The sequence below is a fragment of the Limanda limanda genome, chromosome 11 (genome assembly GCF_963576545.1).
Source record: "Limanda limanda chromosome 11, fLimLim1.1, whole genome shotgun sequence".
NCBI lineage: Eukaryota > Metazoa > Chordata > Actinopteri > Pleuronectiformes > Pleuronectidae > Limanda > Limanda limanda.
In genome coordinates this window covers 8017430-8161608 of record NC_083646.1, presented here as the reverse complement: position 1 = coordinate 8161608, position 144179 = coordinate 8017430, and the positions used below count along the sequence as shown (strand labels likewise).

The window sequence follows — 144179 nt, the reverse complement described above, 5'->3', positions numbered from 1 at the left end:
CTATTTTATGTGGGCCTGTGCTGCTACATCATATTTGGCTTTGAAAAATAAATATTTTTTTTAAATTACCATAAATAAAAATAAATGATTACGCTGAAATAAAAAAAAAGATAAAAGGTCAGACCATTCTCTGCTTCATTTAAGGAGTAATAGGACAATTTGGAGGAGTGAGGCTGAAGGCTCCTTACTGCATATTTCCATGATTATTTCTGTGCCTCCAGGCCAGACACAAAGGAAATCTATCTGGTGCAGAGCAGAAAGACATTGTGGTTTTATTTCACCTAGTTGCTGCATGCTGGTATAATTTACATGCAGCTCATATACTCGATGTTGTGAATTTTCTTTGCAGCAGCAGCAGCAGTGTCTCTCTCAGTCTTTCTCTGGAAACATCCAAATTGAAACAATGTTTTCCCTATGAATGGCCAATTTCTCAATTACCATTACCCATGTTTGGATGATGGATGCGTTTTTTTTTACCCCAGCTCTTTTTTCTCCCCGCTCTCCTTCCAGCTCAGTCACTCAGTTATTGGAGATCTGCTTTCAGGGTTTGGAAATGCAGTTAATTTAGGTTAATTTGTGGAACAGAGAACAGAATGACGGGCCCGGGTCATTGTTTAATGCAAGCAGTCAATTACGTCGGCTCTAATGAGATCAAACTGATGAAGGCCATCAGGAGTAACATAAAGCCTTATCGGTCACAGATGAATAGAGCCGGTCTGAGCGTTTGAATTAAACTCTGTTCCTTGTATTTCCTCCCCTACAACCTCCAGCTCCGTGTCTTGACCCTTAAAATCATGTAACTATTGCTCTGGAATAATGATCCATATTCAATAATGCGGGGTAGTAAACACTGTATGCACGTGGGTTACTTCTAATTAAACGCCTTGACCTCACAGCCTTTTGTTACGTGACACGGGATGAACAGAAAATCCCATCCTGCTCGTGTATTCTTCACCTCCCTGCTGAACTCATGCCCCTTGTTCCATTTCATTTGATTTGGAAACCCATTCACGGTCCAGTGACTCCCCCTTTTTTTTCTCATGGGATTATCGACAGGGCGCCTCCATTTGTTATAATCCATCTCGTTGTCATTCTGGAGCTGATGTCGATCCCATGATTATATATTTCTATCTTCCAGGCGGATCTGGCTGAATTGTATGTAAAATAGCAGAAAACCCAAATATATCATTTCTGAAAAGAAAGAAAAAAAAAGAAAAACCCCGATCCAGTAGAATATGTATAAACCTACCATTGAAACCATTTCTTTTTTACTCAATGGAGGCATCTGTCCACTGATCCGGAGTCAGAGGCGTCTCTAAGTGCAATATTCATATATTTTCAGGGTCACGTATTTTGAGTTGTGTGTCTCAGAGTAGCTTCTTTGCTCTTTCGCCAGATGTGCAACACCCACAGCTCTGGAAGAATCTCTTCTTTTTTTGCCAGTTTTGTGATAAGAGGAGAGGTTAAGGCAGCTCATGTTTATGGCACGACAGTGATGTACTTATATATGACCCCGAGGCAGATGAGCAGATGCTTCATTACCCTCTCTGCATTACTAGGATTATAACAACACACATGGGTATGGAAATCATGGCTCATGGATGCCGTAAGGGAGCAGAGATACACGGTGAACATGGATGTTCACATGTTTTGACAGAATTGAGAGAATTTGCATTCATAGATGGATGGATAGAGGAATAGATGTTTTACACTTACAGATATGGATGGTCTGTACAAAATATCAAGGATATCCCTGAATATACAGTGAATCAATACAATTCTTGAATATAACTTTTATAAACCTCTCTGAAACCACTTAACCAAACATAACTAGTAAAAGCTTCATGAAGGAAGGATTTGCTGGATATCTTATGTCCAATATCAACGTTTTTAACACAAATCACAGGGATTTCTAAATTTCTAACAACAGACCTATCGATTTATGAGAACATTTCTGTTTAGAGAAAAATTGTGGTAATGACGAACTCTCGTTCATCATTCATCATAGAATAACTAAGTCCGTGAAGGGAGGACGTTATATGGTTAAGGATTTATATAACCTCAACGTTATGTTGTTGTAACCATGACAACCATCTGCTGTTGTCAACAACTGATCCTCTGCGCACTGAGTCGAGCTTCACTGAACTCAGAGTAAACAGGTGAGCAGCTCTTTGTGCAGCAGCGGTGGCGAAGCGTCAGGTTTTCTGTCCTGCACCTTCAGGTCACTTTTCAAGTGCAATAAAGAAAAGCTACAACGAGCATCATGGAACCTCGGCTCCTGCTTCTTAGGAAAACAAACCTGAAAGCCTGTGATTTGAACTGTTCTGAGGTTAATCTAGTTCTCTGGGAGACTCTCTTGGTCACACTGGTCAAAGTGCACCAACTCAATGATGTACTAAGCTCTCAATCGTGACTTTGCCTTTACGTTAAATGTTCTTTAAATGTGTTGTTTATTTATATAACTTTACTGACACATCTCCCTGAGTTTATTCTTCTTGAAATGTCTCTCCTTCCACTTTGAGGCCAGCAGCACCCAGATGAGCTTTTGACCTCACCATAGAACTTTCACCTCACCAACTTTATTATGTTCCCAGCTGTCCCCGGGCATTCGCTCCCTGCTCCCAAAGTCCAAAGAGATCTCCAACCCACGGGAGCAGCGAGGGACTCCAGACCAACCTCAGGGCAGGCGACCAAAATCAAAAGCACTTTTTAAATCCACAGTCTGAAAATACGACCTGAAAGGGCATTTTTATTAGACTGTGAGGAGGCCGTGATGAATGGGATGCACTGTAAACAGTCTCACTGGGGAACGCCGCTGATGGTGAGGTGTGTGACACGGAGAAGCGCAGACAAATGCATTTTTTGTTGGTTTTATTTTTTCTGCTTCTGAAGGTGCAGTGTCAGCTCACATCCCGTGGTTTTCTGCTTACAGAGTCAGAAAGACTGGGTCACCTGCTAGGTCACAGCAAGGCACTCGTTGCCACGGTTGCATAGCGACGTCTCTCAATGTCATTCGGATGCAACTGAAAAAAATAAACTTGTTTACGCCTTTGAGCAAGACTCTCCTGTGATGAACCGAAGGGATACAAAAGTTAATCATTTAATTTGACCAGAGGGACTCTAATGGAAACATCGGGATGTTTACAACCCTGAGCCGGTGTGCACTGTGTGCTGCTCGCTTGATCTTAGAGGTCGGTTCAATACAGAATCACAGGGAGGCCAATATTTAGTTGCACATTAGAGCAGCACATCCTACTGTACATGGCTTGTGCCAATTGCAACACGTTGGTTTACACATTCAGACAAAAGCACACCTTACCTGAAAGCAAAATGTCTGTGAACAGGTTGGATGAGACATAAAACATTTCTAAACATTGACCAACTCCACCGAGGAGGTTATATCTTCCATTTCGTCCATTTGTTTGCTATTTGTTTTTCAGCAGGATTATGCAAAATGGTTCCTAGGCCTTGGAAAAAAGTGTATTTAACGTGTTTACATGTATCTAGACAGAAGGAACAAATCCAGGATTTAGAATCATTTTCCCAGGGAGTTATTGCTGGATTTTGATGAGCAAAATCAGTTATATTTAGGGAACTAATTTCTGAGTCTGTGAAATTTGGTGCAGCGGTTGGGACTGTTGTTCTCTGCTGACTGCCATTCCGGGTGTGGTCAAAACCTGAGCTTCGTACCCCACATCAAGAAAGTTGTGCCATGGTCTCTCACACACAGACCTGGAAAGAAATCATTCACACATCCTTATTTCCTCACCCTTGGACCACTGTAACTCCCTTTATAGTGGGTTTACTCAGAAATCAATCCGCCGTCTACAGTCAGTGCAGAATGCTGCCGCTCGGCTTTTAACACAATCCAAATAAATATAACCTCATCACCCCTGTTTTAGCGTCCCTGCACTGGCTGCCTGTTTACTTTAGGATTGATTTTTAAATGATTTTAATTACTTTTTAAGCCAGACATGGGCCCCTCCCTATACTTCAGACCTTTTATCTCCCAACGAGGGCGCAGTCTAAGATCTTCTGGTGAGGCCATCCTCTGGATAGCCATTCCTAAAGTACAGGCTGAAAACCAAAGGGGACAGAGTCTTTGCTGTGAGGGGCCCGACACTTTGGAAAAATCAGCCAGAATCAGTTACCTGTTTAATCTCTTTTCTTAAGACACATCTTCTATAAAAAAAGCTGTTATCACATGACGTCTTTGACTTTTATTATCTGTGTCTTTATTGTTATTATTAATTTACCTGTCATATTGTTTGTTGCATAGCACTTTGTTGCTTGTATTGAAAAGTGCTGTACAAATTAAGTCAGAATATAGAATTGAGAGTTAAGGTTGCTTCTCCAAGAAAGTGCAGATTCATTATTATTCATTCATTACATATAACCTTCGCCAAGGAGGTTATGTTTTCACCCACGTCTGTTTTTGTCGATTTTATCAGAATTATGCAAAAACTATTAAACCAATTTCCACAAAGTGTAGTGGAAGGTCGGGCCCTGAGCCTGGGAAGAACTTGGTTGAGGACTAGGCTTTTTTCAACATTTTTGTAAATTTTTTAAGGAGAAATGCACAGATCTAAATTAAAGTCATGCATACTTACAATTAGGTGCGGATCCCTGTATTTCCAAATTTCTTTACTACAGTTTTTGTACAACTGTGTTTATTGTTGTTATCTGTATCCTCACTAGTTGACATATTTTGTGTTTCCATAAATTTGTGTTACATTTACTTGTCTTTAGCAGATACACATAGTAAAGAGTAAAATATGTTACATTGGTTTTCATGTTCACTCTTTTAAAGAGCCTTGTAGTTTGTGCATGTGTCTAACCTGCACATCAGGAGTCACCATTTTGATATGAAAAGTAATGTAAAGACAAACAGAGACGACAAATATTATTATTGTTCATTATTAACTTGTCACTATTTGTGCCTTACCAACATCTTTTGCTTTCCTCTGCCATCTACTCCCATGTTTCTTTACTCAGTGAACTGTTTAGACTCAGTTAACATTTGTCCTAACAACCAGGTTTGACTGAATAACAGCGTTCGCTCAATGGGCGACTCTACGATTGCTGATCGGTTCGAGTGTTAGTTTGCCCCCAGCTTAACCCGGCCAGGCTGAATACGCTGAGACATTGTTTTGATTTCAGCTCCAGCTCCAGCCGCCGCTGCCGCCTGCATCAGCTTCTCTATGACAGGGGAAGAAAAGTACCACAGCCTGCCCTGCAATCTTCACTGGGCTGAAGTAAATTGCTTTCATTTTGGCGAGGCACTCTTTTGTTATAATGTGACAAGGCTACTGATTAGACCAGCGCACGATCAATAAACTGTCGAGCTCGTGGCTCAAAAGCAGCACGGGGAAATCAAGGGAGAGACTTTCTTTACCCTGTCACTGGTTGGAATTCACATCAAGCCTACAGTCGCCCCCCCCTGAATCAACAGTTGGAACTTTAATCTTATGACTAACCAGTTAACTGAGGCTACTGATGTGACTTCTATTTACTGGCATCTTAAACATGCTATTTGTTAAAATCATCTCGGTTATGTTGGGGCTCGTATGTTATGTAAATAAAGTTTTCAGACATTATTCAGCTGTAACTTGATTGAATGTTATAATGACTTTATGAAAAGTTTCATCATGATGAGAATATTAACTAGCATCTAAGGTCTGCCGTACACACGAGGGATTCATATCTTATTACCAGAGTTTAAAAACATTGGAGACAAAATGACAGATGTAACCACTTTTTAATCAGGAGAACACACGCACTTGTAAACTTCAGAATTAACACAAACATGGAGACGGACGAGCGGCGGCGTCAGCTGGCTGGTGCTTGTTTGTGTAATGTTTTGCACAAACAACAAGACACAATAAACATACTGGGGCCAAATTCAACAAGTTTGTCCTTTATACTTTCCACCTGCTAAAGGAAACACAAATGTAATGTATGCTATAGGCAGCCATGTTTCTAGGCTCTTCCTGGTCAGCTCTTTCTTATTGGCTATTCATGACATTAAGATTATATGTGTGAACCCCTCATACAGGATCATTAGACAAGATGATCTATAAAAATAATCCCCCTCAAATCAACAGTACTCCTGCGATCATCTGAAGGAATAAGACCTGAGCCATTAATATCTGAGAAGAAAAGTGTTTTTTCAGTGTTCCCAGAGGTCAAGTTACAGCCTTTATTTCCTGAAAGCTTTGTAGACGCAGCACAACCTGTCAGAGTTCAACAGGTCGTCTGTTTTTCTGCAAATGCATCACAAATAAAGAAACTGCCACAACAGTGAATGATGAATGAGGGGAAAGTTTCTGCCTTTTAATCTTTAGCCTAACGTTGGCTGGAGAACTGAGTCGGACCAAAGGCCTCAGGAGGCGGCTGCTGTCGACTTTTAAGGCGGAAAGTTTTGCAGATGAAAAAAATGACAACTTTGACTGTTCCATTTGTTTTTAGTGGCTCTCGGCTGACATAAGCTTATAATAGAACCTTTGAACACTATACTTTAAAATAGAGTTTGAATTCTAACCTGATACCTTATATAATTTGTGAATATTATATTTTTTAACCGGGATGAGAATGTGTGCTCCGGCAGCGCGACACCTCCTGACTTCATGGCTGACTGATCATGTCTTCATCACAACATATGTTGTCTGTCACAGCACAAATGCGGTGCGCCACCATTAATGTTCAAACACATTTTGTAGTGCATGGTAAACACTTATAATTAATCAATTTAACAAACTTAGCAAATACAACCATCACAGATTTCTCCAATAAAATATTCAATATCCATTATAGATAGATAGAGATAGATGGATACTTTATTAATCCTGTGGGAAATTTAGGTCATCCAGTAGTGTATATATTTATACACTTATACACCTCACCGACATACATACATAAATCACAGAAACATATGGACAACATATTACAGATACATGAATGAGTCTGACCCTATGGTACAGAAAACAATGATTGTCTCAGTGTCAGTATGAAAGTGTTCTTGTGCTGCTGGAGTGGATAGTACAACAAATATATATATTAGAAACAAACAAGAAAACTAAAATATATATATGAAGTATAAAACAGAATATGTAAAGTCTGTGCATGGGGCTAGTATAGCCACTAAAGTGATTGAGGGCGGACTGAGGTACACTCATGCAGGTATGTAAGCGGATGTAAATAATCCAGTGTATATTTTAGTCGAAAGATTATCTTGGAATGAAAAATTTAAAGAAATATTGTATATCAGAATCAAACTGTTATAAAAAGTGAGCACAGGAACAAGTTTGCCTGCAGTTGTGAGTTTGTCAAACCAGCCATGATGCAATGAGATATATTTTTCCCTCTTTCTCTGCTGTAGGGACTGAGGCTCATTGACAGTGACGCTGATCTGCTGGGGCAGGCGTCCTCTTGATGTCCTCAGCGCGGTTATTAACAAGTCGCATTATATGTGAAAACCAATCATAAAAGATAACAGACAGTAATAGCTGTTGTCTCTGCATAATTGTTTAGAAGTCGGGATGCGCGGCGAGAAGGGGCCGGTGAACCGCTCACACAGCGGAGACACATTTGCGCTCGCCGCCTTTTGAAGATTATCCTTAACCGCGGTGGGAAATGAAGCAGCAGGTAGCTATTTGCTGTCCAATTAGGATTATTCACGGAGTTCAACAAGCAAACACCTGAAAACAGTTTTTCATACAATTCCAATAAACCTCTTTAATGATAAAAAAAAATGTGGCGGGGCGAAGCTAATGAACGTCCCAGACACATCCCTCCAGGACGCCGCAGCCAATCACGTCTCGGATCTGTTTATCTATTAATGAGGAGATAAGAGTCTCCGCAGCGCCTGCAGTGTAAACTCCGAGTTTGCCGTGAAGTAATCTGTGTTTAGTTCATTGAGCTTGAAGCGTGGTGAAGCCCTTCCACTCAGATGACACCAGCCAGCGCCGCGCTGTTAGATGTGCGACAGCTGCGGGGGGGTTTGTGAAGAGAGAGACTTTTATTAAACGTGATACTCAGGGGTGTGGCGCGGTGGTTAGCAAGGTTATCTCATAGGATGAAGGGTCATTGTTTGAATCCTGGTTCTTTGTGTGGAGTCAGAATGGTCTCCTTGCTCTTTGGCTAACTCCCACACTGCGGCTCCCCTTGTGGCCCTCAAAGATTAAATGGATGATAGTCCGAGAACAATGCTACCTGAACTGTGGTGTATCCTTCGGAGGCTTCATTGAAAATCCGGTTGGGTCCAAGGCTCCCTCAAATGCGGCCGACAAATGCGTCCTATCATCTCTGAGAAATTAGAAATAGGTGGACCCTCTCCATCCCAACCTCTCCCAGGATGCACTGCGCTTCAGCGACAAACTGTTTTTCAAAGAGGTAATGGCGCCGACACACAGGGTTCAGGGTTCAGATCAACCAAACGGCTGATGGTACCCATGTTACAAAGTCGAGCGACATTAAAATGTTCTCGTCGTGTCCAACCTCAGCTCTGTTGCTATGGGAAACAGGAACAAGGGAGCGGGATAAGCTGGGGACTCTGATCATTGAAATCACCCATTGATCATTTCGGTTCAGCCTTCGCGGTCAACGTGGCCGAAGAGGAACGACTCCGCGTCCTGAGTTGGGATAGGCCATGACAACACATGTAACCTGATACGGTCTATGACTGAAATGAAAGGCACCACGTAAGTAGGGATGGGAATCGTTTGTTTTCTAACCGATACCGGTTCCTAACCGATACTTTTAAAACGATACCGGTGCTTTTTTTATTGCCAAATATATTAACTGTTTAAAGTAGATTATAAATATAAATAAATACCGAACCCTTTTTAACTTAAAACTATGAATAACATACGAACTGTTAACAAAAGTTTACACTATACTTAAATAAATAAAAATATACAAAACACACACACTCTGACTCGTGACTCTGACTTCGGTGCCTGAGCCAAATGAAGACTGAGGGTCGCTTTTCCATCACGTGGAGACCCCCGTGTCTCCGCGGTTGGGGATGTCGCAGACAGGCTTCGGCCCCCCGCCTTCGTCCCCCTAAAATGCGGTCGCTTTTATGAAACATTTCTCGGCGTGGTCTTCGCCCCTCCCGCCCCGAGCCTTTCCAGGGCTCGGTCCGGGTAGGTACCGGTTGTATTGGAACCGGTACCCAACCCTACACGTAAGTGCTGAAAAATCTAATGGCTGTTGAACATGCCATGTTTCTGTGTGTTTGATTATTCACATGTGGCTTTTTTTGCATGAAACCAAACCACAAGAGTGAATGTGACGCACACCTTTCAGATTATCCCCTTGGAGACGTGAAGAGCTGTTGATGGAAAGCCCGGGGGGGGGGGGGGGGAGAAGACACAGCCACTTCTCTTTGATCCTGACAGGAAGATGGCTGCCGCCCAAAAATATCACCGCGTCTCAGCTTGACCCACTTGTTTGCTCTCATCTTTCGGCGTGTTCGAGTGGGAGTGAAATTATTTTCTGTTGCCGGTAGGAAACGATTCTGAACCCTTCTCTCCGTGCGACGAGCATTTAAGTCGATTCTGAGTAAAACATGATGTATGCCGTTTGGTGGAGGCATGCACACGAGTGGACTTAGACAACGCTCGCGGTTTTGATTTACCCAATGAGCTATGCAGAGTTTGGACAGACGCACTCAGTCATATTGAAAGCTGGTAGCAGATAAGAGTGTCTCACCCTGTGTAAACCACCTTTGTCTGCCACAGAGCTGCAGGATGTGTATATGACTCCGGGTTCCTGCAGTGTCACGAGCGCAGCTAGATCACTGAGCCAGACAAATTCTGCTCGCTGGCAAGGTGACTCCCTGTGTGTGTGCGCGGGGGTTGTGTATAACCCCCATTACATCGCCTGTCTGAGACGAAGCACTCGGATCAGATGGCAGAAAGAGACCCTTACTTTTGTTTACAGCCGCTAACTCCGTCATTGTCACCGCCGCAGCTGTGCCGTTCCTTGCCAGCGCTGCTTCTTCGCCCCGGCGGGTTTAATGACCCGCAGAGCGAGTCAGTAAAAATTTACAGGGCTCATTATTAGTCTTCCTTAATAAAGTCAGGTTGTTTTTTATTGAGATGTCAAGAATGGGTTTCCAAATGTGGCGTCTCTTCTGCCGTTTGTCAGCCCCCCCTCCGATGCAGATGCTCTTATCGTCGGCGGCAGAAACACTTGGTTTGTGATCTCTGATAATTGATTTCGCAATGAGTGTGCTCCTTCAAAAAGACGTCGTTAAAAAATATTAAAAATGTAAACGAGGAAATCTCCACATTTTAATAATCATCGTTGTCAAAGTCTTTCTCTTTTTCAGTATTAGCCGCATTGTCTGGATTCCTACAATAAGAAATTGTTATGTTAATTATAGAAAGAGAAAAAAAAATGTGTTTTTTTTGTTGCTTTTCCTCTCAGGACAGCGTGGAAGGAATCTAAGTGAACAAGGAATGTGGCAGCGAGATAAGGTGTAGAGGCTCTTCTGCTGTCTTATCAGTATCCTCTGCAGTCTTAGTGCCGCCACAGCTCCAGTGGGAATTGACAATAACAACCGAAATGTTTTTTTTTTCTTTCCTGCAGATGGATTTGCGGGATCTTAAAGTATAAAAGCCGTTGCCAAGTCCTCGTATTAAACGCTATCTTTCCTCATTTAGTCAGAGAGAACTCCAGGAAACTCAAAATACATTTACTGAACTTTACAGGTGTTATTGACGAGGACACAGTAGAAGGGCATTCTACATTTCCTCTGCTCTCTCCACACCGGCTTTTGTTCGATTCCCAGCTCAGCAGCTGAGACAGAAAAGTAACAAAGCCACATTACATTACATTTTGACAGGGATTGTAGTTTCTGCATTCAATTAGTAGTTTATTTCCTCATATCTGGCACACAGCGATGAGAATTGTGAAACCTGAAATATGCATTCAGATGATGTTTATATGTAATGCAACGCTGAGCAATGTGGGGCTGCTCTTTATTTAGGGAGCATCATTTCTTCCTCTGTACACTGGTGCACACACACAGAATAAAAACTAAGGAACACAATGACACAATGTTTAGGAAAAGTTAAGTCCTGCATCTAAAATCATGCAGAGGTACAAAGCTTTTATTTTCAAATTATTGAGCAGAGAGACGTCTGTTAGTATTATTATTACTTTACTTATTATATTATTTAATATATGACTTCAGGTGTATTTAAACTCACTTCTGGTTTTATTTTTGTTATATTCATTTGTACTGCTTTATCTCTTATGTGGCCGATGTCCTATGTCTTATTGTGCTATATAAATACATGTGTTATTGTTATTATTATTATATTTATTTATTATTATTATTATTTTACCTCACCTCCCATTTATTAGCCGTTCAGTCTCATCGCTGGATGATTTGGTTTCATGGAATTTTTTCAAAATTCAATTTTTTGGGTTAAAACCACATTATTGACCTTGGATTACTTTATTAGTATTAATGTGAATTTTATGTATTGAATACTTTCACCTCTAATCGTATAAACCAACATCATAATGTTTAGGTAGAAACCTTATTCTGCAAAGTAACTGCTCCCTGAAGCTGTCAGTGAAATTAATCGGAGCCTAATTTAAAATATGTATAATAATTTGAAGAAGTTTAAAGTGGAATTACTCTGAAATAAGAAGTTTAGTAGAATATATAACCTATAGTAGATACAATATATATATTTAAAATTTTTATATTTATTTTCCCAGTATATGTCATAGAAGTATGTCAAAACAACTCAAATTCAGCGCTTATATAAATACTTCTCCCAATTCTCCAATACCTGTGTAAAACGATGTAATTCTACTTGTAAATGATCTTTGCTGGGGCCTGACTGTCTCTGTGGCAGCAGTTAGACGAGTGCACTGTTACATTTTTACATTCGCCTTGCAGTGTATGTGATGCAACAAATCAGCCCGGACATGATGATTCTGCACCTCCACAGTTTGTTTATGAGTCACTGGCTGCTTCATTCTTTCTTTTAAACTGGCCTGTAAAGAAATGCCATTCTCACACACATACACACCCCCGAAAATCTTAATAAGCACGAGAGATATTAAATGATTAATTTCCCCCCGCAGAGATAAAGTAGCGGCTCAGCCCCCCCCCCCCCCCCCCCTTGCACAGCTCCTTTTTGTCCTCTGTGTGACACATAGTGCAGGACAAAGGGGCTGCAGAGGGGTGACTAATGTATCCAGGTGGGTCACATCGAGCAGGCTGGATAATAAGCAGAATGGGATCAAATTTTGAAAATGGAAACAGATCAGGAAAAGTGTCCCCCACCCCCTGTGGAAGTAATGTAATGACCTTGACCAGACTTGCAGCTCGGCTTTGGGTATTTTGCCAGAGGTTGCATCAAGGTTATTCGGCTTAAAGCTCCTCAGTCAGTCATGGTGAAGTTTACCGCTGCGGCGCCGAGACGGACAGGCTTCACAAATCATTGCCCAAATATACGAGGGCAAACCAGTGAGAGGCCCAGTTGATTGGGCTGAAAATTCCCACTGAGCGCCGCCTTATTTGCTATTGACCTACTGACTGACCAAAGTGCAATTTTCTCGGAGCACAATTGGCTGTGAAAAACAAAAATAACCAAAAAGGAGAGATAGCATAAGAGTGAAATGAGGCATTCAAATGCTCCTCCGAACACGGGCGGTGGATCCAGTCGGGCACGACACAAAGACCCGAGCACAGCGCCCGCCGAGCCGGGTGGCGTTCCACAAACAGCTGCACAGTGCCATCTAGAGGAACCTCGGGCAACAGTGGAGGGGGAAGGAGAGGTTGCGGGAACAGCCCTCTTGCAGGTGTCACCCCCATTTCTGCAGGTGTGCATTCTGGGTATCAGATGGTGAGAGGTGATATCTGTCTCCTGCACACGCTCAGATCCTCTCCAGGTGAAAAGAAAGCAACGTGTCACTGTGATTGCTGATTCTGTTCTCCCCCTCTTAACTAATCCCTTACTGATCCTATTTGCTGGGGGGGAAAAAAAGTGATGCAACCAGCATTGGAGCGAGGATGTCTCTACCAGGGCAGACCCAGGCTGTTAGGAAGCAAAGAGAGCAAAAAAAAAAAACTGAGCGCCGTGAAATGTGTCGAGGTTGTGGAGCTGTCAAAAACACCGTATTTGAAAGTGGCTGCTTGCTTTGTCCTTTTTCTGTTTTAATCACCGGCGCTCAGCTGTCCCCAGGAGCAGCGTGACATCTTCAACACTGCAGGTATACAGCCTCCAGATAGACGCTGTCATCAATTTTCCTGCCCACTGAGCACACATTGTTCATGTTCAGTACACCCTTGTCACAGAAGTCAAACCTCGCCCGCTCCTGTGTTCTCTGGCGGTTAGAATTTACCAAGTCACTTGACCAGGAGTGCAACCGTACACATAGTGTGTAGGGGGCCGTCTGGGCTGAGGGGGACGAGAAAAACACTCTGTTTTCAAGAGGGAAAAACATAATTCTATTTCCGTAAAGTGCGTTTTAACCAAGTAGGGTTTGAGATGTTTGTCCTTTAATAAACCGAATGGATAAATATATAAAAGCAAAGTAAAGGTCGAATCTATTTGTAACCTGGATTCTGAAATGCGCAAACTGTGATGCTGCTGTGGAGGTGGAGATATAGGGACATTTCTTTCCCCATGTTTTTCTCTTGGGTCATGAAATTAATTTAGTTGCACATGGACGCTAATGATATCAGCGAAAAAATCTTTCCCCTCAGACCTTGAGCAGGTTTACTCTGGAATGGACAAATTGCATTATTACAAAACCATGATTGTTATCTTTTCATTGTACATTTAGAAACCATTGCTTGTGTGTATTATTATGAATCTTATTTTTGTTTTTATTCCTACAACATTTCCCCCTGCTGTGCATCTGTGTCGATTATGTTTTTCTACCACAGAGGAAAAATACAAGTACATCTTATCTTATCTTGTATGGTTAAAAAAGAACAAAAAGATCTTTTCCATATTATCAAAATAACCCCAATTTTTTTTTAATAAATAAGTGCACATGCAGGCAATTGATTTTGTTTTCATCCACTTGTCCTGTATTTGTGTGGCTGGAGAGTAGGTGGGTGTAGGATGGACGGGTGGGTGGATGTGAGAGGTGAAGAGCTCCATATTCCAGTTGAAAATGGGGACAGAAAGTCTGGAGTGGGCTCCAGCCTGAATTAATTGCCGACACCTAAAGCAAATGTAACCTCAATTTTGCCACCTGATGATTACAGAGGTCAGTGTAGCTGTAGGAGCTCTCGTCCTCATTCTCGTGGAATAAAAAAGCTCCTCGAGGGCTTATTGTGACTTTTACCAATGTCACAGTTAAAATGTGTCAAATTTGAGATCCTTCTAGGTTCCTGTACGTCGCCTTTGGGATAATTATGTATGCATGTGGAAAATGTTTAGAGGGGTTTAAACCCATCTCTGTTGAATTCTCTCCTTATCTATGAAATGTGGCTATAATTGCTTCCTGAACTGGAGCCAGTTTCCACACAGGGTCATTGAAAGCACAAAAATAAACATAATGGAACTTGTACTTTATCAAATTGAGTAACTGTTAAAGCAAGAGTGGAAAATTTGCATCTACTATAGACTGTTTATAAAGATGGACGACGTGTGTGCTCCCTAAAAGTGAAGCCGAATCATCTCTATCGCCTCCCTGGTGGCTGGCTGCGGTATTGTTCATATAAATAACATAAGTGAATAAAGATGGTTCCTGTCGTTTCAGGCAATGATTTTTGTTTGTGGTCATGCTCCTGATAAGTTAGATTTTGATTTGTTATTTGATGCTATAAAATTGGTCGAGGATGTGAGAGGGAGACAGGTTGTCAAGCTTTGTAAATGGTATAACATCGAGACTGAACACAAAACGCTAAACATTTGAGATACAGAGATACAACTCGTTCATTCATTTTCGTTCACATGGCGTTTGGCAGCAGAGGTTTTGAATGTTACCTCAGACTGATCAAGGTAATTAGATGGGAGCCAAGGCGCACGTTTAGTTTTGATGGTAATAGTGCTGCTGCTGTTGAAGGGGTTTTATGGTCCATGCGTGTACGTGTCCGACAGGGGATGAAACACAGTAAACAGGACGTGAAGCAGCCGTCAGGTTCCCGGGCAGATGTCCTCACTAATACAGACCTTGTCAAATCGTCTTCTTTGAGCAACATGGCACAAATATGTCACATTAAAGGCATGAAGACCCGTTATTCTCTTTATGTGGCGTATTCCATTCTCTATCCTGTAAAGCTGGATATTTGTAAAATTAAATTCTTTGAAGGAAGAGTGGAGGTGAGGGTTCGCAGTCGCACCATCTCAGGGACACTTTGTGGACGTCCCTGGGTCCGCCTCGTGTGTTCACGTCCATGCATTAGATGTTTCCACTGATGCAGTGCGTCCCTGTGTCGGTGTTTCATGTGAGACGTTATTGAAGTTCATTCACAGCATGTTCCCGGCAATTCCTTCAGGGAGTAGCCTTGTTCTTTGTCTCCTGTGTCACTATCTCAGCATGCAGGCAGCGTATCGATCCGTCCTGCAAATGGCTCTCACTAAAACGTCCCTCACAGATGCTCCTGCCAAACACCCTGTTAATGTTTTCAGATTCAATATTTTAAAAGAGGAGCAATTTGCAGCAATTTTGGGAGTTTTTTAGCTTCTGACGATTTCTCATAGATTTTGTGCCTGTCACTTACTTAGCGATTGAATGTTTTTAAGTCTTGCTCGCTGCACATAATTGCTGCGATGATTCATAACTCACAACAGAGCACCCAAGTAACGACAACTTGAAAAAAATGTATTACCTCCGCCAAGAAGTTTGTGTTTTTACTTCTGTTGCTGTGTTAGTTTAAAAAGCAGGATTACACACAAACGGCTTGACAGATCACCACCAAACTTGGAGCGTGGTAAGAGTTAGGTAAAATACTTTTTACATCACTTTCTTGAACGTTGTGAGGTTTTTTGACATTTCCACTGACAGGGAATAATTCATGCAGAGGGCATATTAAGGGAACTGATATCTGGAAGTGTCTGCAATTTGATGTGGCTAACTTAATTTACCTAATTTAAAGCGACAATGCAAGCATCGCTCTTAGCTACTCACACACACACACACACACACACACACACTGAGGATGGCTGCTGTTCCAGGTGTCAAGGGGATGGAGGGGGGGAGTTTGGCAATGCCAGGCAATCCTCCCTTATCTCCCAAGATGTCAAATTTGCCCCTAAAATAAGCGTTGACATGTTCAGCCAACATTATGTCATCATCATACATTTTTCTTTGTTTTGTTGTAGATAGAAAATCTTAGTGGGTGGTGGAACTCACTGAATCACTGAAACACCCAAAACATCATGGATCAGCTGTGAGGAGCTTCAGTATCCGACAGGCTGACCGGTAAATCTTTGCTCTGACATGAGACAGAGGCTGTTTTATTGTTGTAAATGTGTTTTCAGGCACCACTGACACTGAGGTCTCCCCTGCATGAGAACCCTGATCTCTGCAGTGCAGAGAGGAAGCACTGTGGGCGGTCATCAGCGCCCAGTGTTCCGTGGCTTTAGTTTTCTAAGTGTGGAGAAGAGAGTTGGAGAAAAATCCGTTTCCTTGATGTGCCAGATGTTTCCTCAGGAGCTTCTCATGTTGCCTCGGGCTAAACAACAAAGAGAGGGAGAGAAGTTTGTTGAATCGTTATATGTCGTCTCCTCTTCCTCAGCATGCCAACTTCTAGTGCTGGACTGTCTTCAACATATCAATGATTTGGAAAAGTGAAAGTGAATGACATCGACAAGGCAGAACACATGGATGCCACAGAGGTACCTTAAATACTTGAAGAATACAAATACACACATTTTATATTCACATGAGTTGATGGGTTAGGGTTCCTACAAGAGATCCAGATTGAAGGATGACATCAGCATGTTTCACCCTCAGTGATTTTCCATCAGAAAACCCATTTCAATCAGGAAAGACAAATGAAAAAGAGACAATTAGAACAGATTTTGTTGTTATTATGAATGAAAGGAACAGACTTTGTTGCTGATTGTACATTCATGTGTCACACTAATGGGATCCCATCAGGGGAAATTCAAGTGAACGCCATTTCAAGTCGGAACAAAAACTAAAAACAGTCAGAATTTTGATACGTGGTGCAGGGGTGGAGGTTGGTCACCCGGTGATTGTGGCACTGAACTGACAGCTGAATGGCAGGAGGGAGAGAGAACGCTCTACACTTTTAGGTCAGGTGTCAGGTTGTGATTGGATGAAAAGAGAATGAGCTGCAGGGGCTTATAGAAATAACAAAAACTGTGCCAAACTTTTGCTAAGATTCATTTCTCAACACCAATGACCTCTGAAAAATGTGTTCTGTTTAAAGAATTAGATAAAAAATCAGCAACAATGATTGCTAGAGTAGTGCACTATGGCCGATCTGTAACCATGGCGTCGATGCTGTGTGTGTGTGTTTGTGTGTATGTGTGTGTGTGTGTGTGTGTGTGTGTGTGTGTGTGTGTGTGTGTGTGTGTGTGTGTGTGTGTGTGTGTGTGTGTGTGTGTGTGTGTGTGTGTGTGTGTGTGTGTGTGTGTGTGTGTGGATCGTCTTCTGAGGGTTGCACCTCACCTCGGTTTGTGAAGTTTCGCTTTCATATACCTGTAGTTGAACCAAAAACTCAGATTTTAGTTCAGAGCAACCTGCTTCTCGTCCCACGCCGGCCATATACAGTCTTTCTACTCTCATTACTCTGTACGCCATTAATAATGAATCGTACCCACACTGAATCAACACCACACTTATTCTCTCACACACACACACACACATCGGCCAACATGACGCGTGCCAGAGTGAATCAAAGCAAACGTTCTCGTCAGATAACCTGGGTTTTTTCGTGCTGAGGGGAACTTGTGGGTTGACACAGAGCCGGTAAGGAGACCTGAGGCACATCATCGCTTTTCACTCCCGACACTGCCTTCTTATAAATATAGCATCAATAGAGAGCCTGTCTGGTGTGTTGGGTGAGGAGAATGAAGCAACTCTCACCTGAAGTCTCGGCGATGAGATGAATGTGGTGTCATTCAGGGAATAAGCAGGGCAGAGGGAGGGAGGAGGTGGTGCCAGGTGCTGCAGCTGCTTGGCGAAGGCCTCCATCACTCAGACTGCATCACTTTTCTAAAGCGTCTTTGCACAGCCGCTCTGCAGAGGAGGTAGAGAAGTGTTCACCCTCTCGCACAAAGAGAATCTAACTGTACCGCTGCAGAAATGTTCAATCAATTTCCAATCTGCGGTTGAATAAAATCAAAAATGTCCAAATGTTGTGGAAATAATGTTTGCTTTAGTGAAACCATCATAAAGAAGGTCAAAAAGAGGGATTGACAGTTGTTTATTTATTTTTTGCTACCTGAAACCGAGTCAAATCGAGGACAGCATCCTCTCTCTCTCTCTCTCTCTCTCTCTCTCTCTCTCTCTCTCTCTCTCTCTCTCTCTCTCTCCTTCCACCAGCATTCTCTCTCTCTATCATCTATCATTTAAAGGTCTCGACATTTACCCTGTAAAAATAGTGTTTGTTATGAGTTGGCGCTGAACAATATTGAATTGAAAATCCTCATTTTTAGAGCCAGTCACATTTGTCAGAGTCAATGTAGACAACGTTAAACTACCTGGCAGTTTAACACCGAAGGCAGCACAAGTGCACGTTTGAAAAATGTTTTGCATGACTAACAGCAAACGCAGACACATGGTATTTTGATATAAAAAAAGAAGCAGTCTGCCAGTTTGATGCCAGATTGATTCAGAGCTAAAGCTGTTGAAGTCTCACGTCGGTTTCCCTCGGAGAATCATTTTTGACTGTGCACAGGTGGATCCATCAATCCCGTACCTTTGGTTTACACGGCTGCCAGATGTTAGCCACTGTGACCACAAACTGCTTTTTGTTTTTTATTGAAAGAACAGATGTGGTCTTGGACTCAAGTCGTAAACGTTATGTTAAACACGAGTGTCATCGCATGTATTATATTCATCATCTGTATGATTACTGATCAAACGATTACAAAGGAAGAGATAGAAGTCAGTCAAACGGTGGGTGTCTTAAATGAAATAAAAAATAAGGCCTATGAATAAAGGCTCAACTGAACATGTATCCAAATAAGTTTTAAAAAAAACGCACACCCTTTCATACAGATAAGTATATAAGTACATACACAGTGCATGTACACATTCATAATATGCATATATGCATATATGCATACACATATACACATCCACATACAGATGCGTTAATATGTACACACATCTCCAAAAACAACAGATATATCCTTTCACAAAGACAGTTATATATGCACATACATATATAGAGTTTTTTTTTAAAGCTTAGGTAGAGCCTCATAAAATAAACTCACCTGCTGGGACTCAGGAGGCAGAGCGACGCTGAATCTGTTATAGTTTCACCAACCTGTGATAGAAAATGCAGTGTATAGAAGCGCTGTACGTGTGTATGTGTGAGAATGTGACTTGCAATGCAAAGTACTTTGAGTTGTCGATAAGACAAGAAGAGCACTAGGTCCATTTGTAGACTCTCATACTTTATTCGATCTCTTCAACAGAATCGACCCAATCAAGACGGCAAATCACGATTAGGCCGATTAATTGTGATCGTTTAATGGGCAATTAGCAGCAGGACTGAGCAGGTGAATATATTCCTATCTGATACGCCTCCCTCTAATTGATCCACCTTTCATGTTCGAGAAGTCAGAGTATAAATCGGATTTTGTTTCAACCTTCGCTCCCCTAAAACTCACACAGATCAACAGAAAACACATTAACATTGCCGACAGAGTCACACTTGGAGATCAGCCCGGGTCAATCCCGGGGGGGGGGGGGGGGCAGGAAGGCACAGGACGAGACCTGAGGCGACAGGGCAGCGCAGAACAAGACGGGTAAACAACAGGTCCACATACTGCACTGCTGGGCAGGACACACGACAGGACCAGACAGGACTGGGCCATAACGCACCACTGCCCATTTTCAATACAGATGAATTAGTGATGACCACCTCAGCAAGTTCCTCGCTCATTAATTGTTGTGTGGGTGGTTGTTGTTGTTGCCCGGTGAGTTGTGCGCCAAGGCAGGTAAAACAACAACTGTTGAAGGGAGGGAGTGAGCGCTGCTGCCGTGTCGGTGCAGTGAGTATCGGTGTTTCTTTCTCTCCGGGGTTCGGGCTCTTCCAATCTGTGTTTCTTCAGGTGCCATGTTGTGCATGCTGATGTGTCTCTGTGCCTCCTGCAGCAACACACACCTGAGCTGAGCAACTCCAACAAATTCTCAAGTTGAGTTTATTGTTTATTTCATTTTGTATGGCCACTTCGTAATACAACCAGAGAGGCACTCAGCAGTAGAAAATCCTTACAATAGTTGTTGTGCAATCTATTAGAGCAACAGTCTCCTCTAGGCTGAACCAATTTGCTCACAATCACAGAAATAAGCCCCTTCAATATGTCAGATTTTTTAAACATTAATATCCATGAATTATCCGCTGGGAAAGCCGTAAAAATGTGTAATAAAACATCTTCCAATGTTAAAGAAGGTGAAAAGAATATCCTGGATTTAAAAGCCTGATGCAGATGCGCACCAAATAGAATAGATCTTTTCTGATCTGTTGCGAATACTTCCACCAAAATTGTGCCTGAACCAATTTGGACACAAAAAAATTTAAAAAAAGATTCTGACAACAGATTCAAATCCACACCAAAATTGAAAGGGTTCTTCCCTGACCCATACAACGTCCTTTCACCAAGTTTCGTGTTGATCTGTTTTGTTGTTTTTGCAAAAGCCTGTTCAGAAACAAATATACAAACCAACCAACAGAAGGACTGGGGTGAAAACATAACCTCCCTGGTTCTGTTGATCTGTGTTTCCCTCTTAACGCCTCCAGACTCGCTAACACGAAACAGAGATTGTCTTTGATACACGTTGACTGTCTTTAGTTTTTTTTTTTTTCTCACGTTACAGGGACGACTCTGTTCCCACCTGGTGTAATTTAATTACAGTGGACCTTGGCATGCCCAGGCAGTGCCCACGCAGAGCTGGTGCAGAATGCCAGCCGGGAACATCCTGTCTGAGGCGACAGGAACATCAGATGAGACAGATGGCTCATAAATCATGGAGGTGCGTGCGCGGTGGCGAGGGGAGGCCTTCCTCTGGAGAGCACGAGGCGGCGAGCAGGTGGGCAGAGGGAGCATCGGCACGGCAACACCAGCCCTGGACGCATTACCGCTCGCTTCCTGGTGTCACGGAGGAAGGAGTGGGAGGGGGGGGGGGAGGAAACAAGGAGAAGCGTTTCCACCGTGTCACATTTTCAGTCAGCCTGTGTCTCAACATTTGAAGGCGCGAGTTCCTATTGTGCGAGAAGTTGTATTTTGTGGGAGATTAGAGACGAGCAAACAGACTCTGTGAAGGTAGAACATGTTCTGTCAGTCTCACTTGCAGCGTGCACCATATGGCAGAGCTCGCACCTCACTAACTGAGCCACAATGTTGTAGATCAAAACTGTTTTTTTTTTTTTAAATCTAACACAGAGACGAGGCAGAGTGATACAAACAGGATTTGATTCATTTTACATCGATTTCATTCTCAGCTTTTTTTACACAGGCCCTTTACACAGGGATCCGTATTTGAATCAGGTTTATTCAGAATTACAAATATATCATTTTAAAAATGACGTTAATACTGGCAGATCATTTTTATTGCCTCTGGAGGTAATGGCCGATATTTTCTAAGCTTCAGATGTAGACAGTGGATATCTGAGCTGACTCCTTCTTACATGGGTCGAACGTTTCTCCACATTGACACAAACAGCTATGCAGGTGTTATAGGTCCATATTAACAGCTGTTTACATAGTAATCCTTCTTGAATTTGTTTTAAAATATAAATTAATGTTTCTGTGATTAAATAACCGTTTTCCTCGTCTTCCAAATCAGTTTGTTCGTTCGAACCCGATTGGATGCATCTGTTTCCTCTCCACCGCGTTAATTCATTTCTTATCTGTTCTAAGTTAATTAAGAAGCCGCGGCATCTATCGATCCTGACGTAGCATTCATACTTTGCATTGACTCACATAAAACAGTTTCTTATTTTGTGAGTGTGAGGCTCAGTGCAGCAGGTGACAATATGTCACATAAATAAATAAATCCCAATCCTCTACTGAATTGGAGTTTGTTTATTTCTCTTTGAGGCCACTTGAAAGGTGTTTGACTGACAGAGGCTGCATCTCAAACCCTGAACCTTTATTTTAAACCACAGGGTGCAACTCGCTCCTTATTCCTTTCTTGATATTGATTAAGGAATCTATAATTTTAATCAACTTAACATCATCCATGCTTTTTTATTGATTTGACCTCCATGGGAAACATGTTAATTATAGTTAACATTGCACATTGAAAAACACTCTAGGCATGGTTATGCTTTTATAACAATAATATGTATTTGTTGCATGTAAAAATGTGAGCGGCTATTTTGTTCCAAAATAAATACGATTTAAAAGCTAGACTTCAGCAGCTGGAAAAGAAACAGCCCTGCAGATATACTGTGATCATTATATTCTATCATCCAATAAATATCTTAGTTATTGCACCTTAAGGCAAGGAGGACTTTATGAATATGTATGTAGCGTTGCTTGTAAATTATACCTGGGTCAAAAATAATTTGCATATTATTAGTGTTTTGGAGACCGGAGCCTGTGAGCAGAACCAGATAACAGGTTTATTGAATCAGAACAACTTTTTCACGCCGGATAACTTATTTTTCAAGTGCTAACACGACATTAATTGTTTTACCTGTGCACTGCAGAGGTCTGCCACTTTCAAATTCAAAGTAAGTCATTAAATAAATAAATATTAAAAAATATTAAAGCAACACTGTTGATATAGCAGCTTCACAATCAGTTACACTAGTCTACCTGAACCAAGGATCCGAGGCTCGACCGGTCAAACGCAGAGGTTCTCATCCACATTTAATAGAGTCATTATATGCAGTAACCAACTGGACCAAGCTATCTTTAATATACTGAAACAAAACTGCAAAGTAGTCAGTGGGACTACAATTCACTACCGGTTCATGCTAGGAGACGACATGCCAGTAGCAGCCATGCTAGTAGCGGCAATTCTAGTAGCGGTCAAGCTAGTAGTGGTCATGCTAGTAACGGTGATGCTAGTAGCTGTCTAACTAGTACTGACGTTCAAGAAATTGATAAGTAGCAGAGTTAATCCTGAAGTGTGTCTGCAGAGGGCGCTGTTGCTCAGTTAAAGTTACATGCTGTTACTTTAAGCACTTTTTTCTTATAATTCATAGGAACAACATGAATAAAATCAGGATGGACTCATGCTCCATTTGATGTATTTTTAAAAGAACTAATATTTATTGATCATTCTTTTATGTTTGTCTTAATGCCACTATAATTCTCTCTTTTCGACGTGTGAAGTTCAGGGAAGGTGCAGGTGTGACTCACAATGAGACACCTCAGCAAAGGTCACCATATCCCTGCCTTACACACGCTTGATCAGCGGGGTCACCGGGTGATGAAGGCTACAACTAATGAAAAATTCAAGACGGTTTCAATTAGTGACAGGGAAAACCCTTTGATAGGCGGATATGCGGCTGGATAAACAGACTGACAGATGAATGTATGAATAATACACCAGCAGACTTTATATGTGGCATTGATTCCTTCTCAGATCAATACTTCTCATACTTACCTTGATGTGAAAGTGCAGGTATCGCCATTCAGAATCAGAGCACATCACCGGCGCTCTCCAGGGAGCCGCGCTCTGCAGTGTAAAAAGACCAGCTAAAATATTCAGCATTAACTCCACTTGAAGCCAATGTCACTAGTTCTGCCTTTCTCTAGCTGCCTTTAAACACACACACACACACATACAGACTTACACAGCTGTTTGCATACTAATGTCTGCGCTAAACACCTTTCCATCACTCCCCCGATGAAATCTCCAGGCACGCAAATCCACAGTTGTTTGAATTGTTTGTTTGGAGTTTGTTATTCACTTGTTAATGAAACACGAATGCGAGCTGAATGGTGAAGTGGAGTGTGGCGCCGTCGTGCTCGGGCTGCAGCTCCGAAACGGAACGTCACAGCTCTGAAAACCTCCCATGACATCTTATCGCTTTTGAGAGAGGAATGAGAAGTGAAATCCTGCTCCACGAAACAAAGGGATTACTTTCAGCTCTGATTTTGGAGGATTCGGGGGTGAAATAACCTGACATGTTTTTGGATGGATTGTCGTTTCATTCAACACAGATATTTACGTCCTCATCAGGACGAGTTGTAATCACTTTAATGATCATCATCAGGTCGGAGTTTCAGTTTGTGCAATTATTTGATTTGCCGATAAAAACCTTTCAGAACTGAAGACGTCCTAATCAGCTTCACCTCTGCTTTGTGTTTATCGCTAATTAGCTAAAGTTGGCGTTCCCTCACTCTGTCAGTGGGGCTGATAATTAGCTGTGAATTCACCAAGTTACTTGTGAATATATATAACCTTTTTGGAACCTACATAGACGTGTTGAGCAGCTGTAGGTTTAACTGGTTTATTGGATCAGTTTGTTATATGTTCGAAGGAAAAGAATGTCAGCTTTTTCTGGGGGCTGTCTATGTAATGGACTTTCCTCAAGATTCAAGATTCAAGATTTTTATTGTCAAATGAACAGAGATAACATGAAGTAGTCACTGTCAATGAAATGCTTGGGTCACACACTCTCTTTGAGCAATGCTCAGTAATTTCAACCCAAAAAAATAAAATAAAAATACAAATAGTATAAAATAGAATAAAAAAGAATAAAATAGAATAACAATGAAATAGAATATCAAAAATTTAAAATAGAAAATAAAATATATACATCTAAATATGTATACAATATGTATTACATCTCCTTGCATTGGCTTGTTAGTCATTAGGCAACTGACACTGGTGAATGTTTTCAGTGTTTTTGTATATGTTGTGGCCCCACCCTCCCTTCAAAAATAAATAATTCAAATCCATATCTGAATTCAAGCTGGTCACATTGTGAGATTCTGAGTACAGGAAGGAATTACTTTTTTTGGGAACGTATCAGTCAAACAAAGCTACTTAGTGTAATGTTGTGGTGTTGCTCAGAGAAGAAAAACTGGTGAATGATGAAAAGCAATTTGCATGTATCTTTTTTTTTTTATGTGAGGTAATTGTAAATGTTTTACCGTACAGTGACTGCCAAAGTGGCAGATGTAATTAGGCCCCACTTTATGGGCATCATACAGCACCATCAACATCTGCCCTTTGTCTTTGTCTCCCTTTTTTTTACGCTGGCTGCTCCCTTTGTCTGTTTCAAGTTGCCATATTGAAGTGCTGATTTGAAACGCTTTATTTTTTGGGGGTCAGGGGCATGTGTGTGTTTTTTTTTTCTTTTATTTAAAGCTAAAGCAATTTATCACAACAAACACCTGATTAGAACTGAGAGAGGCATGTGGGAGTATTGTAGTAAAGTAACTTGTTATGGCCATTTGGATTTTAATTGACGTGACTATTTTTTTTCCACAGTTGTTTGATTAAGGCAATGGGAAAAAAGACTGTTATACATGCACCACTGTTGGACTCTGTGTGTCCTTATAGTTTCGATATCACATTTTGCCTTACCTACATTTGGAAATATGATAATTCATAGTGAGTCAATAAAACTAGTCCGACAGTGCCTTTGGGGTTTAACATTTTAAAGGATGCCGAAGGTTACACACTGTAACCATGGTAATATAAGTAAATTCTATGTTTAAACAGCAGCATACCAGCGTTGGTTTGTAGCTGCAACCCGACTCAAACACGAAACTACTCATGAATCAGGAAAACTTGATTTGTGTCTCACTGCTGTCAGAACCAGGCATCAAATCTTTTTCTCTTTTTTAAACAACATGCACAAAGTCTCTCAGCTGCGGGGAACAGACGTGAAGAAAGTTCTGCAAACTTTGTTTCTGTCTCGACATGAGTTCAATGAACAACTCTGACTCATAGAAGTTTGCTTCTAAAATACGAATTTGTAATAGCAGGAATATTTTGAAGAAACATGCTCCCTGGATTTAGATTTTGACCAATGCAATTAAGAAAGTTAAACTTTATTTAATCCAATCACTCAAATTATTAGCTTTTTCCACATTAATGCAACATAATAGAAAACGCTTATTTTGAAATAGGAGGAAAGAGTGTATTTTGCAGAGATTGATTTTGTAGATTAATTTATGTATTATTATATTTATTTAAAATACATTTTATTGAGATTAATATATTTCTGAAGCAAGTATAGTATGTTGAAACTGGATTCTTGGTTATGTTTAGGCCACCTTGGTTAATGATCGTAGTCTCTGAAATAATGGAGTTGAAGCAGGATGCACCTGTAGTCTCAAGGTGTAGATGTACAATACCTAGATGTTGCACTCCCTACACTTGATTAAATGTTGCCAAGAGTTTATTATCAACAGGTAACAAGCATGTCTCCCGTTAGATTGCAAAATGAAAATAAATGTGTTGTATACAACCGTAGCAGTAAGGGAGCAGGGTCGTGAGGAATGAGATCCTACATGCCCTCAGAGTCACGGCCATCTTTCCTGAGCAGACCATGTTTTACACATTTTGGTTGACCTTGCACCTGCTGTCTCAGTTGGAGAGGAGCTATTCATCCTCAGCCTGTTAGAAGTCACACCAAGGTGGAAGTGGAGCTCGACCCACGGGGGCGACTGAGTCACAGACACACTCCATCAAACCTTCAGACATAAAGCAGCATATACTGTATATGTATTTTCTCATGTTTATGCTGAGTGTACTTTGTTGTGGTTTTGTTGTTGTTGTTGTTTTTTAAGAACATCCGTCCATCACAGTATCTTTTGGTGCAGTTCTTTCAGCAGCATTGACATTTCCTGTCAGCACAGATAAGGAATCGTCCCTGTGAAGCTGCAGCGGTTGTTGCCGGAGTCGCTTTCCGCTGTATTTGCAGTACTGTCTCCTTTCACCGCGAGGATGCTGGGCAATTAAAAACTCCAAATCTGGGTTATTCAGCAAAAGCAAATGACTGTTGACTGCTGTGCAGACGCCCACAGTGTGGAGGACTGAACATCCTCTGGAAAGTTTGGGACGCGGCTTCCAGATGGTCCAGGGATCTGCTTAATGCACCGTAGGGAAGGAAGGATTACACTTCTGCCTACAACTACCAGGAAATACTTTATTAGTAAAACATGCCAGACTAATGTTAGAGTCAATATTTTATAAAATATCCCATGACCCTATTGTTAAAGTGAAAATATTACACATTAAAGCTCGGTATCAGTTTATGTTAGAGGTATTTAACCTCCTTATTTACTATCAATTAGTATAATTACTGATTATTTACTCTTAGTTAATGATATTGTGGTTGTAGAATAAGCTAATGCAACTATATTAAATGGTGAATAAATGCACTTTAATATAAACCTAAAGTCTCTTACAGGTTTTTGGGAGTACTTCTGCACATGCCTAGATTATCTGGTCAGTTACAGATTCTTAAACTTCCTTAACACAGAATCATCGGGAGCCACCTGGATAATAACCACACATGCTGGATCGTGTCTTACCTCAGCTAGCGTGCTACTGTTGACAGATATCACAACAGACAGTTCAAATCTCCCCTGAAGAACAGATAACCTGTGTTGATCACGTCTCTCCGATTATTTTCTCATCCAGGCTCGTTTAGCCTCTCTGCTTTAGTTAATTAGCATCAGAGCAAGTTGTCGCTACATGCCAACGCTCCATTGTGTCTGCAGCTTCTTCCCCGTGAGGTCACATGAGAGACGTGAGAGAAACATCTCTGTGAAGATTATGCTCATGTTTGTGATGTGCCACAATTTAAAAACTGGTTAGGTTACTAACACTCCTAGAGTCTGAGCCCAGCTAAAGATAATAGTATAATGTAAGTTTTGACAGATTGGACTAACAACGATGATGTGTCTGGTTCTGCTGCACTTCATTTGACTCTTCTGCTACTATAAACTGACCCTGAGCGTTACCAGAGTGCAGCACTACGTCGGTGAAGAACAAACTTCAAAGTAAACTAATTATCATCTTACACAACATGTGCATCACAGCTGTAATTTCAGTTTTAAGTTGTTTTTACCTCCGCGGTGTCTGGGCGGCGAAGCGGTGCCAGGTCTCGAGGCAGAAGGGAAGGTGGCTGCTGACAGAGACGAGTGCACAGACATCAGGAACAGAGGGAAGGAGCCAAGACCTGCCGAGCATGCACCCAGACACCAGCAAGCACCCGAATGACACGACATATGGAGCACCGCAGAAGAATCCCTCCGCCCTCGTCCACCAGCCATCGTCTCAACCTGTTCTCCCGACACACAGCAGCTTTGTGAAAAACAGGCAATGAAGCCGTGATGGTGTGGCAAATTCAGCTAAATAGATCCCTGTAACCTGGGTATGAACCAGAATCACATGTTTAAGCATGCAGCCCTCATCTTTAGCTTCTCAGTAATTCCTCATTGTATTTTTAGTTAGTTCTCTCCTCTAGGGAATGATCTCTGACCTGTTAATGGATAAGCATAGAACATGGGTCTTTGTCTTTCTGCATGAGGCATGTTGTTATGGATACACCATTTAATTTACATTATATACTTAGACACATGCAGTTATGACCTGCTAAACCACGAGATTTGGGATGTTGTTTTGCCTTGGGTCGCAACCTCTCTATATAATGTGTGCTCGACTCCTGCAAATGCAGGCTTCCATTATTGGCGTGTGGATGTCTCCAGATCTCTAGAGTCCGTCCTGACCTGTAAGACTTTTGTGTAATAAACTTTAAACTATACAAGCAAGTTTTGGGTTCGCGGAGAAATCTTCCTTCAACATCAACTTCACCATCATCGACACCTCTCGGCTGCTCAAAATAGACGATAATGGCAAGTAAAGAGTTAGAATCTGTATTTCTGCGGCCGTGTTCTCAAGGAAAAGACGAGTTAAATCCTGAGTCACACTGAGAGGTCCCCTCTGTTTAACACATCCTCTGTATAACTCAGTGAGTAAAGATGGTTAGGTGATACCTGGAAGCTGCCGTGAACGCTGTACGGTTTGTTTGTGATGCAGGTTTTCTTTTTTTTCTCAATACGATCGATATATAGTTGATGTGTTGCACCTCACAGCCGCTGTCCAGCTCTCATTAATGAGCCAGAGGCCAATTACCACCCACACCACCCTCCACCCTTTCATTAAAGACACAGCCCGAGTCAGCAGGCCAAGGAGGAGACAACAGAGGGAGCACTTGACCTTGACTTTTCCATCACTCCACTTTTTTCATGGCAGGTTTCAGCGAGAAAAAAGAACTGCCCGGACTTTCTTTGCCAGCCAAAGGAATAATTGTCAGGTTTTCAGGGGAGATAGAGATGATGGAGGCATTGCAGCAATCTCCAGGATCAGCCTCACAGCTCTCCGTCTATTTCACTACCTCTTTCTAGGCTTAGTCATCCTTTCTTGGCTTTGTTGTCGTCTCCGGCTTCATTTCCTCCTCCACCCTCTTTGACTTCCCCCCAGTGTGTCACTTGGTGCAGCACTAAATCCTCCAGAACCGTGCCACCTACCAACCAGCAGCAGGGCACTCACTGCAGGGCATGTATGTGTGTGTGTGTGCAGGATCAGATCTACGTTACCACCAGGGTCTTCACCTTCAGGCGTTGAGGCGATTCACAGAGGGTCACAGCCAACCAATGCTTGCTCCTGGCCTCCCAGTGATGGAGCATTTCAAAGCTGATCCAGGTCGAAGTGAGCTCCACCCTGCTGACTCGCTCCCAGGAATCAAAACTGTATTCATGCTGAGTAAGTTAGATAACTAGGATATAGTGCCCACAACGATTCAGAGTCAAGATGTGATACCATGTCTTTGATGCAAGAAAACCAAATAATCAAATGGTTTATATTGTGAATACATTGAGAACATGTAGACCAGGGGTCACTTTATGAGGCTTATTGAGTGTTTATGCATGTACACTAGTTAACTTAATGGGTCTAAGTTGCTTTCAGACATAAGTTTGTGCTGCTGTCTCTAGTGTATTTTTTATATCTTCCTTTAATGCAAGGAATCTGTCTGTGGGCATTTATGTTGTAAGACTCAAATATCAGAAAGTGTTCATCCCATCACCTTCAGACGTGCAGATGAGTTGCTGAAGGCCCAAGGAAGTCCAGAGGTGAACAGTTATGCAAGTTTAATTAGCTCCGGTTGGATGATGACGCTGAGATTGAACAACCTCGGTAACATTCAAGTCACAAGTGTTGGAACAAATAAAGACCAACAATCAGTGGACTGAGCTTCTGTTTGCGGTATCTCATAAAGAAAAGTGTAAAAAATACTCAAATTAAATCCTTCGATAGTAAATGTTAAAAGATAATGACTTTGTTTATGAAACAAGTTGAGGCTGAGACGGTGGCAGGTGATTCAGTTGGATTCCGCCTCTTCTAGCAAATGTAATGAGAGAATCGTGATTTTGACAGCACATCTTCAATATGTGTGTTCATTATGTGATGGAGGAAAAAGTTAGAGCCACACGCAGAGTAATAAGAAGCAAAGCACCAACAATTAGAACTGAAGATTTTGTAGAGAAACAAATGTACTCGCGTAATTAGCTCAACCGCGCTGCACGGCTGCGTGTGGATGTGACACACGTCGAGTTCAACCTGTCAGGATCTGCTGCTGAGCATCATGGGAATTAGGGTGACGCCTCGTGCTTGGACGGCGAAAAACACTGCGAGGTAGACGGCGGTGTTTATTCATCACCGCTCGTTTCCCTCCTCTCTCCTGACTGACTCGCCTGGGTTTCCCGGCCTCTGTAGAACCAGACACGGTTAATTAATCCCCGACGCTGAGCCGAGCGGTGTGGGACGGCGCAGGCAAACTGGAATCCATAACACTGAAACAAGGCCTCAAAGGTGAATGTGTCCCCATCGCACGCCACTGCACGTTGCCTGGAACCACCCACCGGGGCCATTTGTTTGGGATATCACGAGCGGTGTTTGCTGACGGCTCGTTCTCCTATAATTAGTATGGAATTTAAAGCAGCCGTCCTGGTGGTGTCACCGTTAATTATACTTTAGGCCTTATACAGCATTTTATGGCTGTAGGTTTCTTTTTTTCTTCTTCTTCTTGTTGTTTTGGAAAGCCTGGGGAGAGGGACAGATTGCGAGAAACAGCCCATGTTCATTTAGTTAAAAGATGAGAAAGGCAGCCTCCGAAAAAAGCCCCAAATTAATTGTTGTCTGAAATTGCAGGCTCAGCGTGCCGGGTGCAGGCAAGTCTCTGTAATGAATGTTGTGTGAACAGGAGATGAAGTGAAGGGCTGGCTAATTTGGTAACGTGGAAACAAATGATTTGCTTCCTCCTGTACACGATCACTCTCTGTCGATATCTCACTCGGTGTTTATTTCTGACCATTTCCTTCACACAGAAACTGGTGCTGGTTGTATGTGTGTGTGTCTGTGTGGGCGTGTGTGTGTGTGTGTGTCTCTCGTTTCCTCTGCCCGCTTCGTTGATTGGTATTCGGAGGCAGAGCCCTGGAGCTCAAAGATTTGGGTATCTGTCGTCCACAGAGGAAGAATTAGAAAAGTAGAAAGTCACATTTATTCATCTAATAACAGGTTATTTTCATTAAAATCCAGGTTGCCAGGATCCTGTCTTCTTATTCCACTAAACATGGTAAACAGGTTGCTAGAAGTAAAATGAAAAAGCTATCTTGCTTATACTGTATTCAAACCATCAATGACTAAGTCCTCCATTATTCAGACTATCCAGACTATTGTCATTACGTCCACTTTTTCATTACGTCTGACGTTATTCCAACAGTTGTAAAACCCAAACGTGAAACTCTTCAATGTACAATGCTCCCATTCAGTGAGTAACTCTTTATCTTGTCTACATCCAGGGCAAATGTCTTAAAGCAGTTTGTAACTGCGGCATGTCCATGTTACCAAATACTGTGAAAACTCTAACAGGACGTTTGAATGCGATTAAAACGTTAACTAGTGGGACTTTAGTTTGAAAGCTCTAAATGTCTTCATAGGATTATTGCTTATTCTGAGTATGAGCTGTTTCAGGTGAAGGTGATCTCAAATTGTTCTTTTCATGTCGGTGTCCTATTTAGACTATTCAGTAGAGCGGCCGTCCTCCAACCGGAAGGTCACCAGTTCGATCCCAGTATTCCCCATCTGCATGCCGGAGGGTCCTTGGGTAAGATGCTGAACCCTGATTTGCCCTTCATTGAAAAAAAAAAAGTGCTTATAGATGCACTGTTTGAATGCGTGTGTGAATGGCAAACTGTAAAGTTACAGTTTACTATTGTCTCAATCGGGTTAATATCAAAATATTGGTCTATTCAATTCTTTATTATATTTATTATATAATATATATGGGGTTATAAATTATATTATATAATAATAACATATTATATATTATTTACTATTTTTCTCAAATCTCATTGTGTGCCAGGTCACTTGAAGTTTGCTTTAGAGCCTCAAGCCACTTTGGTCTTTACAGTATGAGTGTGCTGTCCTATTGCAATATGAATGAATGAATGGAAAAGAAATAAACATATGTGGTCGTAAATATAGAGGCTTTATTATGTGCTCTCCTAAGATATTACACAAACACTTTGCTATACCAACATATTTCCTTTTGCCTGTAGCGGTTTGAATCTCGTGGAAGAATCGCTGCAGCACCATTAAGCGCTTTAAAAGAGCAGATAAAGTGTCTGTAATTCCCGATTACCAAAATTCATGTGGTCCTCAGCCTCGGCGTCAGGGATGCATGTCCTGGAGTCACACTTACACGCAAAACAAATGCACCAAAAAAAACACACATCAAGGATTGCAAGGCTGCACATACACTCTCACTGTTTATCTCTCTCGACTCATACACAAAAACATGCACGCACACACACACACCCACACACAACCCCTGGAAAAGACACATTGGCAAATACTGTTTACTGATATGCGGATTGGGCTTAAGAGCGGAACGCTGAGCATTTCAATCTAAACAGTAAACACTCTTAATTGGATTGTGTGCTTATGTGCTTTGATGTGAATCCTCTAAGGACTGTATATTATTAGGCCTAATTGATTCTGATACATACTTACACCAGTTTAGAAAATTAGCCCGAAACTAATGCGTGTGCACCTCATCGCGATCCTGATAGCGCTGCTTTACAATCCACCTTTCGGTCAGAGCAGCCATTACCGGAGCAGTGTGCCGCCGCCGTGTCAGAGGTCACCGGTCATTTGGCCGTCCGCTGAGGTTCCTCTCTCTCTCTGTGTCAACATCTTGTGGAAGTGACACCGCAGACCTCCCGCTCGTCGCAAATGAGGCCCAGAGGGGCCGACGGGAGCCGAGAGACGGCTGTGGGGGGGGCCCGCCGTCACCTTGAGGTTGAATAGGTGGAGCCTCCGATCCTCCGCTGCCGACCTCGTATTCTTTCACTTGCCTCTGGAGGATGTGGGTCAAGCGATTCAACCTCGTCCATATAGATCTGCTTTAGAGTCCCCGGAAATGTCAGGCGGTGCAAGGCAAATACAGAGACTGCACTGAGGGACGAGCCACCACCGGTGTTTGGGTTATTCACACATGAGCAGCTCAGACGTGCTCACAACACAGAAATCTCTGCAGCGTTCAGGTGAGGGGGGGGGGGGGGGGGGGGGGGTGCGGCAGGATGTAATCTGTAAATCCTGCTGCAGAGTTCACATGTTTTTATTCGCAGCACCTTGACACCGTCGTTGGCCGTCATCACCAAAAACTCTCCTGACATCTGCACTGATATTTCCTTCTACATTACATTACATTACATTTCATTTAGCTGACGCTTTTATCCAAAGCGACTTACAATAAGTGCATTCAACCCCGAGGGTACATACAAATAACAACAAGAATCAAGAAAGTACAAGTTCTTCAAAAATAAAGCAAAACTACAAAATGCTATAAGTAAGTGCCATTTAAGTGCTACTAAATTGTTAGTTTCAAAAATTGTTATTTATTTATTTTTTAATTTTTTATTCAAGGTACAGTCTGAAGAGGTGTGTTTTTAGTTTGCGGCGGAAGATGTGTAAACTTTCTGATGTCCGGATGTCGAGTGGGAGCTCATTCCACCATTTAGGAGCCAGAGCAGCAAACAGTCGTGATTTTGATGAGTGTTTAGCTCGCAGTGAAGAAGCAATGAGCCGATTGGCCGAAGCAGAGCGCAGTGAACGGGCTGGGGTGTGAAGTTTGACCATGTCCTGGATGTAGACTGGACCGGATCCTTTCCCAGCACGGTACGCAAGTACCAATGTTTTGAAGCGGATGTGGGCAGCCACTGGTAACCAGTGAAGGGAGCGGAGGAGCGGAGTAGTGTGAGAGAATTTGGGTTGGTTAAAAACCAGTCGAGCTGCTGCATTCTGGATGAGCTGCAAAGGTCGGATGGCACTAGCAGGTATACCTTCCAGGAGGGAGTTACAGTAGTCTACTCTTCTCATTCTCTGTTTTGGTCAGAAACATCATTGATCCTGTGGATAATCTCCTGCTGTGTTCTCACGTTCAACCCTCCAGACATTCTTATTGTTTTCTAGTGGGCTGGCTGGAGAAACGCCACAGAAGCTCCTACTCCTCCTTTCACTCGGACACTTGCATTCACATATACAGCCTTCTGGAGAATGTCCGAAAGATCTCATGGGTTCAGCTTAAAACAGTAATGTGCTGAAATCCGAGGGGTTAAATAGCAAAGTTTGGGACAAAGTTAGTCCATCCTTAATAATGGTCAAATATTTGGAGCAGAGGATTAGCTTGAAGACGAAGGTTGGTGCCACTTTTTGGCTTCGCTCTCCTCCGGGTTGGGAGAATAACTCGGTGGCCAAACTGTCAGCCGCTTCCTTGGTTTCACGTCACCTGCAATTTGAATTCCATTACTTTCTGTGCCACATTTCAAATAAAGCTCCGGCCTATTAATTACCAAAGTATGGGTTCAGGCCAAAGGTGAATGTGCAATTACAGAATTAAATCAAGCCCCTGTTTAACTTGTCGCTCCTGACAGAAATGATTTGGGTGAATTATTAAATGCTTCCTCGGCTCTCCGCTGCTTCATTGTCGGCTCAGACGAACCCAGCTGCAGGAATCCCAGCTCGGCTCCTTTCTGTCTCTCACATAAAACTACTATTGACTGTTCTGTCTTCAGCTGTTCACGGTTATGATGAAGAAAAGGGAAAAAATTATCTGCCGCTTCTGCCGAAAGTTTCCAAATGTTTTTCTGTGTTCTGTGAACCGTTAAATAAAAGAGGTCAAGCTTAATGGGATCATTATGAATTTGTGGTGGTTGCGGTAATCATGCGGAAACTGCATATCATTATCACGGTTTCAGGTCTACTGTATTAGAGGTTTTAATTAGCTACCTGTTCACGCAGTGTAAAGTTATGTGACAAGTTTTTTTAATTATTCTCACCGCAAAATATATCATATTCCAGTCACACAAAAGGATTTCACTCAGGCCTATTTACACATTTAATAATTTGAACAAGCGACTCTATGGAAACAGAATAACAAGCCCCCATATAAATTAATATTTGTGTGACTCTTATCTCTTCTGCTCACGCTGTCGTGTGTTAAACGTGGCTTTTCACTAAAATGAAGAAAACCCATTGTTTCCTTGGATTGTGCTGCCAGCGAGCATTTGAAATAATTGCCTCTAATGAAACAGTTTGCCAGTGGCTGCCCGGTTTCAGTCTCTGTGACAAGCAGCTGTCTGGAATTAGAGAATCAAGCCGGGGTGAGGGGGTGTGATCGGCTGCAGAAGAAGTCAACAGTGAGTGTCTCGGCTACTGCGTTTCCGTGAGGTTTCTGCTGACATGACTGCAGGGATGTGTGTTCCTCTGGTGGTTCTTCTCAGGTATTGTTAACCTGAATGTTAAATTATGAATAAAAGAGCTCTGCTGTTACACCGGGTTTCACTTGTTTGTTGTGTTTTCCAGTGTCGTCGTGCTTGGCTCGGTGTCAGCTGGAGGTTCCTACTGTGCCAAAACAGCGAGAGGTACCTGCTGCACTTTGTTAATGCCTTTTTTCATAATTACGAATTAGCAGCAGTTTGGAAAATTCCGCCAAATTCGGAATAATTAACAGTAAAATGCCAAACAGCAAATTAACACAATTGTGCATGTTGTTCTGCTGCAGCCCGGGCCACCGCCTTGGGTTTGGATTATCCTGGAGTCCATGGAGCCCCGGAGTTCTCTGGACCAGTTCACCATGATGTGCACCCGGACACGATGCAGCTAAGGCCTCGACCGTACCAAGGCAGTGATCCTCACCTGGATGAGGGAGAACCTAATGTGGCCTCTGACGGACACGATCAACACCAAGTGGGATCATTCGATGATGGCGCACGTCAACAAACCCACCCGGGGAGTCCTGAGTCCACGTCTCTAATGAGCCGTGGCGCTTACAACCCAGTTCAAAGTGAATACACCAGTTTTCCCAGAGGACAGACGGACAGTAACCACGACTCCAATTTTGAGGAGGTCAAGCATGTTGCTCCACCAGCGCCGTTTCAAGCCTCGGGCCAGTCTGACCTTGCGAATTGGGATCCTCAAGGTCGCGGCGAGTCGCTCTCATTTGTCTACAACAAGCACAACCTTGTTTTTGACGAGTCTGCCCCAAATAGACGTGGCATGTCTCTGAGTGGACTCCCCCTGCCCCGGAGCCGGGGTCATGGCACTTACCACAGGGGTCTAACCGGATTTGGCCCGAGTAGAGAAGTCCCTGTCCTCGCATCATCTCATTTCCCCAGCAAAGGCCACGTCAGAGCGATGATTAACCAAAGTCCAACGTTTGGTAGACAGGGAAAGATTCGGCTCCTTGACCATCGAGTTCAATCCCTGCACAGAAACCAGGGTGTCACACAGTTTGTTCGAGGTAACCCTGCTCTTAGACTCAGGATGATTTAAAGGAAAGCTGTTGAACCAAAGACTCTGACTGGGAGCTCGGCTCTCTGTGAGGAGTTATTAAAGTTAACAGGCATTTTGTGAAGTAAAAGGGCCATTTCAGAATCTATTTGAATCTACTTTTACTGAATGAAGTAATGTCCAACTTATCTGAGTACAACCTGCTGCATTGTTGCTCTTGAACAAAACATATCCCACTTTCCTGCCTGAATATAAAATGTATAAATCCTAATAATTCCAAGTGTTACTCCTCTTCTTTTCCACCTCCATCATTAATGTCTTCCCTGAGGTCTGGGTGTTACCAGAGTGCCATCTGTTGGTTGTAATGGGAACATATCTCCTTTTTTTTTTTTTGGCTCCCAGTGTTGAACACAGGTGCTGCTTAACAGAAGGTCAGCCTTTGACAAATCCCATAATCTGTTTACAATCTGTTGTCCGCAAGTACAACTGCTGGTTGTGTTTCTTTCTTTCTCCAGATAGATTTGGTCTTTTCAGTGAAGAGAAAATGAGGTGTTAAAATGCAGTGTTAGAATTTGGGAAACTGTCAAAAAATGTTAAACGTGTATCTTTGCACAATTTCTATATTTTAAAGACGAGCAGGATCCAGGAGCACAGCTGGATTAATTTAAGAAAAAGCTTTTATATGTCAACACCTGGCTCTAAAGGGGAAAGGGTGTGTGTGTGGGAGGGGAGGGGGAGGGGGTACGGGCTATCCACTGATCGACCCATAAATCAATCAGTCTGGAGGCAGAAAGTTGAAATGCTTATGATCACTTGTCCAGAACGTGAATAAGGAAATGAGTGACAGAACAAAGTGAACGAATCAGCTGTTTGTGGGGGGGCAGGTGAGTTTGACTCCCACCTGCAGATCACACGTTCAGTGATGTCAGGCAAAATTAGGTTTCAAAAAACAATGAAAAAAGTACATGTTCATGTACATCTGCATAACATAGTTTGATCACATGGACCTGTGGTAGAAGTACTCAACATTTGACTAAATAGTACATGTACATTGACAAAAATGCACTCAAGTAAAAGTAAAAGTATCACTAACTTTAATCGTTTCTACTTGAGGAAAAGTTAGTTCTTGCTTTTAAATAGACTTAAGGTATTTAAAGTAAAAGTATTTGCAGAGTGTAACCTTATTACCTGAAGCATTGATCTGCTACATCATTAAGATTGAGTCTCTGAATCCACTTGCGCTGCAGGAGGCGGGGTCTGAAGTTAACTGCCTGTTCTGATTGGTCACAATAACACAACAAGGTTTTCTTGTATTATGCAGAAACAGGACGACCCCAACTGAACCAGGACTTGAACTGTTAAACTTCTTGCTCTGGGCCGACATCGGAAACCACTGGACCACAGTGCCGCCCTGTATTAGAATCTTCCCCCTTGATATACAGTTTGTCTTTGGGAGCATTGATTTACAAAAACAAACAATTATCCATACAGAGTAATCAAATTAACTTTCATGCAGGCATGTAATGACAGCAGCACACAAATAGTGTTTCTAAGAAGTTGATATGACCTTTTTGTTGAGGGATGGTCAGAGTGTGCTCCATCCATCCATCCATCCATCCATCCATTAATTCATCCATCCATCAATCCATCTGTCTCTACACCCTGGACAGCTCAGACAAACGTCTTGATGTAAAACGACAGCGCTAACCGCTGTCCCAGCCAAAGTATATTGGATCATTCCCCTTGAAATACAAGTCAACATTTAGTCTAATAAAAAGACTGAAATTTCATGACCTGAGGAGATGACAGTTTGTCTGCGGTCGCATTGATTTAATATTAAAAACTAATTATCTACGCAGGGAGATAGAAGGAGCAGTCATAAAATGAAATCTGATCCAGCCGCCACACAAATGCTGTTACTGTGAGGTTTATGTGATGGAGCTTTTCTTGAGGGCTTGTCAGAGGAGTTTCAGTTTACACGGAGGACATGCTCTGTGGTGGTGGTGGTGGTGGTGTGTTCCTGTTTATTGTTTTGTTACTCACCACAACAAATTGCTTCTTTTCCCACCTGTGGGTCCATTAAGGCCCCGAGACGGAGTTAAATCAACACCTCCTCGACAGCCTCCACAAAAACTGAATAGGTATCATCTGTCGCGGGGCTGTGTTCGCACATCCCCGGTAATTATACCGCAGCACGGAGAACATCCACGTGCCCAGAGTCGGCTCCTCGCTGCCCGTCCATTGTGCAGGAGCTTTTGTGTCGCCCAGCTTGAGAAGTGAGTGTGTTTCCCTTGCAGTGAGTCTCCGCTCTTTGTCTTGTCTGCCCACAGAAGGAGTCTCTCCTTTCCTGAAAAATGTGCAGACGTTGAAGCACTGCATTTGTCTTCACAGGGTCTGAACAATCGCTACTCCTGTGCCTTTGAAAGGGAGGAGATGCAAAACAATGAACACCCCCCCCCGAAATAACTCTGTGGCTTTTTCTTAGCAGCTACACCGAGCGCATTTAGTGCAGCAGCAAATAATAAATAACGCGTCAGACCACACAGACACAGAAACAATTACAACCCCTTAATTTCTGTTGAGTGTTTTCAGTCCAATCAGAGAATAAAGTTTTAAGTCCTCTGGTTTCATACGTTGGCGCTGGCTGTGCGCGCTGGCATCCCCCGGCAGAATCCAGCAAAGCGGTCCACGGGCCAGTGGAGGTTTTATTTCAGTCGGATTATTGTTCACAGACCAGCGCACAGTAAAAGTTTATGGAGCCCGTGGAGAGAGTCGTGCCACACAACTTAGTAGCCAGTGGAGCTTGTGCTGCTCATGTTGTCGGCTTTAGGCTACAAAGTTTTACAAGTGTTTTCTCAAAAAATCTGCTAAATATCTTCCTTTTTTTTTTAAAGTCTAAACTTTGGATGTGAGCAGCTTTCAGGCGATCCAGGCAGACACAGACGAGTCATGCATACGTTATCAGAGCAAAGTCTTAAAGTGCAGTGCAGACTCTGTGCTGCAGAGCTATTTGTTAGTGTGCGTTCAGGTGCATGGTGAAATCGATCTATGTCATCATTAGTCTAACGTCCAAAAAGTCAATTAGAGAGGGTTAAATACAAATGAACTGTAATTACAATGACAGGCCATCATTTGACATCTATTTTTACAAATGTTTGTTTGTTTATTTTACAGATCTACATTTGTTGGGGACATTTTGGCCAATTTTCTAGGAATTAATTCATGGATCATATTTAGGGATCTAATATCTATGACCTTGTGCAAATTGGTGTGGGTCCAAATAAAAATTGGGATCTAGTGGATATAAATGTGTTCTCTTAAGGGCATGGACCTACTGGGAATAATGTATTTTTTCACGCTGACCAGCCCCAGTCCAGTCTGCGATTCCTCACAGTGGCCCCACTGGCCGGTCTGAATATGCATCAGCGAACTGTTTGACCTTGGTGGATATATACGCTCTACCGGGTGCTATTCTAGTTTTTGAAATGTAATATTTACTCAGAATTTCATTGTGCTGGCGGCACACATGCAAATTCCTGGCAGTACAAAATCTAAAAGAACAGGTACTCGCAGTGTGTTGAACCTCGCCAGGTCGGCAGTAGCATGAGTGGGCACCAGTCCCCCCCCACAACCCTGCAAAGGTTATCTCTGAGAGACTCGGGAGCTGTGCACTATAAATATGATGTACGACACTTTGAGTTGTGTTACTAACCATCCCAGAAATTACATTTCCCAACACTTTGGCTCGGGCTCAACACGACTGTGACTAAGTTGTTGAAAAGTGCTTCTGACACTTTATAAAAACCACATTAGCTGACGTGCTTTGGAACACATCAACATTCATTTTCGTCATCTGATGTAGGAATCTGTCAGAGTGTTTCAGAAGTGAACTGGGCTGCCACAGTCACACGTGTGGAACTTGATATATTTTGATGTCAGCAGCTTCAGTCCTGTCTGTGACTTCGCTCACATCCCAGTGCACAATCATGATGGTAACATTCATTAAAAAAAATTGAACAAAATAGACTTGAAGCGTAAATACAGACGTCAGCTGGTGTTCACATGTCCATCGTATAACTTATTACCGAACTTTCATCATTTTATAGCGAAGCTCACATCCTGCTGCTTCCTAGGAAATACCTGCGGCACAAACTATAAAAAAAAAAAAAAGAAGAGGCCTAATAAAAAGCTTTTCATTTTGTGGTCCTCTGTTGCAAATCTGGAGGCAGAGATAAACCTGAGGGGTCAACAGATGATTAGAAAATATAAAGAAGAAAATATTTCTGAGGTTTGTTTTTGTGCCTCCGTGCTGGAAACACAGGTGTTATGTTTTCAGGCCGTCCATCTGTCCATCCGTCCCATACTCGTTAAGACGATATCTCAAGAGCAGGTTGAGCCGATGTCTTGGAAGTCAGTTAAAATGTTCACTTGGACTCAACAATTAACTGATTGGAGTTTGGTGGTCAAAGGTCAAAGGTCAATGGTCACTAGGATCTAATGTCTCTCCCAATCTTATAAAAGCCTGGAGGGATTTCTTAACATCCGGTACAAACATCTGCTTGATTAGCCGATTGGACTTTGGCGGTGAAAGGTCAAATGTCAACGTGACCTCACACTCAATAACGTATATGCTAATTGTGTCACGGAATTTGCATAAATGTTTGATAGGAATGTAAAATGACATGAAGGGCAACCAGTGTTCAACCGCACTGTGACACCACTATGTTCTGCAAAGACACGTTTCTACTTATTGCGACCATGTTTCCTGTAAACCACAAGGCTCGGATTCTTGTTTTTCTTTTTTTCTGTCTCCTTCTTATGAAACACTGCACACTTCCACTTCTTCACACCGCTTCAAAATGGTTCAGACGAAACCGCCCAAGATGACACACTGTCCATAATGCAATGAGGTCTGATAAGAGATCACAAGTAGGCGTTATATCAAAGGGTCATGAACCAAAAAGGTTGGAACCACTGCTGTACTTCAGTGAAGATCCTGTGTAGATTTGAGTGTTAGGATTGGAATGATGCTGTTTGGTACCATGTGTTTCTTTGGTTTTTGGTGCAATGCAGGGCCCCCGAGGGCCCCTTGTGCCTGAGGCCCTCAAAGTCCCTTGAAACGCTCCTGCTCAGATCAACTTGATCATGTTATTTCTATTAAAAGCATCACTTCTACCTCAATTTATTATTTTGCTAGATGTGTTTAAGTTGCTCCCTTCTGTCAGGCCCAGTGCAAACAGTGGTAAGGAAGGTGTACACGAGCTGGTGTGTGTGTCTGTGTGTGTTTTGTAAAGTGTATCTTGCCTCCTCGGGTTCCTCTCCGCTCCTGTTGTCCCACCCCGGGCTCGCAGTGAGCCCACTACAGCCTGCTACCACAACTGACCTGTGGCAAGGGGGGAAATCAATAGTCAATTCCATTTTGCAGCCAGCGTGTGACAGGTACTAGATAGGAGTGGATTGGGTGCATGTAAGGAGCAGGGGCGCGAGTCGGAGATTGTCTGACCCCCCCTCTCCTCTCCCTCTCTCTCACAGATTCTGACTGTCTCGCTCGACCAGCCCTCTCGGTGGAAACGGCAGTGAAGTGAGAGAGGCCGCTCTGCTCTGTAGCTCGGGGGTATGTAGACATATTAAGCATCGTCCACTGCGATCGCTGAATATGACTGATGATTGTGGGGAGAACTGAATCAGAATCAGTCGTAAAAGCCAACTGAGTGCCCAGGGAATCAGATTTTTTAAATAAAAGTGACTATTCAGTGAGATTCACAGGCGTCCTCACATATATTAATACAACATTTTGACCGTGTGCTTTACATGCATGCTGCAGGACTCTTTGATCAGTATGCAAACTGAATCCACACACACGTTAGGATTGTGACATTGACGATAGGAAATGAAAGCACATGCACCTTCCACATTGCCACTCTCCACAACATATGGTTCCTCCATCTGTGACATTTCATCATGTGGGCAGCTCGTGCAGCACAAACACTGCAGGCGTACATGCCACTTTCTGAAGGAGGTGTGTTTGTAGCTTTGCTAACAGTGAGGCTGCAGTCAGATGGTTCACTGAGACTGAAAGAAAATTCAGACGAGCATTAACATAATAATGCACATAGCTCAGGTTCAGGCAGTTGGTGCAGCCTGGATATGGATAAGCGTTACCTCCGCTAACGGTTATGATTTGGCCTTGTTTGTTTGTATGTTGGTTGGTTGTCAGTTGTTTGTTGTTTGGTTGATTGGTTGATTTTCAATTGTCGGTTTGTTGGTTGTCAATTGTTGGTTTGTTGTTCAGCAGGATCACTTGAAAAATGCTTGAAAGATTTCCACTAAATTTGGTCCAAGGACGGAAAATGGGCCAAGAAAGAACCAACTCCATTTTGGCTTGAATCCCTTTGTCCCAGAGATGAATAATTTCCTGTTTCAAAACTGGTAAAAGTGAGTTAGTGGACACTTGAGTGAAATGCTTTAGTTCCACATAAACCTTTTTTCAAATGACAGTGTTTGCACAACTACTATGAAATACCGCATAACATATATTATTAGTTTAGTTTACCCAACAAACTTATTTTTAGTACTTTGGTGACATATGTCAAACGTTCATGAAAACCTTCTAATAAAATGCATTTAATCATAATGGTAACAATTATATTCAATAGATTTAAAAGTCACTAAGGATGTTGCCTGTTCTTTCTTAGTAGATTTAGCTCTTTACCAGCAAAGGCCCAGTTTTTGGACCTGGAAATATATAACCTTTTCTTTTATCACCTGTTGTACTAAAAGGTTTAAGTTGCTCACTGAAGTTTTAATTCAAAGACAAACACTGGTTCAGGTGAAGCTGGGGCTGATTCGACAACTTTCAGGCACAACTTTTGCAGCTTTATTATCGTAAACACAGAACACAGAGTGCGTTCATTTTGACTTAATGGGGTTGAGTGGAGCAGTAGGAAAAGCAATTGTTCAACAGAAGGGTGCAGTTTAAGAGTGTGCCCTAAATATTTTTAGATTTGAATGTGGGCATCTGTGATTAGCAGGAGCCGTGATTACAGCGGCTGTGATTGCAGTTAACTACAGTAATTGTGTGTGTGCAGCGGCAGATAGATACGAGGGGATATTTCCAGCGGTGACTAATTCGGGGGTTAGTCACATCTCTAATGTGAGTGGGATTCTAAAGAGGAGACAGCGTTCTATTAAGTACAGTACAAGAACCGTAATCAAACCTAGCAAAGCTTCATCACTTCAACTTAGCTCCGGGGCCCTCAGCTAATTTTACTGCTCAGTGAAACGTGGCATGTAATACCCAGTGGATGGAGAACACTGTGTTCATTACTGCTGATTAGGGGAAAAAAGATCAAGCAAAATATGTCAACGTATGATAACCACTTAATGTATTTTTAATTAGTGCTCGCTCTCCCTCGTTCTCCTATTGAAACCTATTCAGAAACCTACCGCCGTGTGCATTTATTTGCTCCTGCCGCCACCACTTGATTAACAGTTACAGCTTCCATTATGTGCTGTGAGGGCGGCCGAGCGACCGGGCAGGGGATGCAGCTGTGAGATTAAAAAGTTGAGTGGGTGAGCTCACTTGGCTCGACCCTCGTGCACCCGTTGGAAATCAAGCCTCGGCCGGAGAATCGTTTCATAATTTAATAAGCTAATAAACGAGATATGGCAAGTTGTTATGAGTGCCCTTGGGGGGAGGGGGGGTCAAAGCACAGTTTACAATCACATTTAAAAGCTTGTTGTATTAACATGCTGACAGACACTCGGACAGGCCGCGGTGATACAGCAGATCTGCTACTTCAGAGGTCGCCCTCAGCACAGAGGGGTCGGGCTGAACCACGCTCACCACATTCCTCCAGGCGGCTCCCCGGAGTCACCCTGCAGGGCATCTTGACAGCCGCCGTATTAACACCTCGTGGTAAAAGAGCATTCAGGGGCGTTTTGCAGCCGGGGCCCAGAGGCTCTGGATCGACCTTCGGAGAGGAGATCTGCTCAGAGGTGTCAGGGATGTCTATCAAGTCTCTTCTTAGAACAATTTATAAATGCATCACATTGTTTTTACCTCTTCCAATTTAATAAAGGTGATTTAGTGACCAAATAGAAAATGGTGAATAGTCTTTCTAGTGTTAAAGATAACTCAAATGTCTTTACATAACAAGTTGGCCATTCATCCATTCACACACACAATCATACAGTGTGTGTTGCAGCACTGTCTCTATCCCTCGTACGCTGCAGGTTCTGCTGTCAGGATCAATTTTGGGTTCAGCATCTTGCCCAAGGGCACTTCGGTTCACGGAATGGGGGAGACTGGGATCGCATTCTGGTTAGTGGACGACCCGCTCTACCTCCTGAGCCGCAGATGCCCCACAAGTCTGGTTTATTTTGCTGATGATCTTATGACAAGTCGATTTAATTTTTTGCCACTGTAAAGCACTTTGTAATGTAAATTTTGAAAAGTTCACTTGTAACTAAAGTTTATCAAGTGTATTATTATTATTATTATTATTGTTATTATTATTATTATTATTATTATTATTATTATTATTATTATTATTATTATTATTATTATTAGCTGAATCCTGGATATGCCCTCTGACCTGGATCAACATATAATGGGTTATTCTCTGACTCAAACAACATCCTTTTAACAAGTTTTGTGTAAATTCATCCAGTAGTTGTTGCGCAATCTTGCTCACAAGCAAACATACAAACCATCCATCAAACAACTGGGCTGAAAACATGACCTCATGTGTGGAGGCTGTAAGGATTTTTTGAATTCGTACCAGATTTGATATTTTTCCCCCCTGAACTATCAAACTCTCGTCTTTTTGTGAAAGCTCTTAATTCTATCAACACAAAAAGGACCCGTCCCATCACTTGGGCCCCTTCAGTCACGTGCTCCTTCCTGGAAAAGAGTGAAGTTTCACAAATTCAAAACAAGGATGTTGATGCTGCTGCTGCTTGGTTAACACACACCACACACACCACACAGACACACAAACACACACGTGCACACACACACGTCCTCCAATCTGTGTTGTTTTGAACCACACTCCTTCATCTGCTGTTATCAGGGCTGATGAGAGCTCCTTGTCTGTCTGGGTCTTCTGCAGCTGCTGTGTGGTGAGTGGCATCCCTCTGCATCTCAGCTATTTTCACCTCAAGTGATTTGTCTGCTATCTCATTATGATACTTGAGCCAGATTGAAAAGGAAAACTTTGCAAAACTTGGATGATGCAGGTTCATTAAGGATGGTTGTGACCTTATCCAGTTGAAAGATTTGAAAGACTAGGTAATATTTAAAACACTTGTTTATTGGAGTTTGGGTCTGTTCGTTATATTTGTATATGTAACATTATATATATGTATTGTATTTGTATATTTTTGAAACACAAAAGCGGAGGAGCTTCAAATAATGAAGATTCAAGATTGAATTATCTGATAAGATAATCATTTTAAAATAAAATATTTGCGATGTAATGAAAAAGGGCCAAATTTAACCTTAAATCTAAGTTTTGATTTGACTTCCCTAGAAAACAGTAATTTGCTTTATTTTAATAGCGAGAGTGTAACTATGGAAGTAATATGAACTTGTTCAGGAATGAAAACATATTATGCTCTGTTCATCCATTTGAAAAGAGGATGTGAAACAGATTCCTTTGGCCGTATTTAGACGTTTGGAGTTTTACAACTGCTGACACAAAAGGTCACTGTGTCTGACTATGGAGAAACTGTTCAATGACTAACAAATGTCTGTGGTCGCAAACAAATGTAAAGAATTATTTGACACCTTTTCAAAATCCTTATCTAAAGGCACAGTTTAGGCTTTGTGTGAGAACTAACACAGAAAAGGGGAAATTGTGGCAGGTTGGTCGCTTTTCTGTGTCGAGGATATTGCCAAATCCTGATGGTGGGCGTTTTTGAAACCCTGCAACGGGAAAGGAAACAGTGGCTAAAGCAAACTTTTTCTTTATATATGGTCACATGACTCATAGAGACACCAAAGTTCATCTATACAACATGTTGGCATCAGAGCAGGATTTGGCAAATGCACTGAAAATTGCCCATGTACATTTATACAGTCTTTATTTCAACTCTGCCAAATTGTGTTTGTTGACAAAACTCCAAATTTAAAAGCACATCTGTTCATTACCCCCTTCCCTCTGCACACCCCCCCCCCCTTCTCCCAATTTGCCTTTTGTCAGAGCCACAGGCAATTACCCATTAGAAATAAGCAGAAACCCTGTAAAAAGGGAAGCAGGAGAAAGGCCTTTATGTTCGCTGCTGATAAGAAACAGGCAGAAATCCCATTTCCCTCACATCGCTAAATGCAAACTTACGGTTTCTGTGAGTGACAGCAGCGATCTGACTGCGAGCCTGAGTGAAGTCACAAATTAATAAAGTAACACCTCCCAGTCTTGTTGTTGAGGTTGTTTACAATTTCATTCAGACATTTTTTTTCTATCTGCTCAAAGAAATAAGTTGAATTTAACCCTGAAGAGTTAATTTCTTTATTTTTAAATCGATGTTGACCACATGTTTCAGCCTCAGGACTATAACGGCCTTTAGGATTTGCAGTTTCTCATCAGACGACGAACCCAAGACGACAGGAAGTTTCTCAACGCCTTGGTCTCTGACTGGCTCTGTGTTCCCATGTGTAGAGAGAACATGTCTTTGTGGTCAACTGACACATCGGCACACAGCTTTTCCTCCTGCTGCCTTCTTCAAACCCACAATGACTTAACACCACCAACGAAAAGCAGTGTTTTGCTAGGATGTTCCTCACATCTAGGCGCCATGAAAAGTTTTTATTTGTTTATTTTTTGCTTTACGTATCACTGAATTTATCAACTGATCTTACAAAAACAAGTTTACATGTCTACACACGTGTAATTGTAGGTCAAAGCTTGAATATAAATCAAACCACTGTAAATAACATCTTCTATTGAGGTGGTGCTGTTGTAGGTGTTGACTGTGAACAGCAGGGGGTGTAGTTTCACCATCTCTTGGACAGAAATTCTCAGGTCAGGGGGCTGCTGGGAATTTGATTAGTTGGGAATAATATCCCTTTGTATTCATAATGGACTGGATTTATGTTATATTATTTTATTTGAGTACAACCAGTTTATTTTAGTGGATTGGAAACCAGTTCCCACAAAAGCTTTATTTTGCTTTTATTCCACAAATAATAGTAAATATAATTGTGAAATCAAAAATTGTGAAATCAAAAATAAAAGCTTGACAAAATAGAATTTGTAGTTGTGTGGGATGATGTGGGTTTCAGCATTTTATTGCAAAATTTCTATAAGTCACTCATGTGAAGGGTCATTTCAACACATGATGTGATGTGAAACGTTGTGTTTACATGATTGTGAAAGACTTTGAAACAACATTTTCTGGCTTTTCATACTAAAAACAGTTTTGTCTTTCATCTTTCACAAAACGCAGAGACGCATTCCAGCTGTGGCATGTCCGCAGTCCGGCATCCAGAGCCAATTCAAAACTCGTGTGCTTGTGTAATGGTGAGTATTCAAAAGAAAAAAATCAGAATTCATCTCCACCTCCCTCACACCTGTTGTTGTGATACAAAGGTTCCCAACTGATTCTGCGATTTAAGAAGCAGGTTGTTGACTTACTATCAGAAACACAATATGCCAGAGAATTGCTTCCATCTGCTTGGTTCACAAGCTCCCGTCTTCTACTTATTATACATGATCAATCAGCTGTAGTGTGCACGCCCAGCAAGGCTAGTTACCTTCCAACAACCGGCAATTACAATGTTCCTGTCTGCTCGGAGGAGTTTCATCCCTCTAATAGAAGAGTATAGGAGCGAAGATTCACTCAGTGTGAACAGCATACTTATTTATTGCCTGCAGAGAATTCAAATTTACATTTGTTACGGCGAGAAAAGCTCTAAATGTCACATCCTCTGTGTAATGATGCTACATAAATGTGATTCCAGGCTGTTTTTCTATTATTCATGAGTGTGTCATGTATCTGTCTGCGTTTGGGTTTGTTGTGACTCTGTTCTGCAAACAGCTCCGCAGATTGTTTCCACTGTGTCAGGAGGCAGCCAGTGCTTTCTCTATGCATCTGTTTATTTATATTGAAATATGATGCATAATGGAGATCACATATTTGTTCACATCAGCCGTCCTTACCAAACACTTGGAACAGCACATTGAAGCGACAGACGTTATTGCTCTCAGTTCCTCCTTCACACGATGCAGGGTGTTGCTTTAAAAAGGTAAATTCAGACACATTGTGTTGTAATGTAGGACTAATGAACTTCATCTTGACTCTTTAACAGGTTTAATCATCATGATATCTGCATGGCTGCCAGTGATTGTAATGCTGGTGGTGCTCGTGAAGGAAGTGAAGAATGGTGAGTGTCTCAGAATCAAATAACTAATCTAAATGGAAATATCTAAATCGCAGTCACAACGAAAACTGTTCTCTCACCTCCTCTTTCTCTGCTGATGTATTTTCTTTAAAATAGCAAAGAGATAAAAGAGTTGATTTTCTCCTTTTCAGAGGACGTCAGACGGCCGTGTGCCCATGTCCAGACACCCAGCTCAGTGGTGGCACTGGGGTCACCGGTCACAGCCACCTGCGTCATCAGCGACAACTGCCTTCAGGCCATTGGACAAGCTGTTCGTGTAGAGTGGCGCCTCGGCGGTCGCTTACTTCCCAGCAGCCCCGCGGCCAATCAAAGCAACGGGGTTTCTGAGGTGGTGATACCGAGCTTCAATCACACCAGGGCCGTCCTGACCTGCTGCGTCCAGACCTCACCCCCTCAGGTCGTAGGAGGAGTGGAGATCAGAGCCGGATGTGAGCAGGATTCAAAGTTCTTCTACGTTCGTTCATCTCAGGATCAGTTGAGCCAGTTCACGAAGGAACAAAACAAAAACAGACATTTGGGAAAGATTTTAGGTTTTTTGGATTTGAAGATTTAATTGTAGAATCTAACTTCAACATATCAAATTAAAGAAAATGAAAATTTCAATACTGAATTGATTTAATTGCTGGAATCAACTTTAAGAGAAACCTGGAACTCAACCAAGATCTGACATATTTTAATAGATGGATCAAAACATGTCTCAGAAATTTTAATAAACAAAAAGAAGCACAAAAAGAAGCACAATATTTAAATAAGGACCAGTTACTTACAATGCAACTGCTTTTATTTTACACTCTATACCGAGATATGTGTTATGGAAAAATAAAAAAATTATAACCCCAAAAAGGTGATTTTTTTATTATATTTTTAGGTCAGGTCAAGTTAATCAAACAACAATTTGAACAAATACAGCTCCATTGAATAAAAACCTGACTTTACTTTGTTTTTCCATGTGACAGATCCACCAGAAGCACCACAGAACCTCAGCTGTCAGACTAACCTCACCAGCCCGGAAACCCTGACCTGCAGCTGGGCCGCTGGGCAGCAGAACCCCCACCTCCCCACCCAGTACACCCTCCACACCGAGATATGGTAAGATTCAGGAAAACACTGAAACCGTTAAGTAGCATCACAAGTGTCATTTACAAAAATAATGTGTGCCAGGCTGCATAGTTACATCTCCCACATTATGATTTCCTCATTTCAGGGATTCAGACGCGAACTTTACCTACAAGCCCCCGACGGACGTCCACCACTTCACCATCCCTCGCTCCGGCTTCGTCCTGTACTCTGATATGAAAATTTATGTGAAGGCTTTGAATGAACTTGGAGAGGCGACTTCAGAGCCCGTCGTTATCGAGCCCATCAGTGCAGGTGAGAGTTATATGAGCGAGCAGTAACCTCCATTAGAAAGTCACTTACTGGCCACTATCCGCTGTTTAATGAGAGGGATATACGGCCCTGAACAATCCTTCCTTCTACTCCTCCATTTTTCTCTCTTCTTACTCTAATCATGCCCCAGTTTGTGGATTTAATCTAGTGCCATTACACTGAAGGTACTTTCAGAATCCAAAACCAAAATGTGGATGAAATAATATTCCATCTGTTCCACATTCAACAGACTTTTGACCTGTTTCCCAGGTTGCGTACAGGTACAGGTTCATCCACGCAAGTAGCCAGAAATTACTCCTTACTAGTTTGGTGTGACACAAGGAAATATAAACCTGGGTTTCTGTTTATGAAATAATACAATATAGTATTTGTACAGGGAAATATAACTGAACATAATGCATGCTGATTTTGTTAACCCTTGTTTTCAGGTCATGCAAAAAGCATGCAATCAGATTTCGATAGATAGATAGATAGATAGATAGATAGATAGATAGATAGATAGATAGATAGATAGATAGATAGATAGATAGATAGATAGATAGATAGATAGATAGATAGATAGATAGATAGATAGATAGATAGATAGATAGATAGATAGATAGATAGATAGATAGATAGATAGATAGATAGATAGATAGATAGATAGATAGATAGATAGATAGATAGATAGATAGATAGATAGATAGATAGATAGATAGATAGATAGATAGATAGATAGATAGAAAGGTAGGTAGGTAGGTAGGTAGATAGATAGATAGATAGATAGATAGATAGATAGATAGATAGATAGATAGATAGATAGATAGATAGATAGATAGATAGATAGATAGATAGATAGATAGATAGATAGATAGATAGATAGATAGATAGATAGATAGATAGATAGATAGATAGATAGATAGATAGATAGATAGACAGACGGATAGACAGACAGACAGACAGACAGACAGACAGACAGACAGACAGACAGACAGACAGACAGACAGACAGACAGACAGACAGACAGATAGGTAGGTAGGTAGGTAGGTAGGTAGGTAGGTAGGTAGGTAGGTAGGTAGGTAGGTAGGTAGGTAGGTAGATAGATAGATAGATCAATAGATAGATAGATAGATAGATAGATAGATAGATAGATAGATAGATAGATAGATAGATAGATAGATAGATAGATAGATAGATAGATAGATAGATAGATAGATAGATAGATAGATAGATAGATAGATAGATAGATAGATAGATAGACGGATAGACAGACAGATAGACAGATAGATAGATAGATAGATAGATAGATAGATAGATAGATAGATAGATAGATAGATAGATAGATAGATAGATAGATAGATAGATAGATAGATAGATAGATAGATAGATAGATAGATAGATAGATAGATAGATAGATAGATAGATAGATAGATAGATAGATAGATAGATAGATAGATAGATAGATAGATAGATAGATAGATAGATAGAGAGAGAGATGGTCAGTGTCTGTATTTTTTAAATCAGAGGGCAGAAGCTTAAACAGTTGACGTCCAGGTTGGGACGAGTATTTGCCCCTGTGTGGTGCTGTAGATCCAGGAGAGTTCCACCGTAATGTGTCTGCTGTGATGACTCTTTTATTTCAGCTAAGTTTGACCCACCAAGTATTCTGAAGGCGGAAGCTGTGCCCAAAAGATCCGGTTGCCTGAGGCTGAGCTGGAGGTTATCCCAGCACCAGGTCTGGATGCTTGGCTTCCACCTGAACCTGGAAGTCCAACTCAAGACTGATGAGAGCCATCAATGGAGTGGACAACCAGTGAGTGTCAAAATGTCAATATTAACTGAAAGCATAGATGATCACCTGTGGTTGCAGGTGGTAGTGTACATAACAATGTGTGTTAGTGTGTGTGTGTCTGGAGTCGTATTTGTAAGCCTTGTGTGCTCTTGGACATTTGTCAGATCCTGGTGAGCCGGGTTAAACAAACCAGACCTTTGGACCAGTGCCGCCTGCTCCATGGGACTCGGTACTGTGCCCAGATTCGAGTCAGATACCAGCAGAGCCCCTGGAGCGAGTGGAGCAGCAGCCAGTGCGGAGTCACCTTGGAGACCGGTGGGGGCTATGATCAATTCAGTGTGACACAATCAGTCACTCCAACATTTCCCAATCTATCGCCTTTTCTTCCATTTTCTGCTCTTTTCAATATATGCTAATGTCATGTTCTACATCTCCCATTGCTCTGCTCTGTAGCCCAGGACTGAATTGATCTATTGAGTCTTGCCACACACTCTGGCAGTGAATCCATAGACCTGTCTCCTAGAGAAAAGTTTTACTTTCTAAAGGGTGAGAGGAGGAAACACCGGCTTTTGACGAGCTGTGGAGCTGACAGCCGTCTCTCTCTTTTCAGCTCCCACTGGACGCCTCGACTGGTGGATGAAGCTATCAGGGGATCCCATGCACAAACAACTCAGCATACACCTGTTTTGGAAGGTGCACACATCACACACATTGCCTGACACCTGTCACACACTGATGGTATTTTCTGTTCTAGCTCTGCCTGAGTGTGTGAGGCCTGCCTTTGAAATGTCTCCTTAATATTTGTGTTTCTGTTGCAGCCATCAAAACAATTCCGTGCTAACAGCCAAAATGTGTCATACATCGTCTCGGTGCAAAAAGCGCCGGGTGAAAAGGGGAAACAGTGCGCTACGACGGGGAGCTACTGTACTTTCCAGCTTCCTGGAAAAGCGAAGAGAGTCTATCTGAGCGCTGTAAACGCAGTCGGGAAATCCCCCCCCACTGAGGTTCGCATTCACAAACATAAAGGTAACAACTAGCATATTTAAATGTGCTGCTCATGTTTGATATAGTTTCCCCATAAAGTGCCTAACACATTTTCTGTGGCATTAGCTCTTACAGGGGTATCAGACATCTCAGCCGTTCCTCAGGATGACTCAGCCTTTCTGGTCCAGTGGAAAAACATGAATATCTCCGGTATCGTTGGTTATGTGGTTGAATGGAGACCTCTGTTAACAACAGACCTCTCCCTCACCAAGTTTGAAATGGCAGACAGAAACCAGTCCAGCCTCATTATTACAGGTACGTTTTATAGTATTTGTGTTGCACCTTTTAAAATCCATGTGCATCTTGTTTTATTTCACCTTTATTTGGTTTTCCTGCTCCGCTGCTCATCCTGTTACGAGAATTCAAACAATCGCTCTTATGCAAGATGCTTTTTTCCCCTTGGGCCCGACCCGCCTGTACACACTGTTCGGAGCTTACGGGCCCTGATCCACCCTAACCTCCTCGCTCTCATCAATAGGAAGCTTTGAGCCCTACAAGCCCTACGGGATCTCTGTGTATCCCAGGTTTAAGGATGGGATCGGCCTTCCTCAGACTGTTAATGCCTACTCAAGACAAAAGGGTAAGTCACCGCAGACGCGGGGGGAATCACACCAAGAGCAGGCAGAGGTGTGAGAGTCAGACTGCCTGAACTTTGAAGAAGTGAGAATAGAGTTTGCCATATGAGCTTAAAGAAAAAATATATTGTGCAATCGATCAGAAGCATCTGAAATGTGATGGAATAACGCCCCCTTGTGGATAGACGTGAAAATGACTTTTGCTGGGTTTAGGGTTTTAAAGAAAATAATCCAACTGTAATTGAAGCTTTGAGCTCATATAGCAGCTGGGACTGTGATGATCACTCATGATGAATACATTTCTTCTTTTTTTTTAAAGCTCCGTCCATGGTTCCAAAAATACACATTAAAAAGATGTGGCACTATATTGAGCTCACCTGGGATGAGATACCATTAGAGCAAAGAAATGGAATCATCCAGAGCTACAAAGTGTTCTACTGGGACCAGAAGGGTCCCATTAATGGTTGGTGAAATAAATCATTTCTATAATCTTTTTATATGTAGAAAATGCTTCTTCACAAAACGTTACAGTTTAAGAATTTTTTGAATTTATTGAATTAACTTTTATCTAGTTAGTTACTTTAATTCAAATGTTCATTTAATGTGATTAAATAAATAAGATTTGATTGTTTTTTTTGTTGTTTTAGCCTCTTGTGAAGCGCTATCTAACTTTGTCAAGAAGAGATGTAGAAATTAAATTTATCATTATTATTATTAATGTTGTTATTCATATTAAACCAATGCCTGATGTGTCTTTCAGTTGTGAATGCTGACCCGCAGGAGAGAAGGGTGATCCTGAAAGACCTCAAAGCTGTGACTGTGTATGACGCTTTCATGATGGTGAGCACGGCCGGTCGTTGCCTGAACGGGTCGAGGATTCAATTCGAAATCGAACCATTTGGTTGGTATCATTATTTGTTAGGTAGAAACACAGCTTGATTATTTTTACATCAGATATTTCATTCAGAGTTATGCATTCCTCTCATCCCAGATGCTGTGACCATTGCGATGATTTTAATTGCGTCTGGTGTTGGACTCTCACTTCTGATCATTCTCACAGTCCTGACTTGTTTCTCCAACCACAAAAGGTGAGCTCATTGTCACACTGCGTTAAGCTGTGATGCTGTAACATGGTTTATTCTCACTGCATGTATTTTCTGTTCCTCTGTTTCCAGGCTGAAGGGGCAACTTTGGCCGATTGTTCCTGATCCTGCTAATAGCAGCATTAAGAGATGGTCATCAGAGACATCACAGGTACAAACAATAAACAACACACTAGGCTTTTATGCAATAAGCCCCTAATGTGGTTTAAGCTGCACTACTCACTTAGTTTTTATGAACAGTGGATCACATTATTCTGTGTTAGGTGAAAGGTGTTGCTGTACTGAGAAGTATGATGATAATTATCACCAGACTCTGCAGTCAGAGTGATAACGCATCTATTTTCAGCAAAAGAAGGCTCCTATAGATTTTTACAATCAATCTCATCCGTCAATAATGAAGTGTCAAACAGATTTTTTTTTTTGCGTAAAATAACCTGAAAACATACTTACCAGGAAAATGAACACTTGAACTTGAAAATACACAAGTGTGAGAGAACGTATTAAATATTTAATTTTTTAGTTTGGGCCAGGTCCTATTCACTAAAATGGAGGAGGTGGGGTTTATGACCAATACTGCAGCCAGCCATCAGGTGGCGATCAGGATGATTTGGCTTCACTTTTGGGTAGCTGTTATGGCCTCCATCTTTGAATAGTCTTTGTTTTAGAGTTTATTCTACTGCCCCCAGGTGGTCCAAAAAGCAATGTAATGTAATGACATGTAATATATGAGATGTGAGACACTCATGACCAACTTATTTCCATCTACAGTATATTCATCCTGACAGTGACAAGCCCAATCCAGTTTACCTGTCCCACCTCAGTTTCCTTGACCTCCCAATGAAACTAAACAAAGACGAGGATGATCATTGGCTGAGCAGCACAGAGGACACCAGTGACCTGGGAGAGTCCATTTGTGGTTCACCCTTCATCCCTGGATATACGGGTTCGAACAGCGACTCTGTTCCCTATGCCACTGTGATGTTCCCTGACCCATGCAGCAGCCCTCCGCCCAAAGAGCCAAACGTCTACCTGCGCTCTGAGTCCACACAACCGCTCCTGGAGACCGAGGAGTCCTTCAGTCCTGAATACTACCAGAATATGGCGACTGATGGGACGCCAAGGGAGCAGTGTTTCTTTGGTCCAGGGCATGATTGTGTCGTCGAAGAAGGGGTGGACCCAGTTATCATTTGGGACGACTTTCCTTTTCTGCGAGCATTAGCTATGAATGATATGAATGATACTCAAAATGACTAACAGTCATTTTTTACTGATAATAAGAATAACTGCTTTGCCAGATAGCCGTGTTTTTGTAATCAGTAGATTGTGTTAGACCAGGGGTGTCCAAACTACGGCCCGCGGGCCATCTGCGGCCCGCCATCCATTTTAAATTGGCCCGCCTCAAAAAAATTAAAAATTTAAAAATTTAAAATTAAATTTTTTTTTTTTTTTTTTTTTTAAACTAACAATTTAGTAGCACTTAAATGGCACTTACTTATAGCACACTTAATGTAGTTTTGCTCTATTTTTGAAGAAATTGTACTTTCTTGATTTTTTTTGTTCTGGGTTTGTACCCTCGGGTACCCTTGAATGCACTTATTATAAGTAGCTTTGGATAAAAGCGTCAGCTAAATGTAATGTAATGGACTATGGCCCACTGTATTGTACTTCTCAGTTAACACCGTTACGCCCCCCCCGCCCTGAGCGACACGATTGTCAACAGTCCGCTCCAGGGCAGGGGGGCGTGGTGACGTGAGTGGCCCAGACCTTCGTATTTTTTTCTGTATGTGGCCCTCGGGATAAAAAGTTTGGACACCCCTGTGTTAGACAGATCCTTAGTAGCATACAGCTGTGAATAAATGTTACGGAATGCTGAAAATTAAACTGATGTTGAATGATTATGAAGCCGATGTTTTAGCTGTACAACAATAACGCCTCTTTTAGAAATCTGTTTTTTTACCAAAAAATGTAATAACATTGTTGAGATGACATTGTTGTGGTTAAATAAAAGAGGAAGACATTTTATTTTATGCTGACTGTTATATCTGAACATGTTTACCCCAAGTGCTACCAGAAAACCAGTTTCCTGTAGCAAATGGATGGAAATTGAAATGGAAGTGGAGCTGCCGGTAAAAACACGGTGAAGTAAAGACAAATGTTCACTCGACAAAGCAGCCTGAGGTGATTTCAGGGAAAGAGAGACACTTTCTAGGAAATTGATTTGAGACCAAATTAGTGTCACTCAGGTTTTTTTTCATTTTCGTTTCCTTTTTATTGAAACATGTCTGAAGTTCTCAAATCAACTCGATTATGATCCTTAGGGTAAACCCTGATGTTAGTGGTGTAACTATTATTTACTCATATTTCAGAGTAACCTCAAATGCTATATACCTCAATTTATTTGTCATTTCATAGGCCAATTGATGTAAATATGTCAATTTTGTAATGTAAACGTATGTGAACGTGTAACAGCCTGTTATCAGCTATAAATTAATAATTTCTCACTGATATTTTTAGATTGATTTTAATAAAAAACACATCTCAACCTGAAACCAATCAACCAAACCCTTTCAAATATAGTAAATACAAATAATTATTTGTTTATGAAACTCTATTGAATGCTAAAATAAATCAAGGTGAAATTAAAAGGCTGCGAATCTCGGTTTCCTGTTGTTTTTGTCACATAAACCAGAATGACCTCTCTTTATTGGGGTCAATCCATGTGTTCTGTGATCGATAGCCCAGCCTCGATCAAACACCGTCCGCTACGCACTCGGCTAGTTCAGTCTGGTCAAAATGGCGCTTCTCGTGTAGGGGTCGAGATCTACTAGCTGTGAGATCTTCATCACTTCCAGACATTAGTCGTGTCCCTCATCACCTCTGCTCGGAGCCATGTTCACTAACGTGGCTCTGCGGACCGTCCTGAAATCCTCCGCCGGTGTTTTACGGGATTTTGGCTGCGCCTTGAAACCGTGGAGCTGCAGCTCGGCTCTCATCGCAGCACCGGGAGGAGCCAGCGCCGGTGAGTCCGACCGAGACGCGAGGAAACAGGCAGGAGAGGACCGGAGCTAACAGTCAGCTAACAGGAGCTAACAGTCAGCTAACAGTTAAAGGATCAGAGTCAGCTAACAGTTAGCTAACAGTCAGCTAACAGCCTCTCGGTCATCATTTAGCCTGGACACCACCAGTACCCAAACATCAACGCTAGGGGGCGCTGTACTACATTCAGCCACATGACTGATTCTGGAAGTTATAGCATTCCTCTTGCAATATGTAAACACGAGATGAATTGTATTTACATCTGTGGTCCTCCTCCTATTAGTTGCCTTTTTTATTTATCTTTCTTTACTTTTATAAACCTATTGAACACAATAATTTCAAATAGTTTAATGAGATGGCAGCATTACAGATCCACCACTATGTCTAACATGTAGAATATAGTGAGCCGACATTTTGGCTTTCTTTACTGTATTGTTTGAAAATGATCAGGCTTGTTATCAGACCATGTTACTTTATAGAATTGTTCTTTATCGATCATCCTTTTGTTGCATTTCTATCATTCTGACCTCTCACTACACATTAAATATCTGTTCTCTCTCTTCAGTTGCAGGAAGCTTTGCGCTTCATCCACCAGTGAGACATTATGCCCGGGGTGCAAAGACAAAGACAAAGAAGACAGGTATATGATGAGGCTGCATTGTCACCAAACCATTGTTTTATCATTTTTGAAATGTTCCGTTTTCAACCAAATCTGTTGTGTGTTCCAGTTCCTCAGAGCCAGCTCAGCGATCTTCCCCCAACGATGCTGAGGATGGACTATGCAGCCGTACCTCTCGTTCAAACGTACATATAAACTGTTCCTCACTTAAAATTAGTCAAATTCAAATGTAGCTTAAGCTTCATTACAAATCTGTGTTCATGTATTTATACAATAATCTGCTACTTTTCTAACACCAGTGTGTTTCCTGTTAACAGGACTGATGATTTGGTCAAACGACTTCTTTCACTGGAGTTAGCGTGTCATGTAAGTTCTTGAACCTCAGCAGAGCGATTTGCTATTCTTGACCTGTTTTCTTTTTTTCCCTGTTCAACTATGATTTTCTTGAAATTCACATTGACTTGCTGCAGAGTCACTAACAGATAGTTAAATACTCATGTCCTCAGAGTGACAAGCTACAACTGAAGAAGGAACAGCTGATTGCAAAAGTCCAGAGGGATGAGAGCGACCGCAACTCAGTGGAAGTTAAGGGTGAGTTGCCTTGCTTCAGAGTTGCACAAAGTGTTTTCAGTGAAATGCAAAGATACTGTGTAACCTTCGTTAACTCTATTTTGAACATATCCTCTTTTTTACTGTCTGTTCCTTCAGTGGCTATTTTGACAGCAAGAATCCGAAACTACCAGGAGCATTTGCAAAAACATCACAAGGTCAGTGAAGGAGAATCAGTTTGGTCTGTGTTCGGGTCAACTTCTTACGTTACATGTTTTTGCACCATGAGAAAACTTCACTTATGAATACATCACCACATTTCCTCTCTGTCTTCCTCTGGTGTCAAGTGTGTGTGAAGCACAGGATATCCTGTGTACTCCCCCACATGAAATAAAAACATGCGTAGCACAGTTATGGTTGGAAATTTCCACATGACATTACACATCGAACACCTTTGTTGTAACTGGTATAGTAGGGACTAGAGGTTGTGTAACTTTTGGACAATTTCACTGTTATATTTGTAATTAAAATGTCCTAATTCCGTCCTATGTGGGACTGTTTGAATCACATTTGAAAAATCCTCATTCTTTTGTGATTTTTTTTTTTTTTCACTCCAGGACAAAGCTAACAAGAGGCGGATGCTAATGGCCATTGACACAAGGAAAAAGATGTTGAAAAACCTTCGACTGGTTCGCTATGATGCCTTTGAGAAAGTGTGTGAGCAGCTGGGAATCACTTACACCTTCCCCCCAGAGTATTATAGACGAGTCACCCGTCGCTGGCTGGCGAAGAAGGCCCTGTGCATTAAGGTAGCGGATAAATGACCCCATTATTCTCCTTAAATCTGTATTTGCTATAGATGTAACTGATTCACACGTTGAAGGTGTTGGACCGCCCCTCACTCATCTGCGTGTTTCTTCACAGGTTTTCAAAGAGGTGCAGAAGCGGAAAGAAGAGGTGAGACTGAAGATGAAGCAAAGTTTGGCCTCCACTGCAGAAGAGGCCGCCAAGACAAAAGCGACATCCCTCTAAAAGATGTCATACTATAAACTTTATCATACTAAAAATGAGTGAATGGCAAACTATTAAATCTTGACACACATCTTTACTTTTACACCTTAAGTTAAGGTATTTTGAAATCTGGATTAATGGCTTCCTTTTCCATGTTATCAAAATAAAATATAATGTGCTTATGTTTTCGAGTTGATGTCTGATTTCTGAAAATGTCAGAATAAATGGGACAAAGCGACTGAAATTTTTTTTCTGTTTATTACTACACTGTTGGGAATAAATTATTCAAAAGGTGTCTGAACATATATGTGAAGCAGTGATTGAGCTCACTACAAGGTTCAAGTGTTTCCTGAAGTAGCTGACTCAACCAAGTAAGTAGGAACAATTTGGTTTGGTGACACAAAGTGTCCATAGCCTCATTCTTTTCAACCATAAGATGCGGCTTTGAGTTTTTTTCAACTGTGGCTCATGAAGTTTACCGGCCATGACGTCAATACTGGTAATTTTTCATCTGCTAACAAAAGCAAGTCCTGTTATCGATCACAATACTAGTGTTAAACTTTGGTGTTAATGGATTCATCGAGGATGTACAAATGAGGTTGTTGCATTATTGCAAATTTGTCTTAACTTTTGTGTGAATACTAAAATTATCTTATTTTATTATGATCCGGTGAAATGTCCCACCAAGTTACGGTGTCAGAAATTAACCTTATAGTCATTATTTCATGTCCATAGGCTGAATGACTTCCAGAGACCTCACCATCACTGCACTGGATGTATAGTACTGGGAATTTTCCAGTAATATTTCGAGTAATCTAAAATTACAACTTCTAATGTATGAATATAGTTTTGTGCTGGTTTGATTCTTGAGTAAATAAATGTTGTCTTTAACAAACTGCAGTGGGGACACATGTTGACTCAACTTGCATCTTAGGTGACAAAGGATGTGATGCAGTTGTGGTTGTTCTGTGGAAGTTTGCTGTGAGATATTCTCACATCTGCATGAGTTTATAATCTTTACTGATTGCATGATCTCCATCCAGCCGCTTATAACAGAGCGATCTGTAGCTGTTGAATATTATACCCACTATCTGATACCGCAAAGAAAAACAGAAACTCTTGTATGGTCTATGTTTGCCAGAAAATCACCACAGATCTTTGACATCCTCAGAAACAGCATGTTCTTAGCGAAACTAAGTTTCACAGCTCACGCTCGTCACGGTTTCCTGTGTGGTGGGCAGTTTGTCAGTTCGATCAGGAGGAGCTCACAACTCTGACAGACTCTTCTGGTAAGTGTCACCTCTTTTTCCACTCGCAGCACATTCACTTGTCATTTAGTTAAAATGATATCAATCTATGCTCTTGAACCATATTTCGTAAAGGTTCACTTGTATTTTTAAAAGTTGTGGATTCATGTTAAGTTACTAATGTCTGCATCTGTACGAGATATTTGGTCCCTTGTATGGTCCCTTGTATTTAGTCCCTTGTTTGGTCCCTTGTAATGACATACTTCTGAACTATCTGACTTAAGAAAAAGAAAAATCTAGTCTATGACATGTTTTTATTTTGAGAATCTTCCAATAAAAAATCTCTGAGCAACATTAGCAAATAAGAAGCTGAACTGTTGCACACTGATTGTGTTGAGATTTTTTTCTGGAAGCACTGGGACATTTTTCTCATGAAGATGTAGAAAAGGCAATCATTCATTAATTGGTGTCTAAATGACAGACACTAAAAGTCATCTGTAATGTGGAACCTGGAAAGACTGTTCAGGCTCATCTCTTCTGCAGCTCTTCTACCTTGTTCTATTCCAATACTTAAAGCCTCATATGTTCTTCACTAGGCAGCTGAATCAAATTCAATAAACCAAAATGTCAAACCCAGTGGTGACCAGTCAACCAGGTGCAGGCGGCTATGGGACAAATGTTCAGACAGGAGAGTGGAGCACGGGCCTTTGCTCCTTCTGCAGTGACTTTCTTGTCTGTGAGTACAAATCCAAAATGTTGACATATTGTATTTTCTTTACATGCACCAAAGACCCAGATGGCATCACTTCTGAGACACAGAAACTTTCCCTCTTACATAGTCATTGTATATATTTCTATTGTGCAGGTGCTATTGGCTGTGTGTGTCCACTTGCACTGAGCTGCTACACCGCAGATAAGTATGGAGAAAACTGCTGCTTGGGTTGTGTGCCAGGAGGGTTAACAGCCATGAGGACTCATATGAGACTGACCTATGGTATTCAGGTATGTCACACACTTAAAAACAACGTAAACATGTTTGGCAGTTATATCTTTGTTTTTGTACAGAAGAATTGCCTTCAGTAACACGGCTCTTGTGAAAGACAGAAATTTCATGAACTCACGAAATGTTGGGTGTTCCTTGAGATTGACAAACCCGAATTGCAGCATGTTTTGTAATAGGGAGTTGACATTCTATGTTGTGATTTTTCCCTTCTTTTTTTCGCAATCTTTGAACCATAGGGAACCGTGTGCAACGATGCCTTGATGTCTTTTTTCTGTGGACTTTGCGAGGTGTGCAGGATGGCACGAGAAATACGTATCAGGAGTGGAGAGGTCACACAGTAAAAAGACACAGAGCATTCTGGGCTGCTCGGCGGTTTTTCCAATATGTCACTGATGCCCTGTCGCTGTGGACGCAATGTGTTTATTGCTGTAGCTTTTATGCAAATAGCAAATGCAAATGCAATTAATGAAATATGCATTTAAAAGTGTTAAATGGATTTTTACCTTCAGCTTTATACTGTGTGCCTGTGTAACACTGTGACTATTTTCCTATTATTTTGCATCAGTGTAAATAAATGACATTGTTCACTCATGTTGTTTCATGTATTTTTTTAATGTGGGAATTATATAACAAGTTTAGATGTGCCATTACTCTAACAAAAAACATGTCCTTTATTAATATGTTTGTTTATTAACAGACCTGTGATTGCTAGACCAGCTTATGATTTGTGTTGTATTGTATTGTAGATATTATATTGTATTGCATTGTATTAAATTGTATTAAATTGTATTGTATTGCATTATATTGTATATATTATTTTGTATATATCATATTATGTTATGTTATATTATATTTATTTCATTACATTATATTATATGATTTTATATTATATTATATTATATTACTTTGTATCGTAATGTATCATAGTATATCATTTAAAATATATTATAATATATAATATTATATTATATTATAATCTGACAGCAACTTTTACATCAGTCTGACTCCTCCCTCTTTGTCATTGCATACAACGCTCTGATTGGCTGTTGTCTTCGTGGCCTGGCAACCAGAGGAGGCTTTAATAAACAGATCCCAGCAGCAGATGCTAATCGAGCTAGCAGCGTCCTTAGCTCCTTCTGTTTTCTGGAGACTTCCACACGACCACCATGTCTTCACGCACTCTGCCGCTGCTCTTCATCAACCTCGGCGGGGAGATGCTGTACATCTTGGACCAGCGGCTCCGAGCCCAGAACATCCCCGCGGACAAGGCTAAGAAAGGTAGCTAGCTTTAGCAGCTAAGCAGCTAACAACAAGTGTCACCACCACGCAACGTTAAAATGCGACAACTGCACGTTCAGTCCAGACGTGTGTTGTCAAATAAACACATAAAGATAAGTATTTAGTCCAGTATTGATCTTTGCTACATCCACATGTTTTCATCAAATCATAACTCACACAGACATCAGGTTATTTTGAATGAGACAACAGCACCTGGACAAATCTGTAATTATAATTCCCAGTGGTCCATTGTTAGTAAATGGGGGGGAAGTTATATGCTAAAGTGTTATGGCACTAAAAGTAAAGTGTTCTCTGAAAAAAGGCAATTAACAGTATTTAATTACCAATTCTGATCCCTGTTAATGAGTGTTGATGTCTTGCTGTAGATACATTTGAATCAGAATCTGAACATCTTAAATGCCTAAAACTTTTGCAAACAACTGTATACACACTTTATGAATAGGATCATATAAGTCATATTACTGTATGATGAGAATGTTGGCATACAAACACATTATATGATGTCCTCTGATGTTTTCAGAATATTGTTGAATTTATCTATCTCCTTTTTTTTAATTCACAAAGTTTCTACAATAGTTGGCTGGATAGAGGCTGACAGAAGGAGAGGTATTTCAGTACAGTCATGCACTCGGTAGTTTTTCTCTCTGCTTTGGCTTAGACTGAAACAACCTGCTCCATACACAGTGAGACTCGATAGATGAACCACTTGAGACCTTGCACTCAAAGATTGGCTCCTAAACGATGTATTCTGCTTGTCTGCAGACACCGATGCATCCTTTAGTGGTCAGGGTGCTAACATGCTCAAGTTCTGCCCACAAATGTTTTTGGCTTTGAATAGTCAGAGGGACTTTTCTTAGAAGATGCAGTGATCAATATCTGTAAATTCTACGTATCTTAATAAGATTACACGCAACCACACTGGCACGTCACAAACCATGCTCTACATGTCATGTGAACATGCAAATCCCACTTGTTCATTTAAATATATCAAGAAGCTTTGAGTCACTGAACTTTCTTTGCCCTAAGAGAAGCCCCTTTTTTATTTTAGTTTAACTTTGGCTTCCTTATGGGAAAGTAGCACTACAGAAATCATATCTCAGCCTCGCTGCATCAACCTAGTGTGTTCGCCTCAGATGGAGCAGATCAGATGGAGCAGATCTGTCTGTCAGCTGCAACAGTAATTGACAGCAAGGCATCGCAACACATGATAAAACATCTGAGGGGAGTCCAAACATTACCAAGCGGTGGGCCTGCTAACAAGTAGGATACATGCTTATGGCTTTCCACGCTTCTGCTTTGTTCGGGCCTTTGGGATTAGGCTTTGGACAAAATGGTTTCGGCCAGAGTACAGTGTAGTATAGAAAGCTCATTTGCTTGCCGCTGATTTTTCTAACCTAAGTTAACCCTTGTGGACTGTTTCTGTTTGTGCTGTTTGCCTCACTAGTTATGAATGACATCATCACCACCATGTTCAACAAAAAGTTCCTGGAGGAGCTTTTCAAGCCTCAGGAGCTTTACTCCAAGAAGGCCCTGCGGACTGTGTTCGACAGGCTGGCCCACGCATCCATCATGAGACTCAATCAAGCCAGCATGGACAAGGTAGAGGACGGTTGTTAACCACCAGTTCTATACTATTTAGTGTTTTTCTTTACACATCAGTCCACACATCAATCATGTTCTGCCATCAACAGCACAGTGTTCCCAGTTTGTGTTACATCTTCTGTATACACACTAGAGATGCATTTTAAAATAAATGAAGCTTTGGATCTTCTTGGCGTAAATCTACACAACAATCAGTGTGAATATATTGAATACGCTGTATGTGGCTCCCCCTGTTGTTATGGATTTCTGAACACACAGGACAATTACCTCATGTTTGTTTTCCTGTTTACAGCTCTATGATTTGATGACCATGGCCTTCAAGTACCAGGTGCTGCTATGTCCCAGGCCGAAGGACATCCTCTTAGTGTCCTTCAACCACATGGATGCCATCAAGGACTTTGTGAAAGACACTCCCAGCATCCTCGGCCAAGTGGATGAGACTTATCAACAGCTCATAGAGGTACAATACATGTGACTTCACTGTCTTCAGTGGTAGCAACATTACACATCACGCACATTTCAGCACTTCCTGAAGTGTGCTGCAAGTGAACTGGGTCGAATGATGAAAGACATATAATATTCAGAAAGCAGAAAGGCTCCAAATACAATCTATTCATAACTGTACAAAGAGGAACAAGAAGAGAGGGAAACCTGACTACGGGTTTGTGTCCAGCTCTAAAGTACTCCTCTGATCACCGCCTCACATGTTTTATATTCTTGTGTTTGTTTTTACTTTTTAGATGTATACGCCCATGTGTAGTGGGGAATTCCAGCTGATTAGACAAACTCTCCTAATCTTCTTCCAAGATATGCATATACGGGTAAGTCCATCATTTGAATCAAGGGGAGGGTATTTCTCAGTTAATAATGTTTTTTTCTGGTTTGTGTTTTATTTGAATTTTCTCACAAGCCTTTTGCTGTGTTTCCTGTTCTATTCCAGGTGTCCATTTTCCTAAAGGACAAAGTACAGAACTCTAATGGCCGCTTTGTACTTCCCATCAGTGGCCCCGTGCCTCATGGAACACAAGTCCCAGGCTTGATAAGGTACCACTGTAAACAGCACTTATGCCCCAGCACCAAGCAATCTGGACTCTAAGGATGATAGATACAGTGAGATTAAAACATGTGGCTTCCAGTCGAAGACACATTACTGTTTGCTGTTTTTGTCTTTTCTGATTGTACCCAGACTGTGCACTCTCATGTTAAGCAGGCCCGTCTGCAGCTAATTGCATTACACAGGTTTTACCGAACAAGCATTTACATTCTAATTTTAGATGTAGTGCACGTTTACCTTGTAAAGAGTTACTCAAGTATTGTATGTCAGTGAAGCATATTGGACATAGAGAAAGCAAGCACACATGTGTTCATTATAGCATCCTGGCTTCGACACTGTGAAATTATACAAAGCAACATATTTTGTGTTTGTGTTTCTGGTATTTCCAGGATGTTTAGCTGCACTGGGGAAGAAGTGAACAGGCTGAAGTTCACTAACGGAGGAAACTATGCCGCTGCTACTCGGGAAGGATCTTTTGAGATATTCGGAGACAGGGTCACCAAACTAGGCACAAACATGTAAGACTGTGCAGTGAGAGTTGGTTATTTAATGGTTGTCATCCAGGCAGTGGGTCTCCAGTAATCCATCATGGTTTTCATTTTTAAAGAAGGGATTTCCTGCGTATTATACCTGTATCGATAGTTGAGTGGAGAAACAGATGTGGAAAAACATGCAAGCAACCAAGGATGTTACCTATCACGGCTGTCACTTTAACCCTTTGGTCTATCTATAAAGTGCCTGGAGTCCTCAGCATTTAAATTGTGTTGTTTTACATTAGATATTTTCAGATTACATCAAGGAAGGTGCAGTGTAGAGAAGCTAACATCACTCTGTAGAACTGCTTAATTATTTTGGACGAGTGACTATAAGATTAAATCAGTCAGCCTATTAGCACTTGACGTAGCATCTAATTTATACAATGACAATCTAGTAATAATACAGTCTATGGAGGACACAATGAAACATTACCCTATAAATTACATTTGTCTACTTTTGCAGGTTATATTTGACCTTGCTGACACGCATGTTGACTCTGTGTGTGTCATCTGTTCTTTCAGGTACAGTGTCAGCCGTCCAGTGGAAACACACATGTCAGGAGCATCTAAAAATTCAGCCCAGAACGCTAAGGTGAAACTGGTTTACTGAAAACAAGCACCATTAAGCTTTTTCAATACATAAGTTACATTTTAAAGTTTGATTCCATAATGATTTAAAGCTGTACATTGCCACATGAACACACGCACATGAACCAGAATTTGTTGAAGTGACCCTGATCTTCTCTACTTCCTATTGCACCATCAACAAGGGCAGGAGCTTGTTAACAACAGGTTAAATATAAATCTACTGAAGTAAACAATCCACTGTGTTCCAGCAGGTCAATGCTGCTCCCAACCCTCTGGCCAAGGAGGAGCTGAATCTGTTGGCAAAATTAATGGGACGGTTAGAAGATCCGAATCCAGCAAACACAGAGAGCGGATTCCGAGTCAACCTCTTTGCCACCGATGAGGAAGAAGAGTCAGTCCTTTTATTTGTGTGTGTTGTTTGACACATGATCAAATTCAATAATTCTCCTTGTGTAAGAATATATTTGACTTGTTTTCATTACTGACATTGTGAATCTCTTTTATAACAGAGAGGCGTTAATATCAAGACCCGATGAGCTTTCATATGGCGTCATTAAAATCCAAGCAACAAAGGTAAGGCTTACTTATGTAACAAACTTTTTATTTCATCAGAAAATCATTGTATGTTCAGTAATTGTGGATGAAAATGAAATATGTTATTGTACATTTAGTGACAAAAGGTCTGAAAAGACATCTGTCATCAAGGACAAGTGCTCAACCCACAACATTATTTTTGGCCCAGACTGTTGACAGTGTCCCTGTCCTCATCTCTGTCCTCTTTGTAGCCATGACAAGTTTTTTTATTTCCTTTTACCAGCCCTCAAATATGTTTAAAAACTAAAACAGAGTCTGTATCAGGTCACAGCTGTCAGGACATATTGCAGAACTGCTCATACTATTGAATCCATCACAACCCCCATCATCAAACTCCATGGCCAAATGTTGCTCGTCACATTGCTGGACTTAGAGGCAATTATCAGATACGTGAGGGTTTGCTAGTCTCACAGGATTTACTGTAATCAGGTATAAGTGCCTGTGATGTCCACTCCAACCTTGTGATTGGTGGATAACCTTTTCTTGCAGGACCTACAGGCCAATGCTGAGCTGGCCAAGATCATGGGAGAGTTCACGGTGTCGGGAGATCAGTCTCCCAGCGCCAGCAGCAAAGGAGATGACCTTCTTGCTATGATGGACGGTCTGTGACACGTCACCTCCACAGAAATGCCCAGGGGATGGAGAATAATGCACCGCTGGCTGTCTGCTCTTCTGTAGACCAGTCTACTGTCCGAACCTGCAACAACACCACAGGAACCTCACCAGCCAGAAAAACCTTCTTGTTTGGGTGGCTTTAAAAGGCAGCTCTTAGGTGTGTCAACCTACTGTCTAAGATCCACAGCTGATTTGCATAGATAACCCAGAAGAGCATTCAAAAGAGTGCATACCCCCACCAAGGGCCCTATCTCACAATCTTATGAAAGGGATTAAAAGCTCCACCCTCCACCCTTTGTCCGGATCCAAGCTAAAACATTTCAGCGGCTGATTAAAACCCCACTCCCTCAAAAAACAGATTTAGATCCTGGATTTTTTTGTTACAGTGTAAAGAGGAAGTTTGTTTACTTCTGCTGTATTCTCGTGATGAAATGATGATGGGGGGGAGGAAACCCAGGTGCTCATTCTATCATGATTGGAATTCCCTCAAAATTTTATTTTGATAATAAATATATTTATGTAACAGCGTCCTGGCCTACCTTAAAATGGTAAGAGAATCCACTTGTAAGACATTTTCCACCACACTGTGATGTGTCTGAATGCTCAGAAATGGGCTCATTGATTGGTACTTGATTATAATAGAGAAAGATGAAATATAAAGAATGGTGTAACTTGTAAATATGTTAATTGCATACTTATTTATTTCTATGTATAATTATCTGTATAGAGGAGTGCATATTGCTGCAATTGTCAAATTGTTGAATGTGCAATGTTGGATTTTTAATAAATTGTTGAATACATTTTTCTTTTCGGACTGGTATTGATACAACACATCGTTAAAAATAGAACAAACCCTGTAACAGCTTGTTGTAGTTGATGAGCTCTAACAGTTGGGGGAGCTGTCAAACCTTTCTAAAAATGAATGTGTTGTTACTGACTAACACGCGTTCACAACCCTCACAGAATCTCTCTTAATATGGTCATAGATGTGCTCAAGTTTTAAAGGTTTATTTATTTGATCTCTAATCCACCGTTGAAAGTGTTGGACTCTGACATGTGAATAAACAAATGTGTGATTGATTATATTTATTTATACTGTAAACACATGCTCTCCCACCAAACCAGATTGTTATAAGCCATCTGCTTGAATGCCATCCACAATTAGACTCCTCTGATTCTCCCACAGATCTACAATGGGAATTGCTATAGCAACAGATATCTGTGTGCACGATCATGTGTGTGCAGTCTGCCTACACGTGCGACTCAAAGTGAGGCCGACAGTCTGCACTCCAGGAGTCAACCACACTCACATTCAGACAAGGTTCATACCATGCAGGTAAAACATGCTGAGACATCGAACTTGGGGCGGAGGATTCTGGTGAGGTCTTCCCAATAATTTTGGCAAAGGAGAGAACAGAAACACTGCAGCATGTGCCTCGAGGATACTCCCTCCCAGCAAAACAAACAGAAACCAGAGCTTGTCATCCTGCAAGACGGTGCGCTGAGGTCACCTGAGCTCACAAGGAAAATAACCTTTCCCGGAAAGATTTGCAAAGTGCCTATGTATTTGTCTACCTTGATTATTCTCTAAATGACATAGTGAAAAAAACAGAATGTGAATTATAAAATAACAGTCTAATATTGTTTCCTTTTAAAAGTTTAAAAAGTGCTACAAACATTGCTCCGATGGGCCACAATTGATATTTCAAAAATACAAGACGACAAACATAAAGTCATTAAAGTTCAGTCAACTTCCTAAAACATGTCAGAGGAGCATCTGAAACCGGTTTCTCCCACAGACCCAGCATTTCGTGTTATGATTCAGTTTCCTCTGAGTGGGACTGTGGGCAGGACACTGTAAAGCCACAGGCTGACAAGTGTTTCATGTGGCCGGGGGCATGTGCTCTGCTGAGTCAAGGCAGGAAGACGAGAGCAACTCAAATAACCCTCTGCCATTTCGGTTGGCCTCTCTGTCTGTCACACCTGCCCACTGGTTTGAAAACTGGCAACAGTGGATGGGATTTTTAAGGTTAATCATTGAGGCTAAACTGAGAACACAGGTGCGCTTCACTGAATGTCATTCAAAACTATGCATGCTGACTAAACAAGAGAGGAATTTACTTTTGTGGTGATCTGAAACAGTGGATGTGGGTTTGCAATGACACCCTGGGGAATTTCAAGTCTCAAATATTGAAATATAAATGTGATTATCCGGTTCAGTTCCTTGTTCTCAAAGGATTTGCTCCAAAAACACAAAGCGATAAGTTTACAAAAATTAATACAGAAGAAAATAACTAAAACAAAAAACAGACAAACAGAAAAGGTGTAGGCTGAAGCATTAACTCATCATGCCTGCGCTCATACCCAGAGGAATTCAACTGGCAAACCCTATTAGATCCAAAAATGAATTCCAGAGATTGAAGATGAGGAAGCCTGATTAGATTCCGTGTTACATAGCTTCACTGAGTCATATTGATCATCTGAATATAAAAATAACTTCAGTAGATCCTTGTATGAACTAAAGTTTTAGCAGTCAGCACTCTATATGTGCATACAAATAGTCAGGCACGTGGCAGGTGCATGTTATGGTTACTATTAATAGAAATTACTTCACTTAGGTCGTATGGACAGAACCTCCACTTACTATTTTTTTATCGTTACTATTCAATGACTATTTAAATTTGTTTACATATTTATCCCAGTAGATTTTATTTTGTATTAGTTAATCGTATTTTTATCATTGGTATCTTTAATGTATTGGGTGTTGCCCTTGGTCGCCCAAGTTGTTTTAAATGTGCTTTACAAATAAAATTGACATTGACTTTAAATTACATTTGTCTTCTGTCTGGATGTTTTGTTATAAAAACATTGTTTTATGAATATGTTTATGTTAGATTTTGCCTGAACTCAGGACAGATGAGTTAGTTCAAGTTTTTTATTAGTTCTTAGTTTGCATATTAATACTCTAATACTATAATAGTAAAAAGTTGTGTATGTGTGTTGGATTATTTCATGTATATGATGGTAAATGAACTATGAAAGCATCATAGGTGTCTGAGCACAATAAACCTAATTTATATGTGTTTTCCCGCACAAACAACTATGACGTCATGTTTCATTTTGCAACTTTTATTTTCCCAAACAATTTCATCATCAGTGCGCAACCTAGGGACGGGGGGGAGGGGAAACCCCACACGCGTGTCCCCATTGGTCGGACGCGGCTGTCAATCAAAGCAGCCGCGTGCGTCACTTCCGTTGTCAGGTGGCGCTGTCGCTGTGGAAAGATGCGCTCAGCGAAGAGCGGAGGCTCTTCTTTATCCCGGACGGCTCCCTGCGGCACCAGAGGTTCCGCGACCCCGCAACAGACCCCGCGTGGCCGCCGCTGCGTCCGTGAGACCCCCCGCAGCCCCACCGCAGCGTGGACCCCAGACATGTCCGCGGTATAACGAGGCGAGGACGACTTTCCCCGGCGGTTTCGGCTCGAGGTAAGAGCGGCGTCGCTAGCTAGCTGCGGCTGTGCTAACCAGCTGTACCGTCCCCCCCCTCCGCTCGGGTTAAATGGCCTCCCGGCGGCTCCGGAGCCTCCAGCCCCCGGCGTTGGTCTCTCTCTTGTCGGTTAGTTGCAGTTAAACCTCCCCTGCAACCCCCGGTCCTCACGCCACTTGTAGCATTAAGCTAACAGCTAGCTAACGGCTTCTCTGGGTAGTTTGCACCCCGGGAGAACGGCTCGTTGTTGTGCCGTGTGTGTCCCTTTGTGTGGCCGGTGATCCTGGAGGCTCCAGCTGAGCCATTCACCCGGGATAAAGTTTGTATCTGCCCCCCCACCGAGTCGAGCTGTGTTAACGTGCATAGTGAGTAAACACCAACACGTTTGTGTGTGTTTTAATTAAATGCCTCCCCTCGGTTGTCCATGTTACACCGACTGTTTTTAAACGTCTCCCGGCCATCGAGTAGTAATCGCTGTGGGTAAAAACAATAGACTGTATGGTAAAAACACGTGATCACTTGGTTCGTCGAGTTCCCAGCTGCTAATTAAGTGTTTTTTTTAGGTTTTTCTTGCACTAGTTTAAAGGCGGAACGTCCACGGGGGGGGGTTTAACTCCACGACTCGTAGCGGTGTCCGGAGCCCGTGGCTGCAAAATGGCACCAAACACTGCGTGACCGGCTGTGTGTGCAATCGTGATTATTCTCGTCAAGTGGGGTTTGCATGGTGACCTTGTGTCCGCTGTTGTGTGTGTGGGGCCAAGGGCGATTTGCTTTCTCTAACGTGGCGAGCAGCTGCAGTCCGAGGCAGCACGATGATTGATTGACATGTCAGACAAGCAGCGTGACCGAAACGCGTGTGACCTTCGAGTTGCTTCAACCTCTTTGTCTCGACTTGTGTTCCAGATCTCTCTCTCTCTCTCTCTGTGTGCATTGATCGATCCGGATCACACGACCTCAGTGCTCTTTCTCTGCAGTCCACTGATAACTTTACCACCTGCTTGAGCAATGTGCTTGTGCATTTAGTCTGTATTTTGTCCCTCTTGATACTATCTTGATTTTTTTGCAATCATGTTGTTCTTGCAGAGCCAGACAAGTGGCCTGGAGTCTGGGTGGGTGGATCTTGAGACACCTACGTGGTTGTTTTGTTCTGATACTATTTCAGGAGCCCACATTTCCCGTGGGCACCAGCAGCGTGTCTCTCCTCCTTTTGTGTGATATGATTCAGAGGCTGTATCTGTTCTTGTCCTCCCTCCGGTACAGTCAGAGGCAGTTACAGGCAGACTTGCTTGCCAGATCACTGGCTGTGCAGAGAGGCGCAGCGGTGTCAGAGAAAGATAGCTGAGTGCTGTCATTGCGCTGATGTCATTTAGGTCAGTGTGCATTAGTTGGCTGCGTTGACCTTTGCTTTTCAGATGTGTCGGGGGTAGGCTCCACAGCACTGCAGCTGGTGTTTAGTAGGTAAATGAGTAGCCTCGGGTCCAGTTACTGTCCATGAGTCAGTTTTGTGTTTTTAAGTCCAAGGTGCACGGATCAGTGTGCGTTTTTTAAACTTTGACTATGTTCCTGTATGAGAAAAGACAGGAAATGCAACTACAATCATGCATAACCTTTTTAGAAAAACATGAAATAGACACAAATTGAATATCTGTTTAGTTTAGTTTTGAGCTTTGTCTGCTTATTTTACTAAATCAGAAAGATTGAAAACATTCATCTGGCAGCATGTTGATTTTGCATGCTCCTTTGGCTGTTGGATGAAAACAAAAGTTTATTCCGGCCCAGGAGCCCCATGAATCACAGATTATCCATCGCTCCGTGTGCTCTAGAGTAAGAGGCTCTCCTGCTATTGGCAGCATGACTTGGTGTCACTCTGGCTTGTGTCGTAAATGCTCTCAGAAAACCTCAGCTCATCAGACTCAGTGGGTGATGACTAGCAGAGACAGATGGGTGAGAGACATGATGATGACACTGTCTGCTGTCTGGGATCATAAAAGCCTCATGGAAGTGAGAATTCATATCAGCCCATACTGGCTGCCAACTGTCCTGCCTCCGCTCTGCCCAAAAAACGCCAACTGGCGAGTGTCGCACTATTAGTTTTGAAACGGAAACATGTTTTAATGTATTTCGTCTAGTTTGTTTCGATTTGCCGGACAAGTTCCACATTCAAACGTTTCTTGGTATTCAGCAGCTCTTCATTCATTGTCTAGTTTGCAGTTTATGAAGTGGGGAATCACCCCTCTGTTGTAATATTTTAACATTCACACCACTGCTATTAGTGAGTGATATTTTAACTGCAGATATGTCATTTTGCTTTAACTTTTTCCTGGGCCTAAATCCCATGAAATGTTTTATTTATTTATTTTTCCTCATTTGACATTGTGCACATGTCGGAGGCTTGCAGGGCACAATCTACACTCTTATCAGCGTCATCACCTGGTCATGTAAGCATTTCTGTCCAATGGAAACTCAGGATGACAGCAGGGTGAATCATCGCTCTCGGTTCAAGGCACCACTTCCCTGTTACGAGAAACAAATGAGGTTTCATCACATAGGAACTCAGTATCAGTAAACAAGGCATACCTCTTGATCTCCGAATTCTGGGAGGTAGATCTGGCTTGGCGGTTAAAGTAGTTTGTGTAATGACGATGTGTCACACGGTGTCACTGGCTCTTCTGGCATGCAAATCCAGTTCCTTACCATAGTAAAGGCTTGGCTTTATTTTTCTTCCAGCCTTGTTGGAACATGCATGTCCCTTCAGTGGAAGGTCTGCATAGATAAGCCGGCTATACAGATTTTGAGATCATATGTGCAGATTAAGAGCGGAAGGATTTTCTCAACCCCTTGCCCACTGCAGCCGGACAAGCTAAAGACGGACTTGTGGGTCAGTGGTGGGATGTAAATAAAAAAAGCCCCCTGTTTAAAGATTGGTTTCTTGTTAGTAGAATTCATTAACATGACAATGCTTTCAGTTTAAATTGCAGATTGTGGCACATTCGCATTTGTGTTGGGGAGATTGAATCTGAGGTGTCACCTTTGACACCAACAGCCATCACTCTGAATGGGGCTGTAATGGCCTCACATTCACAGTGAGGTGTTTGTAAATGTGTGGGAGGGATATTCAAAATAGTCTGGGAGGAGCTGCCCTGAATTTTACCTTCTTTCACTTCTGTTCACTCATCGGTGTGCTCTCTACCGGTCTGCAGGATTATTGCTAAAATACTGGGTGACGTCTTTATTTGTATATTTTTTGTTTAAAGATTGCTCTGTTTTTGGTCATCACCCGAACTTTTGTGTCTTTGCATTTTCATGAATGTGCTTAGCCTTTAACTTGGCTATCTTGATCCCTTGTACTAATCTGATTTACTCTCCTACAGAGCTCCAGTATGTCCAAGCGGCGCTTGTCGGAGAGGGGGGCTGGAGAGACCTCAGGCAGGGCCAGTAAGCTGCAATGTCCTGGAATATCCGGAAACAACGCCAAGCGAGCCGGGCCCTTCATCCTCGGTAAGGAAGCTACTAGTGTTTGCTCGAACACCAAATCTATGGAAATAGTAGCCTGTGTGGTAGATATTGCACGTGTAGCACGTGCAGGCAACCTTTAGGTAGCTGTTTACATGTGTGCATGAAGTAGAGAGTTGCGGGGTGTCTCTGTGTGTATGCACGCCTGAGACAAGAATGCCAAGAATTTTGCTGATCCCCATGACATCGACCAGAAAGGTCTGAGACTGTGCTGGAGCAGGGTTATATCCTCTCTCTGGGAATTGCTCTTGCATACTCTCAAGTCGTTTGTGTTTTTCTACTACACAACTACTTCACTATTTGCAATGCAGAGTGCCAAAGCAAACATTGCACTAGAGGTGTTAATGGGTACATGTCTATGAAGCCATTAATGAGTTGCAGTCAGACAGACACTATGGCATGTGGCCTGCCTTTTGGTCATGCAGCTGTTCCTTTTCTTATCCTCGCAGGGCCTCGCCTGGGCAATTCACCCGTGCCCAGCATAGTGCAGTGTCTGGCCAGAAAGGACGGCACCGATGACTTCTATCAGCTCAAAGTAAGTCCGACTGGGTTTTGGGGTTCGCAATTTTTTCTTTTTAAATCTCCCACAAACATCTAACACATGTTCAAATAATATCATATCATACACATGGTCTTCCAGTAGACATCTGAACCTTTGACCCTCTTTTGGTGGTGTTTACTTTATGGCCCCCTGTTTCAGTCTCATGCAAACAACAAAACCTCAGCCGGGCAATGTGTTTATAGGGGCTATCCAGTGTCTGTTACACGAGGGAAGGCGAGTGGAAAGGAAGGGGGTGGGGGGCAAGGAAGGGAGGAAGGTAGTGCCCCACCTGGAATGTCAACTTTTAACCCCCACGACCATGTAGTGAGTTTGTGACCCTCCCCTCATACCCGTGACTGCAGCGCCTCAGTGTCTGCTGCACAGCTTGTTTACTTCACATTGGTATATGAGCCCCTATTTTAGTGCTGTGCTCTGCTTGGCCATCTCCATCCCACTGGTTGTAACTTCTTGCTAAATGCTGAGCAGCTGTAACTTTCACTCATGTCTTCAGTCATTAAAAGGTTTATTGTCAGCTACCTGAAGATTAGCTACATACTAAATGGTCAAAGCCCTCTTTCCAGTGACTGATCCTCTATGAAGTTTTGTTTCGTGACCTCTTTAAGTTTTTCACTCTTCTTGTTACGGCAGATCCTGACGCTGGAGGAGCGAGTGGACTCTGCAGGCGAGACTCAGGAGGAGAGGCAGGGGAAGATGCTGCTGCACACAGAGTACTCGCTGCTGTCTCTACTGCACAACCAGGATGGGGTTGTCCACCACCACGGCCTCTTCCAGGTAGCGATGATAATAATGACATGCGTTTAGAATGGTTTCAGTCAAATAATCAAAACATGGCCAAAAAATACTTTCATTTATTACATAAAAATATTACTCAGCACCGTGGGTGAGCTTTCTGTATAATTCTGATGAATACACCAGCATCACCATGTAGAAGTTTTTTATGGTGCTAAAGGTTAGCTCGTCATTAGTCCAGCCAGTTGCTTTTATTTTCCTTATCAGGCTTCTTAATAGCAAAGTGGGAGTACCATTAGAAGCCGTATTTATCAGCAGCCGTTTTCCCTTCACAGTGCTATCCATTCACAGTGAGCCTCTCCTCCCTCACCTGTCTTCCCGTCTGTCTCTTTCACTAACTTTGTTATTGTTCCATCTGCTTTCTCTCTCTATTTCTTTTTTCCGTCTTTGTCTCTCTCATTCACATCCTGTCTGTTCCACTCTGCCGGTGTTCTCAAAATAGCTTCATCGAGCCATTCACGCTGATTCATTTAGGCCTTCAGTATTGATTGGATTATTATAGTGCATCTCCTCTGTGAGAGAACGAGTTAATAATATGCGCTTTCAGAGGTGCGGACTGCTTCAAAAAAAAAAAACCTGACAACCTGATATAGAAATCAATAAGAAGTGGTGACTCCGATAAGCATTGAAGAAGAGGAATGACCTTTGCCGTACACTCTCCATCACCCAGCTTCACCATCCACTATGGAGGAGTAGATGTGTCTTATTCCCTCCGGCTACATGCAGGCAGCTGATTGATACCCTCTGCCCTGCTTGAATCTATGTCTTTCTAAGCTGAATGAGTCAGCTCCATTATTATAATACAGTAATCCATTCAGTTGGATGCATTCATGCAAGCCTCACTTTACATTGATTGGACACACAGGAAAGTGCTTCTGAAATAGAGAAAAAGGAATGTGTTCCTGAACTGAAGATCGTTTCTCACATTCTTCTTCGTTGCTGTCACGCAGGATCGAGCCTACGAAATAGTGGAAGACATGGAGGCCAACAAAGTGCGCAAGATGAAGAAGCGGATCTGCCTCGTGCTGGACTGCCTATGTGCACATGACTTCAGTGACAAAACAGCCGATCTAATAAACCTCCAGCATTACGTCATAAAGGAGAAGCGGCTGAGCGAGCGCGAGGCCATCGTCATCTTCTACGATGTGGTGCGTGTGGTGGAGGCTCTTCATAAGGTGAGCAAATTTTTTTTTTTCACATCTGGCTCAAGTGCGTTTCCCTTTACGAGTTGTTATCAGATCTCTTTTCCCCGCACTAACAGATATATTGGTGTTAGATACAGCAAGCAGAGTCAGGAAGGGCGAACGGGTGGCCCGCAGATCTAATATTGAATTAGATTTAACTGTTATGTGTGGTCAGTGTTGATAGTGTGGCTGAGTCCTATCAATGTATGTGCACTGACAATTTATTTTATCCATTGCTAAACTGAAGCTTTTCAGAGGACGTTAGCTGAGTAGGTGATCCTTCATATGTGGCCCAGGATGCATTTGCGTTCACAAAGCTAAAAGATGTTAACCACGAGTGTCCCAGATCAGCCTTGAGTGTAGTCTGAGTGACTGAATCTCAGGATGCATTTGGGTGCTGTACTTAGCGCTGTCGACTTGTGATCAGATTACTCAGGATGGATGTTCTTACCGAGTGAGAACGGGGTCTAGGTTAGTGTTATGCAATCTATTGTAAGATCATAAAATCCACAAATGCTTAGTTTTCTGTTTTCCTCAATGAAGAAAACTTGGAAGCTACTGCAATGTTTTTGTCAACTGTAGAAGAAATTTCTTTGTTATTGTTTACAAATTTCAAATCCTTTCTGATTACTCATTTCCCATGTTCTTGTGCCACTCCTAGAAACAAACTGACTGTTTTATGCAGATGATTCACGAGGAAAGATATGACTAAACATTTGTTTTCTTCTCTTTTTCCTCCACTGCAGAAAAACATTGTGCACAGAGACCTCAAGCTGGGAAACATGGTGCTGAACAAACGGTAAGAAGAAACATTTACTCATCCAGTCAGTTAGCTGCCCTAAACCCTCTCTCATTTATACGGGGTCATGTCATTTTAGCCTGCCAGTCAGTGGTTCTGTCTTCGCTCACGTGTCAGAGACCTCAGCAGGCCCCAGCAGCCTGTATCCAGTGTGCATTTGGCTTTAAACCCAAGCAGGGGTCACATTCTCAGACCAGGAGTGAGATCAGTCATAGGAACCTAAAGCCTGTTTCCCATGTGCCTGACTCTGGGTCCTTGACTGTGTGTGTTGAGTAAAGGCCGATGATTCATTCCCCACGGCTGGATTGTTGGGTGAACTGGACGGCAAATGAGAGCAGAGAACATGCCACTGCTTTGTTCTGGGTGGGAAAGTGTTTGGGGTTTGAAGGGGCGTGATCAGTGTTGCAAAGCATTCAGAACCCTGTTGAGTGCACCTCAGGTCACTTGAGTGCTGCAGCTCGGGTTGGCCTCGCAGAAAAGGAAAAACAACTCCTCTGTAAAGCCCGGTCTAATCACCCTATGTACAGAGTGTATGGTTGAGAGAGGCGCTCTTTCTCACAGTGTGGGTGCTGCTTTTTTTTTTTTGCAACAATTTGCTCTTTAATATGAATTAATGAGTATTGTCTAGTGACAACTTCTCAAATATTCTTGGAGACACTGATAATCATCCCACCAGTCTTTTCATTTGGATGACTAACACCGATACACACTCTCTGCACCTACACACACCTTCACATCCAAACATCTCCAGTGCTTGCATCACACACACGTGTCGTCCCGCAGGCTATTTACCCCTGATTTATCATATATAATCTGCATGTCTGAGTGGGCGCTTTGAGATGTCACGTACCTGGCTTATCTTTATCACACGCTCGCACGCTCACTCACACACTCTCTCTCTCTCTCTGCGTCTCAGGCACACACACTCTCTCTCTGCGTCTCAGGCACACACACACTCTCTCTCTCTGCGTCTCAGTCGCCCATGCCCATTGCCCCCACCACCGCCTGCAGCAGCAGCAGCAGTAGTGGTGGTGATGAAACAGGAGAGTGTTTTGGCCAGGGGTGGGGGCCGGTGGGAAGAGGAGCAGACAGGCAGAACACTCCGTCCCAGCTGGAGACAAAGGAGAGGCCTGCCAAGGGCCCCATAGCTCAGAGCTGACTCACCCCGCAATGCACGTCACGCACATACACGTGCACACTGCACACACACACACTTACAGTCATCATTTATTTACCATCAACCCGGGTTGTTCTCATATGTTCTTTTACACCCCAAATCCCTTTCCTGCCTCAGCCTTTGTTTCGCAACCTTTGTCATATCCCCCTATTTTCATATCCTCTTTCACTTTTCCCTCCTCTTTTATGCATCATGCTCTGCTAGATTTGCACGTTTCCTCTGTCACTCCACCCTTTTCGTGCATGAATGTACAGTTGCTGTGGGAAAGACGAGACCAATTTAGAGGCAAGACCGATCCCAAAATCCCCCTCCCATGCTGTTCGTCATAATTCTGCACGGATGTCATCAACAAGCTCAGCATTTAATGTAAGAATAATGAGATTTCCTCTTGTAGAGGTAGCTCTTGTGAAAGCACGAGGTCATAAATCAATAACCACTGTCTTTCACGGTGAATGTCGAAGCTGTATTCACCTACATTTTTGTTGTATTTCTAAGGGGATTTAGCCAAAGACATACAACAAATCAAGGTTTATTATGATTGAATATGGCGAATTATGCATCAAAGGCAGAAAATGGAGAATTATTTCCCGTTCTTGAAATATAATGGTGTTAGACAAGCAGTAGCCATGATACCGTTATACAGTAACATACATTGAGAAATTAGTATAAAAAACTTTTCTTGGCTTTTGGTAAAACCTCTCAATCATCATTTCCTAACAGTTCTGAGAAATGAAGTGTTCCTCTCTCTGTAGAAGGTGCCCTGCGTTTAACCCCTTTCTCGTCAGCTGGTGTATTTTCAGCAAAATGGTTTTGGGGAGGGAGGAGAAGTCACCGGGGCATTGGGTTTCTGGTTTCCTGACTTACCCTGGGGTCACATGACCAGGAAGCAGAGATGGTGTGGTCTCGCTTCAATGCCCGCGGGACCCTTGCCTCACGAGGCAAACATGCAATTTCATTTACCCAATCTCCGGTGCAAGAATAGAAACCTGGGTCGTGATGCATGCAGACAAAAGGACAGACTCCTTCATAAAGGAAGCTTTTATGTCGAGGGTCCTTGAAGCACTCGGTTCTTCTTGCAGATTACTAGGCCACTATATGGTTATCGAGGCTTGGATCACGAACGCCATGGAAGCAGCTGAATCACATAAGTAGCTGGAAATTAAATGGACTGAACGGAAGATTGAGATTGGAGCATTTAGCTGAAAATGCTATTGTGAGTGTTTGACAGGAATTGGCTCCAGATGCTGTAATGGGAGCTGTGTGTGTGAGGGTGATGGAGCAGGGTGTGAAAGTGAGAGAGAATATGGGAAGCTCTTGACCTCAGACTTTTTAGAAAGCGGATGTGGGTGCAAAGCGTGATCTAGAGAGGACCAAGGCACTAGAACGCGGGTGTTCTTTTGTACAGCTCATGTGCTTCTGAGTGCATTTTCGCGTATTCATGCTTAGCATGGGAGTAAATGTGTTGGTGCTGTTGAAGTCGCAAGTTTGTGTACATATTTTAGATCTTTTGTGAGCTTTATATATTCGTTTGCAAGCCCATCACCATGCAGGCAGGATGAGTCATCCAGACAATTATCCCAAGCCACAGGTTGACTCATATGTTTGTCAAAGTGCAGCATTTTTTTTCTCTCTCTCTCTCTGTTCAAAGAAGAGATAAAGAACAGGCCCCAGTCTCGTCGCTGGGCTTTAACGCTGTTAGGTTTCACTCTGCTACAAGCAAGATAAATTTACCTTGATGACTCAGACAAAAATCTTTTTTGTTTCCACAGAAACCAAATTAATCAAACATCGCTGGTAAAAGAGCATCAACTGCGCTCAGACTTTGAAGTGCCAGTGTGTCTGGTCTTTTCAAAATGTCTCTGGGCAGATGTAGGTTGATATCTGCTAAAGCGATTAATTTTGGTGATTAAAGACATAAATTATCTTTCTTCAGGGAGAGCCGTGGAGCTAACATAGGGTTTTTATTGGATGATACAAGAGCACAGTGCTTTAGAATGGAAAGGTCCAAAGTCAAGAACGCTCATAACCCATAGATGTCAAGCTTCTACCACTTACATCTACCTTCTGATAGCGATGATATTGGTCCAATGCCGACCTGGTATCAAAGGAGTCTGTTTTCATCTATGTGCATGTATTATGTTGTTCTTCAGCAATGCGCTGGTAGACCCATAGAGTTCCATACACAGAGGAGGGAGCTTGATACAAAGGGTCAACAGTTTAGAGGAATATCATACTTGCTCCTACAAGTTTAACAGTTACTTGCTGTATCTGCAAAGCCAATGTTTTCACAGGTGAAGATAGCACTGCATATTATAACACAACCAACGTAATCAAGCAACTCTAGTAGCATCCTACCAACAAATATCAATTCCCTGATTTTATTTGTTGCAGTTGGTTTTGCACAGTTTAGAAATCAGTGTTTGAGTCAAGCTTGATGTTGTCTTATGCAACTTATTTCCTTATCTTTTCTGATCTTTTAATTTGAAGGAATTGTCTACAGTTCAGATGATTGTTAAGTTGTTAATCACTCTTTACCGAGACACAAGTTGAACCTGCTAATATAAAACTGTACAAGAACAACATTTTTCAGTAAATGTCCAAAGTGTGATGTAGATGGAAAAACATCCTGAAAGTTGTTTAAATTAATGAAAGTAAAAGATAAGGTCATGGGGAAACTTTTCTGTCTAATAAAACTGGGTTTGCATATGCTGTTTTGCATCTGGCAGTCATGAGATACTGATGTATTTTTAAGACCAAGTGAACCATTAGATTATTAAAAAAAACTTGCATGCTAGCAAGTTCTCCCTGTCTCTGTCCGCATGTTTACTTCATGCCCAGGGCAGTGCAGTGTTTCCCATTTTGATATTAATGGTTTAATCAAGTTAAATAAAGAACCCTGAGGGGAGTGTTCAGTAGTTATGTGGAAAATACTTGGTTCATTATTTGATTCTTGAGTTTGCATGTTCTATATTTGCTTTACAGGACTCACAGAATCACTATTACCAACTTCTGCCTGGGAAAACACCTGGTGAGCGAGGACGACCTGCTCAAAGACCAGAGAGGAAGTCCAGCCTACATTAGCCCTGATGTATTAAGTGGTAAGTGTGACACCCATATTGTGCATGCATGTTCCTTTTTGAGGTGATTTATGAATTCAAAACTAGTGTAAAAAAGCTTTGCCACATACATGCGCTTACATCCAGTGTGGATTTTAACCAGCTCGAGGAAGCACCGTACTTCTGTGGAGTGACAAATGAGTCGCTAAGAGACAATTTCTTGTGTGTTTCAGGCAAACATTTGACAAACTTATTTTCAGACTTCCTGAATAAAGCCAGATTATGCCGTTTTACAATCAACTGAATTGGCAAAAGTATGTCGTTCCGTTACGCAGGCACATCTGAATGTTGTTTTAGTGAACAGATCTCATAATGCATTTAACGTGCAGTCATAGCTTTTGCTTGGATATATGATTTTGTTTGTTTGTTTTTTGTGGTTATTAGGCAACATGAAAGGGTTTATGTCCCAATCATTGACTGACGAGCTCGAAATATTTTTTTTCTCTGTTCTGTCTTGTCACGGGGAAGTTGCATTTTCCCACAGTAAGTGTCTGTCAAAATACAAAAAAGCAGACATCCTTTTTTTGTTGTTGTTCAGTTCCACAATGATCCTTTGTCTGACTGAACACCAGTCAAGTTGATCCTGGAGCATGCACTTGAGCCCAGAATAACCCATTTAATCACCAGGACAATCCTGGAGACGGTGTACAAGATTGAAGAGAATTATTTAAACCAAAAATCGTTCACCTCCAGCCACTCGAACTGAAGATAAAACTGGGGCGTGTATATCAGCATAACGTGACAGGCACACAATTAAATAGAGCTTCAGTGACTCACACACTGATGACTCACTGAAGGGAAACTACTCCCATCTACCCCCCTTCCCCTCCTATCCCTCGCCTGTGTATTTGTGTATATATGTGTGTGTGTGCGCCTCTCAGGCTGTAACATAATTGCCTGCTGTTGCTGCCGCCTGCCTGGCTGTAATAACACTGCCTATGGTCATGCACAGCGATGATGCTCCACCCTCACCAGCTCCATGGCTGATCTAGTATCTCACGGTTAATTATAAAAACAGCTCTCCCATTTTAAAAGTCTGCAGCGTGCTGGAAAAGTTTAGGAAATGTAACATATCTGCAGCCGATGCTGGTGTTTGTTTTCTCATCTCGTTAATCATTAGACACGGGCACCTGACAGGAACTGAACCTGTCAAAGGGTTGATCGCCCCGAATGAGTCACACAGTGCAAAACAAATGTGTTGATTTGAATCTCTATTGCTCATCTGCATGTTGAACTATCACATGTACCCTTATCCTGTTGCTCTCCCGTCCCCAGGTCGACCATACCGTGGGAAACCCAGTGACATGTGGGCTCTTGGTGTCGTTCTCTTCACCATGCTGTATGGCCAGTTCCCTTTTTATGACAGCATACCTCAAGAGCTTTTCCGCAAGATCAAGGCTGCAGAGTACTCCATCCCAGAGTGAGTAATGTTTCAGGTCCATGCCCAACGGCACTTTTTATTAGTACTGAGCTCTCTGTCATAACCAAAATGGAATTTCAATTGTAAAAGATAATTACTACCTTCTAATTTATACCATTGTTATGTAAAGTTTAAAAAGCATTTTCCACAATATACAATATAAAACTCCTCCCAAACCACCATTCCACCCTCTAGCCTTTCTGTCACTAAGGCAACCAGGAGTCTTCTGACTCTGTTGGGATAACAACATCTTCTGTGCCAGGGTAAAGGGTGTAACCTCTGTGGCTGTCACTTTGACACGAGGACAGTTAAGAGTAGTACGGGGTGACCTTAAAGTGAAAGCAACAGTGTAAATGACACAACCTGAAACATATGGTGACACCAATAATGACTATATACATACAGTGATGTCCAAATATCTGACTGGGGGGCTCAGACTGTTCCTCACCTTTCGGTCAATGTCAGCTGCCTCTTGCCCCAAAAAGCACTGTTTGTGCTGTTTAACATTTATTTTCTTATCATTCCTTTTGTATTTGTGCAACACAGAATGACATGAACTGTTACTGTGGTTATACCGCAAGTTTGCCAGATTTCTCAGTCAAAAACAGGGTGTACACAGGTTCATTAAAATTGTATAAAATACATTTTATAAGAAGGTTTCAAAGGTGTCACATTTCACTAATATAGCTTTTCCGTCCACTGTGCTCACAGGGACGGTCGTGTGTCGGAGAACACGGTGTGCCTGATCCGAAAGCTGCTGGTGCTGGACCCTCAGCAGAGGCTGACTGCAGGAGAAGTGCTGGAGTCGCTCAGTGGCATCATCGCCTCGTGGTAATTGCTCCCCCTGCTGGCTCTTTGAAAAAAATGATGTAGACTCTAGATTTTTTTTAAGCACTTAGAAATAATTGCAATGAATTACTGTGAAATCTCTACGAATAATTTTAATTATTTATTTACATATTCTTTGTCAGTCTATATTCCTTGTTTTTGTGCTTTAACTTTGTTAATCATCATCTTCCTTGTTGTGTTTTTCTAATGACAGGCAATCGGTTTCATCATTGAGTGGCCCTCTGCAGGTGGTGCCGGATATCGATGACCAGATGAATCACCCAGAGCATCTGCAAGAGGCAAGTTATTAGAGAAAGGTCATAATGTAAAAACCTTTTGGATAAATCCATTGTTTAGATAGAGATTTTGGAAATGGAGAAGTGACACTTGATGGAATTATTTGTTAACAATGGAAGTTTTATGTATTTTGTTATTTTTTTCATGCAGTTTTGCCTCATGTTTAAGTTTCGGTTTGTTGTGGAGATTATGTTGATTTCATTCAGTCCAGCTGCTGCAGCCCTTTGAACAGAATACATTCTCTTCCCTCAGGCCAAGGTGATCGAGGAGTCTTCACAGTATGAGTTTGAGAACTACATGCGCCAGCAGCTGCTGTTGGCTGAAGAGAAGAACACTATCCATGAGGCCAAGAGCTTTCTCACCAAGCGCCAGTTTGGCAGCATTCCACCTGTAAGGCGTCTGGGCCACGATGCACAACCTGTCAGCCCGCTAGATGCTGCCATCCTGGCACAACGTTTCCTCCGGAAATAGCCTCCAACCACCCATCCAAGCCGCTCTGCTCTCCCCAGGGAGTAAAGAGACCAGTGGAGTCCAGAGAGGGCAGAAGAGGTTGAGCCCCAAGGCTGAACTTGCATACGTAGGGGCCTTTCCCTAACCAGGGTACAGACGCCCCAATTCGTAGGTGGGCTTTGGGCAAGCTAGGCGGAGCAGTCATGAGGAAGGGACTCGAACAAACTCCCAAATCCAGAACTTCACTCCTCATGTCTGGATCCTCCAGTGAAACATGGAAAGGCGTGGAGGAAGAGCTGAACCAAAGGTTCTTAGCCCTCAGGTGACCCACAGTCAGATCACACTGTGCAATAAACCTGATGGCAGAGTCACACATGGGGAATAACACAAGGCTCGGCCCTGAGTGTTGAAGAGACGTTTTAATCCTAAACTCCTCCTCCTCCTCCTCCATGATCCCCCGTACTGTAACACTTTACCTGTCAACTCTGGATCTCCTGAGCAATACAGGACCAGAATCATGTAGCAACCCTCTCTCTTCCCAGTGGTTAATGGTATTGCCTCAAGTAAGATCACCTGATCACAGCAGTCACCTCTCTTTACCTCCATTCCACCCTCCTCCTCTCCCTCCCTCCACTTCCTCTCTCCTGTCGTCCTGTATCGAACATGATCCAGACTCCTCTTGTTTGTAAATCTGACTTCAAATCAATCTACCTCTCTGTCTCTGTTCTCTGTTGGTAAACCATGCTCACTGTTCTGAGACAAGGGATTGTAACAATGGAGTCTTGATGCCACCAGTGACATAAAGCATTAATGTTTTCTGTCAGAGTGACGATGCTCTGATACCTTTTTTCAGTGGTCTTGAAAAATCTGAATAAGCTTTTTATCATATTAACCATAACGAGTAGCATTTTGATCCCTAACCTTAGCTTTGAAGATACTGAATATCAAAGACACAAAGATTCTTTGGTATACACAGGTATTCTCCTGCTTTCTGCTCACCCCTGTGGAAATCTATTTTTAGCATCTAGGCAGCTAGTGTGAGGTACCTGGAAGTCACAATGCCAAGAACTGAATGAGAACAACTGTTGGATCCTCCCTGCCGAGGCATAGTAATGGTAACGCTTCCTCAGTGCCATTATAGTGAAGACAAGGCACTGTCATGTTTCTGTTGCCAAAAAAAACAACCCGTCTTAAAATCCCTCTTAGCCAAGGACCCTGGTACCCACAGCCTCATTCAGAATCAAATGGCTTCCAGGGATTGGACTTCCCTGTTTCTCTTCACCGAGACAACATCTTGGGACAAGTGTTTTTCAGTATGAATGTGAACCGTCATTCTACGCTTCGATGTATCTGCAGTATCCATGAGTGTGTACGTGTTTGTGTTGTTAGTTTATTTTTTTTTGGGCCAGGCGTAAGAAGAGTCTGTGGAGCTGTTAACCTCCGACAGCCTCAGGCCCTTTAAGCTCTACTCCAAGCTTTTAGCTTTTCAGTTATCTGGCCTGCCTCAGCGGCGGACACTGTGAAAACCAGAGCAGGCCTCGCCAGGACGGGACCTGACTCAAATGTTTAGTTCTGATCATGAATGAATCATGTCACATATCTATTGCCACTCTCAAAGCCCTCTCTCTTGTACATTGCGTGTATTATCTCACTGTATAGGCTCTCTGAGAGACTCGCCGGTGGCTGGTAATAGATACTGTAATATTCCATTGAGAAAGGAGAGCGCAAACTCCTTAGCGTTTAAGTTTAGTTTCTGGGTCTTCTCAGCTGTCGGCCCATTCTTCTCTTTTTATCAAAGCGTGTCTTCAAACCATGGCGAAGCTACTAACCAGTGACTGTTAGGCATCTGTTCACTGCAACTTGCCTTCTGCGTATTGGTACCTGCTTCAGGCTCTTTAGATTTCTTCCTATTTATATTCAAACCGTTTGCATGAATCTGGAATATTTTCATATGTCTTTTACATCTACTTATTTTCTTGTAATTTCATGTTGATTTATTTATTCACTAGTGTAGACGACCCCTCACCCACACAGCCTCTAAACCACTGGGGCTTGTTTCACAGACATTTGTCACAGTTGCTCAAAGTTCCTTTTTAACATGAGACAATCTTATGTCAGCGAAACAGGCCCCACATCTCCTTTGTGAACTCACAGCTTTAAGAAGTGTTATTAACGTCAGCTCTTCTCTGACCATCTCATTTCGATCCTACGTTCCACATTCACCAACGAGTAGCATCCTTCTGTTTTCTTGTTTGGGTTCCTTAAATCGTTTTCTTGCCATTTTTTGCCACGACATCTGTGGTCGAATTAAGCTACACTAATAACCAGACTGACTTTTGCATAGTTCTATTTTTTACACAATACAAAAATACATTATCTTGATTCGCGGGAGGGGACTTTTCTTGTGTTGTTTCAATTTCTCTCTCATTACCCCCCTTACCCCTCTACACAAGGCTGCACTCTCTGGTCAGTATGTAAATAATGTACCATCATGACTGAGCCGGTCATATTGTATGTAGTTCCACTCAGCGAGACAGCAACTCTTTCAACACATGCTGATTGACGTGCGTTATAGGCCACGTTGGCCATCGACCACCACATCCGGAGGCTAAGATAATACGTAAAGGGAGCCGTGCGCTCTCTCCCCCCTCAATGTGAATTCTATGGGTATACAGCAGTATTGTAGTAGTGTAGTTCATCAGGAAGGTGTTTCATGAACACTGTAGCCGTCGCTGAATGCTAACATTAAGTGATCGTCCGTGGAAATGTCTTAAACCATCTTCCATGACGCCCAACTACAGAATAGTAACTAGAGGTTTTGATAGACCCTTGATGTAGATGTTTTGAATCTGCCCTCCCCCCCACCCTCCGTAATCAAGAAGTGTGTCACTTTATAGCTCGTGGATTGTACCACATTCAATGTTTGTTTTACGGAGTCACATTGGTAGAGTGCGATGTGGACTGAAAAGCATGGAAATAGTGTGAGGTCAAACTGTGTAAAACATGTGACTGTTGCATGATTTTGAACTCGCAAGGAGTGCCAGGGCAACAGCTGGGGAAGCTGAGGAGGGTTTACTCACTTAGGTCCAGAAATTTAAAAACCAGTGCAAGAATTATTTATTAAATCCCCCCCTAGTAAAATGATTAGTACAAATGTTATCAGTTTTCAAAGCTTTTCTGATTCTTAAGTTAAGTGGTCAGTATATAACCAGTATATGACTGACCTTTTCAACTGGAAACTTAGCGTAGGATATGAGATGTGGTGTAGTTTGAACCCAGTGGGATAATGTGTTGTAAGCTGCTTGGTCGGACATGGGCATCTAGATACAGAAAACTGCGTAATTGTACAGATGAAAACACGTTTGTATAAAAAAACATATTTTTCTACTTCATCAGATCTCTACATGCATGTCAGCAATAAACTTTGATATGGAAACATTCAACTTTGTCATGTCTTTATATTCTCATTCTTCCCTCTAACACCACCAGGGGGAGCACTTTCTTAAAGAACTGGAACCAGTGTAAAGGACAGAATGCTGAATGTGCTTCTTTGTCCACTTCTATGTATTTCTCTACCAGATGTGAACAATACAACCTCCAGAAAATGTTAAGTTGTGTTCTGTGTCAGTCAAGTTCATGAGATTTTTGCATGATGTGAGACCTGTTTTATAAGAATATAGAATAATCCACCCTCTGTGCGTCTGAGCCTCTGCAGTCTGTGGTGAGTCGGGGTTTGGAGCAGACTGAGGTAGACGAGCTCCAACAGGAAACCTCCTGCTGACTGACAACATCACAGGAGCCCGGTGGGCCGAGTCCCCCGGCTCACCTCGGGACTTTGAACACAGACACACACACACACACACACGCATTAATTCCATTAGAAATCAAGACATGTCTGCCAACAAATGCACATGGAGATCTCATCATACAGGGGGCGGAGATATGTAGTGGATTCAATCTGAGATAATATAATGTGCAAATGTTGCAGGATGAAATTTTCTTTTACTCCTCCTACACACATCAGCATGTTTCCCTTTGGGTGCAGATTTTACCAGGACGATCTTAGTGCACAAAGTGTGTCTCCCACTGAAGGAAATTGAATCTTTCACCTACTTTCTGTGGACAAATTATAGGATCAGACCTATGACCCCCTTCTACACCGGTTTCAGCCAATAAGTAGTTGGGGCACAAACGCTGCGGGTAACCTTTCCCGCCCTTCTGTCTGGTCTGGGTCTCTGGGCGATTACTCCCCCTCTCCCAGTCTGTTTAGGTAGGTGGAGAAGTCCAGTGATCTCAGGGGTCAAAGTACCACAGATGCTTAGGTCCAAGTAAACTACAACCAGCTGGCCTTGAGGAGGAGGTCCGGCCTGGATCCATGTGGGCTTCACACAGGCAGTTGTTGAGAAAATACGCAATGTTCTTGTGTGATTACCTTGGAGAGCATTACGTAGTCCCTTTCAGCGGATGAGAGCAGGATTCATCCAGCTCCATATGGATGACAACGCATTTACCAAAAAATCCACATTTCCAGATGTGTGTACACAGCAGTAGTGTCTAGGCTCTTTATGTGTTTACTTTACTGGTAGCAGTGTATAATTGTTTAAATGTATAATAATTAATTTTAATCTGCAGTTGCATTCTATCTTCAGGTGTTTATGTCTGTGGAGTGTGTGGATGTGTCTCCAGCTGTGTCCAACCAGCTGCAGCTTTACGACCTCTCCTGACAGACACTCGAGCAAGACACACAAAACCTAATTTATGTTGTATTTGAAAAAAAATTATATATAAAACATGAATATTTACGACATCGAGACACAGATATAACGGTTGAGCCCACATGAATCACATGGTCTCTGCCTTGTATGGTTCTAACTTCAGCTGTCGTGCAGTTGAGGGGTTTGTGGCTGGTGTAATGCTTTGGCCTTGTCTACTCTACTGTTTATGTTCCTCTCAGTGTTTCAATCATGAAACAAAGCAAAAGCACAGGACAAAAAATATTTAAAGCAACACTATGTAACTTTTACTAAGCAACGGCGCCATCTGCAGCCCATAATCCTCGGCTGCCTGAACCAGAAGATCTGCCGTTGTAACAAATCCACCAAACTCGGTCCTGATTCAGACAGTTCCACACGTCTCACAGGAGATCGAACCCACTCACCAGAGTTACACAGATGAGACGCTCAGGGTGAGGAGTGAGAATGAAAGAGGAAACATTCATATTAACAATCAGTGTCACATCCAAATCAAATCAAATATTTAAGGTTAAACAAGTTGCATGGTGTTGCTTCAGTTTCCTGAGGGGTCGCACTCAGACTGTTTTAATAGTTTACCGAGAGTGTTAAATTGATCCTTTAATTAAAATCATGATAATCAGAAGGGTTTATTCTCTATGTCTGATATCTTTTGTTTGAAATTTAAGCCTGAAAATAGTGCGAGAGGAACATTAGCGCTCAAAGTAGAAATGGTTCATCCTCCGAGGAGCATGAATGTACATGGCAGCTTTAGCTTGATGTATTTCTTGGGTGCAGGTTTCAATTTTGGCCCAATGGGGATTCAGTAGAAAAGATTTGGGAGACGTGCAAAACTTTGATTCAAGACGATTGTAAAACTAAAATCCAGTAGATACTCTATCCTATGTACAGTGAGTTTCCAGTTGATAACCCTTTAAGACCCATAAAACAGAGGAGAAGATGAGATTAGCAGCTTTATGATTTGCACAAGTTTGTTTTTGCTGGCGAGCGAAACCGGCCTCAAAACAGAAGTGCACGGTTCCACATGAGGAGGGACAACATCTGCGGAAGGTTTTTATTCACAAATTTTAACTTGCTTAGTTTCAGTTTCCCTCCTCATATTTGAGTGTTGCTAAAACAAATGATAAAACAGATCTGAACGTCAAACATAGTTAAAAACTTCCATCAGCCGCGCACTGAGCAGTTATGACCTTTAAATCGAGTTAAGCCTCCGGATATGAACATTGTGTGACTTTGAAATCACTGCTTGTGGTCTGATCTTAACATGACGCGTACATTTTCAGACACTAAAAGCAAACAAGGTGACAGAACCACGAGTCACATTAAAGAGAAAACAGCCTCGTTCAGCAACAGACAGGACTTTAGATGTGGCTGCAAATCTGGTGCCAGAGGAGGCACTTTGTTGTGGCACCGTTCACATGTGTGCTCAACACAGAAACACGGAAATACACTCATGTAGCACAGATCTTTTTTTTCCTTTCTTTTAACCATGAACAAGCAATTTCTCTTGGTTCGTATGCATGTAAAATAATAAAAAATGTAAAAAATGTGTCAAACTTTACAGTGAAAAACAAGCAACATCAATAACCAACTTTTGAAAATTGTAATCTAATGAACGCAGTCAACAAAACTTAAATAAATATCCAACAACGAGGGAGCAAATGAGAACTTTTGACCATATTTAACATTTGGTCAGATGCTGATTTGACGACACTAATCTTCAAAGCTTTTAATGCTTCCCTTTAAAGTCCTCATTAAATAAATCCTACAGTTTGAATTTGGACGTTAAGTGTAACTCGACTTGTCGGTGGAATCATCCGACCGCAACTTCTTTTTGTAGTATTCTTTTTCTCTCACGTATCCTGTCACAGTTTTCACAAAGAGAACCATTCTCAGTTTTTATCATCAACACCCACCGGTCTGATTCTGTGCAGGTATGAGTGTTAACCAGAGCTTATTATTACTCAACTTTCATACAGATCCAGGTCATAACCTTTCTTACTCTTCAATCATCTGAAACCCACCCTCGTAGATTCTTCACAGCTGCTGTGTCTCTGTGACCTCTTCCTGTTTCTGGGTGGGGGGGTGTGAAACTCGTCATCTTGGGATGTGACTGAGAAATTAAAGCTTTTCTGCTACTTGGTCATTTGTTCCACCCTTTAAGTCGTCTTCCAGCTCATACCGAGCAAATCCTCTGACTGAATCCCCTCCTCTCTCTCCTCTTCTACCTTTCCTCACCTCCTGAGCGGGAAATCCAAAATGGCTCAAGGAGCATGTGTGTCATTTTCAAACTGCCCGCTAACTCTGAACATCTGGTGCTACGGGGAGGAGGGCGACCCCGTCAATGGGAGCCCTTGTCTGCCCTGTCAGCACCACGAGAACACCCTGCCACAAGGTGAACAAGGAGGCGTGTGTGTGTGTGTGTGTGTGTGTGTGTGTGTGTGTGTGTGTGTGTGTGTGTGTGTGTGTGTGTGTGTGTGTGTGTGTGTGTGTGTGTGTACTGATGCTGGAGAGATGTTTAACAGGCCTCGTTCGGACTCATGAATACTGTGTGTTTGTGGAGGAGCTACTGTAGTTAGATATTTTTCTTCATAGTAGCTGGAAAATAAACAGAGAACCAATCATAAGAAATAAACAGCTCCTCAAACCTGAAGCCAACTTGTCTGGAAAGTGTCTTAAAGCCCTCCTGCTCCATGTTAGCAGATGGGATACAGATTGGTTTTCAAAATGTGCTTGAACCTCTAGAGGAAACTTCCCCTAACCCTGCAAAACATGATGAAATATAAACTCAGTAGCCGTTGCAGGTGGAGGGTGTGAAGAAAATCTAAAATCTGTATTTAGTGAGCTGGGATCCTTATTCTCTGTGACCTACAGGCTGATGAGTTTAAGACACAAGACTCAGTCAATGTGAAATCAGGACAGAAAAGCAGATCTGATCTGAGATGGAATGAATGAAGAAACAGTTATTTACTTATTGGTTTTATTGAAATTTCAAATGTTGACGCACGACAGAATCCGATCCAGGCCTGTGGGACGTGTTTGTAAAGAGTAACAGAATCATGCCATGTGTCCACCGTCTTTGTCCATTGACTTTGCACATTCCTTCCAAAGAAAGAAGACTTTGCAGGATGTGACTGTGAACAATCCCACACTGAGCTGTTGCTGGTAGAGGAAGCGTCATCTTGTCTCCGTCCGTCTGTCTGTCTGTCTGTCTGTCTGTCTGTCTGTCTGTCTGTCTGTCTGTCTGTCTGTCTGTCTGTCTGTCTGTCTGTCTGTCTGTCTGTCTGTCTGTCTGTCTGTCTGTCTGTCTGTCTGTCTGTCTGTCTGTCTGTCTGTCTGTCTGTCTGTCTGTCTGTCTGTCTGTCTGTCTGTCTGTCTGTCTGTCTGTCTGTCTGTCTGTCTGTCTGTCTGTCTGTCTGTCTGTCTGTCTGTCTGTCTGTCTGTCTGTCTGTCTGTCTGTCTGTCTGTCTGTCTGTCTGTCTGTCTGTCTGTCTGTCTGTCTGTCTGTCTGTCTGTCTGTCTGTCTGTCTGTCTGTCTGTCTGTCTGTCTGTCTGTCTGTCTGTCTGTCTGTCTGTCTGTCTGTCTGTCTGTCTGTCTGTCTGTCTGTCTGTCTGTCTGTCTGTCTGTCTGTCTGTCTGTCTGTCTGTCTGTCTGTCTGTCTGTCTGTCTGTCTGTCTGTCTGTCTGTCTGTCTGTCTGTCTGTCTGTCTGTCTGTCTGTCTGTCTGTCTGTCTGTCTGTCTGTCTGTCTGTCTGTCTGTCTGTCTGTCTGTCTGTCTGTCTGTCTGTCTGTCTGTCTGTCTGTCTGTCTGTCTGTCTGTCTGTCTGTCTGTCTGTCTGTCTGTCTGTCTGTCTGTCTGTCTGTCTGTCTGTCTGTCTGTCTGTCTGTCTGTCTGTCTGTCTGTCTGTCTGTCTGTCTGTCTGTCTGTCTGTCTGTCTGTCTGTCTGTCTGTCTGTCTGTCTGTCTGTCTGTCTGTCTGTCTGTCTGTCTGTCTGTCTGTCTGTCTGTCTGTCTGTCTGTCTGTCTGTCTGTCTGTCTGTCTGTCTGTCTGTCTGTCTGTCTGTCTGTCTGTCTGTCTGTCTGTCTGTCTGTCTGTCTGTCTGTCTGTCTGTCTGTCTGTCTGTCTGTCTGTCTGTCTGTCTGTCTGTCTGTCTGTCTGTCTGTCTGTCTGTCTGTCTGTCTGTCTGTCTGTCTGTCTGTCTGTCTGTCTGTCTGTCTGTCTGTCTGTCTGTCTGTCTGTCTGTCTGTCTGTCTGTCTGTCTGTCTGTCTGTCTGTCTGTCTGTCTGTCTGTCTGTCTGTCTGTCTGTCCCCACCTCCTCTCTCACACATGCAGATACACTTCCCTGCATCTGCTTTGAAACCACATGACGACTATTTTGGGAAAATAAAGTTTCGGTTTGACTGAGATAATTTACATCCGTCCATCCACAGTCTGGGCAGCTTATCCTTAGAGGATCAGGAGAGCTGAAGCCGATCCAAGCAGACAGAGATGAGAGAAATAATTTACCACTGAGCATTAAATCCTTTGGAAGACATTCAAAACCAGCATTTTCCCTATTCTAGAACAAAAGGGGTTGTTTTACATCTGCTATTTATTTTTATTTTTATTTTATTCCCCCCCCCCCTGCTGATAAGTTTCTGTTCATGTTTTATCCACATTATAGAATATATTGTTAAATGTTGTATCATGTCAGGAGCTTTTCTCAAAAGACGCATCTCTGAGGGACGACATCCTGCCAACAGCAAAACCCTTGTCTGCCTTAGGGTTTGAGGTCTGACTTCAATCCTCAGCTTTCAGCACCTTCAGGGCGTACACTGTAAAAATGAAAACTTTAAATTGCTCTGCTTGTTAAGATTTTTAAATAAAGTGAACAAAGAATATTTAAAAGCTTTGAAAAATTCAACTTCAAAGGACTTTCATCTGTAAAGTTGCCCTAAAAACGGGTCTTCATTGCAATTGTGCAGGGGTTTTCTGGAAGACCGATCATTTCTTCAGGAAAACATGGCGTCCGAAAGGTGAGTGCTTGGGCTGAATGAATTCTGATTCTGCACTAATCAAAGATCTGGGCAGCTGTGGCTCAGGTGGAAGAGTGGGTCGTCCCTCTAACCAGAGGGTTGGTGGTTCAATAACAGACTCCTCCAGTGCCGATGAGTCCTCGGTGAAGACATTAAAGCTGATGGCTGCACCAAAAGAAAAAGTGAGAGAAAAAGCCGATAGAAAGGAGTGTGTGTGTTAATTAGAGTGAGGACACCTAACCCAAAGCCTGCTAGGTTCTGACAGGTCAGGTTCTGACAAAAATGTTTGAAATGATCTACAGGCTCGGGTTTGGTTTCATTACTTGATTTTTACACTGCCGGTTCCTGCAACCAGGAAAAACATCTGGTTCAAGTTGGGTTTGTAAACACAGAATGTCGGGTTTGAGTTGAGCTCGGTTGGTTTGGACAAAGAATAGTGTGAATGGGTGAATGCAACTCGTACTGTGGTCTAGAAAAGTGTCAAAAACATAACGGTGAATGGTGAGTTACAGATTTCACATCTACAAATTAAATCTACCTGTTAAATATTGCTTCAATCACCTGGACCCTGGGGAGCTGTGACACAGTAATTATAATTTTTTTAAATAAAAAATATAAAGTTTTTATAAGAATGAAAGACAAATGTTCAGAACTAAGAATAAGTGATGGAACAACTTTAGGTGAGTTTTTTTTCTTTGGCCTTAAAATTTAAAAATCTAGTGAAAATTTCTAGTCTTGAAATTTTCAAACCTTTTATATGTTTTGCAGTGTAGCAGCTCTTTTCACCCGCGCTCACTGTGAAGTCTGAAGAGATTCAGCACTTTGAAACACCCGGGGACTCATCCTGTGACTGCACTTCACACCAAACTATAGATAATTATAGCGTGACAGCACATAAAACAATGAGATTTGGCATCAGTCGTGTGGGCGTTCAGCAGCTGAATCATTCAATTTGACATATGAGACGGTGGAGGAGCGTTAGGCCCACCGGCGCTGAGGAAAGTCTCTGTGCCAGTAAAGACACCAGATTTACCAAAATCTTGATTAAATTCTGACTCTCACATCCTCCTCCTCCTCCTCCTCCTCCTCTTCTTCACGACTTCCTCCCACCTCTTCGCTGTGTACCTGCTGGTGGCGAAGAGCCTCTGGATTTCCTCTCACTGCTCCTTCAAAAGCCAGCTCTGATGTGTGGGTGGTTGAGACACGACTCTTTTCTCTTTGTGTGCTGTAAATATGTCCTCCAATCAAGGAGTCAAACTTCAGAGTTCGGCTTTAATCTCGGCGAGTCCGTCACTAAGACGCACTTCAAAGCACAGGATGAGGAAGATGAGATAGAGTGAGCAAGAGAGAGAGACTGTCTCTTCCACTTAGTTTTTATGGGAGGAGGGTTTTCATGATTTCACTTCATCCTTTAACGAATAAACAAATTACATCTTATGGCGTAAAGTGTCTCTATATTTACACCTTCAAACAAGACTGACTGTGCAAATATGAAACAACTTATTTTCTCCCATGTCTGTACCTGTGAATTTAAATAAATAATGTATTTTTTTTTTCTTTAGATACAGTCTATGGTTACACACCTTTTTCATAATCATCCTTTAAGATTTGGAACAACGGCTCCCATCATGCTTTGGGGGATGTATACAGGAAGTGGCTTGTACAGGAAGTAGTTGACATGGGGCCATGTAGTAAACTGTGGGCTGCAGCTCAAGCAGCTTTTTTTTCATTTTACTTTGCATGACAACAAGCTAAATATAGAAAAAGTATTTTGTTTGCTGATTATCCATGTCAGTACAGACTGTCACTGGGTCACTGTGACACTGAAGAAATGTTCTTCTGTTTGTGTGGTTCCTAAGAAGAGTTATTAACGTACATTCATCTGGGACATTGATATTAATGACATCACTCTGAATCCAAAAATCATATCTGTGTGTTGAGGTTTGTGTGAGTTGAGACTTTTTATGCCCGCTGAAGCCATTAAAAGTTTTAATAAGAGTTTGATCAACTTTCTCCCTTCGACAGACCCACATGTTTATTTTCTGTTTTCATTCATGAGGTTTGTTAACAATAAAATCTAATTATATCCTACAAATTTCCTTTATGATCCCGAATTCAAGCCTTTGCCAATGTGTGATTTAGAACTGTGTGATTATTTTACCCTTTGTATTCATGTACTTGTCTTTGATTCAACTGGAACATCTGCACCACACATTCTTTGACCTCGCTGATTCAGAGAAAGAAACCAAGAGACATTCAACAACAGGAAGCAGCGACCCAGCTACAGCAGTAACATCATACTTCAGTTTCATAGAGTTTCGGTTTCTCTCTGAGCCGTCACTCTTCCCACAGAAAGCCAAGTGAAGCCGGGGCTAGTCATTACCGTCCTCTCGGGGTAACGCTCCACTGGCTGCTAGGGTCTATTCTCGCTCTCTCACTGAGCGGTGGGCGAGTGGCGGCTCTTAAAGTAGACCCTGGGTGACAAACACTCATATGGGATGTAATTCTTGCGGTGGTCTTCAAACCCCAATGAGGTGTGGGTGGAGCGCCGTTGACTACAAAACCAAACCAGGATTTCCCAAGTGGTGCCAGGCCCTCACGGGGGAAGAGACGAGTCTGGACCAAACCCCGGCTACACGCTGGCCCAGATGTGAATTCCTCCGGGGTTTGGTTTGGGATTCGTCCCACATCCCGAGCTGCTTTGCTTTGCAGGTCCAACTTTTTCTGTGTGAAGCAGCGGGATGTAGGAAACAGGAGCCGAGTCTCCAGAGCTCCGTCCTCAGAGCAGATTATGTCCATGTTTGGAGGTGCACGACTACCTGCACGCTCCTGTGGTGGCTGTCAGTCACTGTGGAGGTTTGGTTTGTCACGGCTCAGTCTGGACTCCATCACCGAGATACAGGCGACGTTATTTATGTTCTGTGTGTGAAGCAGCTGCTGAATGCGAAGCTGTAATAAAATCCAGTGTTTTCTGTCCAGATTTCCCAACAGCCGTTTATCTTTATGTTATAATTACTACAGTGTTATCACAGTTGTGCTAATACTCCCCTTACACGCATCGAGCTGCGTATTATTCATCAGAATCTCAGTGTCTCTGAGGTTTGTTACCATTCTGCGAGAAACAGCAGAGACAGCCTGAGTTACTGCTCACAGGGTGTGTACTTTGGCTGTGTTTAGATTTAGTAAATTAAGACCTGCTCTTTTCAAGCCTTTTTTTTAAAATGGGCTCTGCCTCTTTGCACAATCTCTCTTTACAGCCAGCGGCGGCTGAGATTCCTGACAGGCTATCATTTCCCCCCCGAGAAAATGAACGTATTTAAAAAATGCGGCAGCGCGGCTGTATCATTTTTATTTTCTCTGGATGTGACGCAGAGGCCTCTGTGTGCAGCGCGCTGAAATAACATGGATAAAGGAACAGTCTCAGAAGCCAGAGTATTACACAGATAGCATCTCTTCCTGTGTTAATTGAGCTCAAAATACAAAAAGAGGCGTTAGAGCTCGGGGAACTTTAAACCTCTGAGTGGCACTTTATTGTGAGTTTGATGTGGACGCTTAATATAATCACTTTTAATGATATACTTATTGATTTGAGTAAGAACACTGAAAAAATCACTTATTGAATGTGCCAGAAAGTTAAAGTAAGAAAAAGAAATTGAGCCAGAGAAAAACCACAGAGATTTCATGGACGAAGCTTTAACACAAAGAGACAGTTACGATTAAAGACAAGAACAGAATCTGTGTACAATCAGCTCCTGAATACTGAGATAAGGATATAAATACTCTAATGGTGTCTTTATAGATCTTTAAAAAGTCGATCAGACAGCGGCTAGCGATCATGATACTGTAGGAACTTTTCTCTCCGAGCCCTCCAGACCCCTCACATGATCAGACACAGGTTTAGTTTTATTCCCGGAGTCAAAACTAAACCTGATGGAGCAGATTTCAGCTTCTTTTAACCACATGGAACAAACATTCTGTTCCAGCTCAGTTCTTTGAGATAAACATGTTTTTTCTGTCTGCACTGTAATTTCAGTTTTTCTCATTTAACCAGTTTTTATTCAGCTTTTTTATCCAACACATTGCATTTCTTTTATACATTACCTGTTTATGTTTTCATCTGCATTAGTTTGTTTGTTTGATAGTCTGCATGAGTAAGTAAAAACTACTGGACGGATCATAACGAAACTTGGTGGAAGGAAGTGGTAAAGGTCAGGTTGCAGATCAGGGGGCTCATCCAGGAGTTCTCTTTCACTTTCTTTACCATTGTGAGATTTTAGTTTTTTCCAGATTTCCTTGATTTCTCAAAGAATAGTTCATGCATCTTGATGAGAAATAATCACGTGTGTTCAGGGGCCTGATATTTATGAGTGTGTGAAATCTGGTGTAGATCCAGATCCTGCTGGGTCTTGGCGGAGCTGCAGGCGCTCGACTGTGTGCCATCCTAGTTAGTGAGGAATTAGAAGGCAGAAGTGAAACTCTGAGACTCAGAAATGTGTCTCTGCACGAAGTCATAATGAAACCTCGACTCCCATTTCGACCACAACAGTAAACTTCAGTTTCATCTGTGGAAACACTTTGCACCAAAGCCCAGATTGCATTTTTTTGCCTCAGCGTTCTTGCTGTAAATGATCCCTGTGCTGTCACACGGGGCTCTGAGAGGTTGAGAGCTCCTGAGTTATTCATCAGGCTCCTGCTCCTCCATCGTCAACACACTCACCACCTCAGCAGCAGGTTAAGACACTTTTTCCAAACTCCAGGAGCAGCAGGAGGGCTTTAGACTGTGGAAAAATCCAGGGCCAGAGTTTGAGGTTCAGTTACAGAGTGAAGAGAAAAGTTATAACTCAGAATGTGAGTGTGCGAGGAACCAACTACACCTCAAAGCTCCTGAGTGGTTTGTTGCTGAGTGTGTAGCTTTGTCCGTTTAGTGCTAATACCGTATTTGATCTGCTTAATTCCCTCCTTCCACGTGTTTATATTCACAGAGAGAAATGAAATGCTGACAAGCCACTGGAGTTTTTTACAACGTTGACAAGGTGTCAGCCATGTTTATGCTCTGATATGTATTAACAGGGGCATAACAACCTGTGGTCTGGAGTTCTGGGCTTCAAGCTGTGTTTATTGTTCCCGCTACACACTCGCATGCATCATTTCTCTCACCCTCACGCACACATGCACACACACAAACTGCCCCTTTGCTTCCCGTGAATACTTGGAGAGCTTGTAATAGTTTATTTTTCTCCCCTGGCCGGTGTCCTGGGCTGAACTCTCAGCAGTGGAGCTCTCTGTAATGCTCGTCAGGCCTCGCTGACCCTCCAGGCCCAGTGTTAACCCCCTGCACTGAACTTACCAACCAAACAGCTCCCGCGGTTCTATTTCTGGAAAATGAGCCAATGGTGAGTCACCGTGTGCAACGAATGCTGCAAATACACATTTGCTGTTGACCAAGAACAGCACATTGCATTCTGAGTGTGTGTATGTGAGAGTCTGCACCTCCAAGGCCATGGTTCTCCCCTGGAAAATAGTGGATTGCTTTGTCCAGGTTGTGGGTGAGTTTCTTCTCCAAGTATCCCAACATGACTGTGGGGAACATGTATATCGTACCAGACCGGTGTGGTGAGGAAGGTGCTGAGCCATGAGGGCAAAGCTTTTGTCGACATTCTGACTCTCACCTGTGGTCACCAGATCTGCATAGTGACTGAAAGAATGAGAATTATTGTTTTCACTGGCCGGGCTAAGCCTTAGAGATAGGCTATGGAGTTTGGACATTCAGAGCGAGCATGGAGTAGAACCACTGATCAGAAAGAATGGTCGAAAGGGGACAGTAGAGGTGGTTTGGCCATTTAATGTGGATGTTTACTGGACATACCCAACCAGGAGAAGACCCTGGGGTGCGCCCAGAGCCCACTACAGAGCCTGCAAATCTGACCTGGGGGCGCCATGGGATCCCCCAGGGAGAAGGATATCTGTAATGTTATATTTTTATCTAGCAACCTCTGTGACCCAATCTCGGACAAGTGGAAGACAACGGATGGATCCTCACATACTCTATTAACTAGATCTTTATATCTAACTGACATCATAGAAATCAGCTGAAATGTTTTCTTTGGAATCCATAAAGAGGAATGTTCAATGAGCATTCATTAGACTTACACACCGGAGGCATGTTTGATTTCCTGTTAATACCCCGAGCGACTCCTCGTGTTACAGTTTAATGCCGCCGCTCGCTCAGATTGACTCCAGCAGAGGTTTTCTCTCCAAGCAATGGCAGGGGAGTGCGTGATATGAGAGAGGTTAACTGTCTGGGGGGGGGGGGGATCACGCAGTCTCTACTTGGCTGCGCTGTGGTCGGACGCCACAGCTGCAGCCCTGGAATTTCATTCTCTCGGCGGAGGCGTTTATTATGTTTCACCCAGTGGAGCAAAAAATGAGATATACTTGTGAGTGAGCCTCAGCAAAGCAAGACGAAAACCTCGCGAAGGCCAATCAGTTCTCTTCACAAATCTATCACACATGCAGCCCAGTTAAAAGGCTGACAGTTAAACATCTGAACTACCTTGAACTAATTGTCTAACTCCAACATCTGGAGGGATCAACAGCTCTGAGCCTATCTGTTAATTGTGCAGCAAAGCATTAAAGCTTCTCCGCCAGACTGCAGGTTGCTCATTTCACCAGTGATAAGCATCACACTATCCAGTCGCTCTCGTAAACTCTGGGGACTTGAACAGGAAACTGATTTATGAAGTCTTGCCCGTTTTCTTTTTCTCTTCCAAGCATGCAGCCTCAATGTAAACACCCTGACACGGCAAACGCTGATTACAAGTGAGGCAGATGGTGTCCACTTCGAGGGAGTCATGTTTTTGCATTCCCCTGTCATGGGGGAGCTGACAAATGCAACGCAGGGCACACGCACGAATGCATGTGCACGCCATGCTATCATAAACACAAATGCACACGCTTTTTGTGCAGGTTCACTCCTCCACATTCCGTGAAATTTGCAGTCCACTTTGTCTGTGTCCTCGAGGGGGAAGTCTGTGGAAAGCATTCAGCGGAGATGGTCAAGGTGGGTTTGTGTTTGTGCTGCGTCAGCACAGATTTGAACCCCCGCAGCAGTTTGGACGTTTCACAAACCACCCAGGTTCAAACTTGAGCCTGGAAGGGGGGTCTCCACATTTGATATCCTCATAAATATATCATCTTACTCTGCTGCCACCGTGCTAAGAACAAATGGTTCATGAACTCAGTAGTCATGCAACTTTGACTGACGCTAATCACCTGCGCCTGGAGGAGGAGATAGCTTACAGTACCAAGGGGCTTTGATATGGGTTGACTGTGCACAAAAAGATGAGATTTGTCTTGAACGTGTCAGCTCTTGTTCCTGCTCCTGATTCGAGGAGTAAATCATTAAGCTCTTTAGCTGCGGACTTGAAAGGTGTGAATGCCTGCACTGAGGTTCAAGACAAGACGACAGATGGAGATTTTTTAGAACTCCTGTGCATATACAGCCAGGGGCCTGCATGCAAACAAATTTCCTGCGGTTCTTTTATTTCCGTCCAAAGAGATGAAGGTCACATGGATCTGCAGGGCACAGAAAGTTTTTCTGAGAAGCGAGCATGGAAGGACATCTGCCTCCCGCAAAACCCTCGGGTCCTGAAGGCAGAACTTGTGACAAACCCGTTCTGGCACAAGCACAAGCTGTTCTTTCGCTTTTTCACACCAGTTCTTGCGCCACCGACTGTGCGGCAGTGTCAAAGTGCTTGTTTTCCAGTGACAAGCAGCTCAGCTTGTTATCTCATGTGTCAGGGTGCGTTGACTGTCATGGCAGGGGTTTGTTCCGGTGCAGAGGTAAATGACCGGCAGGCCTCTGTGGGGACCACGGTCCAGATGGATGCCTCTAACCTGAAACTGTTGATTTAGTCAACCATGAGTCAACAGTTCCCAGCAGAGGGGGGACGGCCGGGTGGAGGGACAGAGGAGAGGAAGTGAAGTGGTGTTGAACGATTAAATGGGGCTTAAGCTTCTGGGGTGGGGGCAAACAGGAAGCGGATGCCTGAGTGATTCAGTGAGGGATGTTTACTGACTTATGTGGATGTGAGCTGCTGTAGTGATTAGGATGTTGGTGTGTGTGAGAGCACGAGAGAGATGAGATATTAGTGTGCATGAGAGCATGAGAGCTACTCTCTCTGCACTGATGATATTTGGCAAATATGAAATTTGCAAGCTTGAGAGATGTCTCTAAAAAGTTTATTGATGAATCTTTTGTCATTTACTCTTTGAGCTTAAACACGACATCAGTTTCAAACCAGCCTGTTCAGTTAAATATTCAATTGCTCACAACCAGAAATTATAAAAATCAAATAAATACTTCAAATGACTCAAATGATTTTCATATTATTATCACTTATGAACAAATTTAACAAACTAATCAGGTACAGTAGCTTGAAAGGTCAGTCAAGTCCTTTCAAGTCAAAATTGCATTGATTATTTTCAGCAAACATGGGGCATATGTCTTTGGGAGTGTATCTCCGTATGCTTCAGTTTTAGAGATCATCTGTCAAAGGTCAAGGTCAACAAAAATATGGTAACAAAAGGCATTTTCTAAGATGTGTCCAAAATATTAGATCAAAGAGGCCATGAAGCTTACATTGATTAGGAAGCTATTCCCAATCATGTGATGTCTATGATTCCAGGGTAGGAATAACATCATCATTACATGACAAAATAAAAAAGTTATCATTGAATTGATTGTTTTCATGGTGAATATTCCTTAAAGCAAGAACATAAATGGACTTTTGCAGACGCGCCAGTCCTGCACATTAACACCCTGCTCTGCGTCTCCTCTCCGGTGACTCCCGGCCTGTCGGGTCCTGTCCTCAGAAAGTAAACCTGCTCTCTGACTTTCAGCTGCGTCGACTTCCAACCTGCCTCAGATCTGCCGTCCCCATCAGCAGCTGTGTGCGCAACCGTGTTATTATCTCAATTACCCTCCACCAGCACGCTCCTCTGGGCTCCACCTAAATGAGAGGGAGAACAAAAAATTAGACAGCATCTTATGTCTGTAGTCTGCATCATTCAGACGCAAATTCATGCTCATATTGGACTTTGTTTGCAGTTTTTCTCCCCATTTTTTATTTCCACTGAGCCTGTGAGCGCTGTAAACTGTGTGTGGCATCTTCATATTCAGAGCAGCTCGGTCAGTGTGTGACCCTTCGCTGCGGGAAAGGCATGAATGGAAACAGATTGTTTGTTGACATCTTATTGATCTCAGTTTCTATGTCATTATGTGCAGGCTTTTCAGAGCGCCGTGCACCCAGGGCCGCACAAGTGCTTGTGGTCTGCAGCATGAAGTTGGCCTGTACTCAAAACTTCTGCCTGTTGTTTCATTTCAATGGACTCTCAGCCATCGTGGATACAAGTGAGGGCTTGTATTTTTAGTCCAAGTCTGTGGGATAGTTCAAGCTGAATTCTGAAAAGTCTATCCGTCACTGCTTGTGTGTTCATAGTGCATAGAAGGAGAGGAGTGGCTGTGCTTCTAAAGGGGATGACTGCGTGGCTGGGCATCCTCTGGGAACATTGTGGTTCCAGGATGTATATCATGGCCAGTAGGGGAACGGGCTGCTTGGATTTATTTGGCACATAATTGGCAGGATGAGCCCCTGGAGGGTGACTATCAGACTGGCAGAATGAATGAGGCTGAAAATATTGTCTGTATTCACAACACCGCTTTTAACAATCTCTCTGCCCGTCGCTTCCTCTCGTGATAAACTGATTGACCTTGTGTACATCAACTAAGAAAAAAAGAAAAACTCCTCCTCTCTTTCCGCAAATAAAACAGAATCAGTCATTAGGAGTTTGTTAGTTCTGCATCATCATGAGACCCACTGACGCTCACCAGAATAAATTCATGACACACTTTGGGGTCAGAGCCCTGAGGACATTGTTGCACTCAAACAAGGGACTTTTGAACAAAGCCAAACTATTTTTTTATTTTGTCAGCTTGTTAACTCAGAAATACTGTTCTGAGAAATGGCCTGAGGTTAGTAGCAAATACAAATAAGATGAATGGTCCCTGAAACCAACAATATAACCATCCTTTGACCAAGTATCACCCTCAATCATAGAAGTTAGAGAAACTGCAATAACAGAAGCTTCATACTGTGTAAAGATATTGTGAGAAAATATAATATGATGGTATAGTGTAGTGTGGCTGGGGCTAGCATAATATTTTATGATTTTATTATGTTTAGGATTATATTATATATCATATTGCAAAGAAGCTGTGTTTTATTGTGGTATATCCCCCCCAACGTAGATATGATGCAGACTGGCAGCATTTCAGTTATACTTAATCAAAAAGTAGTATGCAGGAAAATATATATTTGATGACGATACACTGATATATGAGATTTGAGTTGCAAAATGCACAAATAAAAAGTCCATTATAAAAAAGATCAAGACAAAAGTCAGAAATATATATAAAAAAATCCCTCTTGACGCACGTTACAACCTTTTGATTTATTGCTTAATTTGTGCTAGTTTTAAGCAGATGTCTGAGAAATGTGTCAACACTTCATCTATGATAAACTGGGGCTGCGTGTTGCACAGTCCAATCCAGTGGTTTAACATTCAGAAACCATCTTTAGACCATTTAAGTGTCACTTTTCTACATCAGAAAATAATTATCAGATTATCCATAAAAACATTGATTAAAACTCTTTTGAAACTCTTGTTTTTTTACATTTTTTGATCCTCGTCTGCTGCTGACCAGAAACTGTTTTATTCTAAACAGGCTGCAATTGCAGTCTCGTAAGTCATCCCAAATTATTCATGTGTAAACCAAATTGATACCTCGGACAAGACCCGAGGCACCGACACTGCGCTTTGGATTCTCCTCTTGCAACACGTGTGGTGCTCAGCAGTGTTCTTGTTCCTGGGCATCAGCGGGGAAGGGAGGATGAGGACAGGAAGAAGGTGAAGATGAATTCAGTTTATTTGTTAATCGTTTATTCATGAAAGCTACATACTCTGGAAATCAGTTCATTATCTTGACAATAAACAGACACCGACATCGGCTTTTATCTCCACAAACTCTCTTGACATCTTCGTCGGTGTCTTCTTTGTGTTTTTAAGCTTTTTAGACATTTGTTTTCTTTTTGTTCTATCTCTTTCTTTCGTAAGAGCTCCTTCAATGAGGTGATGTCACATGAAGTTAATTAAAACATGAAACCCCAAAGACCACCAAGAATCTGAGCTCTTTTCAATATTTTTTCTTCGTCCCTGTTTTTCTTTCGTGATCGGTCGTTACACGGTTACATTTGTCATCGTCAGTTTTGTAATTCTGAAGCTAGCAACAAGGGCAAGTGAGTGGAGGCCATGTTGAGGGTGGTGGTGGTGGTACGGCTACACACGGTTGGCTGAGACAAAAGAAGCCTAATACTCTGAATATCGCGGCCAAAAACACAACATTGTCATTTGACAGTCAACAGCTGCTCCCTGTTTCCCTCTTCTTGTCTCTCAATCTGTCTGCATGTGTGTGTGTGCGTCTGTGTGTGTGTTTGTGTGTGTGTGTGTGTGTGTGCGTATGACAGACGAGCTGAACTGGCTCCAGCTTGCCCTGGGACCGATGCCTCTGTCAAACCATAATCACCGCTCTTGCTGTTTTTAGTGTCAGCCTCATATTTGATACTGTGTAAGTGTCGGTGGTCATGGTTTTTCTCTGCAGTTCTGTAGCAACAGCTGTAATCTTCAAAAATATGCCGGCTGTAATTTTCCCGACTTGGCAGCTCAGCTTTTCATAGTAACGTCTAATTGAGCGACTGAAGAGTGTTGTGTAAGAAATGTACAGAAAACATATAGTGTTGCAAAGCAAGTTCGAGTTTAACATCACTGCTCATTCTTTTCATGGAGGATGTTCTTTCAGACATGTCCTTCACTCCGGTTAATCTCCTGAAATCATCCAGAGGCGCCGTATGTGTCCAGTCAAAGGCTCCAGACTTTCTCTAGAGTTTCTCCTGCCACCCCCCTTGTACAAACCCTGGATTATGTGAGTGGGTTAATGATGTTTCTAACATACAACTGAGGCAGAACCGTAAAAAAACAAAATGATTACAAACATCTCTCTGTGGATGTCGACCGTGGTGGTGGATCATGAAGTTGATGGTGGTGGTGGTGGTGGTGGTGGTGGTGGAACGGGATGGTGGATAGTGATGGTAGATTGTGATGGTGGATTGTGATGGTGGTGGCGGCTGATCATGGACTATGATTACAAGACTGCTTGATATACAATATGTCTTGTGGTAGTTTTACTCTTGTTGAGGGTTAAGGGCAAATTGTGATTCGTGAATACGGTCTATACAAATAACATTTGTTTGATTAATTGATTGATTGATCTCAGGATGAAAAAGAGGAAACAAAAACTGGAAAGACAACAAGATTCAAGATTTTTTGGTTATACAGGACGACTCTGGGGTCATGTGCTGGCAACGAAAACACGTGGTCTCCACTGCACCTCCCTGTACTGCACACTACAGACATGTATTTGTTATTGTGAACACGTCTGAACAGAGAATCTCCTGCTGCTTTGTTCAAATGTGTGCGGACATTCTCCGGAGTTTGTGTTAAAAAATACTATGAAACCCAACTTGTCTCTTTCTGTCATAACGGTTCTTTGTTGTTCACTGTGTAACATTTCTGCGGGATTTAATCTGCAAATGAAAACCAAATCCTGAAGCTAATGGAGCTTGAACAGCTCCAGTGTTTTCACTCCATCGTCTCCAAATACCGTAGAAAACCAGTGTTTTAGCATCCGAGCTTCACCAATCATGTGTCAGCAACTTTGCGAAGGAAAGCCATAAACACAGTGCGACATTGTTCCTGCTTATTTTGGGGGTGTATACTTAGAATCTTTAACAGTTCCCTGTAAAACAAAGCCCATCATTATACCTCGTGTGTAAACACATGGGGATTTTTGGGTTGTTGCTGGTAGCCGTGCTGCCGGGCAGAAGAAGTACAGAAGTGGAAATGATTATGCATGATCTGGGCCTGCAGCTGACCAGTTTTTCTTCTCCTCACTGGAAGAGTCTGAGCTGCAGGCCGGCTGACAGTGAATCAATGTGGCTGGCTGTTATTAAACCTGTTGTTCGGGCACTAATCCGAGGTCAGAGAGGAATTCGCTGCGAGGCTTCACCACTGCATCCTCCATATTCAGCACTTCAAGGCTGTCGGAGGAAGCTGGCCAGTCACATAGTTTCCACGTCGTGCCGACTTGCATGTGCACAAAGAGCTATTCTTAAATATGCAAAGTAGGACGGGTTCATGAAAGAGCTGTTTGAGTCGTGGCCTCGTGCACGGCCTTTGTAAAGTCTTACAGATGTGCACAGCTGTAGCAATAGCAACATTGTTTGAATGACAATGCTCTTCTCCTCTTTTCAATTATTAACTGCAAGGAGGTTATGTTTTCACCCCTATTTTTGGTGTAGTGTTTTTGTTAACAGGATTACGCAAAATCTACTTCAAGGATTTCATTAACTAAGGACAAGGAAATAACCCATTGATTTTGTCCTTGAACCGGACATTTAATAAGACTCTAAGAAGGCATCTACAACCCCCCCGTTATTATACTTAATGTACAGCAAACTACACTGTAAGACCAGAGACGTTATCTAAAGATGGTCCAGATATGAAGGCAAAATATCCCGGACATCAATGCTGCCATCTTGTGCATTAGCAAACGGGAATGGAGCTATGATGGCAAGGCCTCCCCTAGTTTTCAACTTCTAGTTATCACATGAAAGTTGGTTTCATGTAACCAACCTGCGACGTACTTATACTAGGCCGTGCAACATTATTTTAAAACAATGAAACCCACACACAGTTTCCTATTTCGTGAGGAATGCACTCACCTTTTTAAATAAATGAAACTACTCTTTTGATACGAGTTAACAGCAGCTGCCTTGACTCCGGGATCATCGGTGCCATGAGCTGAGTGGGAGGAATGTGAGAACTGAAGCTCACTTGGTTGGATCCTCATGACATTTGGCAACTGAAACGCCGTCAGCAGCTTGTGAGGAGAAAGACAGCGGCGTGGAGGAAGGGAAACTATGTGACTGAGGAGGCAGGGAGGACCACGGCTGAGCTGCCAAGGTGTTGAGATGTTTATGTAATCTCCCTCCCCTCAACTTCTCCTCAACTTTAGCAATTCCTTCTGTTCCTCCTCCGCTAATTCCATCCCTGTCTCTCCCGCTCTGTGTGGAGTGACAGAGCGAAGGCCAGGGGCTAGGGTGAACACTGGGGCCTTATTGTAGCCCTGGTGGTGGTGGGACCCCTGCACGCTCTGTGGAGGGACCTCCTCTGCACAACCCCAGACCATTTCCTGTCCCGGGCTTCCCGCCTTAATACCAAACAGACCTCTCCCTCAATCTCCTTTCTATTCAGGACCGCATGGGTGTGCCGGAAGTCAGGTATTACACCCTTAACTTGGCTTAGATTTACAGTATAATGCACTGTACAACATTTTTGAAAGTTCAACAGAAACATTTCAGAAACAATCCTCAGGATTCAAACTGTGCTTTACAGGTGTTTCTCTCCTCTAGTGTGTTATATTGTTTTCTGTGTAAAGATCTACAAAGTTAAAAAGCCCATTTTCAGTCGCTTGTCCGATATTCAGCATCATTGTCATGTCACGATGTCCAACATTTCGATAATACCCGACATTTCCTACATGCACTGGAAGTGGTTGACCAATCACAACAGAGTGGATCAGGTGACCAATCAGAGCATATCAGGAGGGGGGGCCTTAAAGAGACAGGAGCAAAAGACAAGCGTTTCAGACAGTGGCTGAAAAGAGGAGCTACAGCAATGGACTATTCTGAATATTAAACTTTTTCAATTAATTACTCTAATTAAAATGACAAACCTGAATATAAAACATGTCTTTTTTGAGGGGCCGCGGTTTTAAAAGCTCCAACAAAAACTATTCAAAGTGTGATTTAACCAGAGTGAATGTTTCTCAGAGCAGCATTTAAAATGGTGACATTTTGCAGTGGAACCAATTCATTCAAATAAAAATACCACCAGCCAGGATCGTCCACCAGCCAGAAGGTCGGTGGTTTGATCCCTGGCTCCTCTGAAGAGTTCTTGGACAAGATACTGACAATTTTAGCTGAAGTTAGCTCGCCAGCCACAATAAACCACCAACGACTCTTATGAGTCCTCCCTGTGTCACCAAGCTTCAAGTATTGAAGTATGCGTTGATGAATTTCGCTCAGCTCTAACCCTAACCCTGATTTATTATTTATGTGCATGCGGAGGGAGTGGAAAGTCACAGCAGGGAGGACTTATGATCACAAAACAATCCCTGTGCACAGGAGAGCGTTTCCCATCTGTGCCATAAAGAAGCTCCTGCTGCCAGATGCCTCCACTGCACTTTTTTTATGGGAGGGTGGGGGTTAACGTGGCCGAAGACATGTGTTTTCATGTCATGCACTGCACGGGTGGAGGGTGTGGACGTTACCTGAAGGTGCAGACGTAGACGACATCCATCGCCACGTTTGCCAGGGACTTTTTAATGAGCGGTTTGTGGAAACCACAGTGTTTCTGCCTTCAGTTAAAACTTCTCGTCCTCTCTTTTGTCTTCACATGTTCTGTCCTTGTTTCTCACAGGATTCTTCCCCCCAATTATTTCACTGTCACTTGACGATGGTTCTTCCTGTCTACATGTGTTTGCAGTTTTGATATCTCCTCATGGTTTTCATCAGAGGAAGAATGATGCTAATTCTCCCAGGACGCCATCCCAGGATATTCATTTCATTCTTTAGAGAACAGATGACTCATCGGTCGTTTTTTTTTTTTTTTCTTCTCTGCTTCGCTCAGTCGTTACACAAGGAGGCCAAAGTTTTAATTATCATGTTTCCATGTCAATTATCAGATTAAAAAAGTCACGTAGCCCTGTTAAGTGTTGGTTTTTTTTTCTGTAGTGGAAACAACTCCAGTGTCCCTGGTCTTTATTTCCTTTGCTTTGCGGCGAGTTTTTAAATCAGCTAAATCAGGCCTTTCATCAGAGGGCTTCATTCACACGGCCTCCCGAAGGTGCACGTCGCCAACAAAGGCTCTGTGTGGCAACCTTTGGAAAATGAGTGGGTGAGGCGACTCTCTCATGAAACGCTCTGCAAATATTAATCTAGGTTAAAGATGGTGGTTTAGCTTTTGTTCCCATGAGGCCCGTCGGGAGCGTATCGCTTGGCAGTGGTGCGCTTTGTCAACGGGTGCTATCGTATTTAAATCTCCTCAACCCCCCCTTTCTGTCCCACACACACACACACACACACACACACACACACACACACACACACACACACACACACACACACACACACTCTCTGCTCGTTTCATCCTCTCCCACCTGCAGACAGACCCTCCCTGGTTATCAGCCACATCTCCCTCCCCCATTTCCGCCTCCTCAACAGCTTATCATAATAAACTGTATATTTACATTTAGCACCACGATGGCATCCTCGGGTTTTGTAAGACGTGATCCAGGGAAAAAGTCGACCTCCTCGACAGCCATAGGTGCTCTGTAATTAGCCTGCCCTTGATTCTCTCTTAGCCCCATTTTAACTTGCCTTTAACTTCACTTGCCTTTTCTCTCCTCTTGTCTTTTCTCTCTTCTGCCCATAACTCATCCGCCCTCCTCAGACCAAACTTGTGCTGGAGTGTAAATCAGCCCCGGGGACAGGTGGACATCTGCCAGCCATGAGGAGATCCAGGCAGGAATGTGATGAAGCTCAGAGAAACATTTAAATCCTGGCACTGACGAAGGGGACTCAGCTTATCCCCCAAAAACCCTGTTCAGTCCCCTACACCTCCTCCTCCTCCTCCTCCTCCTCGATGGAGTTGACAGTTGCTGTTGGTGAGATGCCTTCTGCTTTTCTTTTTTGTTTTGTTTGAATCCATGACTGTATCCATGATAGGATGAAGTTGGAATTTGAGGAAAAAGCGTGTGGGCGGATGTTTGATTTGGATTGATGTGCCTGAAACCCCTGTGGGTGCAATATTTAATGAAATCTCAACTGGAGTGAATCTATGTGACATGATTCTGTGGCTGCAGCTCAGGTTGGCGAGCGGGTTAATGAGTGAAATATGTGAGAATAAGAGCAAGATGTTCTTTCGAGCCCCAGCAGGGTGTAGCACAATAACAGCTCTGCTCTGATGGTGACCCTCTGGAAGAATAAAATGAACTCCTGATTTCATCGCCCTCAGCTTTTCTTCCCTTTTTTATCCCCATGAAGAGTCGTAGCAACCTTAATGAAACGAGTCCTTATGCCTTTCAGAGCGTCTGGCATTAATATAAATTTGGTTAAGACGACGCTCGGTGTCCATGACCACCGGGATGGTGCTCGGCTCTTACAGTTGAGGAAATGTGTTGCCAGTAAAACCGGCTGCAGAATATGACCAAATATGAGATCAGAGCGTGTGTTGCCTTGGTAGTGCTGGCGATCGCTGATGTTATTGCATTGGAAAAGTTTTTCCTGCATGTGGCTCTTAGCTATTACTCCTCCAGCGTGGGAGTTGACCACATATTTACCATGTTCTATGAGGCCACTGTCACCAAAACTCCCACTGTAGTTATGGAAGGAAGTAGACTCCTGTGGTGACTCCTGGAGTTTGTGTTTATTGTGAGCATCAATATACGAATGAGACATTATTAACCAGAATGGCCCTCAGTAGAGCCCATACCTCCACCAAGGCCCAACATTCCCCTTAAAGTCGAACAAACTGCAACAAAATATGCCCGATCCATCAATTATTTCCTGGGAAGTATGTGAAAAAGTCCCAAAACATCTCGTAAGGGTTAAAGAAAAGTTCCTGGACCGCCCCTTGATATCTTGACTAGTTAAGTTCCAGAAAGTCAATACATCCCAAAATGTGATTAGCTGTTTGCCGCAGTTTCCAGTCGTTAAGCTACAGATAATCAAAATGCTTGCTGGCACAAGTTTCACAGGTTAGAGCAGGTCAACGTGCTTCACAGCTGACAGGTGAGCTGAAAATAAAATCATGAAATACAGTCAAATAGATTCCAACAGCATGAATAACAATGAAAAAGAAGCGTCACAGATGAATTTGAGCTGGTGAGATCACACACAACCTTCTCATCCGTTGTAGACGGACACAAAGTTGCCTCTATGTTGTTGTTTTCTTGTGACACTGGACTCTGCATGGAAAAACTTGTGCTAATTTCCCTGGAGTTGCTTTCTGCCAATTTCCTTAACAACAGAGGGAAAGCTCCCCCCACACACACACACAGTACACATAATACACACAGTACACACAGCCACTACTTTCCTCCCTCCTCTCTTGCCCTTTTTAGGCTGTTCCTCTTTTTTTCCCTCCTTCATCTGAAAAAGGGGGATAGTATGACAGCTTTTCCTGCTTCATGTGGATTGGAGCCGGGAGGGAGAAAACTCTGTTACTCACTCCGGCTCCAACTTTGAGAGGAAGTTACCACCTCTTCCCCAGACGCTGCACACACACACACACTCACACACACACACACACACACACACACACACTCTGTCTTCGGGACTTGACCACAGCAGCAACCGAGAATCAACAGAAACAGTCAGGACTGCTCGTGATGCCGTGTGTTTTTAAATGTGGAGGGAAAAGAAGGCTGAGATCTGCAGTTTTTTTCCCCAGTTTGGACTGAACTGTTGTAGAAGGACGTGTTTTGTTTTGTTTTTTCCTCAGCACTGACCGGTGAGTTTGACAGTTCATTTTACTGTGTGGACAGTGACATATGGAAACACCAGAGCTTTTCTGTACAGCTGCGTTTTACAACATCTGGAGTTTTCTGGAGCAGAGACATTCTAAAGTTCCACTGTGTTGCATCTTATGTGAATTAAAACTTGGCAGGCTTGTCTCGAGGGGCGTGTGATTTGGGAAAACATCCATGTGCTATAAAATTGGATATAACTGGTTTCCATCACAGCAGCTCCAGATTGATTTTTATAACAACAACTTTATAAAACTGTTTTTCACATGATGCTGACTCTATTTTTATTAATTTCTTGGTTAAAATTAGCAAAATTAAATTTGTATCCCCATTTGTATGTGTTTGTTGGAATCAGCCCAGATAAATGTGTGTTTCCAGCAAGAGGAGCTGATGCTGCACTTAGAACTGAGGCAGGACAGGAGTAGCCTGGCTTTCCTGTGCAGCTGCACATCATTTGCTAACCTTGTGCTGATGAATTAGTTGTCACCTTTCAACAATCATAGCAAACATCCTGTCGCGCTTTGTATTTTTTTTTTGTGAGGTCAGAAAGGGCAGACGTCATATAATCAGAGAGGTGAGAGACAGAGAGGAGGTTGTGCACATGCCTCATATGGCTTGGTTTCTTTTCTTTTTTAAACACGTCCACTGAAAAATTCATGCAACAACTTAACCATATGCTTTGGCTCTCTTAGCTCCCTCTCCCATGGGTTGCACCTCTTATCAGGGAGAAAGCGGGTGAGGGTGGAGGCTGGTCTGGGCTCGGTTGCTCTCAGGGGTCTCCTCCTAATTTATCTGATCTGAATGAGCAGGCGGCACTTTAGCTGTGCCTCCTCCAGTCGATCAGATAACCCTCCATAGTGTGAATGCTTACTGCTGCTAAGTAACCCGCCTTCGAGGCGTCATGGCTGGAAAGAGTTGACTCCTGGGTGACCTCTCCGGGCCAGCAGACCTTTTTTTTTCGTCCCCAAAACCCCACTGACTCACTTATCAGTCGAACCTGTCTTATCTGTCCCGAGGACGGTTGTTAACTTATTCTAAATGTGCCCACGGGTCAGGGGTCAGACTCTGATTTGAAGAGCATGTCTAAACTCCCCGGGCACCAATCTGTTTTCAGGGAGATACAGAAAGTTTCAGGCCACACACAATCAGGATGACCCCACAGCATCACAGGAAACAAAGCTATAACGGGGTAAAAGACAATCAATAATTCTTCTTTTTCATGTGTAAAACAGAAATAATCAATAAGACATATCCTCTTCAAGATAGAAACAGGGACATGTGATGCTGCCATGTTGGATCAAACTCTCACAGACAATGTTTCATCTCATAACAATGTTTTCTTTGTTCCTGCCAAACCTGTATTGTTATCACCAAACAGTCCCAGTGGATGTTCTGCTTTAGTCACCTGCGTCGAGCAGCTCCTTTAATTTTCTGTAGCTCATTTAGTGCAGAGCCTTGGGAGAGAATTATTCTATTAAAAACATGTTTTAATTGTGCAAATTGCATCAATAAAACAACAACAACGTTATTTGCAGCTGTGGGTTCAGTTATTTGGCTCATAGTGTACATACACATAGAGAAGATAATGGGTCTCCTGTGTCCCAGTTTAACTTGGACATGCAGATGGTTTGTTCCCAGCTGGGCAGGTTCTGTGTTGTTGCTCTGTTGCAACAGTTAATGTCAAACATATGGAAAATCTTCAACATGCATACACTAAAATGAGTCACGATGTCATGATGCAGCTCTGCTTCATTTCCAATCCCTGTTCTCTGACTCTTCAGGGATAAACCTGAACATAACCTCACTTTAGTTTAACCCGGCCACTACATTTACTTCATTATTGTACTTAAGAACATATATTTTCATGGATTTATCAATTTTACTCCTCTACAATGATTGACAATGATTTGCATTACATGTTCACATAGGTTGTTATTTGTACTTTAGAAGTAAGCAACAATAAGAGAGGAATTTGGTCACTGAGTCAATCAGAATGACAGGTAACATTAGACCCCGCCTCCTGAAGCATCACCAGCATCACTGGTGAAAAAACACAACTGAGGGCACGTACTTTGTTTGTACTTTACTACTATACCACAAATATATATATCCATCAGAAACACACTGAGAAGAAGGGCTTTATTAGGGCTTGAAATGCATAAAGGATTTCATGGCGCATGTTAAAGAAATGACATAAAGTCATAAGTGCCTGATCAGCTGATCGTCAGCTGACGTAGTTGAAAAGCAGCTATACACCCGTCAGCACAGTGGTCCATTCAAACTGAGAATTATTGCTGCTGCTGATTTGCTTTGGCTCCTGTTAATTGCTAATTTTGCTAGTAATAGGTGATTAATTAACTATTAGTTCAAATTGTATCTTTTTCTGTAGTAATCTTGGTTTTTACGCACAGTAATTTTGTGTCTCATTGACACAATTGGGGGAAAAAATGTTTAAAACTCATCTTTGCTCATTGCACCACCATGTAGCTGCTGGTTTTGATCAACGCCCTTTTCAAACGTTCATAACTACACAGTGTTAAGATCATCTTATGGGGGGGGAATTATACTGTGGAACATGAAAAAAATGAATCACTGCACCTCTAACAGTGCTTCTCTTGTGTAACTTGTGGGTCAAAGCTGTTTAACATGCTTGTCCACTGGGGTTTGACTGAGCCTACGCGGTGCAACCAACCTTTACTTTCACTGCACAAACACAGTAACTGTCACAAAATTTCCAAACCCCCTCCCCCCCAAATCTCACAGAGCTGCATCAATTGGACGGACCCAATCATGAGAAGGGCAAGCACGTGTTTTGTGTCACAGAGAAATACGTAGGCTCCGTGTAATTGGTGCAGTGTGTGGTGCCGGTGTGCTGCTGGGTGGGGGGGCCAAGATCGATGAAAAGAGTGAGGTCATCGCTCTATTTTTGGAGCTCTGAGTTTGTGCTGAGCCAACTTTAGAGGAATGTTCACGTGAATCAACTCCAACATAAAGAAACATACACAGACCAGCAGTAACTGTCATCATGGAGTCGCATACTGTGCACACATGCACAAATAAACCCTTTCAGCAAACCCACACACACACACACACACACACACACAGTGTTGGTTGCATGAGGCCTCCTGCTTCCACGGGCTTCGCTTGATTTGCTTGATTGCCACTGAGATTATGTCAGTAAGAAGATAGTACGTGGGATATCTACTCTTCATTTACATAGTAAAGGATTGGGGCTCTGACTCACATCAGGAGCACATCTGGGTGTGTTTAACCACTTGCCCTAACCCCCGAGCTCACCCCCATATCTCCATTACCCTCCCATTACCTGCCATAGCCCCAAAAATATGTTCTTCACGGGACAAGCAGCGCGCTGTGGTTCCCTTCTGATGACACAAGGATACTCTGGGATTTTTTCGGGCCAGGGCTGCAGTTACTCTGAAGCGAGCTGGCGCCATGTTGGCTCTGCACCGATCTGATACTGATATCGGGTATTGACTCAGATAACTGGATCTGGGTCTACAGGGCAGATCTTGTTGTATTTTTGCATCAGAGTGCACATGCTATGTCATGTGTCAGAACATTTTGCTTGAAGGAGAGTTAGCGGCCCAGAGGGAGCTGAACACAAAGAGTCAGCAGGTTTGAGGTATTTATTGCAGCTTGCAGCTATACAGCTCCACACATGGAGCGTACAGATTATTAATTGAACACCGGTGCAGCGGTTTGCACTCACAGCAGGAGGCTTCCCAGCATGAATCCCAGCTTGGCCAGGGTCTTTGGACTACATGTTCTCGATCATGACGTGCATTGCTGACCCTGTTGTCTTGGCTAAGAACTGATGTTCAGTTAAATTCTGCCTTTTACAATGATGCAACTGCTCAAGTTATTGCTCATGTGGACAGAGATCGTATTGGTTTGAAAAGGCAGTTTTTAAATAAAAGCATGAATATAGCAGTAGATGTAGATATAGTATGGATGTAGCCTTTTAATTGCTCGTAGGATAGAATATGACTGTAAGTGGTGTCTCTGTATATTGACCCTATGATCCACCTGCAGCCGTGGCAGCGGGTTGGAGTTGGTGTATCACAGTTCTGTCGTCCTGTATAATGTTATGTGTTTATTTCTCAGTTTCAGTCTTGGGTTCAGAATGCTATGACTCATGTCTGTTATAACTGGGCTCTTGTTGAAAAGTCTAATGTCTAACATCAATTAATCAGTGCCCAACACTGCCCGACTGTACAGTTTGATCCTCTTGGCAAAGGTTGTCGTCATTGAAAGAAAAGCCGCTGTTCGTTGCCCTCATTTGGAATAAAGAGTACGTCAACACTTGAGAAAAACAAAGCTTTCTTTCACACAAGCATATTCAAGAACGTTTTCACAAGATTGAATCATCTAATGGAGCAAACACCTCTATAGTTGAATGGGGCACAAACAGCATGGGTTTTATTTCCAGTTAAGTGGAAACTTGATAAAAGTGGGCAAGTTCTGACTTTAAATTCACTGAAGCTGTTTGTCCCTGCAGCTAAAATAAGTTTCACCAACAGGGGATGTAAAATTCGTCTTGAGTCAATATGTAAAAGTCGGCAGTAAGTTTTCTCGGAAGTGCTTATCACTTACTTGGTCCAGAGCTTTTGACCATAGTTGTCATTTCATTGTAGAAATGTAAACTTCAAACCCGAAGGAATTCTCATTCACTTTGGCTCAACAACTAAGGTTTACACTTTGTTCTTGATCCTGTAAACAGCCCTAACGACACAATCTGCACTCAAGGACTTCTAACTGGTTTGTTCTGGAGCATCTGGCCGCATCTCACAGTCTTCATCAGCTGATGCGATTTGAACATCTTTATTTCCATTACAGCAGCTGCTTCCAAGCCAAGACGTGTCTGTAGCCTTTTTCTTGAGAGATGCGAGTAGCGCGGCCAATATCGGGATCTAGCTCCGCTCAACAGCTGAGATAAATCACACCAGAGATTTCTCTCACTGTCTTTACCCTCGCCTCCACTCTGCGTTGCTATTTGTCTCTACATTTTGCATCCATTCAATGGGGTACAGTAAAAACAAAAGGGCAGAAATTGAATACGGGAAGCGAGATTTGTACGACATGCAACAGAGATCTCCAGCCAGAACCAAACCAGAGACTTTGCTGCTCTAAAGAATGTGTCTTAACCGCTAGTCCAACAAAATGCCTTACAACACTCTTTGGTGGTATTCATTACACACTGGGAAATGTGGCTACGTTTTGTGCTAACTGTCTTGTGTTTTATTTTCTGTAGCCTGTTTATCTCCATTAAATGATTTACGATCTCCCCCTATAGAAGATGCTGAGCCTTCTCCATCCTTTGATCGTAGCCTCTCTGATGTGGTGCATGAGCCACCGTCAGAGCTCGCTTCTGCCATCGCTCCCAAAAACCCATATGGGGTCGTTTCTAAATATCCTAGTCCATTGTATTACTCTTTAAAGATACTATACAGTAGAGTGCATATCTCCACCAAGGCTTAACAGTCCCCTTAAATTCCATCAAGCACCAAGTTTCAACCTCACAGATAGTTCTATAAATGTGCCTGAGTTCTCTCATTAAGCTCCATTAATTATTCTCTGAAAAGAGGAAAAACAAAATGTTGAAAAACAAAATTCCTGGATATGACCCTTGATTCCATTCTGCAGTAACATTAAATGGGTTCTTCCCTGACACATATTGAATCCTGCCAACAAGTCCCGGGGAAAATACCATTGAGTCGTTTTTGTGTAGTCCTGCTTATAAACAAACAAACAAACAAAAACCGACCAACAAACTGGAAGTGCTCTCAGTAGAGCGCATATCTCCGTCAAAGCTCAACCATCCCCTTATGAAACTACACTTAAACTCACTAACTCTGGATTTTTACTTGGATCTGCACCAAATTGCTCATGAATCCAGATCCTTGAATTCCATGAATTTAACGAAAGTGTAGAAGAAACGGGATCAACCTCAGTTTCCCGGTCCTTGTAGCTTCCACATCCCTGTCCTGTCTCCAGATGCAACCAGCTTCCTCTCAGTGGGAGAGTCGGCGGCCGGCCTTGACGAGAGGGAAGCAGCACCGACAGTCGGCACAGCTTGAATCCCAAAGATCTTCATGTCAAGAGGAACTGGGACGATACGCACTCTTACTTTCCCCCGGCAAACAAAATCTCCCTGTGGCTTCCACCAGACATTACCTTCCCCCCCGTGGGGCTTCATGAGCGCTTTCACAGACTCACAGATCTCGGGCTGGACAGTGTTTCTGTTTACCAAGTGGAAAGTGGGGAGATCTTGCAGATCCATTACGTCTCAGGACTTGGACGCCGCTCTCGTGCTTGATTACAGGTGTGTGATAAACGGCCCTGTGGAGAAATCCATCAGATATTTCTGCGATAGAGTTTCAAGATTCCTTGGCAGTTTGTAGGAAGCCGTAAACCTTCCGTAGACGACTGAGGGGATTTCTTCTGGATGGAGAGAATAACCGAGCCAGGACTGAGCTCTGATTTCTGTATATTTTTTTAAGCGAACCACGCGGCGTTTCAGAATGTGCTCCACAAGCTGAAAATAAATGCATAAATTGAATAAATTACCCAGATTGGTTTGTTTGAAGCTGTGTGTCATGAAGTCCAGACGGATATATTTCAGTAGCAGCCTCAGAATCAAAACAGCAACTTTTTTAATGTAGATAATTGAAGAGCACTATGTAAGATGCTATAAATTCTTTTGGTGGCTCAAGATATCCTTTACTACAGCAAGCCTGTGTGTGGACTCGAGGTTTAAAAACAATGAAATGGGATTATATTCGAGCCCGGCGAACCACAGACAGACCCGTCCTCTGTGCCAGGAATTGTGGCGGCCGCAGAGAAAGTCAAGGTATTGGAAATATTTCTTCCCCCCCCTGTGGTTCGGCGTGTGTCGCAGACAATGAGGAAATAACACTGACTCGCTCCCCCTGTGTGATCTGACCTTTTCATCTTCCTCGTATGAATCAAATGTGGCTTGACACTCTGAATAAACTCAGCTGAAGGGTCATTCCTTCGATTCCGAGAGGAGCATTGTGGTCGGAGGGTTTATGAAACAAGGATCTGGGCGACAAACTTTTACTTTAGAGGTCTGCCCCTGAGGAGGCACCCGATAAATCAGCCAGTGGACGTCTGTTTGCATCAGACTGCTCAGTCATTCCGTCTGCCACTTATCTCAAGACAATGGCAATGATGCTGGAGGAAGGCTTCGACCTGGATGTTGTCCTCTGCGGAAAAGGGACAAACCCTGTGGGAAGGAAGAGCCATTGTGGTCATCTCCAAGTGGAGGGCTCCCAGAAATACATGCATGACAGCTCAGAGGTTTTCTTCCACTCAGCTCCCTGCAACCAAACCAAAGCAAACAGTGCAAAGTTAGAAATAGTGTCTGACCTCCTCTCAGGCCACAACAGCGCAGCATCACTGTGTTTATGCTGGCTTCTGGGTAAGAGCACATTCACTTTCTTTCAGAAATAGCTCATCGCTGACTGAGACTTTGGGGAAATTGCTGAGCTGGTTGCAACCTTTATCGTTACTGCCACCAAGGAGGTTATGTTTTTGCCATGGTCTGTTGGTTTGTTTGTTTGTCAGAAGGATTACACAAAAATTGCAGAACGGATTTTCACGGAACTTGGACGAAGAATGAGGCTTTTTTTTATTGGTTTTCCCAGGGAATATATCTAATTTTGGATATTTATGTGTGTGTGTGTGTGTGTGTGTGGAATTTGAAATGACCTGATTACATTTAAGGGGACTTTTGGGGCTTGGCAGAGGTTTGGGCTCTGCTGGGTCCCATTTTGTTATTGTGATTATAACGTCCAATAAGGTGATTACGTTTTCACCCCACAACTTTAGTTTCCCACACAATTCAAACCATGTCCTGATGGGCTATATGATTAATATTTATCAGTCAGCAGCATGTGAGGAGTCAAGATGGGTGTTTGACCTCATGGTTTGTGGCCGGGCCCGAGCTAATGATAAACTAGCAGGGACAAAAAAAAGGACTAAACATTAACATCACAGGAGCTCAGATGTGGCACAGAGACACGTGCTCACGTTTCAACTGTCTGGTATCTTCTGCTTTGTGCATTTGACTCTAAACATTTAACAAAATAAGGAAAGGTATAGAATAAGGGTTGCATTAAGACGTAACACCACATTGTGATTTTGATTCATAATGTTTAGTTAGTTTTAGTTTATGTTGACACATACGTTTGAGTAAGACTTGATGGGACAAAATCACACCACAGTTTTTTATGCTATGATGAAAGTTTTCTTTTGGCTGAACACGGACATCTGCAATCCAAAAGCAAATTGGGTCAGAATGGAGAGAATGACTGAGAGTTGAGTCATGGATTGTACGGAGCTGGCGAGGAGAGGGTCTGTTAATAATTTCCTTCACGGGGTGAAACAAAAACACAACAAAACAACACGGCCAGGATAATTAGTGTTTCGATGGGCTTTAAACAGCTCTCCAGTCGACATTAATCACCGGTTACAGATGCCAGAGTCCTGATGAAGCTCAGGTTTGCTGCATTCCCGTGTGAGATGAGGCGCTTCACGTTCTGTACGTGTCCAATCGTGAGCTTCGACCTTGGCTCGGAGAGCGACTGTAGTCATCTGAGCCGCTCACTTTATTACCCTTGAGACAAAAACAAAACAGCTCATTGAAAGCCCGTGTTCTTCAGCTCTGCTTGGATAATGATGAATAGATTCCATTAGGAGCGGGGGGGTGGGGGATTAGACTCTGTGGGAGGGAGGAGATGAACTTGTTCATAATTGAAAAGAAAAGGAAGGAAGCTCGACAGGAAGACACCGCGTAGGTCCATCCCTACGGTGGTGATCAGAAACAAAAGGCCCATCGTCTCGCTCCCGTGGGGACAGAGGGGGGGGGGGGGCCTGGAAAGCGTGGTTGCCATAGCGAGCGCTCTGTCACTTGGCCCCCCGAGCGCTGTCTCGGTCCGGCGCTGCGCAGTGTACACAGGATCTGCCAAGAGTCAGCGAGATCAGAATCTGCCCTGGAAAAGCACAGAGGCTCTGCAAAACCAACTGCAGCTGGTGGAGGAGCTTTTTCCCTTAAACATCCAGAACCTCACAGCATTGCATTTCTGAACAGACCTGGATGAGCCCAGCTAACACGTAAAGCACCAACCCCCAGCAAGGTAAAGGGCTTTTATTGCCCTTTATAGAAAAGAGATTCAGGAGGTCCGGTAGATTGTTGTGATTTGATTCGCTAGAAATGTGGAGGACTCTTGCATTGCAGCCAAAGATCGCACGGGTTAAAAGTGAGCAGACATTTAGATTTAAACTATTTTTCTAACATAAAACGACTTCAACAAAATATGCCTGCATAATGAAAAGCACCCTGTTCAGAATAGGATGGCACAGAGCAGCGGCTCATATAACATCAGACCCACAGCTGGCTCACTGCATGTGAGGCCTTTAAACCATTACGAGATATTATTAACTGTTTTTAGTGTCTAGCATAGATTGTAAATAAAGATGGTTAAATAAATTACAACACCTGGAAAAAACCAGAGTGTGTTGCACTGTCACTGAAAGTTTTGTTGATCGCTAATTTGAGCAAGTAAGAATACCCAAGCCCAAAAGCAAGGATTCTGCTGATTACTTTTTTTTTTTTTTTACAAATATGTTTATTTTCTTTTTATATATTGACGTAACAACAATAAAACAACACTCAGTACAACATTGGTCTAGACAGTCTATACATACTTACAACTCACATTCACCCAATCAGTGCAATGACAACAAGATAAAGAGCCTAAGGCTAGCCAAGGACAACATTCGAGAGCACTGAAGCCACTGTAGAGCTGGAAAAGTGAAGATATGGAGTCCAAATGTTCATAAACTGTCCATCTGAAGAGTGAAGCAGACAGGTCAGGTACTCAAGGGGAAAACATTCCATAATTATCTTGTGCCAGTTCGATTTAGTGGGGGGTTTGTCGCTTATCCCAGACAAAAATATATTCTTCCTTGCTGCATATGTGAGGATATTATACAGTCTGGCAGCGTTGGCATCCACAATAGTATCCTGACTGGTGTAACCCAGGATTAAGGAAAGAGGGTCCATGTGCAACACCACACCAAATATTTTTTCCAAATCTTGCAAAACACCCATCCAATATGCTTGTATTTTAGGACATGACCAGATACAATGAGTATAGGTGCCTACTGAGATTTTATATTTTAAACCTGCTGATTACTTTTAATTCAAGGTTGATTATAAAGATTCTAGTTTGCTTTGCCTCTTTCAGACAGCTCACACATTCCTGTGCCTCCTCAGCCTCCGTGCATTTTACAGTTGAACCTCTGCCTCTAGTCTCTTGCTGGACTGTGTATCCTGCAGCAGGCCTGTTGCTGTTTGCATTGCAGACACCTCAGTGAGTTTGGTCCTAATGAGGCCTGACGTCTGTATTTGTGTGGGTGACTCTCTCTCTTTCTCTCTAACTCTCTCTCTCTGTTTCTCTCCCTCCCTCTCCGTGTGTGTGTGTGTTGCTCTTGTCTCAGGGTTGCCAAATGAACTGTTTAGCCTGAGGACCAAAGATCACGGGCCCCGATCCAACAGCGAGGACAGAGAGAGGAGCTTGATCATTCTGCATTTCCAACTTCTCATTACAACATGAGCTGGGACTGAACGTGTGCGCCAAAGTTTCATCTTTTTGGTAAGTTTGATTTTCTATCTTTGCTTCTGCTTTCACAGGAGAGCATTTGCTGTGTTTGAAAGTTTGTTAGTGGAGCCACGCGACATATGGATTACATGTGTGGTTTTTATGCTGGAATTTTACTGAAGGCTGCATCAACAAATAAGCACAAAAGCTGCATAAGTCAACGAGGTAGTCACATCAGGATGGAGCTCAGGCACCGGGGTTATCAGTGGGCGTAATTTGGAGGTAAATGCAAACACAAACATGTGGTTTGTGCAATTTGCAGACCTCCATATGATCTGTGTGAAGGCACAGTGACATGTGGTTCGACTTAAGAGAGCAGTGCACACAGGTTGGAGTTGGACGGCTACGGAGTTCTTCATCGTTTTTTACATTTTTACCACAACACAAAGGGGAACATTAACAGGAATGATTAAAGCCACCTTTATTTTTGATCTGGTCGCTCTGCTATCACCTCACTTGCCTCGTGGTGCAACACCATGATGTCATCGAGCCGCGGAGGTGGGAATTGTTGACGAACTGGCAAAGTGGAGGAGAAAAGCCAGAGTCAGCAGGAAAGGGGTGAGCGTGGTGAAGGAGGGGAAGGTTACCAGAGGAAATACAGAGAGACCCAACAGTACAACACGACCCCGGTAATCAATGCAAGCAAATCCAATAAATGTTTTGTTTCAGATGAAACACAGACCCGTTTCCAAGTGAGGAGGTAGCATGAAGGTAACAGGATCCGGATAATTGCGGAAAACAGAAAACAGACTTGAGCAGAGAATGAACATGAACTCTTGTATCTGCTGTACGGCTTCACCGGGTTTTACTTTAATAAAGAACTTCCTCGGGAGTGTCAGAAGTCACCGCTGCACACAGGAACAGCTGAAAACAAACAATAGGGCTCCTCAGACTGACAGGATGCCAGAAGGAGTGACAGCTTCAATGTCAGGGACACTGTGTCCGAAGACTGCAAAGAAGTCAGCAATATTGCACTGGCCGTAGTCCTCGGAACTTCTCAAGCTGATGGGCTGGGAAAGAGTCCTTCGTGGGTACTTGGAAAAATGACTCCTGACCCCGTTTATAGAGGGGCTGTCATGATGCTGGGAGAATGGCAGAGGCACAGCGCCATGTGCCAAATGCATAATGATGATCCCAGATGAAGCCTGTACTTAAGGAGGACACAGAGGAGCTTTTGTCGGACACTTGGAGGCCTCATCCCACCCACCCGGCCGCATATGAAGCTCTGCAGGGTCGTCTGACTTCAAGCACCTGGAAGAGCGTTAATAAGTCGAGATGCATTAAAGCCAGATTTGACAGGGTGTGAAATGTGTGTCGTTTTACAGGTGTGAAGGAAACAAAGTCACGATCACCATGGATGTGAAGAAAAAAGAAATGGACCTGCTGAGCAACAGCATAGCAGCTTACGCACACATTAAAGGTAAGCTACAGCCCAACAGAATCTGTTAGTGATGTATACCATTAAACTCTGTCTGATATTGTGTGTTTGTGTCGCTTCCTCAGCAAACCCAGAGAGCTTCGGCCTTTACTTTGTGCTCGGAGTGTGTTTCGGCCTGGTGCTGACCCTCTGCCTCCTGGTCATCCGCATCTCCTGCAAGCCACGCACCAAAATCGCCTCCTCCTCCTCCTCCTCCTCCACGCCAGAGAAAAAACAATTAAAAGGCATCAGCGGGGAGGATGAGGAGGAGGAGAGTGAGGATGAAGATGACGAGGAAGGGGACGACGTCGAGGCACAGGTCCCTTTGCCCAGCACGGAAATCCCTGTGGGTAACCATCACAGCCAGTCGGACGGGACGCTGAGCGTGAACGTGTTTACTTCGGCCGAAGAGCTGGAGCGGGCGCAGCGGCTGGAGGAGAGGGAACGCATCATACGGGAGATCTGGAGGAACGGCCAACCTGACATCTTGGGTTCGGGGACAGGGACGATTGGACGAGTGCATTACTACTAAAAGGGCTGACAAGCTGCAAACTCTGTGAAGGAGTGGCACAGACCTTTGAGTGGGCCGAGGGTCCCTGAAGCCTGCACGACCGGAGAACTGGTGTCAAGATACAAAACGATGACACACATCTGGAAACAGGATATACAGCGATGTGCCACATTTTGATACACTTGGCTCGGACAGAGCTGAACTTTGAGATATTGCACTTCTTATTAAGCAAAGTTATTTTTAACAGACAACATGAACTTAAACCAAGAGATGTCTTAATAACTGATTAGACCACAAGGAAAAGAGGCCGAATGAATGTGGGACGCTTGAAGTATTAAAATGTTTGGCGCTTAAGCACAGAGATGCACACAACTAGGTTTATGTAGGCTAAGTGAAAAATAAGGAAAATAAATGTACTGTATGTTGCAATGAAGATTATTTGTTCGCAGTGTAAAGGAAAATAAAATGTCATCGTTTGAACAAGCACATATCGATCAATTGTGGGGGTCAGATTATGAGTTAAAAGCAATTAAAATTAGAGTCTTTAATTTATAAATACACTTCATCTACGTCTATGTTTTCAGGGGTACTTCCACCACAGGAAATGACAGATTTAAAGTATTAAGCTGGAACAATTTACTGTTGTTTCTCTTCATAATGTCAGACAAATATACACCAGAGCTCTTCCGCTCCGTACCTTTGGGCCATGGACTTATAATCAAGTTTTGAAAAAAAGGCCAAAAGTCTATTTTTTGTCAGTGTGGTTAATGGAAAAATGTGTTGTTTCTGCTCAATGTCTCTGTCTCTAAAGATTAAAGAAGAAAGAAGTTTTATAATAAAATTTCCAGAAACTCAACAACAGTCTTCCTGTCATAATAATGTGTGTAAGGCTCTGATGGAGTCACGATGGCGTATCAGGCGCAGATTGAAGAAGAACAAATTGCGGATTTCGAGATTAAAGTCATAGTAATATAAGAATGAAGTTGTTATTGAATTAGGACAAAAAAACTCTTAATTTAATTTGAAAAGGGTCATAATAGTTTGAGAAAAAAGTTAGAAATAACAAGCAAAGAAAGCTCGAGCTCTCCAGAGCTCGAGTGATTCTGGAGCCAAAATCTTGATTACCAATCTCCTTGTCTCTTGAGAAACCACAAAATCCCTTTGGATACAACAGATGTAAACAATGATGCAGTCCACCACGACCAAATATTTCCTCCACCGCAAGAGAGACATTTCCTCCAAGTCTGTGTCATTCTTTCTTAAGAATGGACTCATTTCTTACTCAATCTTTTCAAAGTCCTGATACTTGTGATAATGTGGTGCTGAGTATTTCGATATTTGTTGAATCAATAACTTAACAAGATGCTCCATGTTCCTCATTTTAATGCAGGCTTGATGATCTGATATTCCCCTTCTAAAATTAAGCATAGCCAAACATTTTGTTATCTGTATAGCCCATTTTCGCAAGTCACAATTTGCTGACTTCATATCATAATATTATGACTTTTTTCTGTCAATATTACGATTTTATTATTGCAATGTTGTGACTTTTTTCTTCTAATATTATGACTTTTTTCATGTAATATAATGGCAACTCAATGTTATGTGCTCCACAGGGACTTAAACCACACTAGCAGTTGGTTGTTTCACCATTTTGGTTCAAACTGATATGTTGTTATTTCCATATCAGACTCACATAATCAACAACCTATACATGTAAGTGGATAATGGTTGGATGGGTGGTTTTATTAAGCCTACATCTCTTTGTTCAGCTATTTTTGACCCTCCCCATGAAACAAATACATTATTATAATTATTATAGTACAAAAAGCCTAACAAAAACAATAGACTAACCATAGAACTAAGTTTGGCCCTTTCCCATTGTGGTCTCTTGAGTTTAGCGTCGTCATAGAGAGTGAAATATCCTATGCACATTCATGATGATTCAGATGATCCCAAACACTTATGTGATCCTTTGATTCTCCTTTTAGCACCAAGTTGCACGTGGACATCTTATTGAATCTGAGCGAAATGTCTCGACATCTTTTTAGACAGTAGACGTTCATGTTCCCCGCAGGATGAATTGTAGTAACATTGGGGATTCGCTGACTCTGTATCTAATGCCTCCATACAGTTAAAACATTCTGGTGTCAGACCAAATACTGGCCAAACTAGTGTCAGTCCCATCAGCCTCAGCTGTTGTGTTAAGTGCTAAATAGCAAATGTTTGGAAACACACTAAACCAAGATGGTGAGTGTTGTAAACACTGCAAAGCATCAGGATCAACATTGGCATTGTGAGCATAGAGTTGCTAGTGCGGCTGTAAACTATTGTTAGATTGTGTGTTTAAAGCTCTTGACCCTGCTGAGTTTTTGCATCCTGGAGTTTGCTGCATGTACCTTTCTGCTCTGACTCCCGCTGGTGGAATTTGCTGACTGGCTTTCTTTTCTTTCGGTGATGTTCGGCTTGTGCAAGGATTCTTTTAAGTAACACTTGATATGCATGTTTGAATATTGTGTGTGCTGGACTCCATGGGTTTTGCAACGTCTTTTTATGTGTCTGATTCACGACGCCTCCTGATGTTGCACAGTGGCTTCAGGAATGTCAATGTGGCCGTGACCACAGCTCATTATTATGATTACTTCCTTCTTATATTGGCTTCATACTAGTTATTCTCACATTTTCTGAAGCCACTTTATTTATCTTGGAGAAACTCAGTTTGATTCCTACTTGTGTTTCTATTTGTCTTTTACATCTATCTTTCTTCCTTCAGTGGCTGCCTTGCTTTTCTCTACCCAAACGCTGATGCTAACCTCTGGTTGGTCACTGATTCATAAAATTACTATTATTGCTGGATTATTTAATGGTTGGAAATGCCTTGTTTAGTGGTGGCCAGACTAGTATCCGTCCCTCAGATAGAAGCTGCTCACCAAACCGTGTGTTCCCTTCGTTTTTTCTACTGTGTCTTAGAATAGCCCACACATTGTAGATTCAACATAATAGCTGGTGTCAGGCGCTGCTTCTTCTGTGGTTTTGGGGGGAGGAGGAAACTGCTGTTCTGACATCGGTACATGCTCACAGGGAGGGAAGAGGTCATGGCTTGAATGGCTAACATCAACTCTGTATTCACATAATACATTTGTTCCACTACAATGACTGGAATATTGTTCTCCCTGCCAATAAAGACTTACAGAACATTGCGGAATGACCCGAATTGGACAAATGTTTATACTGGACTTTATCAGAAGTCAATTTTCAGCGGTTTGGTGATTTACGGAAAGTTAAGGAAGTATGAATTGTTGGCATTACATTAAAGTCGTACTAAAGGGAGATATCCTAAAAATACTCAACAGGATTTGGCATGTCCACATTCTTTCTGATGGCCAACCTGGAGCTTGAATCTCAAGTCCATCCTTGTGGGCGACTGGTACAGCGTTACTTGGAGTAACGCCTCGGTTGGAGACGAAAGCCGGCCAAGAACTTCTAGAATAGAGTCCTCCTCAAAGTTCACACTGTGCTGGAGGAGCAGACCGGGTTCAGGTTTGCCTTGGGGCCCGTTCTGTTTTCAGACAGAGCCCACACTGAAGTCTTCTCTGTTGAGGTCCTGGAAAAGCCTCTCATGTGGTCGCAGGCTTCCAGAAATCAGTGGCGCTGATGGTGTAGACGCTTTGAAGTAACTGTGTAATTATATTTGTTGAGAACCCTTGTGAACAGCATCCACCTCGAAATCACAAGACCAACAATATGTTTCACTAGAGCCCACCATCGAATATTTTCAGTAGACCTATGGTAATAATGAAACAATACATCATTCAAATTAGCATCAACATGAAGGAAATCCAGTTAGGGTAAGCTATCAGTCTGAGCTACACCACAGCGTGGGAAAGATGTCCACAAAGACGAGCATGATACAAACTGTAAGGCTGTTATTTGTGGTTCTTTGGCTAATTCCAGAAAGCACCACTTTGTAGATAATAACATCTATAGCTACGTCCATGCTTTTGAACCTCCTTTAAATAGATACATTAATCTCCTTTAATTACAATGGTCAAATGTAGAACATGATGCACAGCGTGTTATTCTCAAAAAAACTGTTAAAAGTGGTATTCATGATTTCCTCTCAGTCAACAGCTCCATATTAGATTTATATTTTTAATATGTGGAAGATTTATTACCGTTTTCCCTGAGGTCGTTCATATGATTTCTTTGACAGTGGTGAACTGTTCTTTCTCAGTTCAGCCCCTCCTTCACTATTTCTAATTTTAACTTTGACCCCTGAGCTCCAAAGCATTTTTCAACACTCCATTTTCAGTCGTCCCAGCAGTTCCCTCCTACTTATTTTAAATTTCTCCAATGTTAACAGTGAACTGTGTTGTTTATGGCCGATAGCTCTACGTTTCTTCCAGGTTAGTCATACAAGTGGTGTATTATAATTTAGAAGAGTGCCAGTAGTGTAAGCAGCGTCCGTCATCACTGAGATTATTAAAGCATTTTGGGGTCGTTGAGTAAAAGAAATAAAATCTCCGCTTGTGTTTGGGTATCTTTACTGCAGGAAGATTCATTTTTCATATATGTCAATAATTCAGAAATTTACGACATATAATCTGACCCTTTGTCTGTTTAACCTCATGTATTTCACCCCTTGTCCAAAATGGAATGTGCCCTTGGTCGCCATTATTCAACACCATTTTTAAAAATAGTACGTTCCCATGGCAGTTTCAGGAGCATCGGGTCGCTGATGAGCTCCAGATGTTGTCCAGATGTGCTCCATAGTGGGCAACTCTACTCGGCTGAGACAGGAACACACCACCACTACTAACACCGTTCGGAGCCAAAACCAAATCTCTGTGCCGCATTCTGAAGACGGTGCGATCCAAATGTGGTTGAGTTTAATGGCTCTCTCCATGAATGCTGCAAATAATTCCTCTTTTTCTAATATACCCATGTTCACATTAATTGCAATGAGTCATTATTTTCAGTGAGTCAGTTTTTCTGAGTTACATTGGAATTCCTTTTCCACTAATCTCCAGAAAAGCAGTGCACCACAAACTTCGTATGATACCTGCTGTTTTTTAAGATTGTCCGTTAACACCAGTCATGTTCCCCAAACCTAAATGTCAACATGATTATACCAAAGAATTAAATCTAATTTTAATTTTCTAGCACCAGTTTACTTCCATTAATCCAACATTCGCTGAAAAGTTTTAATGGTTCTCTTTATGTAGAAGAATTGACATATAGTGCCCCTCAGTGGATTTATGCAGCATTACATTCTTATGTGGAAATTCACCTCCGTGTTTTATTACCTTGGTAATTCAGTTATAAACATTCAGATGACAAAGCTCCTGAACTCAAAATTACTTTTTAGTTCTTTGCAAAAAACAAAACAATATTTTCTCCTATTTACAGCCTCATATATTACACATTCTGCTGGGGTATCATGAAAAATGTGAAAAGTACAGTAAAACCTAGGAATGTGATAGAGGTGACAGTTGTAATATAACAATATAAAACATTAATTTGCAACCAAGCATAACCCGCTTTACACCAATGTTTCTCATTTTCAACATTCAAATAACTTGAACAGTTCTGTATATAATTTTAAAGTCTTTTGGAGGATCAAGCTTGTCCGGTCCAGTCCAGGATCTTCCTCCTTTGTCCAAATATACTTTCTAATGTAGCCCTGGTTTACAGGAAGAGCTTGCTCGTCTTCTTTCTCTCAGTTCCACGTCAGACAAACTGCTCAACTTGTTTTAATTATCAGTTTGAGTTCCTGTATGAAACAGTGTCAGACAGCCTGCCCAGTCACAGTGTTTGCAGTTAATGCTTCATCTTCAAACTGTTGACTTCCTCCTGTTTAGAAAAGACATTTTAAACAATTAAACATTTCAGTCATGAATTCTGTGTTCTGCAATATTTAGCAGGCAGGATGAATGCATGCAAAACTCCAGACATGCTTCACCAACCTGCAGCGTCAGTTGTTTGCTTCTCTCCTTCCGCAGTTCTTCTTTCACATCCTGCATGTCTTGCCTGATCAAAAGAGGCAGAGTTGAAAAAAGGAGTCTGTAGACACTCGTGTCTAAATAGGTCAGCCACTCTGTTCACTGCCAGTTTAGTCAAATGAATAATATCCATACAAAGACTTTCGAAGTAATTTAGTTTGTAGTAGATCTTTAATACTAGAAATGCCCTGCAGTTAAAAAATATATTCATTTAATTGTCTTAAAATAAATGCAAGTCTAATATATGACTGTTTGACTTTGACAGTCCACGTCTCAGACTCAACAAATTATACTCAAACTGCCATCACTCTGAGGAATGCAGTATTGTCTTAGAACTAGCTCGCAAAAATATTTGAAGCATCTTTGATAACTGCGGCTGACATCATGAAAAAAGCATCTAAAACATGTCCAACCAGAACTTTGTTTAGTTTCATATCAAAGAGCCAAGAGAAAGCAAAGATGCAACATTGTTGAGTCCAGTTTTTCTGGACGGTTTTGATTGGTAACTTCCTGGTTGTCCACAAACATCATAAATCCAACAGTCATGGTATAACTAATACCTTGAGACTCGGGTTTCACATATGCCCCCATTCCAGATTCAGAGTATTGTTATGTATTCACTTACTCGTGTCGCGTCTGCAGCAGCTCCAGAGCCACTCTCAGCTCTCTGACCTCGGCATCCAGGCTTTCCACCGTTGGCTTTTCTTTCGGGGTCACAGATTTTCTGTCAACGAGTACTTTGGGTGGTGCTGGTCGAGCAGGAGTCGGTGTCTTGGGTCGAGGTTCAAGCTTTGCAGGAGATGGCAGGAGAATTTCCGTACCCTGCATTAAATATTTGGAAGATGTTGCACAGATCAAGGAACTTGAACAATGATCTTACTTTCTGAACCAGTTTTAAATAATAAATCAGTCCATCACACACCTTTTGCAAGCTGGGTAATTTCTCTGGTTGGAACTTATTTGGCAGCAGTTCTGAATCTGTCTGGTCAGTGGCACCCTGAGTCTGTGGAAGACAATACACAGAAACTTTAACAAGATCCAATCTAATCTATGCCAGTTCAGTTTTATGCCACTTTAACTATACTTGGGTTTTACAGTACAAACCATAAAAGGATTCTTAAATGTCTTTATTCCCCAGAATGACTTTTGATAGCCTGGAAATCAGGCCCAAACTTGTTGCCATCATTATATTTTGGAATGTTGGCAGCTCATGAGAACCTGGGGTGTGTTTCGCCAGGGCCTTTTCTCTTGCTCAAACAAATCTCTTGGCTGTGTTGCAGTCTGATCTACTAAAAGGGCGAGTGCAGGATTTCTTATCTCTTCCTTTTTTACGATAACCTTGCTTGTATGGCTGCTGAACCTTCGTGCAAAATGGGCGAGTTAAGGAAATGAGTCTAGTCTAGAACACATTTACCACCTTTGACATAGTTTGGAAAATACATTCTGTTGTGCTAGAAATAACCTGACGAGGAAACTTTGCTCCATGTGGACAGAAACCATCAGGCAACTCAAATGTGCCAAAAACTTTTCTGGACATTTTCAAAGAAACCACATGTTGTGCATTTACCCAGAAATTGCACAAGATCAAGCAGAGAGCGGCCTCATTATTGCTTTGATAATCTCAGGCTGCAAAGGTCAACATGTAGTGATCAATAAATGAGGTCACTAAACCGGACGTACTTTTGTGGGGGTGACCTGGCCCGTCGGTGGTCTCCTCTGAGGGGGCTTGGCTCTGTTTGCCGTTGGGTGGCTCAGCTTATCCGTCTCCACATCCAGTCCTTCAAACTGGTTGGTTTCTTTCTCCTCTGCTGGTTTTGGTGAAGGAGGAGCCACATGTCCATTTGTTCTACTGAAAGAAAGAGTAAAAACATTTTTAAATACCAACCTTTGAGAAATATTCTTCTGCTGTTCACAGACTGTGGTTCACATTTTCAAGTAGGAAAAAAAAAAGTTTTACATGAGTTGCAGGTGCCAAACATGGCAGCTGAAGTCATGAAGTCTGTATTACTTAAAATTTCCTGAAATATGTTTCACATTCACAGCACACAAACACACACACACACACACACACACACACACACACACACACACACACACACACACACACACACACACACACAACTCAAATTTAACCTTTACATGCTGGTTTTTAACTGATGTTTGGCTTGTCAATAATTAGCCCAGAAGAATGAGTTTATATAACATTTAGAAGGATTTTTATAGGAACTGGAAACATTGTCCCTCCTAAACTTATTAGCTTGGAAATAATTTTCAGTAAAGGTTGTTCTTCATTAGCAGCCCCCTCATGACAGCGCCGTTTTTGTTTTCTCAGTTGTGTGTGTTTTGCTCAGGAAACAGGAAATAGGCTGCTCTCGTCTGTTTAGGCCCGAATCTGACTCATCCTAGAGTTTCCACTGAGCCGTTAAAAGGTCGGGCATCCTGGCATTCTTCTTTAAGGACACCATGGCAACTGGTGACGGCGACCAAAACCTTGAACATCTAAAGGCTCCAGTGGCCGGTGCCAGACCAAAGAGGAGAAAGTGTTCCTGACATTTTCCAAAGGTTTTTTAGCTTTGGAAAGGTTGCAGATGAATCACTGTTCATGTCACTGAATTGGAGCGGGACGTAATTACCCAGGAAGTTCTAGGTTGTTGTGCGTGCAGATTAGTAGTGCAGGAGAACACAATAGTTTGACAGCACTCACTTGGGTGAAACCTTGGCGGGTTTGTCTTTGACCGGAGGTGGACTGGGCTTGTTGAGCGATGGCAACTTGACTTTGGTCGGAGGATTGCTTCTCAGGTCCTTGGTCTCTGGTTTATCATCTGTGAAGCAACGTCATCAAATTATTCCATTATTTTTCCATATTCTTTTTACATGGAAGATGTCCCAGTAATTTTATAATAAGAAGTCATTGGCGTTTGTACCGTTTGTCTTCGCTGGACCAACTTTCTCCATCGCTGATGCCTTCCCTGGAAACAAAAACAGCAGTGAATTACCTCAAAGCACAAATGGTTGCATTTAGTATTCACCTCGCACACAATGGAGCAGTGACCGGGATTTCGTCAGACAGATATTGTCCCTTTGAGTCCATCAGCCATCTGGAAACAGTTCCTTAAGGCCGGCACTTTCATGGTCCCCTCAGTCTGCCGGACATTTCCCTGCTGCCCTTGCTTGTCATCAGTTTGAATACAGAGCAGGTTGTTGCTCTTAAAGAACATGCACGCTCAGCAAGTTTGTCTTTGATAATTAAGGTTAGCTGTCGCATCTCATGGAGGTGTGGCTTCTCCTGTGCTGAGTGGACACAGGGACCCCCCCCCCCTCTATCCATTCTGTGTACGTTGACTTCGCCACTCCTTTAACTGTATCATAGCTTTCCTTGATGTTATTTGCTAATGGTCCTTTGATTAAATTGTAATCTAGTTTAAGAGCATTTGCCAGGGGAAGCCAAGATCACTGCAGCAGAGTGGGCCAGCTGTATCCAGTACATCTGTAGTAACAGTTTCCTGAAGGGCTCGACAGATTCACCAGGGACCGGCACTCACAATAACACAGCTCATGAGACAGTTTGCTTTGGAGACTGAGAGAACAGATGCTTAAATTAAGAAGCCTCAGTGAACTGAGACATCCCTGTTTGCCATGCAGGTCAAGTACTCGGTCACAGATAAGGTCGAGGAACCCGTTTACAGTCCTGCTAAATAAATACAAATATAAGAAGTGAAACTGCTCGAAAGGAGCGTACTGAAGAACAGGAGTCACAGGACTCAGGACCAAAGGAGAACTTGAGACGCCTACCTTGACTGTTCAGAGCATTGTGTAACATTCCCTCTCAACAAACAGTCCACACAGCACTAGTAGCTCAAGTGCTGCTTCTTGTGTTGGTTGTGGAAATCTCTGCGACAGAGCTCTCCTCCTCCGCCCCCCCCCCCCACCACCACCACTACACCTCCACCCCCTTGTTTCCTCCAAGACTCTTTAACTGTGCCACATGACCAGACTAACCATCCCCCTGTTTCACTATAGTCTGAGACTTCCTGTGAGAATGATTGAGAACTGATACTGTGTGGAAAACTGTAATGCTGTAAGGAGCAGTGGCAATACAGTTATTTCAGGTGGCAGCTCTGGTTTGGGTTGTAGCACCTTCTTTTTTTTGTTGCTTGTTTAACCTCATATGTTTTCATGAGTTTGCATTTTATATTTTCAGCCAAGAGACATTTTTGTTGTTGCTTTTTGGTTCAAAAAAGTTGCTTAATTTGCAAAACTGACAGCGCACCTCAGCTGAAGCTCGAGCCGTAGAACACATCCTGCTTTGTGCGTCTGCACGTGTAATTTCCACCTATTTTTGTTTCATAAGCTGTCAATGTGCAGTCAGTCTTTTTTAAGTTACTGAACTAAAAACAATATATTTAGATAGATAGATAGATAGATAGATAGATAGATAGATAGATAGATAGATAGATAGATAGATAGATAGATAGATAGATAGATAGATAGATAGATAGATAGATAGATAGATAGATAGATAGATAGATAGATAGATAGATAGATAGATAGATAGATAGATAGATAGATAGATAGATAGATAGATAGATAGATAGATAGATAGATAGATAGATAGATAGATAGATAGATAGATAGATAGATAGATAGATAGATAGATAGATAGATAGATAGATAGATAGATAGATAGATAGATAGAGTACTTTATTCATCCCGAAGGGAAATTAAGTTGTCATAGCAGCCGGTATATTTTAATACAATAAAATACGATACAATACAATAGAGTAAAATTAAAAATATTGAGGTAGAAAGAATAAAAAAACAGGAGCACAAGATAAAATACAATAAAATAGGTAGATAAGGTGCAGTGGCAAGTTATTCAAAGTTGGTAGTAAATGCATGAAAAGTATTTAGGCCAAATTGTTCTGATTTGTTCTGTGGATCCTGGTGTAAAATTATGTTTTCAAATTGTGTGTTGATTCAGTAAGCACACAAGAAAATAAAAAATAAAAAGAATAATTAACCAATGTAAAGGATTAATATGGTATATACTGTAAATGCTTTAAGTTGCTTTAGTAACACAGACATTGATCAGGTGACCAATTTTATACCACGTGCCAAAAAGTGCTCAACCAGTAATGCTGCCAATCTTCCATCTATTAAAACAACAGGCTGTCAACAACAACATTCCTGTCAGAACACTGGCAGTCACAACAGCACCACAGCCAGAGATCATGAGCCAGAAGAGAACCTTTAAAACACGAGGCCTCACCCAGCACATGTTCCAGTGCTGTTGTGTTTGATCAATCACATCGTCCTCTTACCTGTGAGTTTCTTGCTGATGTTGCGTGCAGGCGGTTGGCTTGTGGTCCCGGGCTAGAGGAGCAGAAATGGAAAAACTCAACAGGCTGGCGAGTTTGCTTCCTTGTGCATTAAAGGAATCTCTGTACACTCTCTTTCCACTGCGGGACTTTTCAGTGAGTAATTCCAAAACAGAGGATATTTAAGAGAAGCCTGAGTCACTGTGAACTGGCTGCAGGGTAAAAACAATTAGCTGCAGTCAGCTGTCTGTCAGCTGAAGATAAACCACACATTAGCTACTTTTCAGTACTAAGACAAAAAAAAAAAATTAAAGAGAAGTGTAGCTCAACAAATAGCAGCAAACTGCCTCAGTCTGACACCTCTGAACACATCGAAGGTCCAATTTCAAATGGTGCCTGATTCACTCACTTTCAGACTGTCCATTGGCGGAATCACCATGACGAAGTTATCAGGGAAGAGGCCATGGCGTCCGTTTATCTCTCCCTCCCACCAGCCTTCATCTTCTGTTTCCTTCAGATGGAGATTAAAGAGTCACATTAGAAACTCAAACAAACCACTGTCCTTTGGGACGCGAAATGTCTGCACAAGAGGTTAGCACACGGTCAGGCGAAACATGGCTGCCTTGTTATCAACTTGGGATGTTTCTTTTTCGGGACTCCTTGCAATTCCGGACACCAGATTTGTGTCACTTAAACGTGTCTTGTGCACACGATGTCCCTGGAGGTGACACAACTGGTTAAGCCGGATTGAAAATGACATAACACACCTAAAAATAACACACGCTGCCTTTGTAAGAAAAGAAGTCGCACCTGGAGGAGTCTGAGGCTGTCAAGAGCATGACGTCATGAGAAAAAACATGACAGGGCAGAAAATATCAACCAAATGTGCTCGAACCTTCCTCAGCAGCACGACAATGTCTCCCTTTTTCAGATCCAACTCATCCTCTGCTACGGCCTTGTAGTCAAACATGGCTTGGCAGCACTCAACCACTGAGGAGACACGAAGAAGAGATAACAAGATTAGGTAACCTCAAGAAACTTTCAGCATTGTTTTGTGTGATGTGAAAAGAAGACTTCACCGATGATGACTAATCTTATCGGCCTTGTATGCAGCTGTCACATGACTTACAAGTAGAAGAAGTTTCAAGAGGGAGAGAGATGAACTGGAGATAAAGGTTTTAAACGCCTGATCGTTGAAGGATACTTGAATCTTCTCTGCAGTGATTAATCAAGACTGGTTACGTGTACTTGAATTATTTACTCCACCCATTACCATTCAGCTAAAAGTGTGGAAAATACCACGAGTATTATGTTGACGGTGTCAGGAAATAAATAAACCTGTTTGGTTGCCTCTAATTAGAAAATTAGAAACCATGTCTAACGTGAGAACATCTCCGGGGTGTTGGGTTAGTTTAGTTCATAACTCTTCTAAAAGACTATTTGAATTTGAGTAATTTTCACTTTAGAAAAAAATCTACATTTACCTTTTTTCCCTTTCTTCCTCATACTTGCTTTTTGAGTTATCTTCATGGGGAGAAAAACAAAATTAAGTAGAAGGGAATTGGTTTCATATGTCTTTTCTGGAAAGTTATTTTTGCGGTACATACCTCCTTAGTGAACACTGCATCTGTGAGTTTGGGTCTTGACTTCCCATCAATGTGCTTGGATTCTGCAAAAGGAGTAGAGATAATGATGAATTAAGCAGTTTCTTTAATGTTTAGAATAAATCTTAAAGCTTTACCAACCTTTAGGCAAAACAAATATTTCTTTGACAAAATTTGAAGGAAATGCTCCCACTTTGCCATTTTTTAGCCCCATCCACCATCCATCTTCAATCTGTCATTTAGAACATTTCAGAGGGAGATAGAAAGAATTTTTAAAGACAAAATAAGTATTGTTGTTACACAGAAGAACACTGTCATCCTGCATACAGTCCAGAGATTACAATCAATTTGTTAGATCTCTGATTACAAGAACACGTAAACTTCCTGTTTGTCTGAGAAAATGTTGTGAGCCTGGTGGATAAAGACAAAGAGACTGTTGTTCCCAAAATCATTTCTAAAACGCTTGTTATTTACTCAGGGAAGCTTGGCTGTGAAAACACCAACACACCAATTTACATATAATAGTCAGGTTTTGGCCATTGAGCAGCTTCAGGAACCATCAAGAAAAAATCCTTTTTCATCGGGTGAATTTACAGTCTGCTGCTATGACTCGTAAGCAGAGAGGTGCTGAGTCACTGTTTGGTTCTATGAGTTCAAATATGAAAGTATCAGCAGCGATAAGCGACTCTACCTCTTTTATGATCTCAATGGTCTCGCCAACAACCAGCTCCAGCTCATCTTCATTGACGGCGCTGTAGGAAAACACTGCCTCGCATTTCCTCGTCTGTTTTATCTTCTTTGCTGAAAATACAAAGAAACACCAGCCCCATCAATAGACACAAGTAAAGTTCATAATCCTCCGGTAATGCTGATGTAGAAAATCAAAGCCTTTACTGTTTATTGACACTTCTGTCATGTCTAATCCCTCAAAGGCCCTGTGTTGGTCCTGATACACTATATTTTCACACATTATAATTAAGGCTTTGTGTGGTGAGGAAGTGGTTAACATATATTTACAGTCTGCTTACTTGCTGTAGCTTCTTAGTGCATGAAACACATTGGCCCCAATGTTAAACGCTTGTGATTTTAGACCAGTTAAAACAGAAACCCCCCAAGCTGAGATAAGGAGGCTGTGTTGCATTAAATGCAGACTTGAGTATGTAAATCTCTAATTGACGGGCACTGATATAATTTACCCGACACTTCGAGGCCAGAAGGCAGTTAACTCTTGATCTAATCATGTTTATAACGCTTGATAAAACAATGCATTTATGTTCGTTTGTTAAATTCAACTTATTTGAATTGTGGTTGTATTTGTGTCATGGTTTTATTTATTATATTTATGATTAAACTGCAAAATATCAAGCCTCGATTACTTTAACTTGTCATAAGAGTTAGATAAATATATTAAAAGATTTTCTCCCCAATATCAGCCTGCAAATAAACAATATTACTTGGGCTAGAATTAATACATCTCCCAATAAAATGATATCGAAGGTTACACCATTGTGGATTCATAATATTTGTTTTTTATAACAGATATCAGCCGACAAGCCCTTCACCTTTTCTGGTCAAAGTGTGTGTGCATAGCTACTTTCTGCTTTATGAGCTGATAACAATGAAGAAAAATAAAGAGTGTTTAGAATTAAGACTTAGCAATCTTACTTCTAAGGCTTCGTGGTTCCCTCTTGCTGTCACCTATCAGATAGATTGGCACCTCCTGTAACGATAAACCAAAACGAGGCATATTGAAACATGTGGATAAACACAGACTCTCGGTACAGTTACAGAACAATGGTGTGTTAATGCACCTTGACAAAGTTAGCAGGGAAGATGCCCCTCTTTCCTCGCAGCTCCCCCTCCAGCCATCCCTCCTCGCTGGCCTTGACGTTCTTGACCACATCCCCTGCCCTCATTGTGATCTCGTCTCCCATGGTGCCCACGAAGTCTATCAGCACCAGCACCTCTACAGCAGAGCAGTAAATGGGGCAGAAAATTAGATTCATTGCACAAAGGCTGGCTACTTGCCTCCAAAGTTGATGTGTCCTGACATTTCCAAAGCACTGGAAACTCGCCAAGGAATACAGGCTTCGAGTGAATGTGGATTATTGCAGATAAAACATACATTTTTCTTTTGTGCCTAATCATTCTTTCTATATGTAGACGTATGTATCTTCTATTCCATTATTCTTCTGCAGTATAGTGAACTTTAAAGAACAAAAAGACGCGTAAACAGCAGTTAACAAGAAGGCTAACAAGTGCTGACATTTAAAGATCTCTGGATGGAGACAATATTTGCTGACACTAATTAGCATTTCTCAGCAAACACACATGCATGCAATCAATCTATGTCACGCTGCTAGTCGGTGGTATTCATACACTTCTACTTTATTCTTATTTGTATGTCGAATCAAAGTAGTTTAATCAAGTCAACAGCATTTTCAAAACACGCCGATTAACTTCAATGTTGCTTTTTTCTGTGTTTTATCCTCTAATTCCAACAAACTGTAACGCTAAGTCAAACGTTTAGAAAGAAATTCCATGTGCACAAGAAAACACCAAATTGCAGACTCACCCATGGTATATTCCTTTTGTTCTTCCTCTAATCTGAAAATGTAATTCCTTCACAAAGCAGCTGTAAATTCTTTAAGACGAAGGAGAACTGAAGCGTCTGGTTGTGTTGTCTCACACGGAGAGATACGACAGCCAAGGCCCTTCTTCCTACTTGTCAAACATTAACATTGAGCAACTTTTCCTCAGGCTAGTCATGGCAAGTCAACAGCAAGGAGTAGGAAGGGTCACACAGCAGAGAGAGAGAGAGAGAGAGACGCACAGAGAGAGAGAGAGAGGGAGAGGGAGGGAGGGAGGGAGAGACTGAAAGACAGAGAAACAGGTAAGACAGGTTCGTAAGTGGGACTCAAAAAGGACTATGAAAATTGTTCCTCTGCAGTAGCAAAACAATAAAAGAACACAAACGTCAGCATTCACAAACAGAACAATTACACTTCACACAATCCAGGCCTTTCAACTCTTTCATTAACTCTTCTCACTCTGGCATGAGAAAAGCTACAGATACCATATAACTCTACGTTTTAGTACCTTATTTATGTTTATTGGAGGGAGTTTGTGTGAGTGTGTGCCTCTTGTGTTGTCTTCATGTGCTGCCCTTAAGGTGAAGTGACTGGCCATTTATAGAAAGCAGAACCACGTTATGCAACACTGAATTTCATCAGCCAAAAGAAAGACATTTCCTGCCCATTAAATTGTTATTCGTACCCTTTCTTTGGTGTGTTTATGTTTTTCTTATTTTCCATTATAATGTAAATAGAGGCTGTGGTTGTAACAGCTCACACCCTGTCCTTACTAAAGTTACAGTACAATGTGCTGGTCACCAGATATGGATATCGACTGTGCTCACGTACTTCCTCATTTTCCTCTGATGAATGTTGACATATGTGTCAC

At 42.4% G+C, this 144179-nt stretch overlaps 6 protein-coding genes across 8 annotated transcripts; 5 read left to right on the top strand and 1 right to left on the bottom strand.

Annotated features, from left to right (window-relative positions):
• The first annotated feature begins 45961 nt into the window (after nt 1–45961).
• Nucleotides 45962–57795, top strand: csf3r (colony stimulating factor 3 receptor). The gene is made up of 17 exons (XM_061081343.1): nt 45962–46089; nt 48415–48488; nt 49277–49351; nt 49501–49797; nt 50326–50458; nt 50574–50740; nt 52381–52550; nt 52694–52844; nt 53140–53222; nt 53348–53555; nt 53640–53828; nt 54052–54153; nt 54468–54611; nt 54909–55049; nt 55140–55236; nt 55324–55402; nt 56020–57795. Exons 3-17 carry the CDS (start codon nt 49288–49290, stop codon nt 56503–56505), a joined length of 2511 nt encoding a protein of 836 aa, XP_060937326.1. The 5' UTR covers nt 45962–46089; nt 48415–48488; nt 49277–49287; the 3' UTR covers nt 56506–57795.
• Nucleotides 57796–58049: 254 nt separating this feature from the next.
• On the top strand, nt 58050–60689 carry mrps15 (mitochondrial ribosomal protein S15). The gene is made up of 8 exons (XM_061081476.1): nt 58050–58270; nt 58853–58927; nt 59016–59091; nt 59224–59272; nt 59413–59497; nt 59615–59673; nt 60073–60264; nt 60380–60689. Exons 1-8 carry the CDS (start codon nt 58141–58143, stop codon nt 60485–60487), a joined length of 774 nt encoding a protein of 257 aa, XP_060937459.1. The 5' UTR covers nt 58050–58140; the 3' UTR covers nt 60488–60689.
• A 3117-nt stretch (nt 60690–63806) lies between these two features.
• On the top strand, nt 63807–69730 carry oscp1b (organic solute carrier partner 1b). The gene is made up of 10 exons (XM_061081574.1): nt 63807–63994; nt 65460–65614; nt 65910–66077; nt 66358–66438; nt 66558–66661; nt 67061–67189; nt 67730–67799; nt 68047–68186; nt 68305–68368; nt 68879–69730. Exons 1-10 carry the CDS (start codon nt 63883–63885, stop codon nt 68996–68998), a joined length of 1143 nt encoding a protein of 380 aa, XP_060937557.1. The 5' UTR covers nt 63807–63882; the 3' UTR covers nt 68999–69730.
• A 2548-nt stretch (nt 69731–72278) lies between these two features.
• Nucleotides 72279–90068, top strand: stk40 (serine/threonine kinase 40). Its single transcript, XM_061080864.1, has 11 exons — nt 72279–72489; nt 75862–75988; nt 76453–76538; nt 77193–77336; nt 78305–78529; nt 79285–79337; nt 83497–83612; nt 84906–85050; nt 85762–85881; nt 86093–86177; nt 86428–90068. Exons 2-11 carry the CDS (start codon nt 75871–75873, stop codon nt 86644–86646), a joined length of 1311 nt encoding a protein of 436 aa, XP_060936847.1. The 5' UTR covers nt 72279–72489; nt 75862–75870; the 3' UTR covers nt 86647–90068.
• Nucleotides 90069–101916: 11848 nt separating this feature from the next.
• eva1ba (eva-1 homolog Ba (C. elegans)) lies at nt 101917–128539 on the top strand. 3 transcript variants are annotated; one of them, XM_061081079.1, is made up of 5 exons: nt 115071–115143; nt 125481–125577; nt 125705–125859; nt 127191–127285; nt 127369–128539. In XM_061081079.1, the coding sequence occupies exons 4-5, from the start codon at nt 127219–127221 to the stop codon at nt 127812–127814; spliced, it is 513 nt and encodes a 170-aa protein (XP_060937062.1). In that variant the 5' UTR covers nt 115071–115143; nt 125481–125577; nt 125705–125859; nt 127191–127218; the 3' UTR covers nt 127815–128539. The 3 variants fall into 3 exon arrangements, with proteins under 3 accessions (XP_060937063.1, XP_060937062.1, XP_060937061.1); XM_061081080.1 differs by lacking the exons at nt 115071–115143; nt 125481–125577 and adding an exon at nt 101917–101939; XM_061081078.1 differs by lacking the exon at nt 125481–125577.
• Nucleotides 128540–133009: 4470 nt separating this feature from the next.
• sh3d21 (SH3 domain containing 21) lies at nt 133010–143450 on the bottom strand. Its single transcript, XM_061081475.1, has 17 exons — nt 143293–143450; nt 142529–142683; nt 142383–142437; nt 141409–141518; nt 140859–140949; nt 140721–140782; nt 140598–140637; nt 140009–140103; nt 139523–139624; nt 139117–139168; nt 136720–136764; nt 136500–136617; nt 135476–135644; nt 134718–134798; nt 134421–134617; nt 133760–133823; nt 133010–133646 (listed from the first exon to the last, which is right to left on the bottom strand). The coding sequence occupies exons 1-17, from the start codon at nt 143294–143296 to the stop codon at nt 133614–133616; spliced, it is 1473 nt and encodes a 490-aa protein (XP_060937458.1). The 5' UTR covers nt 143297–143450; the 3' UTR covers nt 133010–133613.
• Between the last annotated feature and the right edge of the window lie 729 nt (nt 143451–144179).

Coding starts and splice junctions, on each gene's coding strand:
- csf3r (XM_061081343.1), top strand. CDS start 49,288: ATGATATCTGCATGGCTGCCAGTGATTGTAATGCTGGTGGTGCTCGTG. Junction 52,551..52,693: donor ATCAATGGAGTGGACAACCA/GTGAGTGTCAAA, acceptor GACATTTGTCAG/ATCCTGGTGAGCCGGGTTAA. Junction 53,556..53,639: donor TCGCATTCACAAACATAAAG/GTAACAACTAGC, acceptor CTGTGGCATTAG/CTCTTACAGGGGTATCAGAC.
- mrps15 (XM_061081476.1), top strand. CDS start 58,141: ATGTTCACTAACGTGGCTCTGCGGACCGTCCTGAAATCCTCCGCCGGT. Junction 58,271..58,852: donor ACCGGGAGGAGCCAGCGCCG/GTGAGTCCGACC, acceptor CTCTCTCTTCAG/TTGCAGGAAGCTTTGCGCTT. Junction 59,092..59,223: donor GCCGTACCTCTCGTTCAAAC/GTACATATAAAC, acceptor TCCTGTTAACAG/GACTGATGATTTGGTCAAAC.
- oscp1b (XM_061081574.1), top strand. CDS start 63,883: ATGTCTTCACGCACTCTGCCGCTGCTCTTCATCAACCTCGGCGGGGAG. Junction 65,615..65,909: donor ATCAAGCCAGCATGGACAAG/GTAGAGGACGGT, acceptor TCCTGTTTACAG/CTCTATGATTTGATGACCAT. Junction 67,190..67,729: donor ACCAAACTAGGCACAAACAT/GTAAGACTGTGC, acceptor CTGTTCTTTCAG/GTACAGTGTCAGCCGTCCAG.
- stk40 (XM_061080864.1), top strand. CDS start 75,871: ATGTCCAAGCGGCGCTTGTCGGAGAGGGGGGCTGGAGAGACCTCAGGC. Junction 76,539..77,192: donor ATGACTTCTATCAGCTCAAA/GTAAGTCCGACT, acceptor TTGTTACGGCAG/ATCCTGACGCTGGAGGAGCG. Junction 79,338..83,496: donor AACATGGTGCTGAACAAACG/GTAAGAAGAAAC, acceptor TTTGCTTTACAG/GACTCACAGAATCACTATTA.
- eva1ba (XM_061081080.1), top strand. CDS start 127,219: ATGGATGTGAAGAAAAAAGAAATGGACCTGCTGAGCAACAGCATAGCA. Junction 127,286..127,368: donor AGCTTACGCACACATTAAAG/GTAAGCTACAGC, acceptor TCGCTTCCTCAG/CAAACCCAGAGAGCTTCGGC.
- sh3d21 (XM_061081475.1), bottom strand. Junction 134,799..135,475: donor GCCAGGTCACCCCCACAAAA/GTACGTCCGGTT, acceptor TGTCTTCCACAG/ACTCAGGGTGCCACTGACCA. Junction 133,824..134,420: donor CTGCTGCAGACGCGACACGA/GTAAGTGAATAC, acceptor TCTTTTGATCAG/GCAAGACATGCAGGATGTGA.